This window comes from Pan paniscus, chromosome 6 (genome assembly GCF_029289425.2).
Source record: "Pan paniscus chromosome 6, NHGRI_mPanPan1-v2.0_pri, whole genome shotgun sequence".
In the NCBI taxonomy this organism is placed as follows: domain Eukaryota; kingdom Metazoa; phylum Chordata; class Mammalia; order Primates; family Hominidae; genus Pan; species Pan paniscus.
Window position 1 is genome coordinate 114,779,640 of NC_073255.2, and position 144,179 is coordinate 114,923,818.

General features: G+C 42.1%; 2 protein-coding genes and 1 long non-coding RNA gene across 4 annotated transcripts; 1 reads left to right on the plus strand and 2 right to left on the minus strand.

The window, feature by feature from the left end:
- Positions 1-13,616: 13,616 nt before the first annotated feature.
- Positions 13,617-61,596, minus strand: LOC117981038 (uncharacterized). 2 transcript variants are annotated; one of them, XR_004672545.3, is made up of 3 exons: positions 60,172-61,596; positions 35,303-36,546; positions 13,617-25,999 (listed from the first exon to the last, which is right to left on the minus strand). It is a non-coding gene; the product is annotated as an uncharacterized LOC117981038 (long non-coding RNA). The 2 variants fall into 2 exon arrangements; XR_004672544.2 differs by lacking the exon at positions 60,172-61,596 and having other exon boundaries at positions 35,303-37,172.
- A 112-nt stretch (positions 61,597-61,708) lies between these two features.
- Positions 61,709-67,961, plus strand: DLX6 (distal-less homeobox 6). The gene is made up of 4 exons (XM_034964490.4): positions 61,709-62,343; positions 62,763-63,302; positions 64,569-64,762; positions 66,720-67,961. The coding sequence occupies exons 2-4, from the start codon at positions 62,867-62,869 to the stop codon at positions 66,969-66,971; spliced, it is 882 nt and encodes a 293-aa protein (XP_034820381.1). The 5' UTR covers positions 61,709-62,343; positions 62,763-62,866; the 3' UTR covers positions 66,972-67,961.
- A 9,067-nt stretch (positions 67,962-77,028) lies between these two features.
- Positions 77,029-83,368, minus strand: DLX5 (distal-less homeobox 5). Its single transcript, XM_003809694.5, has 3 exons — positions 81,192-83,368; positions 79,116-79,300; positions 77,029-77,997 (listed from the first exon to the last, which is right to left on the minus strand). The coding sequence occupies exons 1-3, from the start codon at positions 81,544-81,546 to the stop codon at positions 77,668-77,670; spliced, it is 870 nt and encodes a 289-aa protein (XP_003809742.1). The 5' UTR covers positions 81,547-83,368; the 3' UTR covers positions 77,029-77,667.
- Positions 83,369-144,179: the final 60,811 nt, after the last annotated feature.

The following is a 144,179-nucleotide window of genomic DNA, read 5'->3' on the forward strand; positions in this document are numbered from 1 at the left end:
CGTACACTTACAATGGAAGAAGCTTATTGTATGTAAAATATGCCCCATAAACATTAACAATGTTTGTAATAAGCAATAAATATTGTTAAATAAACAAAATATAAATAAATAGCCAATGTAATTTCTTCAGATATTTTGACAACTGCTTTGAATTAACTTCCTGCCCAACACATATATTTATATTATGAATATATATGCCATTAATGTGGCTTCTCAACTTGTCATAAGAAATGATTTGTCAATATCCAATTTGGGCCAGGCACGGTACCTCACACCTGTAATCCCAGCACTTTGGAAGTCTGAGCCAGGCAGATCACTCGAGGTCAGGAGTTAGAGACCAGCCTGGCCAAACCCCGTCTCTACTAAAAATACAAAAATTAGCCGGGTATGGTGGTGGATGCCTGCAATCCCAGCTACTCGGGAGGCTGAGACAGGAGAATCACAGGAGAAACCCAGGAGGTAGAGGTTGCAGTGAGCCAAGATTGCTCCACTGCACTGCAGCCTGGGTGACAGAGCCAGAATCCATCTCAAAATATATATATATATATATATACATATATATAGATAGATAGATATAGATATCCTCAGCTATTTTGACATATGTATATATACACACATATATATCCTATTTTTTATGTATAATTAACTATTTTTAAATCAAGATAAACATTTGTTTGCTCTTATGTCCAACTAAACACAGAATATATTTTAAAACCAAAAATACATTTTAGATCTAGACAGTATATCAATAAGGATGAATATTTCCTGATCAATCATTGGGAAAGAATGAAAATAAGAATAACTTTATAAATGATCACAGAAAGAATGTCATAACCATACCCTTAAGAATAATTGTCTGATATTCTGATAAAATTATATACACAAGTTTCTCTCATAGGAAGATAGTACTTAATACTTTAAGAATTAAATTCTTCATATATTATATGGCTATTTTCCTATCGTTGGTGCCTTACTTAGAGTGGGGGGAAAAGCCTTGATTCATTTTAGCATAACTACTAAATTTTTCACTGAAAGATAACTATCCTTCTTTCTTTAATGTAACTTCTATTTTCACTGGTTTGAATAATGACCATAAATCTTTAAATAGTGGGATACCTTACAAAAGCCAGTTATCATTCTTTCAAGCTCTATGATCCTTGCCAGTGTATCTAAAACTGGTTCAGACTCAAAAGTAACTTCCCACAGAAAATTGCTGCTTTTCTTGAGGTTTAGGGAATGAATCTACTCTTAAATACTATTTAGTCTGTAATGTAAGGAAGCCACTCTATTTCTAGGGAATTAAAGGGAGACAAATGGTGAACATCTAGAACTGTCCATTTGTATCTAATTATTCTTTTTATTATACTAAAGTTCAACAGAAATGCTTTCAAAGGCTTGAGACGACAAAATCATTTATTCCTACTATTTGGTGTTGTTCTTATACACTTAATTTTATGCACAATGGTCCCATAATTATTCTGAGGGGGGAGGATAACTGCTAATTTCCATAATTTCCAATTATTATTTGATCCTCACAGTAATTCTTTAAGCCAGGTATATTATTATTATTAATTATTAGAGATAGAGTCTCTGTCACCCAGGCTGGAGTGCAGTGGTGTGATCATAGCTCCACTGTACCTCCTGGGTACAAATTATCCTCCTGCCTCAGCCTTCCAACTAGCTAGGACTGCAGACATGTGCCACTATGCCCAGCTAAATTTTTTTCCTAAAGACAAGGTCTCACTATGTTGCCCAGGCCTGGTCCTGAACTCCTTGGCCTCAAGCAATCCTCCCGCCTTGGACTGCCAAAGTGCTGGGATTACAGGTATGAGCCACCACACCCGGCCTTAAGCAGGGCATATTATTATATCCTTTCAATAGTTTGAGAAACTGAATCTTAATGAGGTTAAATATCTTGGTCAAGTTTATTAGGCCAGTGAGTAGCAGGGACAGAATTCAAACCCAGGACTGATTCTAAAGTCAGAGTTAACTGCTTGCCAATCGAGTAAGAAAAGCTGAAAACCAAAGAATCTGACACAAAACTCTGGTCTGGGGGAAGCTTTCCAAAGGACAGAATCAGACCAACCCCAAGTTTGTGTTGACTCTGAAGAATTGAGTTACCCTGAGGCCTAGATGTAAATATTATGCCACAAGACACTGGCTCGTGGGAAAAGCTGCCCCAAGGACTTACTGGAAGGAGTACTCTCCAGGGAGAAGACGTGGGTTTGCGAATTTCAGCCTAAGACAGAATCTGGTTATGGCTAACAAAAGTTGTGACCTGTCACTTATGGAAAATTATAAATTGACATTTGCTTCTAACCACTTTAGCTGGGTTACTTTAATAAGACCATTATGATGCTCACAGATGGCCAGTTGCCTCACTGATCATCTCAAATGCAAAGAGTGGCTCATACAATTTGGAAAGGACAAAGACCAAGCTGAACAGTAAGTTTTGGCTGGAAACACCCTAAACATTTTCTAGGAGCGCTTTCTTCCTGCTGGCAGAAGAAAACAAATCTACTTGGTTATTATAAGATGTTTCATTTTCTTCTTTTTACCCCGAAAGAAAAATATGCTTTCCTGAGAAATCTGAAATTATAAGGTGCTCTTTTAGATATTGCCACATAATTTACACTTCTGGCAAAGATTCTCCCCACAGCCACTTGGGATGCATTCTCATTCAGCACACTGGCACTGTTATGTACTTTTGATAAAGGTCTTATTCACTGGAATGACCATGGTAACCCACTGTCCTTCGATTGTCCCCACTGGACTATTTGTTGGGTGGCTTGAATTGTTAAGTGATTGGATGACCCTGTTCCCCACAAAGCCCGTTAGGTGGAGATGAAGCACAGATGAGTCCATTTAAGGGCTCATCAAGGTCTGGCAAGACTGGAGCTGGGTAGCTCTCCTTGCCTTGGCCAGGACCTCCAAAGCTTTCTGTTTCCACATTGAAACTTGGCCAATCTTGTCAGCTCAGTGACAATGAAAAAAAAAATGAAACTTGGTTAATAGGATTATACGATTTGGGGAGTAGAATGTTGTTACAGATGATTTATTTTGAAAGCTGATTTCGCTCTAGCGAAAACAAGCTCAACCCATTACACCAGAGACTGTGGTGCCAAACACAATCATTTCCAGTTTGAAAGATGTGATTGCTTTTTAATGTGGAAATTTCACAAGGTTACAAAAAGGAAAAAAATTAAACTCCTTTCATATAACAAAGTCACTTTGGAAAATGGGTTGCAATGCACTGACAATGTCCAGACACCCTTACCACCTCTTACCACATCACAAGTCAGAAAGGTGGATCAGTTTGATTTACACCATTTCTTGGTTGTGTTTTTCTCATGCCTTTGAAATAGCCTAATAGTTTTTCACCAAAATAAATAGTAATATATGTTCAATACTGGAAGTATGCATGGTCAGGCAAGGACAGGAGAGATAGAGGAGATAATCCAGGTAAAGAAACCTCCTCTGCAGGCTTGTGCTTGCATGTGTGTGTATGCGTATGTGTTTGAATTGTCCTCCACCAAAATGACCTCATTTGCTTTCTCAGGTTTGACCAGACCAGTAGCCTGTTTTTTTAGTTGGTTCCAGTTTGTACAACCTGGGTTCACTAGGTTCTGTACCACCTTCTTCCTCCCCAATCCCATATCTTTGAGAGATTTTGATAGAAGTAAAGACCCATCAAAAAAATTTTTAAAGTGATCATAGAATATGGCTGAGATTATCAAAATGGTGACAGTTAGGTTTTGATTCTGCTGTATTTCATCAGATCTTAAAACTCTTTGCTAGTCTGTAATCCAGAGTGAAATTCTTAGAAAAGAATCAGTGGCAGAAAGTGTTTCTATTGGCAAAAATCACCAAATTGAGAAAGATCAAAAATTTAAGCTGTTTTGAAGAGAATTGGATATTTTTCATTTCTGCATCCTTAAATTAGGCCTTCATCCATAGCTGTGGATGATGATTCTAGGGGGTTGAGGGGGAAATACGGCAATGACAGTGTAGCAGCATTTTTCAGAACCTGGGATAAAAATGACACATACACCATGAAACCTTTTTGTCCTTCCAGTAATTGTTTTGTTTTGTTTTGTTTTTTTGCCTGTGCATTTTGAATACATGTCATCCTGTTCTTTTGTGACTGACAGGAAGAAAGCAGGTGAAGAAACTCTATGATTGCAGGGCTCCTTGCAGAAGCTTGGCCGACAAAATTATTATTGCATCTGCTGGACCCAGCACAAAAGGACAGAAGTCCAAGTAAAATTAAAGGATCCAGGAAACTGGAAAGGAAAAGTGCTTGCCTTTTTTAAGGTGAAATTTGAGCGAAATGAGTTGGGAATCAGAAAAATAAGCAAAATGAGATTAGAACATCCAGTTTTCAGTTTAAGCCATTCCTAGTTAGCTCCTGGGTGCCAGCATGCATTGAGCACTCAGACCAACCCAGAACTCCTAGATCACCCAAGTCTAATGTAGTGAGTATACATTTTCTTTCATTTTCCTTTTTAGATTATTCCTTTTCTGTTCATTGTCACTTCAGTTATCATATTGGAATATTGACCCTGATTATTATGCTTCTTAGCATCAATTCACAAAAGAAGAAGACAGGCACTATAAAATAGAATTTGGGATCATATAGATCGATGTCACTGGTGCCTAGAGAAAAGGCAACATTTATTGAGTGGCTACATTGTTCCAAACATTGCATCTACTTATCTCATTTAATCCTCACAAAAACTTGAGACAGATATTATTATCATACTTTGTGTTGGGAGGAAATCGAGATGCAGAAATTTTAATAGCCCACAGATTCATCTGATTTAAAGCCCCTGCTCATCCCATTAGGCCGTTCTGCCTCCCAACTTCATTTGAAGTAGCAAAAACCTATTGATTCTACTAGCTGAGGGATGGGCTTATTTAATGATATGAGCCTAGTTATTTTGCCTTTTAAGATCTCAGGGCCCTTGATTATGTGGCTTTGACAGAAGAGTTTGGAGATCTGCAGATGAAAGGAAAGTGAAACATTACATTCAGTAGTCAGTTAGATAATGATAAACTGCTATTGGCAATGTAGGTTGGTCCAGCAAGTAAGGCTTTGAGATCAATAATAATAAAAATATCATCTTACATTTATAGTATGTGCACAGGTCTTTGTGCTCTTTCATATATATCTTCACATTTAATCCTCCAACAACCCTGTAACTAATCAAGACAGAGATTATTATCCCATTTGATAGGAGAAGAAACTATGAGTTAGAGCGGTTTAAGCAATTTGTCTGTGATCACATGGATAAGCAAAAAAGAGTCTAAACCCAGCTCCACTTTTCTATCTCTTAAGCCAGTTCTCATTTCTCTATGGTAGAATGTGAGCTTCATATCCAACTTAGCACTGGCGTCCTAAGGAAACTTTGCCACCTCTATCATCCTTCTATTGTGCTGCTTATCATACTGTATTTAAGTTACTGGGTCACTCACCTTCATATCCATCAACTTCAAGCTCCTTGAAATGAGGGACTTTTTTTCTTTCTTATTGAAAAAAAAATTTTTATTTAAGTTTCTAAATTGACCAGAGTGCAAATTCTTAAATCCTACCATTCAAAACTGACAGTTGCCAACAGTTTGATATTTTTTTTCTGTCTTTCATCTCTGTATTCTTAGTACCTAGCATAATGCCTGGCATAGAGTGGATGTTTAATGAATGTTGGTTACATTTAACTGTGGGATCCATAATTACGGGAATGAATTAGAAAATTGGTTACCTAATACAGAAATAATATTTGGTATTTCTTTCTTTTATTCCTAAAGTTGTCATATCCGAGATGTTTCTGAAACATTTATCCGTATTTTACTATTTTATGGTAAGATGACAATGGTAATCATAAGAAGGTTTTGGAAAATGACATCTCTTGCTATGTGTTTCTTTAAAGGCGAACTATACATGCCCCTATGACAATATCCCCACAATGAATGCCATACTAGGTATGGATTGATGGTTTCTTCAGTTTTGTTTTGTTTTGTTTTTAATGATTCCTTCTTGAATTTCAGTGGTTGCTAAGACTGCACATCTACACAGGAATAGAAAACTACATGAAACCAGACTCTAAGCTCAGAGGGCAAGCATGCACATGCACCAGAAATCATGCTATTCCAATCCAAATGAACTAAATCCTTCCGTAATATGTGGTCAAGGAGTTAAGTTCTAAAGGAAAATGCAAATAGCCTAAAGTGGAAACCATATACGTCTGCCTCCTTCAGTCTCTAAGCCTATGACAGAACTCTGTGGAGAAAGGTGGCAGCAAAGCATCTTAATGTTTTCTTAATACTTCACCAAGTAATGATAGCCTCACCAAGTGCTTCGAAGGAACTAGACAGTAAGGGCCAAAGTTTGGGTTTGGAAAAGAGAGGAAGCAAACTGACTCTGTGGTTTGTTATGAGATCCTGGGAGGAGCTTTGAGTGTTACAAAGAATCTTTCCTTTTCTAACCTATCCAGCCTCCTCCTACTCCCTCATGGGTTTCCTTCTTTTTTCATAGAAGCTTGGCAGGCTGGTTAAGAAAGGATAACGGGAGAAAATGACCCCTCGGCTCAGGTATCCTTTGGCCTATGACTATGGGCCCAATAGTAGATTGTGAGACTAGGTCTTTTTCATTGAGTCTGTCTTACTGAGAGGAAAAACTGCTTTGTGTGATGACTTTATGGCAAATGCTGGCAACAGCTCTGCCCTGCATACTGAAAGAGAGACATTTCTGACCGCAGCTCATGAACCACACTTATTTACTCTGGCACATGCCCACTATTTGTTCATAGGCTTTCTGTCTCTACTAAATGCGTTCCAATTTTGGAGGCTAAATCATTGCCAGTAGTTTCCAGGACATTCCGCTAGGCTAAGCAAAATTGCCCTAAGCGGTAGTCAGAAACCACTGGAATAGTATTGTAAATACAGACTATTTGCAGAAAGTGAAAGATACCGAACATCTTATCTTTTTTTGTGCTGCAGAAATCCATGAGTTGTATTTTGCATAAAGCCATGCAAGGCACTAGCAAGAAACAAGAGGAGGGTACGAGGACTTTCATCCCCACTAGAGCTCAGAAATTGTGCTCGAAACCACTTTGAAAGTTGGGCACAGCCTAAAACAGTTATAAGGGCATACTATGGCCGTGTTCAGGAGGCATGCTAGAGATTAGGTACAGCCTAACCAATAGTAGCTTTTTGCTCAGTATGGATTTTTAAATCATCTGAAAACAGTGGAGCAATAAGAAGAAGAAAATAAATGGTGGTCCTCATGGGCATCTTTATAACCATTTCTGTATTCAGTGACAGCCGTCCCCTCCCAATGTCAGTCATCACCTTGGACTTAAATGATGGCTTAATGGGTCATGTTGAACCACGCTGAGTCTGAGATCTAGGATAATTGAGAAATTCTCCATTTGTAATAAAACCTCCCAGCACTATTGAGCTGTGTATTCCATATCTTGTTTCAGGCAGGGACTAAGAAAAGGAGATATTACATGATATTGCTTTCCTGTGCATAGCTCTTTCACATGTTTCCTATTAAATTTGTTTCCAACCAAGCAGAGATTTTATTTACACATTGGCTTTAATAATAAATAAGTGTGTGCATTATAAATTCAGCAACTTTGATATCAACTCGCCGATATGATCATGTTTGTGTTTGGAAAAGGGAAGGAAGTTCACTCTGAAAGCAAATGATCTATCAAAAGGAATAATTTTTTTTGGAGGTGGCTAAGCAGATTCTTGCAAGTACTTACATATTGCGTAATACCTCTTGAGACTTATTGAAATAAATCTTCTTCATCCTAAGGGCAAAGCAAAATTAAGTTGAAATAAACCACAATTAAAACTCCATGCATTGGGTTAGGAGGGAGAAGGAAGCCTATACATATCTCTATCCATGTGTATTCTGTTAACATTTAAGACATTTTAACTTTGGGTAGTGGACAGCATGAATGGGGACTAGGTAGGAACAAGGCCACCACATCAAACTGATAGTGGGGTAGAAGAAACATTTGACACCTCCCGCCTTCTCTGCCCTCTGTCTGTGTTTAATTTTGCTAAATCATTCCCGTCTGGAGATTGTATATTTTAATCTGCCTCTCCAAGCAACACAGAGGTACGGTGTCAGGAAGCTTGATCTCAGAGGCAGGCAAAGAGATGCAAAAGCTATAAAGACCCCAAGGCCCAAGAAAGACAGAAAAGGAACAGGGCGGGGTTGTGCCTAAAATGGCATTAGCCTAAAATTGGCATATGGAGTAACTGGGAAGATGGCACTGGGAGATGTAACATTCTCTCATGGTAAATTTAGGACTTTATGTGTGTTTGTGTTTTTAAAAGTTAATATCCCTTTGAAAGGTCTAAAGATGACTTCCTGGGAAATATAAACTACCCTGAAATTTTACTGGAGAAGACATTCCATAGCAACCAACTTCAAAGTGAGCTAGATTTGTCCATCAGAGATACTAAGGTAATAGAAAAGGGGGGAAAACTGAAATGTGACAAAAACTAAAATATGTGTTGCTTGTGTGACCATGCATTGAAACATCATGACACGATAGCCCATATCAATAGTCAGTTTAAGAGAAAAAAATATTGCCCTGTCTGCATGTCCTAACACAGCTCCCAAATAAGTCACTTAGATCCGTTTGGGGACAACTTTGAATTCACATGTTCTAGGTATTGGTTTTAGGTATCATGTCCATATATAGAAAATGGACATGATAATAGTTTCTACCTATAGATTAAATATGAGGCCCAAATGAGAACCAAGCAAATAACGTGCTAAGCATGGTACTTGGAACAGACTAGCTACTCAAAAATTATAACAATTATTATCTAGAAATCTTGCATGATGTGAGAATTTCTTTAATGTGGTGCGATAATGATAACTAATAGCTTCCTCCCCAGAAGAGAACAGCCTTGACCCTAATTTATAATTATTTTGTTTATTTCTCATATTTATATTTTATTTCTCATATATATTTTCCCCTGCTCAGGTTTATTGAGAACTCTATGAATTTAGCCTCATTGCAGCATTGCTCACCACTGTAATAATCCCCTAACAGTATTAGCATTGTGGTTTTCATGAAAACAAACAGCAAATATGGTGTGGGCTCACACACAGATCTGCATTGCAACTCTGAATGGGGAAAAAAAACCCTTCTGAATGGCATTTCTTGGTGTTTTAATCAATATGACCATTTAAAAAGATGATTAAACTATCTATTTATGCTTTTTGCCAATAAAGCAGATGCTGATTATAACAGTTCTGTAACCTCATCACTTTCCTACAAAAATCCTTGCTTAGTTGCATGTGTCTAGTAGCAATGCCATTCTTCCTTAACACTTAACAATTGTGACTCTAGGTTGTTTTGTTTAAGCATCTTTCCATATTAATTATTATTTAGTAGTTATAGGAGCAGTAGAGTAGTTAGCTCAAATGAGAGAACAATTAGTAAATGAAGACCAGAGATTTGTGCAGTGGGTGTGTGTATGTGCATGTGTGCACATGTGTATGCTTAGATGGCACTGGAAATTTTATGCCCTGTGTGCATTTATGCATGTGAAAGACACACATTTACATACAAAAACCACATAATTATTAAGAATCAACAATGGTGCTCTTGATTCTCACTAGAAATCCTGTAAGTCACATGGGAAGTTTTCCTGAGAGTTTAAGGTTAAATCAGAGTCCTGTCTAGTCAATAACTCAATGAATATGTTCTGGCTAGGCTATGAAGATACTCAAAAAATATTGGATTAGTAGAACAAAAATGAAACATAAACAGTGTCAAATCAAAACTGCTGGGGCATTTTTTAAAAGTTCTTTGGCTTGAGTCGTTATGTAATCAGAAATAAAGCATTGTTGCTGTTTTCTAAGAGACAGTTGGAGAGCAGAGTGCAGACTGCATCAGCAACACATCAACACTTAAAACAGGCATGGATTGTGAGATTACATATTACAAGTATGAATCAGCTGCACATACTTCTGAATCATTTGCCTTTCTGATCTTTTAGGAATAAGCTGTAGTCAAACCATGGGCTGAGGCCAGGAGTGCCTGGGTGAAGGTGCATATACACTATATATATATATACACTATGCACCCTCACCCAGGCACTCCTGGCCTCAGCCCATGGTGCCAACCCCCAGGGAGGAGAAAGGTATGTACAGTCCCTAGTCTTCCTGTTGACGGAGCAGTCAGGCACATTCTCAGGCTGTCTTGCTCCTTGACAGCACCTCCTCTGTCAGCTGCGATGACACCTGGCTATGCGAAACAGATACTCCGACTCTCCCAAACTCCACAGTTGGGCCTTCCTTACTCAGAACAGGTAGTTGTCTATGTGCATGATTTTGAGGATGCTTTAAAAATGTTCTTGCCCCCAAAATATTATTCCCACCGATTTGAAACATAAGTCCTGGAATTTCACCACTGAAAAATTCACAACTTTAAGTTAAAACACTGCTGTTGTAGAAGCCACTCTTGAAGTATAAAGCCCCTACCCTCCACCCCTGCATTAGGAGGAACAATGTATTAAATTGTTTTTACCTTTTCTGCTCTTATTCTAATTAGATTATCAGATCACTTCCTTTTCCCTTGGAAGGCAGAAATAAATATCCAATGGGAATAGGGCATGATACAGGTAGAATCTGATAAGAAATTTGGCGAACATGAGAAGTGGACAAGGTCCACAGCATATCAGCTCAGGTAAGGGCCGCAACGAATGGACTCTGGGTAACCAGATTACAAAATTACACCTCTGGGTTGGGTAAGTAAGTGGGGAAAGGGGAGGAGTGGGAGAAGGAGTAGGAGAGAGGAAGAACACTTCCAAAATAGGTAAATGTTGCCAAAGAGCCACTTCCCAGCATTTCCTAAGGCTGGCCCTGCTAGGGGGTAAACCTTCCAGCAAAATACATCCTAAAAAATGTCACCTTTCCCCAGTGAACACATATCCCACCCCCACTCTCTCCTCTGCCTAGTTCCCATACAGAAGGCTTACAGTTGCTGTGGCAGCCTCTAAGTTTTTCCACGAACCACTCATGGAACAAAAGTATTTACGGAACCTAGAGTTCTTCAACCAAATAATCATATGACAGATTTCCCAATTCTGACACCTAAGCCCTGGCCTTGGCACATCAATAAATCCCTTTCATGTTGTTACCTGGAAGACAGTGAGTAAGTCTCTTGAGAATTACAGAGACGTGCACAGGCTACTCAGAGTACCCCTGCCAAAAGAAGATGTAGTGCATTATGGGTAGTTCTTGTCCCTTAGTTAGGAATAGGTCATTATTTTTAATCAGGGAATACATTTTTCTATCTTATGAAATCTTCACCTTCTTTTGGCAGGCCTTTAGTTTTTGAAGAAAGCTGCATATATTTTTAATATATAATATATATGACCTATTAAGATGATCCCAGTACGATTGGTTTCCTGGAAGACTAGAAGCCTGGTCTATCACTCCACCCTCTCCAACCACCTGATGCCATTACTTCCAAGTCATGGAACTTCCCTATGCACTCAAGAACTGCAGGGTTCTTTGGGCAATTTCTCAGGCTGTGTTTCATAAACAGGCCCAGAAACTCCTGGAAATGGAGCTGTCTCAATTCATATGAAAGAAGCCTCTCCAGAGTTTCTTATACATCTCCTAGGAGAGGCAGGGGAGGTAGGATGAAGGGAGTGGAGTTGATGCCTAAGATAGGAAAAGACATAATTATTAGGAGAAATTTCCTTTAGCTTTTCAGCCCAGTTCCCTAAGTCAAGAAGGGATTTAGGAGTCCAGTTTTCCTGATACTTTCTTACTATTAATAAAAGCATGGAATTTGTTTAAATTAACACTAGAGGAGTATCATTGATATTTCAGCATCTGTCAGTGTCTTATAATGAAGCTATGTATACCAATAATAATTTTTAATGTACTTTCATTTTAACTAGAGGAGGAGGAGAAAGAGGGAGAAGAAGAAAAACACACTGAAGCTACTCTGTTTCATTCAATTTAGTTTTTCAAGCAAGCTACAAACAAGGATGAAGTCATTATGCATCTATTATCTCAAACATTCATAATGTTTTACTAAGTATATTATTTATTCTCGCAGCAACTGTTTCAGGAATGCAAAAACCAGCAGAATTATCTATAGTTCACAAATGAGTTACAAAATAATTAGATAAAAACAATTTAGTTTCCTCACTAGTTGTTTTGTCTTCATAATTCCACATTATTTAAAAGACTTTCTTTTTTTACATTGAGTTGATTGGGTGCTTCAGTACAATAAGGACACAGCCGTAGATGAAAAAAATAGTGGTCAATTTTCCAAAATTAAATAATGAAAAAATGGTGGTGCTGCTACTACCATCAGCCAAGAATATAGTTGTAGAAATATCTTATCAGAAATATCATTCTACTCATCAACTCAAGAAAACCTTTCTTGTGAACCATACAGATTAAATAGTTTTAACAGAGATTATGTCTAAGAAGGCCACCCAAACTCACCTTTCAATTACTCATTCCCTTGTAGCAACTTTAGAGACATTAAGTATCTTAGGCCACAAATACATATGTTACATTGAAATTGAGTACATTTGAGTTTTCTATCCTCTGGGCTAAAATTAGTAGTCAATCACAGACTCTTTCTTCGAGATAATGTTACCAAGGAAAAAATGTCTCTTCAAGATTCTTGTGGATTAGATAGATGAAATTCTCCCTATACAAGGCTAGTGCCTCTGAACAATTTTGATCCTGACCCAGTAAAAATAATCTCTACATTTGGTCTTTGGAATCTGAGGAGGAAAACTAAAACAAGTGGTCATTACTGAAGGGGGTTTCAATAATTACTTTAATGGGAGAGAGTGATTTTATGTGAAGGTCTTCGTGACAACTCAGGAAGAAACAAGCAAAAGAAAAACTGTTTTCACAGCTTGTGACAAACCAATACCAATAAATAAGAATGACGCCTTGATTGTTTATCCCAGGGACTCTAATACTTAAGTTGACCATATAATTTATCGTCCAAACCAAGATTCATCAGACAGTGAACAGGGTTGCAATTAACAATTATGCTGGAAAAACAGGTGTAAACCAGGACAGTTCAGGCATGCAGGGCTTACAGTTACCTTAGTAATACTGGAAAGGGGGATTGATTATGGAAGAACACTGAGATAGGGCAGGTTTCTAATTAATGTTGAATATGAAGGGGACATCCATAAGGATTTTAATACATGCTCATTTTAACAATAGCAGTTAGTGACATCCCAGTTATGCCCTCTTTTTACTGATGATGAAATTGATGAGCTTTATCTTGTCAAATGGTAGATTATCTTATATCTCAGGCATACTGGAAGGGACATGGATTCTTTTTTTAACCCTGGAGATCAGTTATTAGCATAATCATGCCCTTATGACCTGAACATGAATGCCCTTTCCTTAGAGAATAACCTACTTACCTGGAAGAAAGGAGTTTTCAATCAATCTTTCAGAACTTACAATGTATTGAAGGTGATGTTCATCACAGATTATCTTGGGGGAATAAGAGACCATCGTTAGGATGGAGCTTGGCACACAGTAGGTACACAATAAATGTGTGTTGACAGAGACTCAGCAGAATAAATAATTTTTAAAAGAAATCATATATTTGCTTTTATTCAACTTTTCCTAAACAGTTGAATATAAGAGAGAAAATACACATTAGAGTCAACAAATTGCCTGTCTGTAGAAATCACAGCAAACAAACTGCTATACAGAACTTACAGAAGAAATAGTATCTCTCGGTAGAACAAGCTTAAAAGATGAAACAGCCTTTCTTTTCTTTTGATTTATTTGTTATTATGAAAAATAGGATTAAGCATATTTAATTGAAGTATCTATCCCTTCCTTGATAGGACCATCATCTTGGATAAGAAATTTGATGTTGGTGTTGAATAAAGTTCACCAATGATTTGGCCATGAAATAAGAGATGGAGGAGTTCCTGAAAGCCTCTGTAGAAAGACTTACAGAAGAAATAAGAAACTGAAGTAAAGGAAACAGGAAATAATAAAAAGAAAGGATAGGGAAGATGTTACATTTAGGGGAAGCTGGGTGAAGAGTAGAAGAAACTTCTATATATTCTTTTTGCAAATACTTGTAAGTCTACTATTATTTCAAAATAAAAAGTTAGAACAAATTTTTTTAAAAGACATGAGAAAATTGAGATGGAGAAATAAACTGTCTTAAGAGCAATTCCATATAATTTGAATAGGCTAAAGGAAGCTTTAGTGAACTTCTCACCATTCTTTATTCAATATTCAGGGAATATTTTTTTGAGCACTTTCTTTGTAACTGTCATTCTTCTAAATGTTAAAGATGTAGTAAACAAAAAATTTCTGTTCTTATAGGTCTTATATTCCAGTTCATATTTATAATAGACAACTAATAAGTAGATATATAATGTGTCAGATGATGGTAAAAATAAAGCATGGTAAAGGGGTACCGTGAAATGGGTGAGTGCTGTTCTAGATAGGATATTCATGGAAGGTTTCTGATAAGGTGACATTTGGGCTGAATGAAGGGAGAGAACTGAGCCACATGAATACTTGAGAAAAGAGTATTCCACACCTATGGCAAGTATAAAGGCCCTGAGGTAGGAGCATGCCTGGTATGTTCAAAAAACAGCAAGGAAATCAAGGTGGCATGAAAACAGCAAGGAGGAGAGAATGGGGGCTGACCAGAGAGACGTAGAGTGAATACAGGAAGCATGTAGGCCTTGAAGGCTATGGTGAAGACTTTGGATATCACTCTGAGTAAGATGGGAGCCATTGGAGGGTTTTGAGTGAAACAATGGCATAAACTGATTTGCATTTTTTAAAGAACCACTTTGGCTGCCATCAGTGAACAGATTTTAGGGGGAAAAGATGGAAGCAAGGGAGCTGATAAGAGGCTGTTGCACTAATCTAGGTGAGTGATAATCAGGCTTAGACCAGGGCTTTAGTGGTGGAGGTAGTGAAAGCAGTTAGAACAAAGTAGAGCTTCAATTAAGTTGTCATTTAGCAAATATGAAAGGGTAGTGCAGGCAGGTGGGTCCACTTGTTTTGGACATGTTAAGTTTAGATGCCTGTTAGAAAGCTAAATAGTGGTGTCAAGAAGATACTAAGTCCACTTTTGGAGGCCGAGGGGGGTAGATCACCTGAGGTTCAAGACCAGCCTGGCTAACATGGTGAAACCCCATCTCTACTAAAATTACAAAAATTAGCCAGGCATGGAGGCAGGTGCCTGTAATCCCAGCTACTCAGGAGGCTGAGACAGGAGAATCGCTTGAACCCGGGAGGCAGAGGTTGCAGTGAGCCAAGATCATGCCACTGCACTCTAGCCTGGGCAACAAAGAGCAAAACTCTGTCTCAGAAAAAAAAAAAAAAAGAACAGAAGAAGGAGACACCAAGTCCATAGTTTAGGTACAAGCTGGAGTTTGGACATTAAAAAACTTGGAAGACATCAGCATGGAGATGGTATTCAAAGCCAAAGGCTAGATGAGCTCACTGAGAGAATGGGTTTGAATAAAGAAGGCAGGTGGCTCGAGAACTGAGCAGTCCCCACTTTTCAAGGTGAAAGAGGATAAAGAAGAAACTCAGGAGTAGTCTGTGAGGCAGAAGAAGATCCAAGAAAGAGAGGTGTCCAGAAGACCAAAAAAAAGTATTGCAAGGAGAAAGTGATTGGCTGTGACCAACAAGTTGGGAGGTAAAGATGGAGACTGAAAACTGGCCACTGGATTCAGCAAGTAAGTACCATAAATGACCTCAACACAAGAGTTCAGAGACAGCGGTTAGGGCTGAAAGCCTGAGAGGAATAGGTTTAAGGATGAATGGGAGGGGAGAAAGTATCTTTACAAAAGTAGAGTCAACGTTGTCAAGGGGAATTGCTGTAAAGGAAAACAGAGAAATGGTGTGGTATGTGAAGGGGATGTGGAGTTGAGGAAGTTCTCTTGGATTTTGTTCTTTGAGACTGGAAATACAACTTATTTGTAGATAGGAATCATCCAGAAAGCAAATAAATCTTCCTGAAATAGGTCAGGAGTTTTATTTAACCAAGTTGAAGTGTGTAAAGTAGGAATCAGGAGGATTTTAGTTGCATTATTCTTGATTAATTAAAAAGGAAAGCGGCTGAGAGAGGAACTACCAGTAGTATTACCATGATTTCCATGGTCATGACCTTAGCTGGGCCCTATTGATAAAGGTGAATGCATGAGAGTAAAGATAAAGGAATAGAAACTTCACAAAGCTTCAGAGAAAAGGTCAAAGAAGAGATCTGAAATGAATCCATGAGATATAGCAAACAGCAAAATAAAGCTAGACAGAAATGCTGGAGAATTTTGTTGATAGGTGTACAGAAATCAAGTGCAATTATTTGGGTTTGAGATGTATGAGTTATTTATTATAAATTGCTATGTGCCTTGTGTAAAACAAAATCAGACAATATAGAAGTACATAGGATAAAAAACGGAAAGTATGTGTGCGCACACGCATGTGCACACACACACACGTGCACACACACACACTTTCTTTTTCCCTAGGGGGAACCACTGTTAACAATTTGGTGCATCTCCTTATAGATGTGTATATGTGTGTGTATATCCATGCATATATGTATGTATGTATAATTATATTACAAAAATATCATATACTATTTACACTATTCCGCACCTTGCTTTTTATACCTAACAATATGTCTTTTGTATTTTTCCATCTCAGTAAAGATAGCTCTACTTTCTTCTTTATTAAAAAAATGAATAGGCAATACATGAACATGATACACTATATAAAAGGGACAACAGAGATAGTCTTCCAATTTCTGAGTCAGTCAGTTTCTCCCCAGAGACAACCACTATTACCAGTTCCTTAAATGTCCTTCCTCAGTTAGGCAATGCATAGAAACATATATGTATGTATTTATACAAATGGTAGCACACCATACACATTGTTCTGTGCTTTGCTTTTTAAATTTTAACTGTATATCGTGGATACCATTCCATAGATAAAGCTGCCTCATTCTTTTAAATGGCAATATAATACTGCACTCTATTGTCTTTATTTAATTAAATCCTGTATCTGAATGTTTCTAATTTTTCACAATGAGCTCAATGCAACCAAACTGAGCAATAATGAAGAACTTATTCAACAAGAAGAAAGAAAAAAAAGCAAAATTAAAAAAAAAGACCAAAAGAAATCATTTGAGACTGTAAAGAATTGTGAATTAAGACCAAATGAGGCCAGGCACGATGGCTCACACCTGTAATCCCAGCACTTTGGGAGGCCGAGGTAGGCGAATCACTTGAGGTCAGGAGTTTGAGTCTGGCCAACATGGTGAAACGCCATCTCTACTAAAAATACAAAAATTAGCCAGGAGTGGTGGCAGGAAGCTGTAATCCCAGCTATTTGGGAAGCTGAGGCAACAGAATCACTTGAACCAGGGAGGCGAAGTTTGCAGTGAATGGAGATCACATCACTGCACTCCAGCCTGGGTGACAAACTAAGACTATCTCAAAGGAAAAAAAAAAAAAAAACTAATGTCACTAAAATGATCCATTTACTGGGAAAACTCCAAAACAAAAAACAATAGTGAAATTTTCCTTCTATATAAAATACATTATTAACTGAATTGGCTAGAAAGACAATGTCTTGTGGCGGCTAGTCTTAGGCATGGAAGATGTCAGTTCTGTGACCACTGGGTAGGTGAGTAAAATTGAATCATTCAATTCTCTTTGCTTCACTTCCCCATTTGGAAGAGGAATAATTGTGTTCAATGTCTCTACCTGCTCTGAAGACATGCAGGAAAAAACAGAAACATGAACCTGCACATAGCAGAAAATTCTCAAGTAAGATCCTCTCGGGTAATAATGTTAGAATGACTCTGGCCAAGTTATGTCTTAAAGAGAGCAGCTGAATTTAGAGGCAGAGACATGTGTGTATCAGAATCAACTGGGAAGAGTTTTCAAACTACTCCTTGTCTTGCTCCCTCCCCGCATCCCAGTTGAGAACCATAATGACTGAAGAAAACTTCCGGTGGCTGGTGCCATAAGTGATAGGACATAAGCATTTGGGTTCTAAAAAAGGGGGACATGCACACAGTGGTGATGAAGGTCATGAGTTTCAGTTTCAGGGATGCCTGGGTTTGAGCATTGGCTTTACTCCTTATTGACTATATGATCTTGAACTATTTATTTAAACTTTGGAAAATCTTCATTTCCTCATCTGTGAAGCACCTGCCACATAGTTAGTACTCAATAGTTACGGCATTGGTTCCTTGGTAACTCTGACCTTAACTGTCCACTTTGAACTACAGATTTAAGGAAATATCTGCTCTCATATGGGTTTATCAATTAATTCTCCCATAACAGTTTAATAGATGTAGGATCTGTAAAAACATATATGCATAAATACATAATTTTAAAGCTGGACATGGCTCTTTAATCATAAAGTTTACCCTCAATAACCCCTCATTTTATGAATGTAGAAACTGAGGCTCTGAAAGGCATGAGACTTGTCCAAGGTGATAGAGCTGATAGGCATGAGTCAGGACTAGAGCTGAATCTTCCATCTTCCAGTCTAGCATCTTCTTGTCACTTCTTGCCTCTCTAAAACCACACATTTAATAAGATAAAATATACTTGCTTTAAAAAGCTAATGATGTGAATATTATTTCCTTTCTATTTCAGGGGTCATTATATAGGACAAGAAAAATCCTGTGAAGTGATCCTCATCCAGCTAATAAAATTAACTATACAAGAAGGTATAGAAAACCCCTCCCTATCATTGCAGAGGTGGCATCCAAAGACCCAAGAAAGGAGTCAGCAATAGCCTAGGATCCAGGACTCAGAGAGAGACCCATATTGGGAAAAGGTGCTGAATAAGGAGTAGAGTTTTTATATTCCTTACCCAGCCCCAAATTAACTTCCCCAGGCTAGCCCTCTGTTTCAAGCTTCTATGCCTCCCTTGAGGAGTCACAAGATTTCCAAAAGCTCCATGTTTTTTTCACATGGCTGTTTCTTCCTTGAATTCTTTATTCCTGCCCACCTGACTAATATGGACATTAGTGTATCTGCAATAAATTTATACTACAATTCTGCCATCCTAGGCAAACATGGAGGTGACCAGACCCGCAATGAATTCAGGAAGCGGAATGTGGTTAGTGACTAACACCAAGGAATCATAAATGCAATTCAACTGATAACAGTTAGGTCTGCGCCTCTAAAAACAGGACCAAAGGATCTTCTGGGCTCCCTCAACAAAGCTGGGCGCCAACACTGACTGAATAGCTATCCTTGGGTCTGACTCACCCGACCCAGTGGAGTGGAGGGGAAGGTCACAGAACTGGAAGCACATCCAGTCCAGTTCTGGACACCTGCCTGTCTGCCCACGAATGACCACTGTGGAATCTAAGGCAAGCAGACAGCTCCCAAAACTCACCCTGGAGTCTGCCTCCGTGCATGGCCCAGCAACCACAGCAGTCTCCACTCCATCCCTGGCCACCATCAGAAAGGCATCTGTTACCTCCTGCCTGGCCTTCAGTTCTGTGGTTGCTAGTATAACCCAATGGCCATAAATTTCAAACTCTGCTAAATGTTGACCTACTTCTAACTCTGACTGCAACACTTCCCCTTTGGGATAACGGTCTTACTCCTGAGTACTCTCTGCTAAATGAGTGCCACCTTGTCTCTTTCCTCTGCATCATTATAATTAATAAGCAACAATATCATCCCTCATGATTATGTTCTTATTAGATGTTAACTGGCCTTAGCATCATTATCTCATTAAACCTTTCCACCTAAATTACTTTATCAGCTTCCCTCCGAAGGAGGTCTGGTACTGTCTGTCTGAATGGAATCTCCTACACAAACACAAGAAACCAAAAAGGATGATCACTGGTATTTAGTCCTGCTCCAAATACTAATATTTTTAAAAAATTAATGTTATTTCTACTACTAACAATAACCTTACATTGCTATAAATCTTCTTATCCAAAGTATTTAAAGCTATACCCATAAGTTTTTTAGCTTCCTCTCATTTTTATGGGGAAAAAATGTAAAAGACTGCATTCTAAAATATTTCTAACTGTTAAAACTTCCTCCCTTATCATTACCCATTTCTATTTGGAAAAACTATTTCCAGTTCTTTCATTAAGATGATGAATTTCAAAATTTTATAGAAAAGGCTGTAAAACAGGTTTTCTGGTTTACTTCAGTTGTTCTAGGTGCAATCTTCTCTTCAACTTTCCTGATAATGCTTAGCTTTTCTTTCCTTTAATAGCATTCATTTTATACATTAACCTTTTATTAAAAAGTAGATGAAAACTATTCTGCTCATAAATGAAGAACATAGACTAGTACATTTCTCTAGAAATGCTTTCATTCCTGAGGACTAATGACATTTATTGCTTCCTCTGTTGTCCTCACAATTTCATGTTAACCATGAACTCTTTTAATCTTTTCCTTCTTTATTACTAAGTTCTGCACATTCTCCAAAGTTTGGGAAGATATGCCATCGAGAGTCCAAACTTGCCCTTTTACAGCCATTAATCATGTTTTGTTTCCCACCCTAGTCATCTCTTCCCTTCCTTGCCATCCCAAATCCCTCAACTATCTACCATCATTCATCCTCACTTTCCCAAGTAATTTGCTATTTTTTAATATCTTATTATCTCATATTCCTCATTACCCACTTATCCTTCAAACTCTATTGTTCATTTAATTTTCTCAGAAATTGTACAGTCTTATTTGGCTTGCAGCATCTTTCTCCCCATTCTTGCACACCTACCTCACCTTCCCATTTTCCAACTTCCTTTTTGTTTCCAAAGGTGCAGATCATGATTTGAAATGATGGAAATAAATCTTAATCTCCTTCCACTTACTTAATTTTAAAAATCCAATGATCATTCCCAGAGGGAAACCTAGGTTTGTAATTCTCAAGCCTTGCCACAGAAGCAATCAAATACACTAGGTCTCTTTTTATTTAATCATGGATAATACAAGGAAACGCTTTCTAAAATGAAATATTGCACAGTTGGTTGGTGTTAATCTGAGATGCGCCAACCATTCTTTTTCTCCTTTGGGAGTGAAGCCTAGTATGGTCAGCCAAGGACACATTTGTGTCTTATGAATCTATGTCACATAAGCCTTTTTTCTTAGGGATCTAAATAAACCGCTAAATACAAATCCTGCTGTCATCAAGCTTTCTGTTAGTGTCCAGCCTCTTTTCTTAGAAGAGCATAATCTTAGCTTTAAAAATTTTTTGTTTATATTTTGTTTTTCAACCTTCACAGGCTTTGAGGCTGTTTTCCCTTTCTCTTGATCTTTCTTTCCTCCTCCTGAAATCTCAGGCGAATTAATTTTAGCAAACACTGCAGGCATGCAGTGTTCCCTTTATTTTCTCTATTTCAGGATCCTTCCTCACCTAATCCTTCTCCAGTTCTTTCCTTCCTATTTCAAGTGCAGGACAGGGATGAACTCCCATCTTTGGACAGCCCCATCTTTATATCATCCTTCACTTTCCTCTCATCATTTCATTTCACTCCATACACACACTACTTTCGTTCCTGACCATGTTTGGCCACTTGTGTGGCTGCTGAAGTTCTGGCAGCCTGCCTTCCTGGCCACAAGTACAGCTACTTGGTTCCTTCAGTGCCCCCCAGGTGCTGCCAAGGCAAAGGCATCATGATCATTGACTTTATCAGTGATAACACCAAGGCAATGGAAGTAAACATACATAGGGACAGCCTCATTTCATGCTTAAAGGAAGAACTGGGGCAATTTCCCCAACTCAACTATCTCCCATTGAACTTCTCTGAAGAATAGTGTTCCTTTTCAAAGCTTATTGATTTTCCCATTCCATTACAGGCATATAAAGGCCTTATATGGGAATGAGATTAGTAAATTGTAACTACTGAAACCTAGCATGCATCTCCATATGATTATGACCTTACTCTCATTCTACACTGGCCAAAGGTATAGATGCTTGTGCAGTGGGAAATCCTGCTCATTGAATGACTATGAGTACGTTTCTTTGAAAAGAACAGAGTTTTCCTGAGTTAATCCCTTTTTTAATAATCCAAATTATCTACTCTTTTTTTCTAAAATGTGACCCCTTTCCCCCTCTGTATTCTATTACGATTCACCACGATTTCTCCTGAGGGTACAATAGAGTCTAATTTTCTTCATTATTCAATTTGGATCCTGTTAAGAGAGACAGACATTCACTGACAAGAAGAACATTTAAATTTTGGCAAATAAGTTCATTAGTATTCAGAAAGCTTTGCACCCCTCATATTTAATAAACCTTTCCATTACAGAGTAAGAAATCCTGCAAAATAGTCAAACAAATTAGCAATGGGGCCACCAAGAGAGTACATTCAACCTGGATTCAAAGATGTCTCAGTTTATTAGTTTTCTGTCAATCATTAAAACAAGAAAGATGAAACATGCAATTAGATACAAAGAGACAGAACTCCTAATTCTTTCATCCTAGCTGAAGCAGAAGAGTTTTAATTGCTTGGAAAAATAAGATTTTCGTTTTCTCTCAAGAGGGAAGAGGAAGCAAATATAAATTGCCTTAGAGTCAATGGCTGGAGGTACAATGCTCCAAACCATGCAAATGAGAGGTGGAAAGACAAGTCCATCATCTGTATGTTTTGTCTTTATGATGGCCAATATCCAGATATTTAGAAATGTGAGATAATTGGCAGAATATTCCTTTTTTCATTAGAATGTTTAGAGTCACATAGATTTACTGGTTCTCTTCTTCTTAATGAGAATGACACTGCACTAAAATACTTGAATATGTTGTCAGTTATTCCAGAGCCAATTTTCCATTTATGTGAGTTATCAGTGCCCTTTGTTTCTCTTCTAAGTCCTACCAGCTACTCTATCTTAGGAGCCTTACACTGTTTATAACATATTTACCAGAGGGAAAGTAAGGACAAGGAGAGGAGATAAAATACTAATCAATCCATTTAGTAATGATGTACATCTACAAAACTGAAGACGAGAAAATTAAAACTCTTGGCCATGGAGAGGTATAGACGTTAACTGGAGGTGTCTGCCTGTTCCTTGACCTCAACTCAGAAGTCAAATTAAGAGTTAAGAGTAATTAATTCTACCATTTAAGCCAGAAATTGAAATCTCTAATACTATTTCCTAGGATAAAATTCTGAAACCAAATAGTGTGTATCAGCAATTCTGAATTTGAAATTCCATATATTGATTTTTCCATAAAATATTTTCTGCACTCAGAGATATACATCAAATAGATCTGCTAATGTGGGAAAAAACAAAGATACAAATTTGCTTATATAGGATTCACAATAGGGTAAGAATTACTATTGTAATTACAATTGTAATATTGTAAAAAAAAGAATCTTTTTGTTTGATTAGGCTTTTTCCTTTCCTTTTTAAAGAGGTCACCAGCCATAGGGATGTATGAATCACAGTATATGTGAAAACGTCTATTTGCTGAGAGGTACTCTGTAAGATTGGAAATAGTCCTTCCTACCAGGGCGGGATGGCTTACAGAGTGTAAAGTAGTCAGTGGCCTTCACTGTCTGGAGGTCCTTCTACAGATTTATCCTAAGAAATAAAAGATTGTTTCTTCCTTATATCTGAAGATAGATCTTTTCACAATGACTCTAGGGCTGAATAATTATCTTTTTTTTTTTTTTTTTTCAAGACAGGGTCTCCCTATGTCACCCAGGCTGGAGTGCAATGGCATGATCTCGGCTCACTGCAGCCTCGACCTCACAGGCTCAAGCAATCCTCCCATCTCAGCCTCCTGTCATAGGCCACCACACGCAGCTAATTTGTGTATTTTTTTGTAGAGCTGGGGTTTTGCCATGTTCCCTAGGCTACACTTGAATTCCTGGGCTCAAGCAATCTGCTGCCTCGGCCTCCCAAAGTGCTGTGATTACAAGTGTGCAGCACCATGCCTGGCCCTGCATAATTATCTGATGTGTATCTCAAGGCACTCTAAAAGTTGCTTGAGTAGAATGGGGCATCTGTCTGTAGTTGGTTACCCTGGGACATGGGCACATTCCCCTGGGATATCGTTGATTCTTTCCAAAGAGAAAGACAGCAGATGAAAGAAATTAGGGTTTTGTCTCCTGGAGGCTGGGAAAGTCTCAAGTTTACCTTGTATCTCCAAACCTAGCACACACCTGGTACACGGCAATGGCATATGCTCAATAGAAATGTGACGAAGGGAAGGAGAGGGAGAAAGGTAGGGGGGGAAAAAGGAGGAGATAAAGCTCCCATATGCTCTACAGTGTATATTCCTACAACCTTCCTAACTCCAAAGGGGAGAAGCAGACTCACTGTATCCTAAAACACTGATAAAACACCCACTTCAGAAAAAAGTAATAACAATCAAGTAACTACTGAAGATCTATTTGACCTAACAGCATAGAAACAGAAGAATTACACACTGGCCAGCTGTAGCGTAGGGCCTGATCTCAATGTTTTAGAGCTGGAGAGGCCTGGAGTCACTCAAGAGGCATCCAAATGGAATGTGAAATGACTTAACCACAGTCACATAGCTTGTTAGTATTAGAACACAAACTAAAACCCAGGTCTCAAAATTCCCAGCCCAGCATTTTTCACGCTGCAGTTTCCTATATAGAACAGAAGCAATAGCTGTTCTTGAATCCTATCCCTTCCTGTTTCCTAACCCAAGTCACTTCATATGTCCTTCCCCAGAGGCCCTGCTAACCTTAAGCCCTTTCCCTGGTACCACAGAACTTTGTACAACTTGCTGGGGGGAAACAGCCCATGGTCATAGGCCATTTATAGAATGCAGGCTTATAGAACATGGTCAATAGGCATGATTAAGGAAATAGGAATTACCCTAATAATTGGAACACTGGCTCAATTATATCTTTGTGGCCATTTGTTAGTTGTAGCCACTGTTCTTCATACCTAAGGGGAAGCTACAGTGTAAGCTCCATGGGGGCAGGAACCATGTCTGTCTAGCCCCTAAGTCTCTACAGTGTCCAGTAGGTACTTAACTATTAGTTGTATTTTTAAACATGACCACCAGTTCCATATTTCATGATTCCAAGCAGGTTCCATCATGGCTTTATCTACAAATAACCAGCAATGTCATCCTTTAGCCAAATATTTTTGAAGCATCCAGCTCTACCTTGTGTCTCCAATAATCTAATGAACTCAACACAGAGTCTGACCACCAGGCCCATAGGCAAAGAGTTCAAGTTCCATTTGACTTGAACTACTCTGTGAGCAATGACCCTCACCCCCAAGTGAACGAAGACTCCCTAAGGGCTCACATTATAGAAATGGAAGATAGATAGTCTGCCAGTGTCTTTATTATCAAAGCCCTGGAGTGCAGAGAAGAGACATGTAGGGTAATGAGTTGGTGTCTCCCTCAGACCACTACTTGTTCAATCTTTATTAGAGGAAAGGCTGACCTCTGTATGGGCAAGAACCAAGCAGGAAGATCATGAGAGCGCTCAGCCTACCCTCTGTGGTCATAAACAATCTAGCTAGAGTCCCTGTTTTATATATCCTAGTAAGAAAAACAGAAACCCTGAAGTCAAACAGCCTATTCCTCTATATTCTGATTATGCCCTACTTTCTACCCCTAAGGAATTTAACAAATCATTACTTCCAACCCCACACAGAATCCTCCCTGAGAGAAGAGCTGGTAAATATATTTTCCATGGATGTGTTAGCATACTATTGATATGTTAGTGCCCTTATAGTTTAGTCCTCCAAGCAATTGTCCAGTTGTTTTGTCTTTAATCTGACCCTGCTGACAGTCATTACTCAAAATGAAGAAGGCAATCTAGAGAGAAACTGTAGCTGATGCTCCTCTTCTCTCAGTGGGTGGACAGCCCATCCATAAAGTCTTCTTGATGATGGTGTCCAGGAGCCATGGTCCAAGGAGCTCAACAACAGCAGTGGGAAGAATTACAGGAAAAGGTCATGCTCCTCCAAGGGAGTGGGTTTTCCTTTGTCTCAGCAACTGTAAAATTATAAACAAAAGATTAAAAAGCTAAATCACTGCTCAAGTAAGGATCTTGGTAAATGCATGGTTTACTCAAAGCCTGATGACGGATTCATTGGCATCTAAATGAAGTCTGTGGTTTTCCAGACAATGGGGCAGAGACTACAGGAACACACAAATTATGCCTAAGGATTCTCTGTTCCTTCGTTAATTTTGTTGTACCAAAGAAAAAGGAAAAACTATAATTGCAACTAAATACAAGTAAATGCAAGTAAATCTGCATGCATAAAGCATGTAGAATACATGGGCTAGGAAGGGATATACTAGAGGAAAAGGAGAGAGAGCACAAAGAATCAAGAGCAAAGAAATTGCTTCTTCCCCCACGATATTGCACAGCACTGACCTGAATGGTACAGCAATTATGCGACCTAAGTGACAGTTCAATAAATAACAATATCTGGGGGCAAACTGAGAGTTAAGCTCCCATGAAAAGGTAGAAGCATAGTAACCAAAGCCTTAGCCAGTCCCTGGGCAATCAATATGATTGATACCCAGAGTCTTTAACAAAATCAGGTAGGATGATAATAATCTCACCCAAAGATGGTTTAAATGAAGCATCACTAGTTTAGGGAATTTCTACCAAAAACATCAAAAGTGATGATGATAGCGCCATTATCAGAGTACTGGCAAAACCACCAAATCAATGGCTGTCTTCGGCTGCCATCCCTACCTAGGGGGGCCCCTCTGTCCCCTTCCTCAGGAACCAGGAGCCCAGCATCCATATGCCATTATCCACCCACTCTAATTTCTTTAATGCAACAGATAGTAGCTAAACAGAAAGTCTTCCAATGGCTAGAATTGGGTATTTCATACTAGGGTACAAATAACTGGTTAATTTGACTTTATCAGCACCATAAGACAGTGCAAAAAAAAAAGAAAGAAAGAAAAAAATAACAATTGGTGACTTTCACACTCCCACGAGGTATCTGCAATTTATAAATGGAGCTTGTGTACATAAAACTCTTAGTTACTGTAATACGAAAAAAAAATAGAGACAGAGAAGGAAGGGACAAGTGAATAAGGAAAGAGCAGGGCCTTCCCATGCTTCTTGTTTAATGTCACCACCATCCCACACCAACCATCAAACCTCCGAACATGGGCTTAGGCAATTTGGCCTCCAATGATACTAAACAGCTGCTAACCCCAGTCTTAGAAGACAATTCCGTCCTCAGAGCACACAGAAGAGCTGGGTCCTTTAGAACCGATGACTGGATTTATAGAGAAGCCTCCTACAGATATGAGTGATCATGTCTGCATTGCTGGTGTCTACCCTAGTCCAAATCTTTCACTTTACAAAGAAGCAAAGTGAAAGGTGAGTGGCTTGCACAGTGTCCTGTAGAGACTAACTAAAGGGTAGGACCAGGACTGAGCCCAGGTCTCCCAAGACCCAGTCCACAGCCCTATCCAGGTAAATCCCCATGAGCATAACACACTATGCTCCAGACACAGGCAGAAGATCATATTCCTCAAACTCTAGAGTAGTATTTGGGTAGTATCTGGGTAGCAATTTCCCCTTCCTGGACAGCAATTTGATTCAGTGGGTCCGGGTTGAGGCACAGGTATCTACATGTTAACAAGCTCCATGGGGTCTTCCAGGTATAGAAACCACCCCTACACTTGGTCACCCCTCTACCTACCAGCACTGCACAGAGGGCTGAGAGGTCCCTATGAAGGGACTGCTCTGGGGACATCCTCTGGAACCCATACATCAAAGGGTTCCTGACCACTGGGTCACAAGTCAGAGCCCTGAAAACAAACACCAGCCTTGAAATCTCAAACAAAGAATGCTTAGAATGGGACAGAAAGGTCTCCTTTTAGACCTGTTGACCTTAGTGGCTTTGGTCCTGGCAATATCCAAGTGATGCCTTCAAGCCTCTTGTGTAACCAATCTCCCAATATGTGCTGAGCCCCTACTTTGTACAAGACTGTGCAGGGGGGCTAAGATGGGCAAAGAAAAGTAAGCCCTAGTTGCAAAAACTCTACCAAGAAGATCAGACACGTACACTGAAAAAGAACCCACGTTACAGAGCAGTGTTGTTGAAGATGAAACAAAACACAGATCCATATCTGTGTCATATAAGCTTGCTCGATGTAACTCAACAATTTCCAAATCCACTTCCTGGCAGAACCATCTTTCCTGGTTCCTCAACCCCCACCCTGGGGATTCTGATTCAGTAAGCCTGAGGAAGAGCCCAGAATGTGTCTTTTTTGCCAGCTGTGAGGTAAATCTAAGGTAGGCAGTCCATAGGTGGACATTTGAGATTCTCACAGTGTGTTGAGGGTCAGGCTGCAAAGAATTTAAGGGAATCTATCTTGGTTGCTTCTTTATATTAATGGTTTGCTGCTCCTCAAAATTCTTAACTTACTCACATTGGCCCCTAGAATCTAAGTCTGTTTGGTTTTGTTCCTCTTAGGTCAGTCATGGTCTATGCTGTCTTCCTACTTGAAACTTCCTACTTAGGGCCTCCTTCATGTTCCCAGCAGAAATCTGTTTTCTGGAAAAGGGTGCAGCTTTACTCCTCAGGAAAACACACAGGAAAAAAAAAAGCCCATGTCCAGCCATGTATCATATGATTCAATTTATACCATTTATATGGAATGTCTAGAATAGGCAAATCCATACAGATAGAAAATAGATTAGTGGTTGTAGAGGGCTGAGGGAAGTGGAATGGGGAACAACTGCTAATGGGTATGGAGTTTCCTTTTGGAGGTGATGAAGACATTCTGGAATTAGCGGTAATGACTGCACAACTTTCTGACTATACTGAAAAACCACTGGATTGTATGCTTTAAGAGGGTGAATTTTATGGTATATGAATTATATCTCAATTTTTGAAAAGCCCATGCATAGGTAACACATAAAACATACAGGTGGGTCACCTGGCTCCCTGGGCCCTCACAACTACTGGATGATGACCCCTGGGCAAGAGGCAGGGCAGCCAATGACAATAACTACCATTCACTTGTACTTATTATGTGGCAGACAGACAGTCATTACACACAGTACATGGTTGGCTCAGTACATGGTTATCTCAGATAAGACATCATTACCAAAGATGTGGATATTATTATGATGATATTGTTATCACTAACATTTTAAAATATGACAACACGAAGCCATAGTGAAGTTAAATAACTTGACCAGTCCACAGCTAGTAAGTGGCAAAACTGATAGCTAGGGAGATGTGGCTTCATAGGCACCAAAAGACCCCTGCCCCAAACCTTGCCCCAAACCATGTCCCTCATGGATCTGTCATTCTTATCATTAGATTTGCGGAAAGTAGAATAATAATAATGGTGGCAATAATGTTGCTGAGATGTATTGAGCACTTTCCATAAATCATCCTCGATTTATAGATGTGAAAACTAAGGCAGAGAATGTTTAAGTAAATTGCCCCAAACCACACAGCTAATAAGTGATGGAGCCAGAACTTAAACACAGACCCTAGTGCTAAGCTGCTCAGTCAGAGATCCAACTCAGATGTCTGCAGGAGCAGGACAATGATAGTGTCAAGTGGGCCCCATATAGCATACCTTGAAATACAAAGCAGTATTGACTCATCTTTGATTCATCTATAGACATGTGGTACAATTTTCTCCTAATACTAGGGGATAAAACAAAGCACAAGATCAGTGATAAATGGCAAATGATGCTTTGCCTCAATGTTGAGGATGCAAACACGAGTGCAGAAACTATGGCAAATTGGAGAGAGAGCCACTTCACCCAACAGGGCTTCCCCATTCCACTGTAACCCTCCACCGCTGGGTGGGTGTGCAGTACAGTGTTGCCATATTTTCTGAGATAAAGCCAGAAAGACAGATCTTTACAGAAAATCTTTTTCATTTTTAAAAGATAGTAAAGAATTCTGCAGACTACGTTGGTCTGTAGCAGAACACTCTTGACTTCAACACATAGTAAATTGCCTCCTCAAGCAGTTCTATGTGACTGGGATTTAGAATTTGGGGTGAAAAGTGACAGGGTGAGTCAGGAACAGTGAGGAGGAGCCAGGGTCTGAAGACTCTTGACGCACACCTAAGGAAGCAGAACTTTATTTTCTAGGCTAGGGAAAGCCAGAGCTTTGCTGTTCTGTTTTAAGAAGGGAAAGGGACCAGATCACAAAGACACCTCTGACGACGATGTGAAGGTAGAATAACCAGGAAAGATAGCCAAGGCAGTGAGACCAACTGGGAGGTAACTGTAATTATCAGCCCCAAACTAAGGTAGTAGCAATGGAGGCAAGAGCATGTACTCAAGTCAACAACTAATAGCAAAGATCTTCCCTGATAGACAATAGATGTGATTGTATCAAAAGGGGGCACACATATACTCTATTAGATAGCTATACCGGTAGTCCCTTGATTTTTTTAAAAAAAAAAAACACTATCATAAGGAAGAGGGAGACATTAGCAAATGTGAGGAAGAGCACTATGAGAGAAATAGAGAAGGGTTACAGGATACAACTTGTTAGAGGCTGGGTTTGGCATATGAAAGGGAAAGAAAATGTTCTTGGCTGGAGAAGAGACAGCTCTAAAACTGCCTAGGAAAACAAAAGTGAATGAGGGAAATAAAGAAAACATATAAAGAGTTCAGGTATTAAGAAATTAAGAAGAAATATGGAAAGCCGGCAGGGAAAAAAAACAATCAACCAATGAAGAACAGTGAAGGTCCCTAATGTCCAGATTTAATGCAGATGAGAGAAACCAGTGAAGGCATTTTAAAAAGATGTTGTAATGAAGGCACCAAGAAGATTGCTTTAACAGAGACTGAACTCAAGAATAGAGACCACAATGGAGGCATTTATAAGGAGTAGAAGGAAAAGAAGACCAAAATATGGGAAAGGATTTTAGTGATTGGAAACTCACAGGCAAAGATGAGTCTTAGAGATGTCAGAAAGGAAAATATGACAGGATTCTGGAATATTCTCAGAGTGAAAATAAGGTCTAATCTGTAAAATATACAAAGTTCTCTCTCCACAAGTGCTTAAGAAGCAGCCCTGAGGAGTGCCAAAGATAACACCAAAGCTGCATTCCGAGGGCATGAGGAGGAGAAAGCAGTTACCAGCAAGTCCCTGAAGGGAAGGGAGCAAGGATTTTAGCCCTCACAAGGCTTGGTTTCATTGCTTGTAACATCATCCAAATCAGAATAAAGCGTTCAACAGAATGGACTTTTCCAGAAGTAACCTTGTGATGGCTCAGAGCATTCTGGGAGAGCTGCAATAGTCAAGAAGACTGAAGCAAAAAGGAAAAGCCTCTGCCACACACAGTGCAGAGATAGAGGACCAACAATAATGGTAACAAAATATCATATTGAAAAGCATTAAGTTGTACACTAAAAGGGAATATAAGGAGGTAGGAGGAGGTAACATCATTGACAACAATGTGAAAGGGCTGTCATTTAGAAGTATGTCATGTTATGTCTGGTATCTTACATACAGTATTCCATCTAAGCCTCACATTAGATATGCAAAGTTAGTCTGTTTTGCAGAAAAAAAATGTAGAGGCTATGTAAAGTTGGTTATTTGCTAAAAGTCACTTAGATAATAAGTTGTAGAGGCAAGGCTTGTTGGAGTCTCAAACTTATGCATTTTTCTACTATACCACACTGCTGGACTATGGACCATCTTCCAATCAGATTACTGCAAAAGCCTTCCTAACTGATATTTCACCCTTTACAATTCTCCTTTCACTATGTAACTCAAGTAATCTTTCTAAAATGCAAATTTCATCATGGTGCTTCCCTGCTCAAATCCAGTCAAAAAATTCCTTTTGATCTTAAGATGGAGTCCAAACCACTTAGCATTCCCTACAAGGCCCTTCAGGATCTGTCCCTACTCACCTTCCCAGCCTTATCACAAGCTCGTCTCATTGCAGCTGACAATGCAATGACTCTTAATATATAAGTCCCCAGAATGCACCCTGCTCATTCTCACCTCCAGGTCTTTGCACACTTTGTCTCTTTTGCCTGAAGCACTCTTCCTGACCTCCTAAACTCTCCCCTCAGTCAGTCAATGCAACAGCTTCACTTCTCTCATAAAATTTAACACACTTTATTGAAATCCTCTCCACCAGTTCTGAGGTCTCCACACCTCCTAACTGGGAACTACATGAGGAAAGATCCTGTTTCTATCTTGTTCACATTCACACCCACCTAGTAGTGCCCTGACATATCATAGGTGTTAAACACATATCTTTTGAAATGGATTAATAAATTGGATGCAGTGGGGCTGTCACTGGTTACTAAGTTAAACTATGGGTAGAGGCAAAGGGCATAACTAACACCAAAGCCTCTACTTTTAATGTCTGCAATTTACTGTCTATAGCTGAAGATTCTTTTCTTAGGCATCTCGAAAAATTCATCATTTAGGCTGGGCCTCCTCTGGCTCACACCTGTAATGCCAGCACTTTGGGAGGCCAAGGCGGGCAGATAACTTGAAGCCAGGAGTTCGAGACCAGCCTGGCTAACATAGCAAAACCTTGTATCTACTAAACATACAAAAATTAGCCGGGCATGGTGGTGTACGCCTGTAATCCCAGCTACTCGGAAGGCTGAGGCATGAGAATCACTTTAACCTAGGAGGCAGAGGTGGCACTGAGCAGAGATCATGCCACTGCACTCCAGCCAGGTGAAACAGCAAGACTCTGTCTCAAAAATAATAATAATAATAATAATAATAATCTACATTTAACAGAGCATATACTCTATGCACTTCCTGTGCTCAGAGCTATGAGTAATTCTAGGGACAAGACTCAGTTCTTGCCCTAAACAAGCTTGCAGTCTAGTGGAGTAGCCTTCATATTCCAGTGTGTTACAATTCACATTCTCTTTAAACCTTTTTAGAATTTAGTTGACAAGGGATCCTTGACAGTCTGTTAAGCATTGGGTAACTGCCAATTGACTGATCACTAGCTCCAACAAGACTACAAGGGGCTTGAGATTCGAGACTGAATCTTCTTCATCATTATCATCCCAGTGCCCAGCATAGTGGCTGGTATATAAAAACAGGTTTAAAATAATCAACTGAATGAATGAATGAATAGACAAATGAACAAGCAAACAAGCCAAGTCTTGGAATAAAGCTTTGGGATCTGGGTCAGAGTCTCAGCAGGAATTATTCTCCATCATTAAACAGATAAATGACTCAGCAACAAATACTCTAGGGAAAATCAGCCCATTCGATATAAACACACACAGAGACACACAGACACATATGCACACACACAAAGAGAGACACACACAAACACACAGATACACACACAGAGACATACACACACACACAGAGACACACACACACTGCAGAGCCACAGGAGTATGGGAGCAGGACAAAAGAGGGTAGGATTTTGGATGGTTTTCCAGTGCCAGCTCAGGTTCCTCCTGTGACTTTAGGTTCAGAAGGGAGACACTATGGGGCAGGCACACACACATAGAGCAGTGACATGGCTTCATCTGACCCCTACAAACTCAAATCTGCTTATTGAGACACACCATAGCGATAAATCAATGGAAAAACAGGTAGATACATCAATATAGTGCTCATCACATGTTTTCAAAACTTATTAAGAAAACCTTAATTTCACATGGTATTTAAAATGTATGTTAATAATCACCAACACAAATAAATACCCAACTGAAATATCTGAATAGTTTCTATATCTTTCAAAATTAAAACCAAATATCAGAACAAAAATAGCTACCTAAATAGCATCCTTTTCACACATACACACACTCCTGAAATTTACCTGCTGCCAACTTGTTATTTAAATAAACATTTCTGCTACACACTTTACCACCAAATAGTACCTTGTAGTCAGTTTAAAAAACCTTTATCAAAGTAAGAGTATGGTATTATTTTGACACCAGACAGTCCTTTGCTTTTGTGTGGAATCACTGTGTTGCCTGAACAGTGTATGATTTCGCTTTTGTGCAGACAATCAGCAGGTCATTAGTGTACCATACAAATCGCCCTGGACTCAGGATGGAGCCCTGGGGAACTGAAGCTGTAATAGACTGGAGGGAAGATATGGTGTTGCTGACAGTTACCTATGATGGCAGTTAAAAGGTATGATTGCAACCACATGACAGCTTAATACAACAGATCTCTGAGTTGTTCACATGGCAAATTCTGATTAATGGTGTCAATAATCATTATAAATTTTTAAAGTTTTGTAGAGGACTCCATTATATCCTACTATCAGAATACAAGACCAACCAGGTCCCTTATGAAATAACCATGTTTTATCATTATTTTACTGCCATTGGTTTTACATGTTGGTGAACGTGAATTTATTCACATATGGAAGGTGGTGGGGGGCAGGGGTCTACTGCATATTTACATGGTTCATGAAGAAATTTTTGCATAAGAAAGTGAATGTAAGATAAATTGAAACTCAGTATATGAACCAGAATTTGCCACTTTCACACACACACACACACACATATGCATGCATACACACAGAGATACACACACAGGATAAGGTCAATTTCACTGTATCCACATCTGGCAATGATGTGGGCATAGTGAAAAGATTTCAGGTTCCCTCCAGAAAGCCCTTAGGTTACAAGAAAAATCATCCTACATCTAATAAACCCATCTTAGATATATCTCCCATATGGTAAAGCCCTGTTTTGCTTTATTCTAACAAATTTGTCCTTGGATTCCTCTCGCAGCTGTTGCTGCTATTGTTTATGATGTATTGAGCCCTGGCAGTGGAGTGATGCACTGTGTACAACAGAGTCAAGATTCCCACATCACTGGGCTGTGTGAGCATTAAATAATCTCACCTGTGAAGAGTCCAGAGCACCCAGTATATTTAGGGGCCTGACATGTAATAACTGCTCAAAAAATGGTGCCAAAAAATTTTTTTTAACTAAAATATTCTAGGCACTTAGTCTCAAGAAGAAAAAACAGAGTAGGTTTCTAAACCAGATTACCACCAAGGTAATAAGGATGCTAAAACAAACAAACAAATAAATAATCCTTCCTCACAATTTCCCCCTCACTATTTTCCACCACAGTTTGGTTTGACTTGAGAAACACTGGAGCCTGTATGTGCCCAGCACTGGGCTAGCACTGGAGGCATGGAGATGACTATGGCCACCCCCCAGCTGTGGGTGGCTGCCCCTCTGCTGGAGACATGAAACACCTGAAATTCTTTCAAAGCTGAGTCTTTTGCCACCACAACAGCATTTAGAAAATTTATTATACAAATTCACATAAATGATATAATCCTATAAAGGAAGATATTTGCTCCTGTAACACTTACTATTTAGGTCAGTTGACTTTTTCATATTCTGGTAGACTCCTCCTTAATGTATAGCTGCCATACATACAGGAATCATCTTTTTATTTTGCAATGAGTTACCTAGCATAAGTGAATGATTCAAATGTGCTAAAAATCAGTAGACTAAATTAATGCTGATTAAAAGAGCCTATGATAGCAAGCCTATAGATATAACTCTTGTCTATAAAATATATCATAGCTATTACCAAAGAAATTAATCTAAAACTTAAAATTACCAATACTAGCTAGATGTCAATAAATATTACTAATATCAACAGATAATTCTAATCCTTTTGGTCTATCTGCATGGGTAATCTTCAGGCATGTAGCCTGCAGATTTCCTCAATACTCTGAGTTGTTCAATATCATTACTAATGTTTGGAGGTTCCCCACCCCAAGGATTTCCCTTTCCATTTCTATCAAGTTTCAGCGGATCCTTTTCTGAAGTTTAAGTAAGACAAGAGGCTTGCCTGTTCCATATCAATTTGACTTGGAATTTAGAAGCTAACCCTTCCTCCTCTTCCTCTTCATTTTCCTTACTTTACTAGCCTCATCTCCCTTGTTTTACTTTCTTCTCAAGTTCTGTTTTTCCATGCTTTAAGTATTAATTTAAAAGCTCCCCTTTCCTATGCTCTAAAAAAAAGAATAGCAGAAGGAACAGAAGACAGGTTTAGAAGGGTGATCAAACATGAAGAAACAAGAATTTTGAAGCTCCTACGCCTTTGAAGCTCCTACGCCTTTAAAGCTCAGCTTCTCTTTCCGCAATGGCCAAAAACAGATGGACATTCTAGAAAGACTAAAAGAAAGAAGATGCTAGGTAGGAGGAGACAGAATGTTGAAGGGAGGAACTCATCTCAAGTTCTTCCTTCTTCTAATCTCTTCTTTCCACAACTCATATGCAGTGGCCTTTATGCTCCTAGTGGAATTGAACCCATTGAAAGTTCAGTATAAGGCTGGGTGCAGTGGCTCATGCTTATAATCCCAGCACTTTGGGAGGCCAAGGCAGGTGGATCACTTGAGGTCAGGAGTTCAAGACCACCCTGGCCAATGTGGCGAAACCCCGTCTCCACTAAAAATACAAAAATTAGCCAGGCATGGTGGTGCATGCTTGTAATCCCAGCTACTTGGGAGCTTGAGGCAGGAGAATCGCTTGAACCCAGGAGGCAGAGGTTGTAGTGAGCCGAGATCACACCAGTTGCAGCCTGGGCAATAGAGCAAGACTCTGTCTGAAAGAAAAGAAAAAGAAAAAGAAGAGTTCAGAGTAGGTAAAAGAGACAAATGGCATGAAGTAAAATTCCACTCACACATACACAAAAAAATTCCCCAGGGTGCCTCTAGATAAATTGCTCAAGTGTTGTTCTCCACCCCTCTCCCAGGCCAACACACAACACTAGGCCACCTCACACCTGAACTTCTGGTTGAGCCAGAAGAGCACTAGAAGTCTGAGGGCAGGGCCAGAAGCCCAGCAGAGCCCCAGGCAGTGGGCCCAGCCATCACCTCTGCAGGGCTGGGACTACATTTGCCCCCCAAACAACCCTCAGAAAGTTGGGTAGGAGGAGCAGTGGGGAAGGTCAAAGGCAACTTGGGTTGGCACCAACGAGGCCTCACTCACCTTCCACCAGGCTCCAACCCTGGCTATCTCAGATGGTGCAAGAGTCTTCTAACTCTGTCTTCCAACTTCCAGTTAAACCAGAAGCTGGACATTCAAGGGAGGGGCCAGGAATGTGGCCAGCCAGGTACAGGGACATTACTGCCACACTTCCCATCATGGCCCACAAGTGAGATCCAGGCCACACAGGTGTACTTGTTGGACAGAAACATTCTGAGATTCTATTTAAAAAGTCTTCTATTCCAGATATTAAACAATCATGACTGCCATTTGTTGGCCACTTACTATATATGGCCTGGACTCACCACGAAATAGGTCATTTAATTCTAACAACAACCCTATACAGTAGATACAGTAATTACCTCCCCTTTAGATACTAGAAAACTGGAGCCTAGAAGGACAAAAGAAAGTCAATTCCAACTAATAAAGGACAGATTCAGAATTCCATTCCAGATAAAACTGACTACAAAACCCACATTTTTAACCATTATATGTAGAAAACCAACCTTCTACACTTTTCAAAGTACTCCTCCTGGATGGGCCTTCAAAGCACTTTGACCTTGTTTTGTTACAGGAACAGAATTCAGTAGCAAGATGGCAAATAGTTTTCCTCTATTTGTCAATGTGCCTGAGGCCAGAAGTAGATTCTAGAAATCAGATAAACAAGTGGCAGAGATAGCCAGGTGCGGTGGCTCACGCCTGTAATCCCAGCACTTTGGGAGACTGAGGCGGGTGGATCACCTGAGGTCGTGAGTTCGAGACCAGCCTGACCAATATGGTGAAACCCCATCTCTACGAAATACAAAAAATTAGCTGGTTGTGGTGGTGCATGCCTGTGAACCCAGCTACTCAGGAGGCTGAGGCAGAAGAATCACTTGAACCCAGGAGGCAGAGGTTGCAGTGAGCCAAGATTGCACCATTGCACTCCTGAACAACAAGAGTGAAACTCTATCTCAAAAAAAAAAAAAAAAAAAAAAAAAAAAACAAGTGGCAGAGAGAATCCATTTACAAAACAGAATTTGAGGGAGTTAGTGTGTGGGAGCGTATGTTCTGGGCTCAGTCTAGCTCAGAGCTGATTTGTCTCAAGGTTAAAGTATTTCCCTTGCCTTTTGGGGGGAACCAATACATGAAAATATATCAACCATGAACTTTAGTCACAGCTGTAAATAAACAGATAACATATAAACATGTGTTCAAGAGGTCCCTAAAGCATAAGCACTTTGTCCACTAAGTTCTTTATTTTCCAAGTCTCATTTTCCCAAAAGATACTGACTGCCCCAAAGGAGAGGTATAATAAAGTATTGGAAACGTTCTGGGAACTTACTGAAAAAAACAATAGATGCAACAAATGAAGACAAAGTCAATACTGTCTTTATGTTCAATGGCCCCTAGCTCTTAAAATAAGCATACCCTTATGATTTTACAGCAGTTGCAATGATAAATGGAATTGATAATTTAACATATTTATAAAATAAACATGCTGCACAGTTTTTCCCCTTCCACAGAGGCCTTAAGAATCCTCATGATTATGACTTTGGGGGCATTAGGACTATTTATAAGAGATTCTTGTCAGCCCAATCTGCAATTATGATTTCCCCCCGCCGCCCCAGCCCCTGTGGACTCTGAAGAGTCCCCTATTTGTAGTTATCAAGGGAACTCCCACTTCCCATGGAGAGAGAATGACAGTAGGATGTTATCACTTAGCTTCCCCATTCTCTCAAAGTCCCCCAACCGAATTTTCAGGATTGCTCTTCCTTTCGTGTACTATGAGACAATAGCAGGTGTTCCCCGCTTCACCCCTTTCTATTCTACAGACTCCTCCAAGGAAGATGGATGCTCCTCTAGAACAATGACCACAAGAAAACAACAGAAGCAAGAAAAGTCAAAGATTATACCTACCCAAATCTCCATCAAAAACAAGACTCAGGAGCCTGCAATCATATAAATAGGCCTATGAGGTGACTCAGCTTCCTAAGTAATATGATTTAGGGAGAATCAAAGGATATATATATATATATATATATATATATATATATATATATTCCATTACTTTTATGTATTCATTTTCAATCAGTATTTATTGAGCACTTTCTGTGTGGGAGTTACTAGAAGATGAAGATAAAATGGTCATGGGGTTGTCAGATTTAACAAATAAAAATCCCATATTTTATCTGGCAATTCTAAATTGTCAGCAAGAGACCATGCCTACCACAAGGAACTCACAATCTAGTGCCCTGTGCATTCCCTAAAATTTTGAAATCTCATTAACACCTTAGCAAAACTGATTTATCTGATTAGCTTCAAAGTCCATAACCTGAGGCTGGGCTCTGTGGCTCACGCCTATAATCCCAGCACTTTGGGAGGCAGAGGAGGGTGGATCACGAGGTCAGGAGATGGAGACCAGCCTGGCTAACATGGTGAAACCCCGTCTCTACAAGAAATACAAAAACCAGCCAGGCGTGGTAGCATGCACCTGCAGTCCCAGCTACTTGGGAGGCTGAGGCAGGAGAATTGCTTGAACCTGGGAGGCAGAGGTTGCAGTGAGCCGAGATCGCACCACTGCACTCCAGCCTGGGTGACAGAGTGAGACTCCATCTCAGAAAAAAAAAAAAAAAAAAAAGAAGAAGAGAAAAGAAAAAAAGTCCATAACCTGGGAGAATGATACACAGAAGACATAAGTTTTGAGGGAAAGAAAAGAGTTAGAAAGGTCCAAGGCAAGCATCAGCAGAATGTCACAGAAGGAGTAACAATGATTGACCGAGGACAACAAAATGGCCCCATGTCCATAGTTGGGTGGTAGGGCTAGGGTAAAGAAATCAAAATGAGGCAACTATTGCTGAGAAACTCAGCTTGTTTCACCTGCATTCCAAATAGGTGACAAGTTCACAAAAAATGTTGTCAAGGTTGGTAAACATTTCAATTAGACCTGAGCAGAACATCTAGTGAGATCTCATGCCAACTTATGGTTTGGGGTGGAAACCATACAAAATGTGGTGGTTTTATAGGGTTTGAACCTGAAAGCAAGCAAAATGTGGTGGTTTGGGCTGTGTTTTTCTTGGAGTTTTTTACATACTCAGGCATAAAAATTCACAGTCAAGCTTGGGAGGTCCAATCTGAAACAATAAAGTTTTCACACTATCCTTTCAGCAACCACAAGGAATAGGCTTCCAAAAGAAGTTGTAGACTCTTGTTTGAATATCTTTTAACTACGGTTGATAGATGGACTAGTTAGGCCATGTTTATGTGACAAAAACTAATTTTGATATTTGGAAAGAGGAAAGAGGTTGTCTTTTCCTGGACCAACATTACCTACATAGGAAAAAGACAGCAAGACTTTTTTATGCATGCTCTTTGTGTTAATAATAAAACCAGTTAATGATTAGGTCCATTGGCAGAAATTTCTTGGTTAGCCTGCTGTGAGCAACTCCATAGCTTGAATCTAAAGTGAGAGTGGGCTGAGGAAAATATTTGTTTTGTCTTGTATGTCAGTTATTAAAGCCACTTCAAATCCTTCATGGAAATATATGGGGCATAAATAAATGAGAAGTGCCACAAAAGAAGTGCAGAGATGGAAAAAGACATTCACATGGCAAACTTTACCATAGCCCATGCTAGTAATTTACCATTTCCTAATCTTAGGATTCCAAATCCCAAATTGTATTTTGCCCAGTGCAAGATACAATTTCTGCCCCTCCACTCCTTCCCTTTCTTTGATCTCCTTTGTCTGAGCAGGCAACTAAAATCTTCATGAAAACATTTGAGTGTGAGGTTAGCACTGTCTTGGATGTCAAGCAGTACAGGTTCTATAATGGCTTCAGAGTGCCTTGGATGGGTACAAGAAAACAGACTTGGATGACCCTCCGCAAGTTCTTTTTATAACTTTCTGTGAGGTTCATTCTCTGAATCTACAACCAAATCAAAATATTTACTATGTTCTTTAGTTTGAAAACCTGAATATCCCTTCATCATTAATAGAAATTCTAATGTTCTCACGATGGTGTAAAATTTCATTTTTTCTTTTGTAATTTTGTAGTGCTAAATTTAATTTTCAAGGGGGCAAGGGAAAAGGTTATAAACATAAATTACGGTTTACATGAGCAGAACAGCAGGAATCATTATTATTATCACTTACCTCATATATTTATTAAGTTATTCCAGGAAAACCTAGTTAATTTACATCTTGTGCCTTTGAAACATTTGATAACTCTAAGTTGGGGAATTGGCTTAACTTTTCCTTTGGTAGAAGAGAGTTTACAGATCTAATTAAATTAGCTTTGCAGGGGGTGATTAATCTCCTTAAGGAAATAGACTGCTTTCAAACACTCCAGTAACAACTGTTTCTAATGATTAATGAAATAAATACAAAGAATTCTGGCCTACTAATTAAAGCAGATCCAATTATGAGTCTTGGCCACAGAATATTAATCCCTGGCTTATGTAAATATGTTATATATAATAGATTACAATATTTTATAATTCTGACATATCATAGTTTATACTGGTCTTCCCTAAAATTAGCCTAAGACAGTGAGGGCTTCATTGTATTTCTGTTCAACAGTTGTAGGCGCCCAAGATGCCAGCAAAATACATCTAAATAGCTTTTTGAAATGTTTATGATCCCTCCAGTCCCTGTTAACTATAATATGTGATGACATAATTGGATTCATTGGAAGCCCACTTGGCTAGGACATTGTAGTAGTTGAAACCTATTAGCACTCAAGTAAATAATCCAAATCACCATCCAACGAATATGCATAAACCATATATTGAATAGTACAATTGAATGTCTAAGGATTGGACAGGTAACCCAACATGTTTATAAGTTCTTCAATTAAGATAGAAACTCACCAAAAATAGTTTGTCCTGAAAATGTCAAGAATTCATTATGGAGCCCACAATCAAACCTCTTCATAAAAGTTACTCAGGGAGAATAACAGGTTCCTTTTAGCACTCCTTCCTTTTTTTTTTTTTTTTTTTCCTTCTTTTTTTGAGGTGGGGATCTTGCTCTGTCACCCAGGCTGGAGTGCACTACAGTCTCAAACTTCTGAGCTCAAGAGATCCTCTCAAGTAGCTAGGACTACAGATGCACACCTCTATGCTTGGATAATTCTTATTTTATTTATTTATTTATTTTTTTGTAGAGACAGGAGTTTTACTTTGTTGTCTGGGCTGGACTCAAACTCCTGGCTTCAAGCAACCCTCCCACCTTAACCTCCTAAAGTTTAGCACTCTTCTTGAGAAATACTAACTAGAGAAAACTAAGGACAGAAGAATCCATCCAATTACAACTTATTTATAAATGTAAACCAAACAGAAAGAAAAAATTGAATATGTATTTTTTCAGTGTACATATACTGAGTATTTACTATCCATCAGGCTCAGTTGTGAGTTGAGAAATATAAATATTATGTTGTGCTTGCTACAACTTATAGTTTAAAAAAGGAGACAGATAAATAAAGCAACAATTACCATAAAACTTGCAAAATGCTGTAAAAGAAATAAGCAGAGGATACTACGGAGGCATAAAAACAGGCACCTAATTCCAAGCATTGGAGATTTCCCCAAGGCTAATGTCACTTGAGCTGAGCTGGAGAGGTGAGAAGTCAGCCAGGTGGGCAATGAACAAAGGAGGGCTTTCCAGAATAAGGGGATAGCATATGCAGAAGTAGAAACTAAAAGGACTTGTTAAACATTACATTAACGCTAATATTAAGCATTAACTAGTATTCTTTGATCATTTACTTTTCACAAAGCAACTTGGTAAGCATTTTACAGGCATTTGTCTCATTTAATTCTACCATTACCATTTAAACCAGTTCTATTATTATTCCAATTGTACTGAAAGAAACAGGTTTAGAGAAGTAAAATAACTTATTGAAGATTTTTCAACAGTCTGACTCTAAAGCCCCCCACCGCCACTAGACTCTAACTGCCTCCCCAGCTATGCCACAGTGGTGCTTGTCTGTCCTCTGTAGGCAATGAAAAGCCACACAAAAAATTTTAGGTGAATCTCCTAAAAGTAAGCACAACATTTTTTTAATGTGAAAATGACTCCCTTTTTTTGGTCATTTAAAAAATCCTTTGGTTCAATACCTTGATTATGTCCTTGTTAAATTTGATTTCTATCTTGTTCAGAAAAGGAATCATGACTTAAGAAGGACCTATTGTGCATGTGAATCACAACCCCCATAATGAAGAGAGAGGTGAAAATGATGCTGTTTCCAATAAGTAGGGATGGGATGTGTCATGTGTCACTCTGATATGCGATACAGAAATCAACATGGGTTGTCACACCATGCATACAGGGTAGGACTTATCATTTATACCTACTCTTATGGAGGCAGGGTCAGATTTCTAAATCTAAATACTTTAAATTCAGAATACTTCTCCAGCAATCTTTGCTTTTTAATTGATGATCTTTAAAGGGCAAGATTTGCTTAGAACCATGTTTAAGAGAGAAGAGTGGAACTATAGTGATCTAAAATGATCTAATTTTCTAGAAAATTACTACTTTCTCCAAGCTGTATAAACTTTAATTAAGAAGACAAGGAGGTCTATTCTCTCTCCTTACACACATACCACATACCAGGCTCTTGGGATACTGATAAAAGGAAGACAGTGGACTGAAAAGATTAAAATTTTTAACAAAACTCTAAATATAATTAAGATGGAATGTTTACTGCCATCTTTAAGGACCAAAAAGTAACCAACATTTGTTGCTCCTCTGGAAAGAAAATATCTTTCACTTCAAAATATGGGTAAAGTCAGCTTATAAAGTAATCTGTAGAAAGAAATTAAGTCACGAGTAAGACAAAACAAAAATCAGCTCATATGAGCACAATACATTTTTCAGCTAAATATCACCAAAATAAGCATTCCTGGGACACTTAATGCAATGCTTTGTGCATCTGTATCCAATAACATGTTCTCAACATCTCCTAAAGGGATATTTTGGTAGCTTCCACTACATATTCTCTAGAACCTGACTTTAATGGTAGCAGATTTAGAAGAACAGATAAAAAAAAAAAAAAAAAAAAAGAAGGCCACTAGGGTGAGAGCACACACTGAATATGAAAATATCCTCCACAATTCACAGTACATAATCTATGGCCACAAAAGGTTTCTCTTCCCCTACTTTCTATTCATGTGGCTCTCTTTCACCTGCTTTCTCTCCTTGCCCTCTTTCTCCCTAAACTTTCTTTTCCCACTTGAGTTCTCCTACCAAACCAGTTCTAAAATCACTTCAAAAGGACATATTTGAAGCAAAGAAGTTTAATGTACTTTGTCCTACATGTAAAAGCATTTGGGTAGCCTTGGTGTCAGTGTGATTTCGGCTGTCATCAAGACTGGCCCACTGAGGTTAAATGAAAATCAACTTCAATAGGAATAATTTGAAAGAGAATAGCATTTTTAACAAATTCAGATATCTTCATGTGTTCCTCCCAATCTACAAATTTTGAAGAAAGCTGGGTGGCAGCTACAACTTCGTAAGTAGCCTCCTGTGATATGTTGATGCTACCACAGCAAATTGGGAAATGAGGGGAAGGATGTGTGTTTAGCACAAATGCTTATGATCATGTGCACATCACTTGTGTTGAGAATGTAGCTCAGCTATATTAACTAGACTAACTGATTAACTATATTTATATATATGGGATATGGGCTGAAAAGCACTATAAAATTTATCTGCATGTGTATATGCAAGCAGAGAGAAATGCTGTATTATGTGTATAAATATCAGGTAGCATAAAATAAAATACCCCTGTAGTTGTTTGTTTAGGGACACATTTGGATTGAGTGAGCATTATAACAATCATTTCTTTCAGAGCCACAAAAACATCACACTTTTTAGTTTTAATAAAGTCTAGTTTTTGGCAGTTCTTTTATCACACCTGTCATCTCCTAAGCTTTGCTTAGCCAAAGCACTCAGACTTGAATTTTTGAAATTGTCAATATAGGCCTTCTAATCTTTAAGTCTTAAATTATCTAAGCAGATTAACTACCATTATTCTATGCTTACAGGACTCCAGGGTAAAAGACAGCAGAGAAAATACAACTTTTTTTTTTTTTTAGGCAATTAAGTCCCTGTGGAGGTTGTGTTTGGGGCATGTATTTGGAATATGGTCCAATGTGTTTATGTAAATAACCAAATAGACATGGTGAGTACATTAATTCCAGTATCTAGATTCATAAGACAGCTCTAAGAAGCTTAATTGTCCCACTTTTAAATTACAAGTTATTCTTAGTTCATATTGGCAATTCTCCAGTTTGCAAGCAATGAATGTCCTGAAGCCAAGGGAGATATCTCGAAGGAAAAAAATAAATAAAAAGAAAAAAAGAAAGCTCATTTTCACAGCAGCGCCTATCTCTGTGGTGACCCGATTTCTGCTATGATCTCCTTTCTGAGATCAAAGCAGGATTAATGTGATTCTTTACTGTTTGCATTGCACATCTCAAAGCTCTGGAGACTTAAGAAATAAGTACAAATGCAGCCCTTGAACAGAGGGGAAACTGAACTTGAGTGGGGTGGGTTAATAGCACGAGGGACAGCTAACTATGAAAAGTTATTTGGGATTTGGAAGGCAATACAGAATTTAGAGTATTTTGTAAGCACTGTTGCTTTCTCTTTTCTCATTTTCTGGGGCAGTCTTTCGGTTGGTTGATGAGGCCAGCACTGAATGTCATCTTATTAATAGTCTCCATAATGACCTTTTAGCTCATTTGGAATGTTTTGCAGCTGCTAGTATGCATGAAAAGGGAAGGGAACCCTGCTGCATGTTTTCACAAGAAAGCACTTTCACATTGCTACAACCAGGCATTTATAAGGAGGATTTAAAAGAGGGGAAAATCTTTTAAAATATCAAAATGTTGAGCTTTTGTGTTTCCACTGCATGTTACATTCCTGGATACTGGAACCCCTAAAGGGTGAGTGTTTCGGCAGCCTTTAAGAATTGCTTGCTCTTTTGTTGAAGAAAAGGCAAGTCCCATATTCCTGGGATCTCAGAAGGTGAAAAGAAAATCGCTTTTATTTTTAATGCTTAGTGTACACACTACTTGGGAAGGGAGAAGCTCCCCTCCTCCAAAAACGTGACTGTGATTTTACCTGCATTACCTAGAAGAGGGCACGCCACAGTGTAGCCCAATTTGCAATTTTATTTGGACTCAGTACTCTATGGGAGAACAGGATCGCGGGGCTGGGGGTGAAGGTTTTCTCAGCCTGGAATGTGAAACCACGGTTTCCACTCTCGGCTTATACAATTCCACCCAAAGCTCAACTTTTCCACAACTCTGCAAGCCTAGCCACACAAAGACATCCATACAACAAGAAGTCCCAACACCTGCAGCGCATTCAACCAGCTGAGCCCTGCTTTTTCACAGGGTACAGAATTTCTCGGACAACTTCTTCATGTTCCCTCTTCCAAGTTCTTTTAGGTTAGCACTCGCCCTGTCTTTTCTCTCACCATTTCCTCCCCCTTCCTCTCCTGCCCTGGCTGGAGACCACACTCTAAACCTGTCCTCGCTACTCGGCCAAAGCCCAGGAGGTGACCTGAGATGAAGGTAGTGCAGGGTAGAACAGGGAGAGAGTTCTCTACACGACCGCACACCAGGGGACCGGGGGTCCTTGCTGCGTAACCCCTGCCTTGGCACCCAAGGAAATTCCACCTACTTTTTCTTAACGTCCCTTATACCAGTCCCGCGTGGAGCCAGAAGATGCGGGGAGCTTGGAGTCAGGCTCTTTCTAGGGAGTTGGGAAGGGGGTCCCACGTGCTGGAGCGCCGGCGGCCGCAACCCAGCACCTACACCTTCGCCTCTGCGGTCCTGGCGGCGCCGGACTCCCACTGCCCACCCCAAGCTCCTACCTGAAGGGGAAATTCACCCGAAGAACCTTGTGAGTTGCCTCAACTGGAAAAGGAGTTGGGTCCAGAACACAATTCTCAGGGCCAAGAATAAAGGAGACAGAATCTCAGTACCTAAATACTCTATGCTCGCCCCCTAACTGTTTTCACCACAACAAACAAGCAAATTGGACTTTCTTGGGCCGTTTCCTTGCATTATTTAGCTTCATCTGACGGTGTCAACTGTTTTCTCATTATTATGCTGAATTTCTTAACAAGGAAACTTTCAGCTGAACTAAGATTGTTTGGAATCCATAACAAGGATTGTTCGGAATCTGTAACTAGGAATTGTGGCTGTCTGGAAGAAGTCGCCTGAACATTCTATTGGAAAAGTCCGGAACATCAATAACAACTCACCCTCTGCCTTTCTCTTTCTAATTTTATACTATTATTGTCTGTGCAGCCCTGGTTTGCCCAGCGGTGTCCTATCACGGGGAAACAGTCATGTAGCTAAAATCATAGTAGTGAGGGACCCACGATTCGTTTAAAAAATGTGAAGTTTTAAAATGTTGGATTTTTTTGAAGCTTGAACTACTATCTGAAATCTCGAATACAATTAGTCGTTGCATCTTAAAGGCCTTTATATCATTGAAAATTTCCTAACAGCCTGTATAACTTTGAAACAAAACGTTAGTGTTATAATTCAATAAAAGTTATTTAATTATTAAAACACAGTGAGGGCCTCAAAAGTTTTATAGCTTCTGTCAAGACATTGCTAATGTGTGTGTGTACATATATATGTACACACATATATATGTACACACACACACACACACATATATACATATACATATATATGTCAAGGAAGAAGCAAACCCAGATTTTAGGGTTGGATCTTTATTTAATATGTAATATCTATGAGGTATCCAAGTCCAGAAATCAGCTCACCAGTTCTGTATAGGATTCTGTATGGAGATCAAATCTGGGATTTCTAAAGTTAAGAATTCAGGCCTTGGAAATGGATTAGATTAGATCTACCTGAGCTTATTTTAAAAAGAAAGAGAGGGAGGGAGAGAGAGAGACAGGGAGAGAAAAGAGAGACAGACAGACAGAATATACATATACATATATATATAGAGAGAGAGAGAGAAATAGAGTATGTGTGTTATAGGCTGTTTTTTTTTAAGATCTCATTTTTAAATGTCCTGTTTTGGATGTGATCCCTTGAGTTCAATACATGATCTTTTTCAACTTGCAAAGAATCTAAGTTTTGAGGAAGGGAAGCACAGGCTTCAGCCTCTATTTCATATTTTTAAAGTCACAGCATACCAACTCTTATATTTCCTAACTTAGAAACAAAACTTAAAAGGTAAATTTGGAACATTAACTTAAAAGAGACACATAATAGAGGATAACTTATCTATATCTATCTGTATATCTATATATCTTTACAGAAATAAATGTTTTTAAATTAGTAAAGATGTAAGGGTAATTAAATTATATAGTATCCTGAAATACATAACATGGGAGGAGGGCCTTAAAAATTATTCCATCTAGCAATACTTGTATATACACAACTAGTAAGAAGTCCATAACTATCAATAGCCAGCAGTGCTTGCAAATTATATTGAATTGAAACGCTACTGAAAGAGTTTATCTTTCATTGTAGTTTGGAATTGTGTGAAGGTATGTTATGTACATGATCTATGTATATATAATTCTTATACTTTATATATATTTAGACATGCACTTCTTTTTAAATGTTTATGTGGTTAGTCACTTTAAGAGCATCAAAATAAATTGTGCGTTGGCTTACACTATCTCCCAGATATTCACAAACACTGATGAACAAAAATCTTTATATAGGAAATGAAGAGCTACCCATTTAAAGAAAAGAATGGAAAGGGGAACTCGATTTATTCTCATTTGTTTATCGCTAGATTTCCCCCCACCCCCCTGCAAATTCATTTGAATAGCTTTCAAGCCGGAAAATGGAAATGTGGCTCCTGCCCTCTATTTCAGCGGCAGCAGCAGCGTCCTGGCAACAGCGCAATTTTCTATCATCAAGGATAAATGGCATCGAACAGAACATTCTGATAAAAAAAAAAAAGAAAGAAAAAGAAAGAAAGAAAGAAAAAAAGCTTCAGCCCAAGGAGCCCATGATTGCTGGCCTTCCTGTCTGTCATCCCTTTACAAAATCCTCTCCGCAAACCTGAGCGGCATGCTGTCAGAGCTAATAACGTCTTCTGAAGGGGCTGGGGGGCGGGGGGAGCACAGTCTTCCCTGCACAATGTTCCCATTTATTAAATCGAGTGCTTATTTTAAAATTGCAAATATCTTTGTTTGGTTCACTGAAAATTAAAACCAAGATGTAGGAAGCTACATGATGCGACAATTATTCGTGTCATATCAGAGAATCAAACCCCTATCTCTCCCTTCTCCTGGTTAAGGTTGGATGAGGGGGAAGGGGGAGTTTGGGGGTATCCGGGACAGGAGGTTTCTGGTGGAAAAATACAAATCGGTTCGCCCTGCAGGTAAGCTGAGAGTAATTGAAAGCCGGAGCAGCGATGCCTGTTTCTACCAGGAAGAAAGAGCTAACTGTGATTCCAGGAGCGCGTGTGGGCGCGGTCCTCGCCGCGACGCCGCGCGCGGGTCAGGCTCAACTGCGAACCTTGCCACCGAGCTTTCCCGCGGGAGGCTTCGAATATAACCGTGCCTATTTCTCGCCTACTGAGATTTCTTTCCAGAAAAGGACATTCTCCTGCTCCGAGGAAATGGATCCCTGAGGTCCCCATGCCCGCACACGGTGTCCTGGAGGAGTTTAGAGGACACTCCTGGGGCCCTTCCCTGTGTAGTACGCTTATTCCCGAGGTGGGGGCTGAGAATCGAAGAGCAGCGCCCCCCCCACACTGGGATTGGGGGTGGTCGAGGGGCTACAGATGCCCGCATTGGGCTTCTTAGCGGCCTAGGCTGATGCCTGGAGGTAGGGGGGATTGGGTTTGGCTGGCGACTAGCTTTAGTGCCCATCGAGTTCCTGGGACACCCAAGTTCAGCACTTCTGCATGAAACCGAAACGGCCAGGGAGGGGCGGAGTGGGCCGAGGCTGAGGGAGCGGCGGTGTTGACGCCCTCTTCCCACCCAGGATCGATCGATCGGTAGGGAATTTTTTATCTTTGGGAAGGAGAGGTGAGGAAGCGGACCGAAAACGAGGGGAAAATTCGAATTTAATATCCTGTATAGGAGGTCAAAAGAAAACAAATGATGGCGAGGAATGCAGAGGGCCCTAAATGGACCCTAAGATGAAGTACGGGTGGTGGCTGGAGAGCTGGGACTGGAAGGTGGGGCTGGGGGAGACGGGTAAGCAGCTTGCTTTGGTGAGGAGCTCCCACGCTGAGAACGATGGGAGGAGGGAATGATGGGGAAACCTTTGTTTAATGAGGAAACCTAATTATTGCGCATCTGGAAGCCTTAGTCCCTACTACCAGACGAAGGCGGGTACCTGAGGGATGCAGTGCGCATGCCCGAGCCGTCGGATTTGCATGATAAGGCTCGCACGTGAGCCAACTCCGGCGCAGCCCAGGCTGTGCCGCGGCCGCCAATGGAATCTTGCTCCTACTGCGCCTCCAGGTCACATTGACATCTCGGTTTCCCCACAATAGGCCTTTAAAACCCACTTTAAAAATAAAAAAGTGTTTTAGTATTGATTCTCGCCTAGACACGGAAGATGTCTGTAGGAAACTGACACGGTTTAGAACTACAACTACATTACTACAAGCAAGGGTTAAAGTATTCAGAATTTAAGAAAAAGTTAGAAGGCCGGAGAGAGGGGGCTGTTTAAAGAGCTCTGGCGGGAAGTCAAGGAATCCTGGGACTGCTGCCTTCGGAGCCCTGAGGCTAGGGCCAAAGCTGAATCTCTCTGAGCCTTACCTGTCACATGAAAATCACACCTACCTCATTAACCAAAGGAGCCTCAAAAGCAGAAACATTACCTGTGCAGGCCTGGCTTGAGAAAGCAACCCAAACTGAGAAAGCAACCCAAACCCACCCTTTCTCCACCTCATCCCCAGCCACACCTGGTGGCCAGGGAGATGCAAACTAGAACACCTGTATTCCATCTCTCTCCCTTTCCCAGACACCAAAGTGGTCTGTGGGGTGAGGGCCATGTGTTAGCTCCCTCCTCTGTGAAATGCTGCTAATTTTAGAAGGGCAGAAAAGAGAAAGGTAGAGAAGTGGCATGAATCACCACCATGGCTAGGCCTCTTGTCTCCACCCATGCTCTGAGGCTGGAAAGATGAGATTCTCTGGGGCTATAGAAAGGGTGGGCCAGCTGGGAACTATTACCCATCCTGCCCCTTCTGCACACCAAGGCTGCTCCCTGCCCTTCCTGAAGCACCATTCTGACTGTTACCAACCAACCACCTTGTATTCTTCTCACTATATATTCCTGCCAGAATTGCTGCCTACACATGGGCCTCCAGCGTCCCTAAGAGTGCTCATACCCTGTGACAAGAAAACCATTTGTTCTTACTGAAATAAAACATGTGGGGATTGTCATTTGCAGTTCCTCTCCCCTTTTGTGTAATTCACAAGTCTCTGATGTAGGATTAGGCTTCAAATGCATTTGGTCAAGTACATACATTTTAGTACTCAGCTTAAACAATGTCATGCTTAAAAGCACCTCAGCAATGCCTCTGTTTGTCTCTAGGTCTTTGTCACCCTCCAGGCCTATGATTATAACATGGCTTTTTGTTTCTTTTTTGAGAATGTGAACCAGAGCCCCACCCCAGCCCTCCAAAATGCAAGACACTAAAAAGTGACCTCAAGGTCTTACCTGCTCATCTAAAATCAATATTATTTGACCAATGAGTATTATGTCACATATCATGAAAGCATATAGCTTCCAATAGCCAAGCCATGTCTATTTTCAAATAAGGAGATACCTACCGAACCTTCGGAAATGCCAGCTGGTAGTTTCTGTATAGAACAACAAACTTTCTCACAATAGTGTTTTTGGATTGTCTTTGAAAAAGGTAAGCTTTCTCTAAACTGGCCCAATAAAATCAAAAGAGTGTTGGCTTCAATCATATAAGGCTGCAAAATGAGATAGCCATGTTGTCTAAAATACTTCTTGAACACTTTGGATTTTAGAACACTTTTTCTTATAATAGACTTCTCTTTGTGCTTTAAGGAATAGGATAATGGTGTGTTTGAAAGGAAATACAGACCATAAAAAAGTCCATTAGCCAATCAATAATTGTCACAATCCTCAATTAAAGCAAAATTATCTTTCCTTGTCCTATAAGTGGCTGGAATAAACAAAGAAATTTTTCTTCTTGAGCATTTTAGGTAAAATTGAACGAATATAAGTCTCAAATTCATGTCCTGGTCTCTTTCTAAGGCAGGTTTCAGATCATCCATAAGGCTAACTTTGATGACAACTCTCTGTCATCTCTGAAGAAGGAAAGATCAGCAGGCTGGGGGGTCTAGAGAGGGACACTGCAGTGTGGGCTCTGGACAGTGACCAGGAACCCATCATTGGCCACAACTTCAGGCTCTGGAGCTGCTGTTCACAGGCATCTTCAACTCCCACCTAGACTGCCCTGCAACGTCTCTTTGTCTCACATTTGTGCTGACTTCCCATTGGCTCCTTCTCATTCCCCACTGTCACGGCTGGCCCTCAGCACCCTATGCCAGCAAGGCTAGTTGATTAAAAAACTATATACAAATATTCACACACTGAGCTGGGAGCATTTCCTTCCCATGTAGCAAAGCCCCTCTGATTTAAGACTGGTCAAATTAATAGGAAACAGCAAAGGAGGTTAAAGAGGGAAATTATTGAGGACAATGACTGCAGACATGCAGTCTACAGTGCAGAGTCTGCCTTTTCCTGAGGATTCAGAGCTGTGCCCACAAATCAGATGGGCAGAACAATCCCCCATCCCACCCCCCATGTTTGGGGTCATTAGAATTAGAGGTAGCTTCAGGGGATTCCCTTTCCTCTAGCATGGGTCAGCCAGGAGGCAAGAAGGAGGCTAGGAGGCTGGGGACCCTCATCAGTCCCACTAAGCCTCCAGAAGGTATCTTTTCCATCTGCCCTACTTGCTCCCCCAGTGGGTCCCGCGTGCCTAGCCCCCACACCCCCGCCTTGCGGGAGTTATTTTAAGGACACTAAATGTGCTCCAGGAAGCTTTCCCCTCTCTCCCTCTCCCTCTCTCCCTCCCTCTCTCTCTCTCTCTCTTTCTGTCTCTCTTCCTCTCCTACTCTCTCCCTCTCTCTCCTGGGAGCTAACCCAAGCCTGTGCACCGGAGGGCAGCTGACAGCTGAGCGTGGCGGGTGCGGGGTTGGGGGTGGGGAGGTGGCGGTTGTTCCAAGCGCAGGATTCTGGAGTCCACCGGCGCTTGGGCAGGTAGCAAGCAGAGCTAGCTGCACGTTGCCCCGGCCGGCGTTTTCAAACAACTTGAATTACAGGCTACATCTTGAATATGAATTAGCCTTCCGCACTGGTGTGAATTCGCTTTGAAACTCAACTTGTCAAGTATGGTTTTAATTAAACATCTTCCGGCCTCGAAAGATTACATGTTCTGTAAAATATATTCTAGCATGAAATTTACTTCCACGATCTGAAATTAGTTTTTTGGTAAATGTTTTCATAAAAAAGAAATACGAGGTGTGTGTGTGAGAGAGAGAGAGAGAAGAGAAGGGGGGTATGAAGTAGTTTATATTCACTGCCTTCCTTTAAAACGTCCTACCAGCTGGACTTGGAGCCTGACAGGTCCCGGGTCCCAGGTCCCAGGCAGCCCCGGCCGGGGCAGGGCCAAGACCGCGCGCCCAGGACAAGTAAGTAACTCAAACCCGCCCCGGCAAGCGTGGCCCAAGCTGCTTTTGCAGTTGGGGACAATTGAGCGGACACACAAGTTAATCCCGCACTGATTTGTTTCGGATCCATCTGCAGGACGCCTGATGCCTCCCCCTTGGCTGCTGCAGCGGACACCTGCCTCCCTCCCCATCCCAGACTGCTCTGCTTGTCCCATGAAAGCAGAGAAAAGAAACCACAGGGTGCGGAACGGACCTCAGTAGTATTCAAGACAACACTTCACCGTGAAATGTAAAGTTCTCCTTTAAGAATTCCTGCCTAATATTGAGAACAACAGCCATGTCAATTGATAGCCGTTCTAACAGACAGTCCGAACTGCTCCAAACCACTCTAAAAGCTTGCCTTGATGGAGAAGGGGCCTCTGGGGCCTCTCTATCACCTGCCTGGGGGCCTCTATTTCCCAAGTAGACCTCAAAGAAAAAAGACCCTATGCTCCCGCGTAGGGGTAGGAAAAGTGCCTGCTATGATGGGTCTTTCTATTCAATACAGAATTAAGAGTTGGGTCCCTGTGGAATTCTCTTCCTAACTACTCTCTGAGGAACCAGCCAATTCTGACGGGATTTGCTGGATCCGAGCAAAACTTGGCGCACATGGGGTGGGGTGTGATTGGGAGCAGGAGGGAGGGGGGTGCATCTCCTTTCTTCCAGATAATTGGGACCCAGCAAAGAAGGAGGGGTGGAGCGGTAGGGAGAGTTATTTGCCGTCCTCAACTGAAATAGGCAAAACCAATAACGCACCTCGCTTTTCGCCCTGTTTACTCCATCCCCATTCAGTGATTGGCAAAGCAGGCCCTGAAGGCAAAGGCAATAATTGCTCCGCGCTCTCCTTACTAGGGAAATGTGTAGGCATTTGAAGTGTACTAAAAATAAACGAAGGAGCGAGAAAATGAAAAGGGGACAGAGTGACAATTTGCGGCAATTAAAGCGTCTGCGCGCTGTTGCCGGAGGAACAGGGACCCACAGCGGTTTTTGTTTTCCCAGGCTTGATGATGTGACTAACTCGTTAGAGAATTTGCGTCCTAGGTTGTGTGTGTGTGTGTGTGTGTGTGTATGTACTTGCATGTGTGTGTGTACACGCGCGTGAGCATTCAGCAACCCAGGAGCCCACAGCAATGGCCGGATCCGTGGGGGAGGAGAGAGCCTAGAACCCTAAAAACTCCTTTGGCCTCGAGAAAGACCCCGGTGCAGCTCTCTACCCTAACCCCTAAGCCCCTCTCAAGTGAGAGCCTCTCAGTTAGTACTCAGTTGCCACGTCTCGCAGGAACTTTGGAGCAAGTTTTCAGCTCCCAGGTGTCCAACCTTTAAAAGGAAAAGCATAATAATACTAACCTTTCTTTCACGACCACGCGAAACGCAAAAGATGTGGAGTGGGGAGGGGAGGAAAAAAAAGGGGCGGCCAGCCAAATCAAAGCTTGGGAGACATTTTGACAGTGCGCTTGAAATAATGCTCTTAATTTTTGGAAGGTTTTCAAGAAGGGGGTGGGGGGCACGTGGGAGAACCACAACTTTCTCCTGTCTGTCACTCAAGCGGCCAGAGAGGGCTCCAACCTCCAGCTCCCGCGGCAACACACAGTGGGAAATTGCTTCAAGATACAGTGGGGCTCTATTCTTTCTCTACCCCTGCCCCGCCTTTCCCGAGCAGTGAACTTCACAGAGAGGGTGGTAAGGGAGGGTTATCCTGGGTGTCAAAAATCTGTGCATAGCCTGAGATCAGAAGAGTTAACCCCAGGCCCTAGACCCAGCCCAGCGGCCAAACTGGCACCCCGTGCTGATCAGCCCCCACATCCCCATATCTGCATCCCCATATCTACCTCCCCAGTCGGGGGTGGTGAGGTTTGGGGGAGGGGGGTGACACTACCATATGCATCCACCACCTAAGTCCAGCCCAGGCTGGCTTCAATGAAAGCTGGCAAATCCGGCGAATCTCGCAGAAATTTTCTTCGAACTTAATTCAATTTTAAAGTGGATTTTTACTATTAAAAACGCTGCCGAGCAACACATTGAATTAATCTGACTGTACGGTTTTAATTACAGTGAGGGTTTCTCTACAAATCTGTACAAGACAGTGGCTGGCTCTTGGAGGATCTCTGCCTCCTGAATTCCATTATCGGGCCCCTGGTTCCCTGCAGACGGCAGCGCGTGGGAGCCAGCTGCGGTGCGAGCGTTCAGTCGCCCTCTGCTTCTGCCGGGCCTCCTGGCTCCTGTCCCTCCTCCCTTCCTTCATCCCAGCCCCATGGAGAGCCCAGGATTCCTGCCTGTCATTTGAGACTGCTGAACTGATATCCTGAAACGCTACCCTTGCTTTTTAAACTCTTGGGCCCCAGACTTTTGAGCCCCTTGAGCATCGTTCTTAAAGTGGCTCGTTTTGTCTGGGAGGGTGACCTCTTGTGTAGTGTTTTTTGAAGGGTTCTCCTGCTTCGACTTAGCAGCTGTTAGAGTGGGCAGCGTGATGCCCAGGCTGTTTGAGGGGAAAGCAGGTTAGGAAACGGGGAGGAGAAAGGGGTAGAAGACTAGTGGATGAAGAGCTTGGTTTGGGGGAGTCTAGGCCCCCCACCTCCAGCCCTACCCCCACCCCCATCTCCACCTCCTGGCCCTAGAGGAAATATACATGGCGTAGATCTGCAGGTAACAGGGCTGCTTTTATCAGCTCTCATTTTGTTCATTTGTTGTGCAATTAGCATTGTAGGGCAATGGTACCTAGCAAACAGGACCAGGTAGAAAACTTAAACACAAAAGGAAGCCGACTCATACTCAAACTCTTTTGTCCACTCTCTTATGTTCTTTTTCTAACTCTCTTTCTATGTCCCCTGCTTTTGTCCCATTCTCTCCTTCCCTCCTCACAAAGTATGTGCGAGTAAAGACAGTGAATCCAAATATGAACCAGCAAAATGGACTCAACCTCTCAATGTGTATTTAAAGAATTGGAGGCTTTGAGCTCTGTCGGGGAAGGGCCCCACTTGGCAGAGTGCAAGGGATGAGGAGCATTTTGGCTCTCTGCACAAAATTTGTAAAACCTGCCAGGAAAAAAAAACCAGTAATTATTCCATTCCCAGGGTAGTGGGAAGGGGGCTCTCTTTCTCCTAGATGTGTGTGTGTGTGTGTGTGTGTGTGTGTGTCTGTGTGTGTGTGCGCGCGCGCGCTTTAAGGGAGTCTCTTTTCTCAACAAGAAAAAAAAGAAAGAGAGAGAGAATGAATGGGCACAGTTGGGAGAATGGAATGTGAAAAAACAAAAACAACCTTAGCTTCTAAGGGCATTCAAATTTGTTGCCCTCTAAAAAAGTTTTGCTAAAAAACTAATAAATTACATTTCCATTTATTGGGATATTCCCACATAAAGGAGATAAGGAGTATTTATGAACAGATATGAGTATAAAAGTCACCAGTTCATATATATCACAAGAGTAGACAGATACAGAACAAACTCACCCTCTCTCTTTCTCATGAAAAACGGTTTTCATTTATTTTTCTGTTATAACAAGAGGACCAACATGATAGCAAGGGGATGTTTTCATCCCAGGTTTTCCTGAAGAGTTGTCCCAAGCAGGGCTGTCCTTTAATGTTAGGCATTTTCGGTGACCTTGCTATTGTTACTGCTGATGAAGCGATGAAGGAATTAAACAGAAGATGCTTGGAGGCATTTAGGAAGACAGCTACATTAACTCCTTATTATGCCTAAAAATAGTCTACTGTTTCCTGTTGATACTTGTTCCCTACCACTATAAGGCTGTATTTATCCTCCAATGGTCAGGGGTCCCTGCTTTCCAAAGACTGGCTTGCTTAAAGCTGACTTCTAACACCCCCTCCCTTCTCCCTTTGCTCTGATATATTTCCCATCAGGGCAAATATGGAGAGCTCAACCTTAGCGTAGCCTACAGATTGAAAAGACAGACATCAGCATTTAACTTGTTTTATTCTAAGTGTTTAAACATTGTTGAGTCCTTTTTTTCCTGGGCTTAGAGAAAGAGGAGTGTTTTTGTATTAGGAGTGGGGTCCTATGCTTGTTAAAAGAGAAAAAAGAGAGGATTTGAGGGGAGAGGGCAGACAAGCAGGCCGACCTCTGTATACAATCCTAAAATTAGGGAAGGTAGAAACATGTGCTGCTTTTCCCCTAAATCAATTCTGGGCACAGCACATCAGCTCCCTCTATTAAGAAAGCCTTGGGTGCTCACACACTTGGGAATGGAGTCATGGAGAAGGCAAATGATGTTTAGTTTGAGAAGCTGGTTAGCTTTGTTTTCATAACTCCACTGGACTCCAAGTTTGAAAATGCCTGGAGCAGGAGCCTGTAGGTTGGGACAGGCATAGTTAACATTCTCCAAATTGGACAGTCTTGAAAAACTCTGTGAAGCCCCCTGTGGGAGCCAGTGTCATGTCAGAGTTTTCTAACTGGCTATTCTTGGGACCTATGATTAGAGAGATGAGGAAAGTGTTATCCCCAAACTTAAGTGAGACTCTTTCTAAACATGGGGTAAACTGAGGCCACTTTTTAACTGGATTTGGGGGCATCTAAGAGAGAAGGGTGTTAATATGGACAATACAGCTTATCACCACAGACAAGAACACCAATGTTTCCTTGTGTAGACTGATACTTTTGCAACTCCTGAAGATGCCATCACTGGCAAGAGGCAGCTCCCATGTGCCCCAGAGCTTTCACTGTTGTCTGTGTGTTGGGGGAGGGGAGAAAGTCGTGCGGGTTACCAGGATATCAGGCACCCTTTCCTTACATACATACACAAACAGAGTTTTACAGTATATTGAATGAGGAAAAGACTAGCAAGTTTTTTTTTTTTTTTTTCACCAATGTCTCCCGTTGAGAAGGGGCTATGTAAGTCAATACTGAGTAATTTCTTTGAATTCAAAGGCTATTTATCCAGGTCTAATTTCTTTAGAATTAAAGTGATAACTGAGCTCAACTTAGCAACCAAACCCATCCAGGTCCTGCCTGGTTTGAATGTACTTCTACAGCCCGTGAGGCTGCAAAACCACTTCGGGCACCCCAAAGCATTTCCAGGCCTACATGCGTGAGCAAACACCGGTCCAGACCAGGAACAGCAGGAGATTCTTTGACCCAAGAGCCCATTCCTCCAACAGTGGCCTCCGGCAGACCCGGGAGGTCTTGTGTTGGCAATACACAAGCATTTCTCTCTAAATAACATTGACACTCGCAATACAAATTCCAACATCTCAACACCTTAAAAAGCAAAAAGCAGCTTAGGCCTCAAATCCTGCCTAGTGAATATGACCCTCACTTACTACAAGCCCTAAAAGAGCCTTAGGGCTCCTACTCCAGATTGCAGGGTTTACTTTTATTTTGAATGATAAAGACTTCGAGGGCCTTGCCCGCCCTCCTCCTCCCACCCGCAAGGGTTGGCCCGCGTTCCCCTGCGGGCGAGACAAAGAAGCGGGAGCCAGGACCCGGCTGGCGCCTAACCCGGCGCCGGGGCCTTGAGCCCCTGAGGTGTGCGCCTTCCTGCAAGGCCCCAAAGAACCTGAGTCTTTGCCCCTTGCTGAAGGGTTGGAAGTGCGGGCTGGACTAGTGCAAACAAGAGTGACTCCAACCGCCTTACTTCAGCTCATTACCGTCACCCATGAAACCGGAATGAAGGACTGGGAAGCCAATCTGCCGCGTTCAATTGGAGAGAAATGACTGTCGGAAGAGGCCCTGCGGTAAATAGCCTCTGAGCCGCGAACTCTATGCGCCGTGGCCGGTGGCAGAGGCCACACCTGGCAGCCACTCGTGGCGCGCCACCTTGGCATGTTGTGTGCGGGTCACATTATCTCCAGTTTTCCATTCTCGATACTGGCAGGAAAGTCTGATAGTCAGGCCTGAAGTTTAGATTCCATCCCGCAAGCGCAGAGATATCACACCAAGTGGGACCCCTCGCTCGTTCCACTTCCCAGCCCCTGACTGTCTCTGAGCTCAGACTGGGTCGCCCAGCAGGTTTCAGCAGGACCTTTACCATGCACCACAACTACCACCTCAGTGCAGCTGCTTCACTGGAACAGAGTGCAAGGATTTTAGCCACTAACTATTAGGGGAAGGTTGAGAGCCCTGAAGCTACAACCCGGACGATCCCAGCCTTCCCGGCTTCCTCAGCAATCAAACAAATGAGAAAAAAAAATCCCCTTGCAAGTAGAGGCAGCTGCACTCTGGATACAGTGCTCAATTGCAGGGACCTTCCGAGGCCCTGCCACGACATACTCTAATTGGGGTGCAGCCAGAGTTGCAGGAAGCTGGCGAGGAAAGCGGTGCACCTGTGAGCATAAAGCGAAAAACATAGACAAGCACAGGGTGGGGGTGTAGGGGGTGAAACGCCTTCACGGTGTTAACAACAAGCTGCAGGGTATAAAGCAATAAAACTGCCACGTCTACCTGCTGGTATTGAGGACATTACAAACAGTCTCGGCGCGCAGCCCGCGTGTACCGAGAGCGCACTAGGGTTGGGAGTGGGAAGGTGGGGTGGGAAATCTTCTCTTTTCCTGACATTCCCTTCTGTCCCCCACCCCCCACATCTCCCCCTTACTTAGCCCACCTTTCTTTTTCCATGAAGCTTTTCTGTTGTTGTTTTAATTCATTGCCGATTTGTAAACGTGTAGATCGTGTTACTGGTTCGCGTGTTAAAGTGCACCTCTTGTTAAAAGGTAGGGAACAGGGCACGCCACTTAAAAATGAATTCAGAGTTACTGAACCGGCTCCCCAGACTCAAGAACTTAAGCGCAACGGGCTGGGAAAAGGAGGGGGAGAGGAGCGCAAACGCCGCTGACCTGGGAACTCGGAGGAAACTCGCGGGCAGCGAGCTTCAGGTCTTCCGATACATTGAAGGAAAGAAAGAAAGACAGAAAAAGAAAAAAACAAACTGTCCTGGAGATAGCTAGACATCCAGGGCTGGGAGCTGGGAAAATCAATTGGCATAAGCCGCTGCCGGCGGGCTTCGCGCAACGTAAAAAACAAAGTCCAAGCTGCTCCATCTGCAGCCACCCTTTTCTGGAGTTAAAGGGGCAAGCGGCACCTTTTCTCTATTTCTCAGTTTCCTTCGGTCCTGTAACTTATGGAGTCCAGAAGAAGTAGGATATACGGAAGTCCTCAGTAGTTTTCCCAAATGGAGACACTGTCTCCTTCCCGCAACCTCCAGACACTGCAGTACAGGGTTGTTAGATATTAGATAGTACGTTTCTCCGTGTGGGCAAAGGCTCGCGGCTTAGGTCTCTAAGCAGATCGAAAGTCGGGGTCCAGACCGAGAGGATCTTCAGGTCTCGTCCACCCAATCTCAAGCCTCTGGAAGGGCGGGCTGCCGGCGACCTCCTCCAGTCCCGGGACCCGGAACCCGGGACCCTGGACGCCGGTGCGGGCGGGCCTGCCCTCCTCTGTGCCTGGCCCCCAGTCTGGCCCTCCTACCTGTTGACCAGGCCTGAACCACGCACCGGGGCTCCGCTGTCTCTGCTTGGCTGCCTTAACCTGCGTGGGTCTGGAGACCGGAGGGAGAAAGGCTAGATCCGCAGCCTTGGGCTGCTCCGAACTTAATGTCTTTCCCCAGTCCATCTTTGAAAGAGAAGTGGTTCTACCACCTGGATGTGCGGATATAAATCCCCTTGCAAATAATAAATGGATTAATAATAACAAGGTATGAAGTTCTTTTTATAGAAAAAAAGGAGAGAATTGAAACTAAATGCGGCAGTTAGACAACCATTTTGATAAGAGGATAATTGAGGCGACACTGGTGTATAATTAGAGGATAATTTATGCTATATCCACTTTTATTCCACCTCCCAAAATAAACCCAGTCCATAATCATTACAGGCAAATTGTTCTGAATTTTATAGCAGCAATTTGAACAAAGTACTGCAGTTAATCATGGGAGATTTTTGTGTATTCCTGATTAGAACTCTAATTGCCTCCTTCCAGAAAGTAAAAATAACTGTAAAACGACTCTATTTTTATCATTAACAATGTTGACAATAAAATAAAATCAATTGGAATTGTAATCGAGAGACAAATTTAGGACGAAGGCACTTTTACTTGGGTAGTTTATATTGTAATCAAGATTTGCCAAACCACTAACCGCATGTATCATTTGCATATATTTGAAAGCATTACAGTAGCTTCTGTTTTCAATAGGAAAAAATGCATTACTGTCAGTCCTCCAACGATTCGTTTTCAGAACACGCTGCTGCGTTCTGAAAAGAAAAAAAAGACGCCCCCCCCCCCCCCACAACCTTTTGTACAATATATAAGAAATACGGCCTGAAACGGCAGGGACCGAGCCAGAACAGGGTCTGATTTTTCTTTTTCTTTACCACCCCCCAGTGGGGTGGAGCCCAGGTGTGAGGGTTCGTCTTCCTTCTGTGGTTTCAATAAAATACGTCTAGAAAAATCCACGGTGACAAGGAGCTCCCACAAGAGTGTAGTAGGACCAGAGTGGAAGGGACGTCAAGAAAGGGGGGGCTGGATTTAAATGCGGGGGTGGGGTCACTGCTTCTAAGCACAGGCAACCTACAAGGGTGCAAAGGGATTGAAAGAGAGCAGCCCCCAGTTGGCTGTTTCAAGGCTGAGATACTGGCAACTGGGGCTCCGGGATTTGGGGCACGAGCTGCGGCGGGAAGCATCGGCGGCCGGCCGGGCAGAGGCGCCTCCCTCCCCAACGGCCCCGGGCGCCACACAGCGCGGCCCCCGGCTGCAGCTCCGGCTGGGATTGGAACTGCGGAAGGTAGGCGAAGAACTCTGCAAGTCGCGCACACGCCAGTAGAAGCCGTGCGCCTGTGACGTCAGGGGGCGACTGACCAATGGGGAGGCACTGCCCTTTGGAGACAAACCATTCGACTCGTGGCGTCTGCATCAAGTCTGAAAGCAGACGCGCAACTTTCGCAGAATCCACCTTAAAATCTCTGCCTTAAACTGCACCAGCCCCCAAAAAATCCAAGGGGGGAAAGCAGGCGGGGGGAGAGCAGATTCCCCCCTCCCCCATCCCTCCTCCTTCCTCCTCCCTTTGAGTTAACAAGGCCCCGCTCACTATATCTCTTTATATTAAATATATATATATATTAGAGAAGAGCGAGGGAGAGGGAGAACCACTTCCACCCCCCTCTTTAAATTTTTTTTTTTTTTTTTTTTTTTTTTTTTTGCAAGGATCCAAAGAGCTAAGGTGGCTGCAGAGGGGAGAGCGGCGCGAGCCAAGTGGGGGAGGGTGGAGGAAACCCGGGAGAAGGCTTTCTCCAGCCCCCAAAGTTTTGATGATGACCATGACTACGATGGCTGACGGCTTGGAAGGCCAGGACTCGTCCAAATCCGCCTTCATGGAGTTCGGGCAGCAGCAGCAGCAGCAGCAACAGCAACAGCAACAGCAGCAGCAGCAACAGCAGCAACAGCAACAGCCGCCGCCGCCGCCGCCGCAGCCGCACTCGCAGCAGAGCTCCCCGGCCATGGCAGGCGCGCACTACCCTCTGCACTGCCTGCACTCGGCGGCGGCGGCGGCAGCGGCCGGCTCGCACCACCACCACCACCACCAGCACCACCACCACGGCTCGCCCTACGCGTCGGGCGGAGGGAACTCCTACAACCACCGCTCGCTCGCCGCCTACCCCTACATGAGCCACTCGCAGCACAGCCCTTACCTCCAGTCCTACCACAACAGCAGCGCAGCCGCCCAGACGCGAGGGGACGACACAGGTGAGAGGCCGCTGGGGCAGCTCGCTTCTCCCGCCTCCCGACTGCCCCCTACCCCGCCCGCCCGCCCGCTCACTTCCTCGACGCCCGGGCCTCCGCCGGCCCCCTCCCCCAGGCGGCCCCGCGCGCCCTTGGCCGGGCCCCGTGCGCGCCCGCTCGCCTGGCGCCTGCCTGCCGGCCTCTCCCAGCCGGGCCCCTTCCCGCCGCCGCGGACCCTCAGCTTCCTTGCGGCGCGGCGCGGCCCGCCTCGCTCTCCTTCCTCCGACGCGCAGTTCGGGCTGAGTCCCGGGCCCGGCGCAGGCTTCGTTCGACGAGTTAGTCCACACTGCGCTCTCCAGCCTCCTGGGTCTGTGCGCCCTTTTCCTTGCTCCTTCCCTCCAGGCTGTAACCCACGTTTGACCCGGCTGGGGACATTTCTGGGCCGGAACTGGGGAGCGTGTTTTGCTTCCCAGCCCACGCTGGGCAGGCAGTGGCCTACTTTGCGTGGGGCGCCCCGTGCTCCTCAGTGACTCGGAGGGAAGCTGGCGTGGCTTTCGCTCTGGTTAAACTAGTAACAGTCAGGCTCTTTCCAGTGGGCTTTAAAGTGTCCCTCACCTTCATCCCTGACCGGGCCCCCTATCTAGGTTTTCGCTACAGTGTTGGCTGCTCCTTTGTTCGTGGAGGGGAAGCAAAGAACCTCGGGCTGATGGTTCTCAGCACCCGAGGGGGACAAAGTTGCCGTGAGAGGCGCAGCCTGCTCGTGGGCTGGTCTGAGCTGTTGGTTGTGTTTTGTTTGAGGATTTGGTCCTCCTCAGGAGAGTCATTTCAAAACATGCCGAGGATGCTTGATGCACTGAGCTTGGAGCTGGTGACATCAAGTCAACTGGCCGCGTAAACACCTGGGTGGCTCAAGCACAGCTTCAGGTACTGTTAAGCCGGGCACAGGGGCCCCGCTCCGCCCGGACAGCTGCCGCCTTGCTGCGCTGCGCACCCCAGAGAGCCTCCGGCACCGCCTCCGCTGCGGCAAAGCGGGCTGTTTGTCTGAGGGCCTCTGGCGCTCCCTTGGCCCAGACGCTGCACATTGTTCGGGCCAGGGACTGGGTCAAGGAGATTACGCAGACGCTGGGAGCACACGGGCAGAGTGGACCAAGAGAGGTCGGGGCATCATAGGGATTTTTCGAGGTAACCCTTATTGGGCTTTGGGGAGACTCGTTGCATGCCACGCCAGGAGCAGGGAGATGGCAGCAGTAGCCTCCCGGGTGACCGCTCCTCTGTATTATTTGCTTGCAGATCAACAAAAAACTACAGTGATTGAAAACGGGGAAATCAGGTTCAATGGAAAAGGGAAAAAGATTCGGAAGCCTCGGACCATTTATTCCAGCCTGCAGCTCCAGGCTTTAAACCATCGCTTTCAGCAGACACAGTATCTGGCCCTTCCAGAGAGAGCCGAACTGGCAGCTTCCTTAGGACTGACACAAACACAGGTAATTCCCGAGAAGCCCAAGTATCCCTGAAATGCTGGTACCGCTTGCAGATCGGGCAGGGAGCACATCAGGAGGAATTGTTGGCCTAGTCAACCAAGGATGGAAGGAGCTTAATGACAAATGCCTTTTGCTCCAGTTATGCACTTTCCTGGGACAACACAGTTTGGAATGAATGACCTGGTATTGAATACTGGATTGGATTTGCACATCCTCCCAACCCTCGGCGACCCCACCCCAGCCTAGAATCCTTTTGTGACCAAACTCATAATTCAATTGAGTGTTATTCCAGAGCAGAACAACATGAAAGAGAACAAACATTTAGGAGAAAAAGGTGTACAAGCCAGGAGGCAGAATAAGGTTCAACTTTTTTAAGGATCCTTTTGTAGGCCCTGGGAACTAATAAGGTTTTCAGCTCATTGACACAGAAAGAAAACTTGTGAAATGAACTAAGAAAAAACAAAGTAGGCATAGGTTCCAATGAGGTTTAGTAAAGGCTCCAAAGTGCAATCTATTTATCCTAGGAGTGTCAAGGTGGGTTTTTCTGAAGATTTCCCTAAGCACGGTGGTTAAGTCATCTGGGTGACAGGCTGATGTGGTCTGAGCTGCCTCCCTGGAGCACAGGACTTGGGTGCAGTGGCAGAGTTGGAGATCAAAGAGAAATGTTACCAAAATTGTAACAGGTGAAGCCACAGTTAAGTACAGTTACTGAAGTTCTCCCATCCTACTAATTTGAAAGCCATAGAAGGCATTTCAGATTTCACAAGAAGGAGCTTAGGTGAGTATATTAGGACCCTGGTCAAAAAGCCAGGCTGCAATCACCTGCAGTTTTTGTTGATTAATTTACCTACATGGAGTAAGTAGGCCTCATCTGATGTAGGTAATCTTCAGCAAGGGGACCTCAGGTTTTATGAGACTGTTGCTGCAGACTGATTGTGTGTTGACTTAAGACAGTTGTTCCTTAAGCTCTTTTTCAATTTAGCCTGTTTTCTCTTTCCATATTGCTATTCATAATATTTGGGGTTTGATATGAAGGGATTCCGGCTATTCAGTGACTTGTATGCGTCTTGAAAAAGTAGATTCTTATGGCTAGGGAATTTTAAAGGTAAAGGAAGCTGCACCATAAAATTTCCTTCTTCAAATAAAGTAGATCTGAAATGTTGGCCTAGATATGCTCCCATCCCAGATTCCCGATTCACGTTTAATTTTCAGAAGCCCTTTGACTTTTAATTACTATACTAACAATCATGTGATGATCCTTGACCACAGTTTGACTAGGCAACATACAAAATAGGGAATGAAGGAGCTGCAGTCCTTAATCCCTGCAAGGTTATGGGGATATATTTGTGTCTGGAGAAAGATGCTTCATGTATAATCTATGGCATATGCAATATATGCATAGATATATTCAAGGCATTTAGTTATAAATGTACAGGCTTTAATTCCTTCAGTCATTTGCTCCTTGTACCTTTATAGAGATAACAGCTTTTGGGTATCTCTACGCATGTACACGGAGAAAATGACTGTGTAAAATAGTTATTTTACATAGACTAAATTTACATTACTAAATTTTATGTAAAATGACAAGATTTTCAGAGGAGGTGCATTCAATTGAATGGCTTTGATTTGAAAGGGCTGCTTTTAAAAATCCTTTAGGCTTTGGACCTGGTCATCTCATTCAGCTTTTTCTTATTTATACTGTTGTTTTAAACCTACGCTAGCATGCAATTCTAGAATTACAATAACTTTAGGTATCCAGGCAAGATACGTAGTATGTTGTAGGAAGTGGGACTGTAAGAGGCTAGAAAGAGGTTGAAGGAGGCGGGGACTTGGCTTGTAGGCGTTGGCGGTGGTTGTTTTTTGTTTTTTTGCTTTTTTAATATTGCTTCTAAATCCCTGAGTGACGTTAGAGGCACTGGTTTGATGTTTATGGGCCTAATGATTGCTGCATTTCTTGCAGGTGAAGATATGGTTTCAGAACAAACGCTCTAAGTTTAAGAAACTGCTGAAGCAGGGCAGTAATCCTCATGAGAGCGACCCCCTCCAGGGCTCGGCGGCCCTGTCGCCACGCTCGCCAGCGCTGCCTCCAGTCTGGGACGTTTCTGCCTCGGCCAAGGGTGTCAGTATGCCCCCCAACAGCTACATGCCTGGCTATTCTCACTGGTACTCCTCTCCACACCAGGACACGATGCAGAGACCACAGATGATGTGAGTTGCCCAAGGGAACACCCTAGGGAAACGTCTGAACAAGGAAAAGAGGATCCGGGACCTGCTTGTATCTGCGAAAAGGAGCCAAAGGAGCAGGCTTAGGAGAGCTCATAGGTGTGGCAAGAAGCCGACTAGGCTCATTCTCTCTCCCTCTCTCTCTCCCTCTCCTTTCTTTTTACTTCTTCCTTTCCTCCATTCCTTCTTTCTTTCCTTTTCCTTTCTACCTTTCTTTTCTTTTTGCCTTTCACCTTTTTTCTCATTTACCTTCTCTCTTGAGCAACGTCAGTAATTGATCTTGCATCTCAGAGAGAGAGAAAGAGCATGTGTGAGAGAGAAACTGGTTTCTATGCCAGCACTCCTGAAACCCCTTACTGTAAGGATATTTTCTCTTACCCCTTGGGATCCAGGCTCTGAGTCTCTTCTTCTCTTTGGGAGTATCCATCAAAATGACTTTTTTTAAAAACAGATTTTCCCCCAACCAGAAGAATCTGCACAAACATGGCAGCGTTTTTACTTGTTTAATGAGTTTAAGACATTACATGGTGAAAGAGAAGCATTTTGGACTCCTGCATTTTTATTTACCATTCCCAGACTGACGAGAAAAAGAAAATTCCTCACATAACAGCCCTTCTCTAAAGAAAAAGGAAAAAGTGGCTGTAAGATTAGAACATTGCTACAAAGGGAATGCTGCATGTTTTATCAAAATGCAATGACCAGGAATGATGGTTGATTAAAAAAAAAAAACAAAAACCACTCTTTCCCCACCCCACCCCCCCAAACCCTGAACTGGAATCAGGAAAGACGGAGGAAACAATCAAAATCACCATTCTATTGCTTTGACACCTTTACTAGGTTAATTGGTGGCATTCACAAAGCTAATAGGGACGTTTATATCAAGAAACATTTCTGTATATATTGTTGAATTTTAGTTGTACATATACTTTGTATGTTTTTGTCTTCTTTCATATATGGAGTAAAAGCCACAAAACGCTGAGTGTCTTGTATATTTCTCTCTCTGTGTGTCTCTGTCCCTCTCTTTCCTCCCTCCTCCCTCACTTCCCTTCCCCCCATTAAATTTTCTATCACCCTTAAAAAAATTCTATTTCCTAATATGGGAAGTCATATGTATATATATGAACATCAAGTGCCTGCAAAGATGTCAGTTTGCACACTAGCCTTTGTCTTAGGTACTTTAACATTAACCATGGATCTTCTTTCAACTTTCTTTACATATTACGTTTTTATTGTAATTTCCACACATTTATCTATGTTTTAAACATTAGAATGACCTATCCTCAAGTTAACTTCTAGACATCACAGTAGTTTCTAGTGCTGAAACTGAGTATTCTCCTTTCCCTTTTCCCAGCCAAAATAATACAGCCATATTTGTCTTTGTTTGGATGCAGTTTTTTAAAATATAGGAAAGAAAAAAATAGAGAGTAGAGTGCACAATTATGCCTACTTAATGTTTAAAACCCATTGCCAGCTAGCTAGGTAGGAAAATGCACTATCCTGGATGAAATACATCCTTCCGATCTTGGGGAAAGCACAGAAATAATGAAAATGAAAAGTCCTTTCGTCATACAAGCAGGAAGCCCCATACTGCGAGAATTAATGGCTACAGACCTGGGCATCCTTCAAATTATGAACCTTGAAACCACTGAGCCATTTATCAGAAGTCAATAGAGATACTCAGAGTGCTCCATATAATGACAGCGACATACAGTTGTGCAAAAGGACAGTCACTATAATTAGACACAAAGCAAAGACTACTTACCAATATACCCGTTCCTTTTTTTGTTGAGCAACTTCCACGCTCAGTCAGTCTTCAGAATGGTTTAAAACCGATCAGTCTTGTCATTTTCTAGCATTCGCATTGTTACATTAGGAAAAATGTTTTCTTTTCTTTTTTCCCCCTTCCTACTGTGAAACTTTGGGTTCGTAGCTCCCCAGGATCAATTCTGAACAAAGCCTCCAGCTGCAGTGCCATCCAATTTGAAGCAGACATTGGGGACAATTTAAGGTTTTTATCCACAAGAAGGTTTTTTTCCATTCTCTTAAATGCAGCCATAATTAGAGTAATTTTTCATGTAGCCCGCTGATTACAGCGTTTTTACCGTCAAAGATAATTACCTGTAATTTTCTTCCACTTTTAATACTAAAAAGCCATCTTTATTTAGATTCAGGAACAGGAAAGGCGAAACAAAAGAGGGAAATTATTCTGTTATTCATACACAAATTGCAGAGACGTAGGACCTAAAATTGAAAATTAACCAAAATTATAATGCTGAAAAGAATGGAAGAGGCTGCAGAAGTACAGCTGGTAGTGGGGCTTTGCTGAATTATTCAAATTACGTTAGGGAGAATGCTACCATACATCGAAACCAACACTAATTTTTCTTTAAAAAAATTCACCAGATACATGCCAAACCACTGTGAGTGCATAACATTCTGAAACCCGGCAAATGCATGTTGACATATTGGAGGTGTTGTCATGATGCATTTGTATCTATCTCTTTATCTCTTAACAGGAGTTTAATTAAACAAGAAATTCTGCCAAGTAGTCCCCCCCACCCCAGACTGCCCTTGGAACTGGGCTTTCTCTGGATCCTCTGAACCTTAAGGGTTAATATTTTCACTCTTTAGAATGTATTGACCCTATGGTAAGCGGATTCCCGAGGGAGGGATTGGTAGGAGGGGCGTGGGCGAAAGGCATCGCCCAGTGGTGGTGCCTACGACGCCTCCCCACGTTCGGACTTCTCCAGAGGTTGCAGAGTTCGAGCTGTGGAGCCTAGTTCTGACCGTATTTCCTATTTAAAAAGAGATAAAGTGGGGGAGAGAGAGAACAATAGCTGGGGGTGGGGTAGAGGAGGGAGGGGATGAAGAGAACGATTTCTCTTTGGCACCAATAAACATCTCATTATCTTTTGACACAACTTAGTCAAAAGGTTTCTGCCGCCGGAGAAAGGCCTTTTTGCACTGGAATGGAAAACCAAAGATTTCTCAGGCACTTAACATCTCTAGTTGCTTACAATGTCTACACGGTCAGGAAACAGAGTCATCTATAGATAGAACAGCACCGCTTCTTGCTGGAGACTTCCTTGGTGCGTCCCTAAATCTGGGTTTTCTAGCTCCCTAGCTCGGTTCTGCGTCTCAGCCAATCATGCCCCTCCAAACCCAAGGTCGCAGCGTTTGTTCTCGGCGGGCAGTAACTCCAAGATCCGCATAGCCTCCCCCCACCCCCACCGCCCCAACACACCAGCTTGAGGCAAAGACCCTGAAAAGCAGCCTTGAAGGGGTTCAGAGGCCAGTTATTCCGGAAACCTTCCCCCAAGTGGAGGAAAGATGTCGAAGGGGCTTCACCGTCCAGAGATTCATCAGACTACACCTGCCTTTGCAAATGTCCGCATACCTGTGGTTCTAAAGGAGCCCCGTCGCGAGCTCCGTTTGATATCTTGTCGCCTCAAAATCTAAAATCATGGCCACGTGTAAAGACCTCTCTGGATTTACCTAGGATTAGCTGTGAATAATAATTTTCAAATAGATTTTAGCTTGGAATCTCCAGCCGAGTCTCTCCACACCTTATAGAAACATGGTACTTTTCGCAGGCTCCAGTCACAAGCTGCACCAAATACATCAACAACATAGAAAACAAGAAAGACAAATCGAATACTTAAGGATCCCATTCTCACTCGAATCCTTTCACTCAACAGAACAACAACCCTTTTTACTGTTAGAGGGGATAAAAGGTCAGCATAGAGAAATCTATAAAGCAAAGTTGTAGCCCATGATAAATTACAACGGCAACATGTATCTTGGAAAGTGTGAGAAGAGAAATAAGAACTGTTCCTTGAAGTATGCAAGAAATAAAAACTTACCCTCAGTGAATATCTCTTAAGCAATGATCAGGGTTTAGAAATCTATACTGAACCGAAGCACAGGAGAATATTTTTCTGAGTCTCAGGGCAGAAGCTCTTTCTCTATATTCTTGGTTGAGTGAGCACATCCAGGTGTGAAATTGTTTGCACACCCCAGCACCTCTTATATTGCCAGCAAAATTAGCTGTTATTACTGTCACTGTTTAGTGATGGTTAGCGTGGTACAAAAAAAAAAAAAAAAACTGCTGTAATCAAGACCTGGCGCATCTTTGCAAATTACAGATAATTGTAAACGTCCAGATTATGATAATAGCATCCTAATCCAGCCTGCAATATAATTATTACAGAGTGTTACATCTGAAACTGTCCAGTAGGGCTAATTCAGCCATTATTTAGACCCTATTTTTGCACTGCAAATGGGTTGCTGAGCTGAAAATGTACGATTGTAATTTCACAGGGCACTCAATGAGTAATGGTATAGGAAGAGGAAAATACAAAAGTGAAATGTGAACAGTAGCGATCAAATCAAACCCTGACGGACAAAAGACTGTTTGATTCATATGGAAAAAGAAGAGCGAGAATTAAGAAAATAGCAAATCAGTGGTCTGAAGCATTTCATGTCCAAATCTTCAATAGTGCAGGGCTGATGTGTTTGCAAGGGCTGCTGCATCTGCTGCTTGTCTGGAGTCTAAAATAATTTTTCTTTTTCTTTCTTTTTTCCAACCCCCTGTCTTTTTTTCCCCCTTCTCTCTCCAGAAACATTTTCCTGTTTTAAAAAGGTGTCCCTCCCCCAAAGCAAAGAACATTTGTCAGTTTCACCATTGTTTCCACAAAATCGCCTGAGAGTGTGCCTGTCACTTGTTTATGAACATTTTCTTAAATGAATTTGCTGTCTCTCTTGTTATCCAAGCAAAATGCCCTTGGGCACTTGTGTTTCTGCCCTCTGTCTTCATTCTCTTTCAGCAGGAACTAAGTCATAGAATCCTAAAGGATATTAGCAGAAAACGTATTAATTGCTGCTAATTAAATATAGCCGGCTGGGAAGCTGTCTTCTCCAGTTGGCTTGGCTGGCTATTGGTTTTAATCCTATCATTAACTTTTATTAATTAACATTCCCCCCCCCATATAAACCAGTCCAGCTGCTGCTTTTGCTACCTGTCACCAATGTGCTAAAATGAGCAAGGTCAATCTTATTAAAATATAGGAGGACCAAAGAAGGAGGGAGTTAGAGCAAGAGAGGGAGAGTTAGAGCAAGAGAGGCTGGAGACAGGCTGGGGGACTATGCTGGTCCCAGAGTCAAAGAGCTCTAGGGGTTCAAGCTGTTTCTTCCAGGAGGATGAACCCTGCCCTGGTGGAGGGTTCTGGAGTCTAGTTCTGGTTCCTGGTGGGGACCTCCTAGTCAAAGATACCTAAAGCCCATTTATCCCCAGGAGCTCAATTTTCCCACCATGAATACAGAGAATTTCCTAGGCATCTTTTCTAGCCTCTGGGCCAATGTGTGTCGACTCTCCCTCCTCCCACCACTTCACAGACCCGGGAGCTGCCCAACCAGGGCCACCCTGCAGGATGGCAAGCAGGTTTCCTAGCTCTTGTGAATTTAAGGGCAATAATGAAATGTCCCCTGTTTAGTGACCCCTGTTTATAGATGAAAGTTGAGTCCATATCCTGCTCTTCCTCCGCCCCTCTTCCCTGACCTTGCAAATGGCAAGTGGCAGAAATAGTCCTGGATGACAATAAGCTTCCATTGGCAGGTTTCTGTCTTCTTGGTTAGCGAGAGAAAAAAAAAAAAGCCTTTAAAATAAATCATAGCTTGGGAACTGTTTACCACCCTTCACCCTCACCCACTTCTTAAAAAAAAAAAATACACTAGACTGCATGGTGAAGATCCCACAGAGAATCCTTACCGAAGCTAGGAGAGAGGGAGGGTATGTGTGTAGAATGATGTTATAAAGCCATTTTTTTTCCTTCCTGTGGTGAAAGGTCGTAATGTGTGGTATTTCACGGTTTTATATAAATCTTGGTTTAGGATGTGGAACAGACTCAATAATACATGTGCTTTTGGCAAAGAGACTCCTTCGGATCCCATAAATCAGAAGTAAATAAGAAGTCCAAGTGAACAAAAGAGCAGGAACATTTAATTGATGCAAAGCAGGACTCTCATCTGCTTTAAAGAGAGGTTCATGTAAATTCCCTCAGTTCCTATCTTCACGGTTAGAGCCCGACCTATAAAACAGGTTATTACATTACAGCCGGCAGTCTTGGATGATTGAAAGGAAAGGCTCCCCACCCCAAACACACACACACACACACACACACACACACACACACACACACACACACACACGCAATAGATACAATGTATACTTTCTGCCCTGAGGAATCTAAAGCCTGTCAGATGCAACAGAAAACGCTGGGGGTTGGCGCGGGGGGGAAGAGACAGGGCTGCGTAGAAAATATTTAACCAATCCCACATGTGCCACCGCTATTTGGGCTATTTTTAAGGCCCAGAGTTCGCTGCGACTGGGCTGAGGTTGAAAAAAACCAAGCACTGTGTGCAAAGACCGCGGGCAACCTGGGAGCGCGAGCCGAGGCCGAGAGCAAGCCGCAGCGCCCCCTCCCCAAGCTCTGGAGCGGCGGGAGCCTCCACCGGCTACTGTGGGAGGGGGTGCTTAAGGGTGGAGGAGCTGGGTGACCGCAGGCGGATCCGCCGGCGTGGCGAGCTTCCCAGAGGTGCCCGAGGGCGTCTGCCCTCTGGGTGTGCCTCCGGGAGGGCTAGAGAGCTCTAGGTTGGCAAGATCCCAGTGACCATTGGGAGGCGCGCGATCCAAGGGGTTTGCAGGGATGGGGCGGAGAGGAGGGGCGGTTGGGTAGCCTAAAGGTCCCTCTCCCAGAATACAAGGAAGCGCTAAGAAGGAGGATGTGGGGGCAGTGTTCCGGCAGGCATCCCAGGCTCTTCGGGCTGGAGAGCTCAGGAGACTGAGCGGTGTCAAGGCTGGAGTGAGCTATAGGGTGCGCTGGGAGCAGGTGAGCGCAGCCTGGCTTTGGCGCGCTGTGGGTGACTCCCAGGACGGCGCGGCCAGGACGCCGCGAGCCGTGGGGCGTCCGGTGGGATCAAAGGAACCAGAGGAGGCCAGCCGACGCGTCTGGGATTGTGGGATAAGGGGCGGGAGAGAGGAGATTGACATGGGCGGGGAGATCCTGGCCTGGCCTGTGTCACTGGAGGGGGTTGTGTGCGTTTGTGTCTTTGTGCGGATCAACGCTCTCGGGCCTGAGGCCGTGCCCTGGGTGGATCCGAGTGTGAGTGGACAGGCTCCCGGGTGGGTGCCCCGACGGGAGGGAGAGCGAGCGAGCGAGATCAAGGGCAGCGAGGTCTGCGGGTTCCTCTGTGTGTGTGTCTCAGGCCCTGTGGCTCAGCACTGGAGCCGCCTGGCACCCACAGGAATGCGGCTTCTCTCGGATCCCCAGGCCGCCCCTTGTCCCACAAGGAGGTGGCCGCCAGGAAAAAGGGGGTGGAAAGGGCAGAAATCCGCCTAGCTCAACCCGAGCCTCAAACAAAGGCCAATTTATCTGATCTCTTACAGGATGGCCCCGGAGGTGGTCTGGGCACCGAGGAATCGCGCTGGCCCTGACCGCATGCCCCAGCCTTCCTGGGGTTTGTGAGGAGCTCTGAAGGTGGGGGTGAGGTGTTGTAAGTAAGGGGTGGGGAGTATGAAGACGCCCACTGAAAAGAGCATTAATCTTAGAAAGGACTTGATTCGTCTTGGGAGCACTATACTGAGAGCTAGGCAAGTGGAAACCGGAAGGGGCAGGCAGAGGGGTCACCCAGTGCGATGTCAAGAGTGGGGCCGGCTGGTCCGGGAATATGCTGGGGAGTGGAGCACGTTTATATTCGACGTAGGAAAAACAATGGAGAGGAAGAGAAGGTGGAAGGGAGGGCAAGGGAGAGAAACATCACATAGATATTTTTAGACTTTGCTGAAGATCTGTTATTTTTACATCCTTGGGCTCGGGACGGCAGGGAGTTAAATTCCCCTGAGAGAATCCCCATGGGGCCAGGGAAAGCCCGCTGCAGACTGGTTTACCAGAATATTTTTGTCCACGGCTCCCAGACCAAGCTAAAAAATAAAAACCGCACGAGAGAAGAGGCCTTTGCGAGTGGAAGAAGTGAGGTTGGCACAAGGGAAGGAATCCTGAAACCAAGTCTGTGTCCGCGCGGCGTTAGTCTGGGCCACCTCGCAATGAGGCTTTAGTGATCTTAACGACAAGCAGCCTCAAAGCTAGGGTGGAGGAGTGGTCATTTAGAAAGAGCTTCCCTCTTTCTCTAGAAGAATCCGAACCCTCCCTTCCCTCAGCTCGGCCGCGCCCGGTGAATAGGGATGAGGAAGGGATCCCCCTTCTTTTCCACCAGTAATGGGGCTGGGGAGTTGATGGGGACAGCTGGAAAAATATCTGCCCTCTTTGTGTGCACAAAGGAAAACAGTATGTTCCAAGCACATTCTTGCCACTCACAGGCAGCCAGTAGGTGAGAAATATTGGAGGTGTGCAGTGGGTGCGCCCTCACCCCCAACCTTCCCAAACACGCACCCCTTGGCAGGGAGAGGCGTCCGCGCAGGGGAAAGCCAGGCGCTGGCACACCGCGAGCGCGGGTTTCTCCCAGTCGGAGTCGCCAGAAATAAAGCGCTAGCTCTCGGTGTAATGGAAACTCCCGAAATCCTTACAAGCAAAGAAAGAAAAGCAGGAAGTGGATATCTTCATCTCTTCCCCAATCCCCCTATTCTCTGTGAGCGCAGAAAACAAAATGGGGCACCCTTTGGCTTCCCGCCCCCCCCCCCGCCCCCCGCAAACCTTCCTATTGCCCCCTCTTCCCCGCACCCAGTGCTCCTTCCGAGAAAGTACGGCTGGAGCGGACTGGGGAGACGGAAATATTGAGTCGCGGCCGCTGGGGGTGCCGGAGGAGGGGTCCACAGGCCAGGCTGCCGGGCGTAGTTCTGCCTCGGAGCCAGGCTGCGGGATATGTCTAAAGAGCGGTCAAAATACTGATTCCTCCAAGAAGCAAGCTGTTCCACACTGGCGGGCCTGGTAACTCTTCTAGAAAAAAAGTAAAGGAGAAGAGAACGAAAAAAATAAAGGAGGTGGAAGGGAGGTAGGGAGAGAAGAGGAGGAGGAGGCAGGCAGAGAGACAGAGAAAATGAGAGAAAAAGAGAGAGAGAGAGGAGAGAGAGACGAGACAGAGAGAGAAACATGTAGGTAAGGTAAATTCCCCTCAAGGCACATAGCGTGCCTTTTCAGGTCTAGTCTCCCAACCCTGGAAGAGCCTTCTGAGAAATCCTCAGTGACAGGATATAATTTTTTATGCTCTAATCTACCCCCACTTTAAGAAGGCTCTTTTGTCACATTTATTGCTGCTGACTTCCTAGCTGTAAAATATTTCACATGCATCTTGTAATTTCCAACGCAACATTTTCCTTCGTATCCTAAGGAAAGAGAGTCCGGCCCACTGAAGGACGGCCAGACAGAAAGACACCTACAATTCAGGCCTGGGTCTTTAGGCGCAGTGCATAGCTCTGGTCATGCTGTTGGTATCTACATGCAGGAGTGCAAGAAGGAAGGGACACAGGGCACAGCTGCAGCAAGTCCTTCCTCTCTATCCCAAAGAAGGCTTCCCAAAGGAGAAATCCTCGTAAACAGATTCTATTTTGCATCATTTAGAACCCGTTTGCCACTGTTTTATGTAAAAGCAAAACAGAGGAAGCTCCTTCCTGAAAAAAGGAAGGCGGGAAGGGAAATATTAAGAGTATTATCTCACACAAAATGAAATCAACACGGCGCCACAATGCTTTCATTCCTTCCTTTCCCCAACCCTGAAGTTCCCTCTTCACAATATCTGCAATGTTTTCATCTCTCGAAAAGAGCCGATACATTTATAATCATACTCCAAAGAGTCCAAGGTTCTATCATTTGCCATGCTCCAAACATTTTAGATTTTTAAAAAATGTAATAGGTGTGAGGCTAGATTTCTTTTTCTTTTCATTTTCTCATCTCTGGAAACTCCCTTTGAAGGGTAATTTGTCTAATTGCTCTGGCACTACACAGAGGCTGATGGGTGGGGGCGCTTCTCCAAGATAATTGCTTTGAGCTTAGAATTCAGAGGGGTTATTGAGGGATTTCTGCTGCCTTCTAACTCACATACAGGGTGAGAGGGATGTATTTTTATTTCAGCATTACTTTCTACCTGAAACAATTATGAGATATGGCAGTACTATAAACATGCCATATATTTTATATATATATATGCACACACACACACAAAGTATAGCATTGAACATATATACATATACAGTCTGCATGCATAGAGCCCCGACTTCTGTTTTCTTTTTTGCCTTGTTGGATCTCTGCAGAGCTTGTCCTTCTTTAGTTGCCTTCAATAAAACTTCACTAGCCAGTTATCAGAGGGGCAGAATGAAGTATTTTTCAGAAACATTCCGCTTTTCATGGTCGAAATAATTTTATTTATCCAGAATATACAGTTTAATTCCTCTATCTACACTTATTTACATGGCTAAAATAACATTGAAAAAAGTCTTTTGAAAAGTTGAGGTCATAGATTTCAAGGCACCATTGAAAGTGTCCACAGTTGCGCAAAAAAAGTCCTCTGTAAAAAAAGGGGGGGTCTTTTGAAATGCAATAACTTACATGCAAAAAAAAGCTTTACACATGAATCTTTTTCAGTTCTCCGAACTTCCCCATATGAATTCCTTTATGATTTTCTAGAACAGCAAAACACAGTAGTCCCAAAAAACAGAGTAAGAGAGAGCAGCCCATCTAATAGAGTGTCCCGGAGGCCAGCGCCAGCGGGTGCTGTAAGGAGCCCGGCGGCGGCAGGTGGGAATTGATTGAGCTGGCTGCACTTGTGTACCAGGATGCAGAGTTCTCCAGGTAGCTGGACGCTGGGGACTGGTTGGAGGTCGGAGGGTGGGCATGAGGGTGGTGGCTGAGCGAGCGGGACGAGCCCTGGGGCTCCCACACCGCTGGAGACTGCGGCGAGTTACACGCCATTGGGTCGCTGGAGCTGGGACTGTGCTCCGGGGGCATCTCCCCGTTTTTCATGATCTTCTTGATCTTGGATCTTTTGTTCTGAAACCAGATTTTCACCTGAGTTGGGGAACAAAGGCACACGTTACCGGGACACTCAGAGGTCGCCCGCGCCTTCCCCGGGGCGGCGACTGGAGGCATCTTCGGACCTCTGGGCGGCCCAGCCCTGCCTGGCGTCTCCCCGCCGCTTGCGGCCTACCGCCAAGAAGCTATGCCTTAGGCAAACCATGGAGCTCTGGCCCCAGAGGGCGCCCTGGCCGGCTCGGGGCGCCCCGGCCCAGCGAGGCCACGACCCCAAGGCTTGTCTTTTGTTTGGGCTGGGGGTGGGGGACGCCAGCGCGGCAGGTGTGCGCCCCAGTGTCCGCGGCGGCGGCGCGCCTCGTGTAAGCCTGCGCAGGACGCGCGGAACGCGGCGAAGGTCTCCAAAACAATCGCGCGAGCCCGGCGGGGAAGGGGCGTGGGGCGGGCTACGCGCGCCTGTGGTGAGAAAAAGGAGCGAGCTCCCAACCTCCCGTCCTAATCCCTTCACTCCCTCTGCAGCTCAGAGGCCAGAATCTGACTGCAGCTCTTGGCGGCGACTCGAACATTCTTTATGCTTCCGTAGGCCCCAGCTGGGTTGGAGAAGTAAAGGGAATGGGACAATCCAGGAAGACTTCCCACGTACAATAGCGCCCCCCACCTCGCGACCCTTCGGTGGCCGTGGCCTGAAGCTCCCGTAGGCTCAGGGCATGACCCTTTAGTTTCTCCGCTCCAGGCGACGTTCTCAGCCTTTTCTTAGCCTGAGACCACCGCGAGAACACCAGGCCTTGCTCACCCCCGAGGAGGCTCTACATTGTTAAGAAAACCAGATAGCTGCTCTGGGCTGCCTAGGCCGCCCTAGAAATAACCCTCCGCTTGCTTTCAACCCGCGAAATTAGCCCCACAGCTCCGGAGGCCCGCTGCGGGGTGGGGGCGGGGGGCGCGGTTAGTGGGAGGTATCTCCAGACCGCTGATGAATACCATCCCCACCGTCTCAAGGCCTGACTCACCGAGGGAAAAGCATAGGGGCTGGTGTCTTTGGGTCTGTTAGTTTCTCACAGGTACTGTCGAAACAGCTCCAGTCCCATCGAGACTGAACCGCGCGACCCAACCAGACGTGCAGCTCAGGCAGGTCTAGTGCATGGCAGCGGCGTATTTACCTGTGTTTGTGTCAATCCCAGCGAGGCGGCCAGCTCGGCGCGTTCCGGCAAGGCGAGGTACTGAGTCTTCTGAAACCTTCTCTGTAATGCGGCCAGCTGAAAGCTGGAATAAATAGTCCTGGGTTTACGAACTTTCTTTGGTTTGCCATTCACCATTCTCACCTCGGGCTCGGTCACTTCTTTCTCTAAATAATCAAAACAGACTCAGTTAAAGCTTGTCACCAGACAATGCCCCTTTTGCAGAAGGGCCTCAAATAGAGTCCTAGAGTTTCTTACCACTCAGTCTTCATTCTTCGCCCATATCACCACCACCTTTGCTTTTCAGGACCGCGATAAATATGCACCTACCCCAAATATGGAAAAGCGGGATAGCCTCTGATTAATTCCTACTCTGTTCATTCAGATAGTTTGTGCAAAGCGCTTCCTACAACACTGCTTTCTCCTTGGCATCTGGGATTCAGCTCTTGCGGTCGTTCCTTCTTCTCCCGGACTTGTTTTTACGCCCACCCTGTGCTCCTCCGCGTTTCCGCCCCTCCCCAGGCTTCAAGAACACCAGCCCCTCCCCAGGCTTCAAGGAGGTGGCCCTGGGCCGTGACCCTGCTTCTGTCGGCGTCTGTTCGGGCGCCCGCAGAAGCCAGACTCTTGGGCAGGGAAGACGCTAACCGAGGTCTCCAAAGTTCAAAGACCCACAAGCAAACTGCTCCTTCACTTCAGCAGCAAGCGGTCGGGGCCGCCGCAGACAGAGGGTCGATTATGCAACCCCCATAATCTCGCTGCAGATCTGCGAGGGCACAGATGTGGCTGGTTTCTTTTACAAATAGACTTAATATGTTCTTGGCAAAAAAAAAGAAAAGAAAAGAAAAGAAATCTTCCACTTATGCACGGAATACAGAGAGAGTGAAAGAAACGTAGACACCTCAACCCGGGGCTCTCTTTTAAAGTTCAGCAAGAGTCACACACTGAGAAGGAACCGGTGGTGGGGTGTTTTCGTAGGAAAGGGGCGGCAGGTCAGGACGAGATTCTCACTGTCATGAGTATGGGTTTGGGCGGGAGGGGGAGGGATTGCCAAACGCGTGTTGTACAAACGTGCCCTGGGGCTACAACTCCCCTTCCTCAAAACTACCACCCCTCTGGAACTGACGGAGAACCTCTCCAGGGTGTGTGTTTGTGTGTGTGTGTGTGTGTCAAGTTCCAGGGAGAAGTGTGGAGGATGAGGGCTGTGGTCTCAATTCTGCCAGAGTAGGGGATGCTAATATTAGCAGGATTATTAATGTGCTGGTGGGAAGAGATCAAACCTTACCAATAAAACCTCTCCGCCGAGCCTCATGCCTTTCTCTTACCGCCCAAGCTCACTAACCCTCTTAAACTCTCTAAGTAAGTTTCAAAGTGGACGAAAAAGGAGGACGGAAAGACAAATTGTGGGCGCCTATGGAGACAGAAAAAAAATCTATCCTACAACGTGACCCCTCAGCAACCCTCCTCCACCTTTAAATGGCTTTTTGTTTTTGGAAATGCCTGGATAAACCGCAAAACTCTCGGCGCGCTCTTCTCTGGCTGGCTACAACTCCTTAACCCCCCACCCCCACCCAGCGTGCTCAGGGCACCCGCACCGTGCTAGCTTGTGGCGGCTCTCAAACTAATCCTGACTGAGTTTTTGAGGCAGCCTTCTATTCCCACTCGCACCAACCCAGCACGCTTACCAAAATTCCCAACTAACCTTCTCTTTGTTACGCAAACGCCAGGAGCTGCTTGATTCTTTCTTCTCTCCACCCCTATCCCCTTTCCAGCCTAGCCGGCTTCCTGGCCGGGCAAGCTGGGAATTCAGCGACTGAAGGGCCTTGGAAGGTGCCGGAGGGGAGAGACGCTAGTTCGAACCTCCACAGGGCTCTCCTACTAAAAATCCCTAAAATGCTGGCCCGAGAAACTCTCTTTGTTGGAGGGTCTGAGTCCTACTCCCTTCTGCCGCGTGCGCCCCCACTGCCGTGAACCGCTGTGACCCCCAATCTACCACCCCATCTCGCGCCCCCAGCGTCCTAGTCGCCCTGTATCTGCCCAGCCTTCCCCCTGTCCATGTACCTGGCTGGTTGGTGGCGCTTGGGACGCGGTTGTAGGCACCGCCGTACTGGTGGTAGGAGCTAGCGTAGCTGTAGTCGGCATAAGCTTTGGCTGGGTAGCTCCCGGCGGAGCCGTTCACGCCGTGATACTGATACTGGTAGGGGTTGAGAGCTTTGCCATAGGAAGCCGAGGTAGGAGAGCAGTAGCCGTGCGGGGCTCCCCCCGTAGGGCTGTAGTAGTCAGAATCGGTAGCTGAAGACTCGGGCAAAGTTGGCGATTCCTGAGACGGATGGTGCATAGCTGCGGACGTCTGGAACGGAGCTTGGAAGTCGCCGGATCGGATGCTGGGGACCCTTCTGTCAAACACTCCTGTCATCGCTCACGGGCGGCGGCAGCGGCTGTCCTTGCTGTTGTGGCGGCGGCAGCTGCCCGAGTTGGCTGTGGGGCTGCTCTGGTCTAAGCAGACATGGCTGTGGGAGCGAGGGAGGAGGAGGAAGAGGAGGAGGAGAGAAGGAGGAGGCGGCGGCCGCGGCGAGGAGGAGACTGGGAGTCGTGAAGTCTCTGTCTCCGGCCGGCTGACTGCTGGCTGAGGCGCAGCACAGCCTTGGTTAAATCCTTAATTGCGCGCTTACGCACAGCGGGGTGGATCTGGTTCTATTGGCCAGGGCCTCGGGAGCAGCAGTAACACCCTAACTCGTCCAACTAGTTTTAGCACAACAAAGCATTGCTTAAAACGGGGGTGGGGGGTACTGAGGGGGTGTGTGTGTTTGTGTGTGTGCGCGCCCGCGCGCTTGTGTGTGTTTTTGCTTGTTGTGGAGTGGGGAGGGGTCTTAGTCTATCTGTTTTTAGTAAATTCCAAAGACATCGCAGAAGCCACAGCACAAGGCTCTGTGATGTCTGGGGACAATGTGTTCCAATCAGAAGCCTCAAAAGTGCACATGTTTTGGGAATGAGGTGGGCGACCATCTTTCCTTGCTTCCCACTACCCCGCCCCCGTGGGCTGCACCAAAGGCGAGTGTAGAATTAAACACTGATACTGAAATAGGGAGTCAAGGTGCAGGGAGTGGGGAGCGGGGGGATGTAGGATGGAGGCAAGAAGGAAGGGAAACAGCATTTTTTTTTTTTTTAGTGGAGTGTTGGGAAGCAAGTTGTAACTTACATGTTTTGAAAATTTGCTCTTTGGGGAAAGAGGCAACTTCCTTTGCAGGAGATGAGTATCTTCCGGACGCGGGCTGGACAGGAATGCCCAAGAAGGCACAATGTCCATTAAGCCGGTGAATGGCAGGGAGAGTTCCTGCAGCCCAAAGTCCTTATAATGACTTTTAAAAATTACTGTCTTAAACACATATAACTTAAGGAAGCCCAAATCCTCGTTGCTGGCTTGCAAAAAGAGCCAAACAGCTCCACTTCTGTTTAATATTTTCATCTATTTTCAAGACATTGGAATAAAGGCTCTTTAACTATGTTCAGTGGCCAAAGACTCCCGCAAAGGTGAATGGATCCATGTATAACCTGCCATACCTCCAGGAAAGAATGGGAAAGTCTCGGAAGTGGGGAAGGAGACAAGGATCAAAGCCTTTGCAAAGTCAGATGATGCTCATTGATTTCCCCCTCCTGGCTCCATGAATGTGGCCCAGTCTCTCCATTTCCCAGACCCGGATTTCTGTACCCTCTCCCCTTTATTTCCTGCTGCAAAGACATCCTACTTAGCTCGTATGCAAGGGAAGAAAGGATTCAAGAATCATTCAGTTGATACACGAGATCTAAACTTTGCTCTTCAGGAGGTGCTATCCTTGTTCTAGTCGTGATTCAGCTGGGAGTTTAGAAATTCAGCATAAAAGTCTCTCCCAATCCCCATTGTTACTCCCCTCAAATAGGCAACTCCGCGGATAGATCCTGATTTGGGGCCTTCCTACATCTTCCTTTACGGGGTCCAAGACCGGCAATCTGGGAGTTCCACAGGCTATCTAGGGTTATCTGGCCTCCCCTCCGTTTTCCCTCCTACCGAAGAAGAAAGCGTCTGTGTTAGTTGTGTCTAGTATTAGTCTAGCCTTACTTGGAGTGTGGAGCCACTCGGCCTAAAACAGGCCGACGGGTAGAGGTAGGGTGTCTGGAACTCAGAGCAAGATACAGCCCCGCTCAGGAACTCCAAAGCAGAGCTGCCGCGCGTGCACCAACTCCCTGCCTTTGCGGTCTGGACTGCACCGGAAAAACACAGCTATTGTCGCACTTCCTTTCGGGGGAAACTTCAGCACCGGGAGACTGGCGCCCAGCAGCATTCTCCTTCTCCCACTGGCCCGAGTCACGAGCTTTGGGCCTGGGCTGCCGCGGGCTTCTCTGAGATAGACTTCGGGGTAAACAGAGCTGCAGCTGCCAGCCAGCCCTGACTTGACGCTGTCGATTACCGACAGGCTGTTAACCGTCTAGATGTAGGCTGTGAGGAGCTAAAGAACAGGAGGGAAACATGGGTCTGCGGTCCTGGGCTCTGCTCTGGAGAAGTTATCGGCGCCCATCGAGTCACCTGATACACACTGCCATTTAATTACAGAAATCGCTTCCTCAGATCAATGCCAAGGACAGTTCAAAGCACCTCCCGGCAAAGACAAGTGGGCAGGGAGCCAGGCCTCCCTTCCTCTGGTCCCCTATCTTCGACATTTTTGGTTAAATAGAGATTTGAGTTACCACATGGTTATACTGAACAGGGTGTTCCTAGCAATGCCCTTACACCTTGCTGAGATGCCAGATTCTAACCAGGATGGGATTGGAAGCTGCAGAATTGGGGCAAAATTTAGAAGTTCGGGATCCGATTGAAAATAATGTTACAATGTCAAATTAGTTCTAGACCTTGCTAAATTTCACCCCCCCAAAAACCCCGCAGTCAAAATGGACATTCTTTCCCACATTTCATAAAAGACAAAAAGGAGTGGGCCTGGAGGGAAGAATTTAACTTCTTTGTTTCGGTTCCTAAAGCGTTAGAACGTTGGCCCTCACGCAGACTTGAGCCATTCTGCTTCTGGGTGAGACCAAATCTGGATGTGTCTCTACAGGTCCAGAGCCTCAACTTTCTTGATTTTGTTCCTCTTTTCAAGGTTGACCCCACTCCCCACTCCACCCCTTCCTTAAAGGCAGCCGGGAGGGAGAGGAAGCACTAAGTTAAAAGCAGCGGAGAGTCTGTTCACAATACAGTTTTATTTAATTTCACAATATAGGCATTGTAGCTCTGTGCACTGCCGGCTGCTCTGCGGGCCTGTCTGCGGCTTCGGACCCACGCTCAGGACATACACCGGCCAGTATCCCGGCTCTCGGAGCAGCAAACTTTTGCTGGTGTTGTGAGGGAGTTCTCACACTAGGGCCTCCAGCTTTGTCCTAAGGCCAGCGGGCTGGACGCTATTGCCTCTCAAAATCCACCGACAAATCCAGCCGTGGAGAAACAGCCCCACGGCATCAAACTCTTCCAGCAGTGCGCTTCCCGCTGAGACACGTAGGAAGAATGTAAGTAATTTCATCTTTTAGTAGCTGAAATCTGCAAAGGGAGGGAAGGGGAAGTAGCGGGGGGGAAGCCCTAAGATAAGTGCAAGTCTTTACCACGAGCGCCACCCAGTGTCCTCGAGCAACATTGCGCAAATGGCAAACCCCAAGCTCAGTCACTGGCCGGACACCAACTGGTCCTTAGTGTTAGAGTTCACTTCCAGGTGGCTTTCTTTCTCTGTACTTCCAATACATCTTTCTCTCAATTCCCATGCCCTTTCCTTTCCTTCTTGCACATTCATACTTTTCCTTCCTCCTCCCACCGGCTCACCTTTTTCTGGGTCACCTTTTTCTTGGTGCCCCCTGCCCTATCCCTCAATTCTTAGGTGTAAGGCGCTCCTTCAGTGTCCCCACCTGGGGTGACTGGAAGGCATCAAGGATGACTCTCCTTTCCTAGCCTTTTATTATTATTATTATTGTTATTATTATTATTTGGACAGAGTCTTGCTTTGTTGCTCAGGCTGGAGTGCAGTGGCATGATCTTGGCTCACTGCAACCTCTGCTTCCTGGGTTCAAGCGATTCTCTTGCCTCAGCCTCCTGAGTAGCTGGGATTACAGGCATCTGCCACCACGCCCGGCTAATTTTTGTACTTTTAGTAGAGGCAGGGTTTCGCCATGTTGGTCAGGCTGGTCTCGAACTCCTGACCTCAAGGAATCCACACAACTTGGCCTCCCAGAGGGCTAGCATTACAGATGTGAGCCACCGCCCCCGGCCGCTTTTCCTAGACATTTGTGAAGAAGCAGGCCCTCCTTTAGTTAGATGAGGTGCTTGGGAAGCTTTCGGTCATTCACTACTATGGGCTGAAAAGAGTGCCACTGAGTGTGCAGGGAGAGAGCCGCAGAAGGGGGTGGGGTAGCAGAAAATCTTAATAACAGCATTTACTCAACTTTCTCCATGTAGCCTATCTGGAGATCTGTTTACTCATAGAAGTGCCAACAGTAGAACACCTTTTCTTTTGGGCTTGAAACTCAGAAAATTCAGTGCAGTTGAAAATATTTAATTTATGAACTTAAGATATTTTTAATATGGAAACTTTCATTTATATAAAACATTGTACACATCAATTGGATGTGCATAATTCAGGTAAATAAAGGACCCCTTAATATGATGCTAGCATTGTATAGGCACACTTGGTATAAAAAGCACTTTGACTTTATCAGTAGAATACTCATTCTTTAAAAGTCCAGTTTTGGGGGTGAGGTTTATTTTTCTTTTTATTTGCACTGCTTTATCCATTATCTTTCTTTATCTGTCCAGTGAAAAATGCTCGAGCAATTCACTCTTATCATGATCCATTTAGAGTACTTTTCATCCCAGAAATCTCAAACACAACAAAACTGGTTAAGTCAAACATTTTGTGGAGGTAGACCTGAGTAATCATTTTATTACAATGGAGCTGCAGTTATCTTTGTGCTGGGGCACTAAGGCCGTTTAATAACTTAAGGTAACAGCTCTGAAATATTCAATTTGATATTTGTATAGAAAAAGCACATTTCTTGGAACTAGGGTGGGATGAAAAGATAGGAGTTATGATTGCAAAAGTAGCAAAGGCTTTCAAAAATAGCACAAGTTGTTGGTCACTGGTTTTGGCAATGCAACTGAATGGCCTTTGTCTCCCAATAGAGGGCTAGGCACACTGACTTGGATCTAGCATTCAGAGGTGGTTCATCTGAATTAGGAAAACTATTTAATTCCCCATGTAGGTTCAAACTTCTTCCCATGTGTTTATGAGGCTGAACTAACTAGGCCCAAGCTAAAATGTTTAGGAGCCCATTTAAATCAACAGTGAGCTTATCTAGGGAGAGAGAAGAGGGAAAGTGGGTGTGAAGGGTAACAGGATAAATAGAAAAAAGGTTTCCTCCCATGCTGAAATTAATTATAATATCCCCTTGCCCTCAAGAAAAATGTGTTTGGAGTTAAAGAGCATCCCCAACAAAGTAAATCTCAAAGGATTCACTAGTAGGCAATTATATAAATATTCTGAATAAATTAAAAATCCCCAGAGGGAAAAACTATTTTCCACTTAATTCCAACCTAATAAGATTTTTGGTTTATTTCCAAATGATAGGGCAGATCATAGACTTCTACACGTTTTGTTTTTATAATTAAGACATTAAAATATGTTTATTCATTTAACTTAAACATAACTAGCTAGGAAAACGCCTTAAGTATCCACTCAAATCTATTCTCTATGAGACAAATTTAATATACCGCAGCTGAAAACACTTCAAGTTCATCTAACTAGGAAGTAAATGGGATTATATTATTATATGTCTTTGCAAACTGAAATTGAGGCATATTCTTCATCCTAAATTCGGATTTCATCTTCTTGAAAGGAAGGTTTGGCTGTGGTACTATTTACAAAACCTTTATTCTTCTTAAAGATATATAAATATTCCAAATTCTAAAAATACCCCTTGTGGAGTTAAAAGAAAAGTAATTGACAGACAGGAATTCAGAGCAATGATCCACCTCTTGCAAGGAAATAGCAAGAGTGAAGTTTCAGTCATCTTTAATAACATCCTAATTCCAAGATCTATTTAGAATTTTAAAGTTCATTGATCCTAAGCCACTGTATTTTATGATCTGACAATATTGTATGCAGAGATGCAGAAAACCAATTCTGAAGCCAAAGCCAGATTATTCAAACACTGTGAGCTGCGTAAAACTTGGCCCACAATGTACATGCACAAGGGCAGATAGTATAATTTTATAGGCATTTTTACCATCTGCCCTAATTATATCATTTTAATAGATTAAAACAAACAGAAAGAAAATACAAAACCTTTCTCTACAGCTGTGTTTACTACCTTTACCTTTTATAAAGAAAAAAATTCTTAAACAGGCAACCCCAGCCTGAGATAAGAGGTTTCCCTGCTGTGTTACACAGCACAATCAGTCGAAGCTGCAGTGCCCACCTGGACTTGCATCCCTCTGTGCTCCTGCAGAATAAAATTAAGGCAACAGAAAGGAAAAGTCAATAGCTTTCCAAGTGAAGTGTAGCTGACAGCAATGGAGTCACTTTTAAAAATTGTGGGCAGAAAAGATACGTTATTTGCAGCAAGAAGCTTAGTAATACTCAATGTATATAGCCCATGGGCAGTTAAGCAAAATTTTACTTTTTCAACATTAAGTCTTCAGTTTTATTTTATTTTACTGTTTCAACATAGCAGGCTCTTGGATGGTACATGTAGCAAAGTATAATAAACATATACCTTAGTATAATTTATTGCTGCATCCTGATTTATAATTTTGGGCATATAACTGCATATGTCCACTAGTTTGTGTGCATTCCCCTGTTGATGCATGCGTTTCAGTTGGTTACTTAGCGAATCAAGGAACACTGTAGTTGTTGCTCCAACTTTTGGACAGACTTCACTTTGCAGACAACCTACTATGCGTCTGCATGCACCACTGGTAGTCTAAAATGAGGTTCAGGGATGTCTGGAATTTTTCTTACAAGTTCCAGGAATCCTTGGAGTTAGAGAAGGAAAAGATACTTATGACACTCGGGATGTTAGCAAGGTATATACCAGCATTGCATTAAATAATTTCTTAGAATAAAAAAAGCAAAATTGGAAATCAACAAATCAGATAAACAAAAACTATAGGCAAGAAAAACTGTCTTCATACATGAAAAAATTCAGAATGTACCATTATTCCCTACAGTTCTCTGTTGCCTTCTTTGTTATTTGAGTCTCTAGCTGCTTCATGGGTACACTGTTACAGCCTTTTTACACATGCCATTCAAGAGATTCAGACACATTTAGGGTTATGTTATAGAGTAACTGTGCTAGGTTGCTAGCAGTTAACCTGCATAGCAAACTTGGAGAGGATAGGAAGAATGTTTTAGCATCAGGATAAATAGATGAACCAAAGAAGATATCATATTTGCTAAAGTGATAATACTTTTAATGGAATTATTCCTGAAGCCTGTTAATTTGGCACAAAAATAGGGCGGAAAGTATCTAATAATTAAAATTTCCTGGTAAGTCTTCCTAACTTATAAGAATAATGGAAGAGATTAGAAGAGAAATAGGCCAAAGAACAGAAAGCAAAATGATAGAAATAGATCTACTTTGCACTCTCTGAATTAAAATAATCACTGGGGAACATTCAGGAAAAAGTACTTGTCCACCCGAGGACTGTCTTTTAGGGAACACTTCTCAGAGAAGTTGGAATGAAAGTCACTTCTTTGTGACTCCCTTTTACTAGGGTCATTAAAATTCAACATGGCCTTAAAAATCACAGTTTAGGAAAAATGTTCTGTAAATGTTTCGAGTATGTTATTGGGCTCCATTCCTCTTCAGAGTCTTATGGCGAGTATTTGGCATGTCTTGCAAATTTTATAGACCTTTAAATGGTTTTTCCCAAAGGGATTTCACACATATAATTCACTTATACTTTCACAGTGCCTTGAGAAGCAGCTATGTCTGCCTGTTTTGGGTGGTCCTCAACTTTTATATATTTGCCTTTCATTTAACTTGAACTTGCTCATATTCCATATTGGCATTCCTACCTCACCCTTTATTGGTGGGTTTGAGTGGTGATGTGGTGGCACTGCCTGCCAGCTACTGCTGTTGGGAGTAAAGTGCCTGCCTGGCCTTTGAACAGTGCCAAGTTTGTATTCCCTCTGTCTCACACTATGCCTAGGAATATCTGGGCATGGAATTTCCAGCTCAATGCAGGGCTGCCATCTCCCCCTCTCTTGCCTAATCCCTCCCATCACCATCCTTGCAATTGTCACTTTCTCCATGGGCATGGAGGCTAACCACTGGGCTTGCCTAGCCTCCTGCTCCAGTCCCTGCAGATCAGCGTGCTCCTGAAAATGAGAGATGCCTGGCTCAGCGCTCCCATGTTTATGAAAGACAAATGGCCACCTCATCTGCTCTCCAGGGATTGGGCCAGAGGAGATAACACTGATAAAACTTGCAATTAGGAATTTTATATTTGGTTAGCGCTTTGATAATGGATATCCACTTTCAAATACATTTGTTTTGAATGAAAGGTATTCCTTGAATACCTAATTGACAGATTAATTTACTGAGGCCCAAATAATCCACTTTTATAATAATAATTCCTTGCATTTGCTTAGAGTTTTAAACTTTTTTTTAATTCCAGAAAGTTCTCGTATAATTGATTGTTTACTCTCACAATATTCTTGAGAGGCAAGTAAGGCAGGAAGAAACCTGATTTCCCAACTTTCTATTTGACATGCGCTATGTAAATTGTGTTGTTACCTAAAAGTAGTTAAAATTTCCCATGGTCAAAATGCTCTCTGTATGCACATACAAAAAGAGTTGGTCATGGACTGAAGTAAACTTATTACTGTTTTAATATTAAACAACAATAACAACAACAACAATTCAGGCCAGGCGAGGTGGGGCATGCCGGTAATCATAGCACTTTGGAAGGCCAAAGTGGGAAGATCACTTGAGCTCAAGAGTTTGAGACCAGCCTGGGCAATGTAGTGACACCTCTACAAAAAATTTAAAAGTTACCCAAACATGGTGACATGTACCTGTGGTCCCAGCTACTTGGGAGGCTGAGGTGGGAAGTTCACTTGAGCCCAGGAGGTTGAGGCTGCAGTGAGCCATGATCATGCCACTGCACTCCAGCCTGGGTGACAAAGTGAGACCCTGTCTCAAAAAAAAACAAAAAAAAATCTCAAAACCAATGATAGGCATTTACTGTATGCTAAATGCTTTGTGCGTATTATTTCATTTAATCTTTACAGCAGCCTGTAAGGAGGTGCCATTATTATCCATTTTATATAGATGAATGTGAGGCAGACAGATTAAGAAAGAAATTTAAGGCCAGGCGCGGTGGCTCATGCCTGTAATCCCAACACTTTGGGAGGCTGAGGCGGGCAAATCACAAAGTCAGGAGATCGAGATCATCCTAGCTAACACGGTGAAACCCCGTCTCTACTAAAAATACAAAAATAAAAATAAAAATAAAAAAATTAGCCGGGCATGGTGGTGGGCACCTGTAGTCCCAGCTACTTGGGAGGCTGAGGCAGGAGAGTGGCGTAAACCCGGGAGGCGGAGGTTGCAGTTAGCCAAGATCGCACCACTGCACTCCAGCCTGGGCGACAGAGCAAGACTCCGTCTCTAAAAAATAATAAAAAAGAAAGAAAAGAAAAAAAAAGAAATTTAACTATTATCCTGTGGCTAATAAGTTTATTGCATAGGAGTTCTCTAAAAACCAGAAATCCTATACCCTGTGGAAAACAAAAGCATAGAATTGAGGCTTTAAATACCAGAATAACGTTTCTGTTGCTACTCTCCTTTTTTTGTGTGTTCTTAGACCTAAAGACACATACAATAAGCTGTGGCTGTTTTAGTTGTAGTTGTTTGGTTTTGTTTTGAGAGGTGACAGCGTGCTGGCAGCCCTTGCAGCCATCGCTCTCTCTCGGTGCCTCCTCGGCCTTGGTGCCCATTCTGGCCGCGCTTGAGGAGCCCTTCAGCCCGCTGCTGCACCGTAGGAGCCCTTCTCTGGGCTGGCTGAGGCTGGAGCCGGCTCCCTCGGCTTGTGGGGAGGTGTGGAGGGAGAGGCACGGGTGGGAACCGGGGCTGTGCGCGGGGCTTGCAGGCCAGCTAGAGTTCCAGGTGGGCGTGAGCTCGGCGGTCCCGCACTCGGAGTGGTTGGGGGGTCCTGCTGGCCCACGGCAGTGCGGGGCTTAGCACCCAGGCCAGCAGCTGCGGAGGGTGCGCTTGGTCCTCCAGCAGTGCTGGCCCACCAGCACTGCGCTGGATTTCTCACCGGGCCTTAGCTGCCTCCCCACGGGGCAGGGCTCGGGACCTGCAGCCCGCCATGCCTGATTCTCCCCCCGTTCCCCTTCGCCCGGGACCCTGGGGTCCTGCATGGCCTGAGCCTCCCCAATGAGCGCAGCCCCCTGCTCCACAGAGCCAGGTCCCATCGACTGCCCAAGGGCTGAGGAGTGCGGGCACACCACACAGGACTGGTGGGCAGCTCCACCTGCGGCCCCAGTGAGAGATCCACTGGGTGAGGCCAGCTGGGCTCCTGAGTCTAGTGGGGACTTGGAGAACCTTTGTGTCTAGCTAAGGGATTGTGAGTGCACCAATTGGCACTCTGTGTCTGTCTCAAGTTTTGTGAACACACCAATCAGCACCCTGTGTCTAGCTCAGGGTTTGTGGATGCACCAATCGCCACTCTGTATCTAGCTAATCTGGTGGGGACTTGGAGAATCTTTATGTCTAGCTAAGGGATTGTGAATACACCAATCAGCACTCTGTATCTGGCTCAAGATTTGTAAACACACCAGTCAGCACCCTGTGTCTAGCTCAGGGTTTGTGGATGCACCAATCAGCACTCTGTATCTAGCTAATCTGGTGGGGACTTGGAGAATCTTTATGTCTAGCTAAGGGATTGTGAATGCACCAATCAGCACTGTGTCTAGCTCAAGGTTTGTAAATGCACCAATCAGCACTCTGTGACTAGCTAATCTGGTGGGGACCTGGAGAATCTTTATGTCTAGCTAAGGGATTGTGAATGCACCAATCAGCACTCTGTATCTAGCTCAAGGTTTGTAAAGGCACCAGTCAGCACTCCGTGTCTAGCTCAGGCTTTGTAAATACACCAATTGACACTCTGTATCTAGCTAATCTAGTGGGGGTGGAGAACTTTTGTGTCTAGCTCAGGGATTGTAAATGCACCAATCAGCACCCTGTCAAAATAGACCAATCAACTCTCTGTAAAACAGACCAATTGGCTCTCTGTAAAGTGGACCAATCAGCAGGATGTGGGTGGGGCCAGATAAGAGAATAAAAGCAGGCTGCCTGAGCCAACAGTGACAGCCGGCTGGGGTCTCTTTCCACATTGGGAAGCTATGTTCTTCACTCTTTGCAATAAATCTTGCTGCTGGTCACTCTTTGGGTCCACACTGCCTTTCTGAGCTTTAACACTGACCACGAAGGTCTGCAGCTTCATTCCTGAGCCAGCGAGACCACGAACCCACCAGAAGGAAAAAACTCCAAACACATGTGAACGTCAGAAGGAACAAACTCCGGACACGCTGCCTTTAAGAACTGTAACACTCACCATGGGGGTCAGCGGCTTCATTCTTGAAGTCAGTGAGACCAAGAACCCAATTCCGGACACTGTGTGTGTGTGTGTGTTTTTTTTTTTTTTTTTTTTTTTGCTTTTTTGGGTTTTTTTTGAGGTGGAGTCTCACTCTGTCACCCAGGCTGCAGTGCAGTGGCACGACCTCAGTTGACTGCAACCTCTGCCTACCGGGTTCACGTCATTCTCCCACCTCAGCCTCCCGAGTAGCTGGGACTACAGGTGCCAGCCACTACGCCCAGCTAATTTTGTTTTTGTATGTTTAGTAGAGACAGGGTTTCACCGTGTTAACCAGGATGGTCTCTATCTCCTGACCTCGTGATCCGCTTGCCTTGGCCTCCCAAAGTGCTGGGATTACAGGCTTGAGCCACCATGCCCGGCAATGATAGTTTGTTTATATCAACAGTTTCGTTTCCCTTTAATCAGTTTCACTTTTCTTTAGAATCCAATTGTTGGGTATTAGTATCCACATCTGAGGAAATTGAATGGAAATATACTGTAAATCTGAGGTAGGGCGTTTTTTAGTGTTGGAACAAGGAAAATTCAGGGAAAAGTTTCTCTTAATAGAAAGCTGTTTTATAACTGATGTTAAATGTCGATGAGCAATTGGTCCCTGGAAACAACTGATGACAAACACACATAAAACTAAGCAGCAGATCTTGTCCCACCGTTTGCCCCCATTCTTTATTTTCTCTTGTTTTTCACATACGTGTCTCACACATCTATCTACAGACTATTCTGGCAAAATGTTCACACTGTTTCTTTAACAAAGTTATGTATAGAATGACCATATAACTTATCCAAACTGAGACTTTTTTGATTTTTTGGAGACGGGGTTTTGCTCTTGTTGCCCAGGCTGGAGTACAATGGCAGGATCTCGGCTCCCTGCAACTTCCGCCTCCTGGGTTCAAGTGATTCTCCTGCCTCAGCCTCCCGAGTAGCTGGGATTACACGCATGCGCCACCACACCTGGCTAATTTTGTACTTTTAGTAGAGACGGGGTTTCTCCATGTTGGTCAGGCTGATCTCAAACTCCCGACCGCAGGTGATCCGACCGCCTCGGCCCCCCAAGTGCTGGGATTACAGGCATGAGCCACCGCACCTGGCCCAAACTGGGACATTTTTGAAAGTGAAAAGGGGTTGATAATTACTGGGACAATAGGAGTAAATTGGAATAGTCCTGGCTAAACCTTGATTTTGTGGCATATTTCTCATACACTCCAAAGTCCTTCAGGAGGCCATCTTGGAAAGTCCTGTCCAGTAGCCTGGCATCATGGAAGCTTGCCTGGTTAGCAAAGCTTAGGTTTTTTTTAGTTGCCTTGGGGTTGACTTACATAGCCTATCCTCAGTAGGTTAGGGATGGTCCGGACCGCCACCTGTACATATGCAGGTTGTGCAATACATGAGTGTGCAATGGTGAAGGGGAGTGGGAGGTGGAATCCAGCCCACACTATACTTGCCCAGCCAAATACCCAAGTGAGGGACTGCATCTGCACTGAGAAAGGAGCATCTATTTCCGACTCACACAAAAGTTCCCCAGGGAATGGTAGACTCTCTGAGTACAACAAAGTTCACTTCCTTATCTAACATTTTCCTAATTGTTCACTCTATATCCTTTACTTCATTTTGATTATTATCTTTTTAATAGTTTTGGCAGAAATTGTGCCTCTATATTTTTTAAAACACTTAATCTGAATGCCTCACATAATAGAAAACTTTAGAGAATTGAAACCTGAGGCTTCCAAATGCACAAAAGTATAAGTATACTAAAAGATTTTTTTCTTTTCTTTTCTTTTCTTTTTTTTGAGACAGAGTTCTGCCATGTTGCCCAGGCTGGTCTGGAATTCCTGGGGCTCAAAGGGTCCACCTGCCTCGGCCTCCCAAAATGTTGGATTACAGGTGTGAGCCACTGTGCCTGATCTGTTTCCTTTTCAGCTCAGAACTTCCTAAGGCTTTTCGAAATCTTGTATATAGAGAAGATAAATGCTTCTGCCTACAGTGACCATGCATTAACGCACTGTATTTCTTTTCTTACATGAGGTGTGCCATGTATAACAAAGATTTCCCTTACTGCCTAGGTTTCCTCAAAGAGTGAAACTTTGAGGACTATTACTTTTCACAAAACTTTTTAAACGTACTCCTGCCCTTGCAAGAGAAATGACTATCTGGTACAATTAACGTTGGACCATAGACCCAAAGAACAGTGAATATTTCAAACACAAATTGCTTTTGAGAATCATAGTCCTATTCTGGGCTTGAAGACATTCATGTAGGAAATTAACAGAAAATTTTAATAAAGACTCTTTGGATAAAGAAAATTAGATGAGGAATGCCAGTTTGTCTTTTAAGTTGCTTGAGCAGATCTGTCATAACAGACATTGCCCCAGATTGTGGAACCCTTTCCTTCTTACATCTTTTAATGGTAGTAGAACTTACAATACCATAATTTCCTTTCATTTTTGACAGTGTTATACTATCTTTTTAGATTTACACTGACAGCATTTCATCTTGACATCATTAGATCATCTCACCTGACTTTTGCATGGTGCACATCATTACATTATGATGGTGCTATACAATTACCAGTGAAATGAATAGGGTATTAACATGATTACTGAAAAAACGTTAGCACATACAGATATAGCATTCTGTAATTGAAAGCATATTATAGCTATTAATTGGTCTGCCCAACACTCCTGGGATCCAGTGAAACTTCCTTTTTTTTTTTTTTTTTTTTTTTTACCAAGTTGGATAATGAAAGGGAGTGACTTAGACAATATTACAGAACCAGGCAGTGGCTGAACTTTTCTTAACTTCCTTGATGTTTTTAAGCCTAAGAAAGTTGGGTGTGAAGATTTATAGTAACTAATCACTGTCTTGAAAGGGCAGACAAGTGAGAAAATTCCACAAGAATACCACTTTTTCTAGTTTCCATTTCAGGACTATCATGGCAATTATTGAGAATCAATTCTTCTAGGTTTTGTGAGAGTTTTGGGAGACAAGTAATCTGGAATTATTTAAAGTGTCCATCTTAAATGGAATTGATTTGGTCTGAGAAAAATCACATAACTTTTAAAAGTTAATCATTAATCAGGAAATGTTGTGATCAAAGGATGATACAGAAACAACTTTAGAACTATAGAAATCTTGATTATTGAAAAGCCTCTATACTTTCTTCATATATTTTTCTAAAATATTGATAATGCCTTACCAATGACATCCTAGACTTGAGAGACTCAGTGTTGTCTTTGAGGAGAGGATGAACTGACTCCTTTTTCTAAATCATATAATTCACCCTGAGTTCCAATTTTAAGGTGACTAAATAAATTAATTGTATGAATTAGTTAAAATTTTGCAAACTTTTTGAGCTTCACTTTGTTTTTTTTTAATTTCTTCTCATTTGTATGAAGTGAATATGTATCATAAAGATTATCATGAGGATAAAATGAGATAACAGATATAAAACTCTCAGCTTAATGCTTGGGCACAGTAGACACTCAATAAAGTGGAGCAGTTCCTATAATTCAGGAGACCTTGACTGGTCTGGGAACTAGAGCAGAAACTTTGGCGGCTTGAAAGTGGTAGTTCTTAGGGGACATTTCTTCACTCTTGGCCCTTCTTCTGCTACGTTTACACTGACTGGAGAAGTCACAGGGATCATGATTTTCCTTGAATGTTTTCTGCCATGACTCAGCAGTAAAACAGCAGTATCAGTGGATGGAGCTGGTAGATGGATCAGAACCAGCTTATCTGACTTTAACTAATATTGTTTTATCGAATTTTCCCCCACCCACCTGCAAAAGGAAGAAACCAAATGAGAGGAATACAAATTTTCACTGTAATTGAATCAAATCATAACACCTGGAATTACGCATATGTCTATCTTGATTGGCCTATTTACAGCCATATATATTTTGTGGCAAACTAGTGTGGCAAACTAGCCCATTTAAGAAATGGGCTTTTGAGGTCAGGAATATTGCATCATTTATATTTTAGGCACAATTTTCAGTCTTTCCTTAGACCTTGGAATTTACTCTTTTCTCTTCACTCCCAGCCTGACTACCACTCAGTTCATCTCATCCCCCATATTGCAATAGCCTCCAACTGGTCTTTGCACCTTCAGGCTCTCCAAGCTCCACTCCAGTCACCTATCACAATGATCACTATTCCCTATAGTTCAAGTCTAAACTTCACATCGTGGCACAAAAGTCTTCCAGAATCTGCTCCAACCCTAACAATCTAGTATATCTCCATCTTTTTTAGCTTCCAAATCCATCTCATTTCTTCAGCCAAGTTGATTTTCTCCCTGTTGCCTGATCATATCGAACACTTTTCCAGGTCTACCTCGTTGACTGTTCATTCTCTTACCTATCTCTGCGTTCAGTGTCGAAAACAGAAGTCATTCTAAATGTTTTAGGCAGCAAGGAATTGAATGCCAGGGACTGGGTGCTTACAAAGTGTCAGAAGGGTTGGAGGAAGGGTCTAAGCTGGGCCTCTAATGACAACTCCTGGAGCACCAGGAAGGGTGCTACCAGAAAGACTGAATTCAGAACCCACTGCTGTAGCAATAACCCCAGGATCAGAAGCTGCTGCCATTACTGCTGCTATAATTGCCTCCCAACGAAAGGAGCTGGGGGAAAACGAAAAACAAAAAAACACTGGAATGTGATTGAGGAGAAAACACAAAAATTTATATTTCCATACCCTGTCACTACCAATAAAAGCAAAAAGGTGTGTGAAAATGGCCTCTCACTTCTGTTTTCTACATGGGATACAAAGCCATTTACTCTGCATTGCAAAATCCTAGTTGCAAAGAAGTCTTGGTGTACATGAAGGCAACTAGAAGTGAGGTGGATGAACATTAAGAGAGACTTCTTCCTTCTCCTCTGTTACCAAAATCTTGTATATCCATTTCAAGGATCAGTTCAAATATTGTATCCTCCAGGAAACAGCAAGCAATGTCAATGGTAGATCTTTATGCTTCCTAATCACCCTTAACCCACATTGCAGAGATGGTCAATATGTAGTTTACTTAGCCATACCCTGCCTTCCTACACCTCTAGTGGTCATCCCACTTGAATTTCAAGATTAAAGCACAAGATTTACTCAGCCTGGAATTGGCCTCAGAATCCTTCTTACCACAGTACTCAAGTCAGCCTTAATCAACTGATGGGAGATGATGCTTCAGATAAACCCTGTTTGCAAGCCCTGAAGTCTATTCTTCAGGCATCTAGACAGCTTTTGATTAAATATATTAGATAGCAATTCTGACTTGATCGTTCCCTAACCTCAAAGCATGATGGTCTGAAATAAGGATACTGGTGGATTTGTGTGTTGCAGGGGGCGGGAAGTAAGTAGTCCTGAATCATAGATTTTAGATCTGGAAACGGCTTCAAGAAATACCTTGATACAGCTCTTTGTCTGTAGGCAGGAAAGCTTTTATATCTGAGTTTAAAAATGAATAAACTGAGGGCCAGAGAAATTAAGTAACTTTCTGAGTTTACACAGATATGTTTTGTTATCTGATAACAGCATATTACACTTCAAGATGGAATTACTAATGAATCTACTTCTCTCATCTTTTGTGCTTCTTTATTATTGATAATTCATCACAGTCTATAAAATACAAATTTAGTAACTGAGTTTTTCTCCTTTTCATTATCTTCGTTTCTACCAGGAAATAATCACAAATGGCAACAAAACAAAACAAAAAAATACCTAGCATAAGAGTACAGGTTGTAGAGTACTGTTTATTACCATGTTCAACCTTGAGAAAAATTGCAAAATAGGTGAAATTTATCTAAATTGACTTCTGTCTTTAAGTATGTCTTTTTTCCTTCCTGTAGGTTCCTAAGACTTTTATGAATATTTAAGGTTTCCCACAGGCTCTTTATCCCCGGAGAACTGTCTTATACACTAGAGCTTTTTCATTTACATATTTTCTATTCATCAGGGCACTCATCACCTTTATGAGCTACTAACCTAAAACTGATGAAGTAACAAGAGTTTTGTGTACCTTTGCCTTGCCATAATCTATATCTTACTGACTTCTCCTGATAAAAAATTGCCACCAACTTAGTGCCATAAAATAACACAATTTATTATCTTACAGTTCTGTAGGTCACAAGTCTGGTGTGGGCCTCACCAGCCCAAAATCAAGGTGCTGGCAGGCTGTGCTCCTTCTGGAGGCTTTAAGGGGGAATTATTTCCTGCTTGTGGGGTTGTTGATAAAATTTGATTCCTTGTAGTTGTAGAGCTGAGGTCCTGGTTTTCTTGCTGTCTGTCAGCTGAATGCTGATCCCAGGTTCTACAAGCTGCTATGTTCCCTAGCTCATGGTTCGCTTCCTCCACCTTTAAAGTCTGCAATGGTGAATGGAGACCTTCTCACATCACAGTTCTCTGAGCTACTCTTCTCCTTTTAAGGGCTCATATGATGAGATTAATCCAACTCAAATAATTCAGGATAATCATCTCACCTCCAGGTTGTAACCTTACTCATTCACATCTGCACAGTCCCTTTTGCCATATTTGCTAACTTTATTTACAGAACTAGGACATTGACACCTTTGGGAGGCCGTATTCTGCCTACCACACCTGGCTTCCATAGCATAATCACATCTTGATCCAGTTTCCCTCTTTATTTCTTGCCTTCCTCCCTTCTTTCCTTTTATCCTTCTTAACACACGATTGAGCATCTACTATAATGATAAGTACTTACATAAGTGTGATGAATACAAAGATGACAACAGCATGACCCCTTTGTCATCTTTGTTACTCAAGTTACTGTCTGGTTGCTCTTCTCTTACTCTTCTGATTGCTTCTTTTTTGTGTAATATCTTTCTTCTACCCCAAGGCAGAATTTGGAATCTGTCACATGGAGCCTGTCAGTGTTCTATCCTGAATAACTCATTTAGTGCTAAGATTGCCTGCATATAAATCTATTTATGCACATATCTCAGATTCTTCTTCTCTTTTTCAGACCTCTCTCCTGAATTCCACTTATACACCTTCAGGTGGACATTTAAATTTACTCCGTAATCACCTCCAACTCAGTTAGGATGGAACTTATCATTATGCTTCAGACTTTCTTCTTTCTTTAAGAAGCTCAAAAATTCTCCTAGTCACAAAGGTAGAAAACTTTTCAATGAGTCTTAACTGCCCCTTCGTCTTATTTTTGTAACAGGGATGCTATTTGGGGGAGGGGGATATTAAACTTATATATTTATCTTTGGTAATACCTAATTACTAGTTGTCCCACAGCTCTCATATCCAGAGCCAAGTAGGGTCAACTTCTGTCATAGAGTTTTCGCCATAGAACAAGAAAGATTTACCTTCTGCCTCTGATGGGGAGGCTGTGGAAATCTGCCCTAGAGTAGAAGAGAGATAAGATGTGGCAGAGTTCAAGTTGAGACAAAGGTCAAAGGAAGATGCAATTCATTCTGGGAGTATGAGGAAGAGAAGGAGCAAATCAGTAGCAGGAAGGCAAGTGGTCAGATTCTCCTTTGCACTAACGTTCTGGAGTAGAAATTAGGAACAAGGGGGAAACTACAAACAGAGTGTTTTGCCCTTGAGTCAGAGCTGGCTAGAAGCTCACCAAACTTGCTTTTTCCTGAAAGACACCCAGACTACATTTCTTAGATTCTCTTGCAGTCAGTTGGCAGCCACATGACTAAGTTCCAGCCAATAGAATGTGGCAAAACTGATGGACTCATTACTTTCATCTGGATCATTAAAACCCTCTGTGTGATCCTCCTGAATCTTTCCAAGCCAATGGAAAACCCTCAGGTCCTCCGGCAAGGGCCCTTCACCTTTTTGAATCATTATGGATCCTTGCAGCAGTCCGGTGGAGCCTATGAACTCTTTTTATAACAGTGTTTTTAAATGTATGAAATAAAAGCCAAAAGATTACAATTAAAACAGATTATTTTGAAACACAGTTAACAAAGTATCTTAAAATGCAAATCTGTGATATGGTAATGTGTGTTCTTCTTTATTAATGCATTAAATTACAAGATCTAGTGGCAAGTATAATAACTACCATGTTTCCAACATGCCGATGATATAAAGAGATAGCCTTGATACCTGAAGTGTGAAAAAAAATCTGTGATTTATTTCAATGACAAAGTTGCAGGCTTAGCAGACATCTTTCAGTTAACAAAGGTCACAGGACTTGCCCAGCCACCTTTGCGGCTTAGACTAGTATGTGAATCTGAGACCCCGTCTCCTTTATTGCCTTTAGATCACATAAATCCTCCCCAGCCTTGCCTCGTATTCACAGATGTTATCCTGGGGTGCAGCAGGATGAAGGGGGAGAATCTCAGAGTTTGAGCCATAAACCTGAAATAGACCGAATTACTTAAAAGGGGGAACTATTTAAAGCTGAAGAGAATGAAATAATGTCACCAGGCAAATTTAACCTTTCTGACTCTTCAGTGGGGTGGGGTGGAACTTAACCGTGAAATTTTGATCAATAGGAGACACTAAAGGAGCCGGATATGATGTAGGGAAAACTTCTGCCACTTAAAAATGAGAGAAAGCCTGGCTTTTGTGCCCCCCACCTTCCACATGGGAAAAGTAGAGAAAAGAAGGAAAGTGATGTAGAGGAAGAAGCAAAGTAGGAGAGGCATAGGTCATAGCTTCCAACTCTGGGCTGAAATTTGCAGATATAGGGATGTGGGCTGGGTTGAGAAGAAAGAGGCTTTTGCTGTGATTCTAATTGGAATGCGGAGGCCATGCAAAGTAGCCTCTTTCGAACCTGGAGGGTCCAGAAAGGTAGAGATGTTGGTAAGAATGGTTAAGGAGAGGGCTATTGTTACTCTTCCCATGGGATGTGCAGGCACTCAGAAATTTCTGCATGCTTCATGGGACAATGTGAAGAATAGCTGATTGGGGAGCTGGTAGTCTTGTTTAGGGACTGTTGTAGGGAAGGGTTAGGTGACAATACTCACGTGAAACTACTCACAGAACTCATTTTTTTCAAGGGCAGGAAAAAAATAACAGGCACTTAATAGAGGATTACAGCAATGGCTATAGTCATGATGGAACAGAGTCAGCAAGAGAAGACCACTGCGTGTGAATCAGTAAAGAGAATAACCTGCAAGTTCCTCAGGCATCCCTCAGCAGGCCTGAGTGCAAAAGGATCAGGGACCTGCCCAGCCACACCTCAGCAGAGAGCAGCTAGGACTTGGATGACTATTCACAGCTCCAACTCCATCATTGCCATGATATCACATGAACCTCTCTGACAATGAGAGGCCACCATGGAGAGGAGCAGTGGAAGAGAGAGAGAATCTGAAGGAAGCAGTTTTCAAAAGAGATAGAGTTATTGCTGAATGATTTTATAACAGAAAGACTAAGACACTTAAACGTTTAAGCTTTCTTGACCCCAGATTCATACTTAGGGTAATGGGGTCTCATGAGGAAGATGATTGGTTATGAAAATAAAGAAACAGTATTTTTTTCCTTATATGCATAATTTGTACATTTGAAGCCCTCTTACATTTCTCCTTTGGTGGTAAGAGAGCTTGCAAAAAATGGCCCAAATTCTCCATTGCTCTCTGTATCGACTTTGTATCATAAAGTTGCAGCTCCTCCCATGAAAAAGTTGAGTCTACTTTTTGAATCCAGACAGGACTTGTGACTTTCTTTGGCCAAAAGAACACAGCAGAAATCATGATGCACCGGTTTGAAGCCCATGCCTCAGGAGGTCTTTCATTGCTTTCCTGGACTTCTACTGTCAGCATGAGAGCCAGCTCTGGCCAGCATGCTGCAGAAGAGAGACCTTATGAGGAGGACTCAGGCCATCTCAAATGAGGTCATCCTAGACCAGCCAGCCTCCAGCTGACCTAACAGATGGCTCATGAGTGAGCCCAGCTTAGATCAGCCAAGCCTGTCCCAGATGAACAGAATCTTCCAGCCAACTCACAGGTTCATTAAGCCACTAAATTTTCATTTAAGCCACTACATTTTGGGGTGGTTTGTTATGCACCAAGAGCTAACTGATAAACCTACAGAAGTAATAATATATCCTATTGCCTCTTCTCTTTCTGTCATATGTCACAATAACCACTTTATCTTCTTACCTTTCAGGCTTTTTCCTCTCCAAACCACCTTGCAGCCCTGAGGTAGACCAAGCCTTCTGCATGCTTCTTTCTTTTCCCTTAAGCCCTGAGGGTCAAAATAACAATAGTACTTGACACCAAGTCACTCACTGATTTTATTTCCTGGAATACAGTTCCTTCCTTTTGCTATAACCCCCAGTATTTGATCTTCCTCAGTCACTGCAATAGCTGCCACCCTGAAGCTCTCCTGGGAACACCTTCCCAACTGAGGCCCAGGATGCAGATTGCTGGTCTGGCATGCTTTCTGTACCACTCTCTACCCATCCTGTCCTGGAGGGGATTTTTATCTACGCTTATTTGGAGGGTCTTTTCAGTGGCTATCTCTCAACCTTGGGTCATCCAGCCTTCTCATGGTTATAGTGCTCTAAGGTCTTCAAAAGGATGCTTGTATTTTTAATCTCTTAGCTCCAATGATCAAGAAAGAACAAGAAGAAAGGACTGGATATACAGTGGAATATATTTAACCTTAACAGGAATGAAATTCCTATAATGCTGCAACATGGATGAACCTCGAAAACATTGTGCTAAGTGAAACAAGCCAGACACAAAAGACCACATATTGTATGATTTCACTTATATGAAGTACTGCTATGGTTTGAATGTTTGTCCCCTCCAAAACTCATGTTGAAATTTAATCCCCAATAGGTGGTATTGAGAGGTGGAGTCTTTTAAGAGGTGATTGGATCATGAGGACTCTGCCCTCATAAAGAGATTAGTCCATTCATGGATTAAGGAATTAATGAGTTATAATGGCAGTGAGACTGGTGGCTTTATAAGAAGACGAAGAGAGACCTGAGCTGGCACACTCAATCCACTTACCATGTAATGTACTACTCCACCTCAGGACTTAGCAGAGAGTCCCCACCAGTAAGAAGGCCCTTACTAGATGTAGTCCCTCAACCTTGGATTTCTCAGCCTCCATAACTGTAGAAATAAATTCTTTTTTTTTTTTTTTTTTTTTTTTTTTCTGAGACAGAGTCTCACTCTGTCGCGCAGGCTGGAGTGCGGTGGCGCCATCTCCGCTCACTGCAAGCTCCGCCTCCCAGGTTCACGCCATTCTCCTGCCACAGCCTCCTGAGTAGCTGGGACTACAGGTGCCCGCCACCACGCCTGGCTAATTTTTTTTGTATTTTTAGTAGAGACGGGGTTTCACCATGTTAGCCAGGATGGTCTCCATCTCCTGACCTCGTGATCCACCCGCCTCGGCCTCCCAAAGTGCTGGGATTACAGGCGTGGGCCACGGCGCCCGGCCCCTTTTCTTTAAAAATTACCCAGCTTCAGGTATTCTGTTATAAGCAACACAAAATGGACTAAGACAGGTACCTGGAATAGTCAAATACACCAAGACAGAAGGTAGAACAGTGATTCCTAGGAGTTGGGGGAAGGGAGGAGTAGGGAGTTTTTTAATGTGTATAAAGTTCAGTATGGGATGATGGAAAAGTTCGACAGATGCATAGTAGTGATGGCTGCACAATAATGTGAATGTACTTAAAGCCGCTGAACTTTACACTTAATAGTTAAAATGGCAAATTTTATGTTACATATATTTTACTAAATAAAAATGTAAAATAAAAAGAACCACAATGGGGTTCCACTTTATATGCACTAGAATTGCTATAATAAAAAATTTTAATGGAGGTGGGACAAAGAGGTTTTCAGCACAATCTTCGAACTCTCCAAAACTTGGCATGTGTCTCTAACCTCACTCCTAGAATCCTTGAGACTTTACTTTCCTTCTGAGCTTGAGAGTCTTACTCTGTGTTTTGATGCGAGTCCTCGGTCTTGTTTTGGGCTTTTCCATCTCTTAAGTCCTTCTATCTTTTAAGGTCTAGTTCAAATCCCATTTGCTATATGAAAACCTCTCTGATCACCACCCTAATCTTTCTGTCCTTTGAGCTATCCTTGATCTTATTGTTTGTGCCATTATTTATCCCTTTTCATAAATAGTTTAATATTATTAAAAATGTTTTTAATAGTTTTTAAATATATTTTTAAATTTCTTTTAAAATTTTTGTGGTTACATAATAGTGTATATATTTATTGGATATATGAGGTGTTTTGATACAGGCATGCAATGTGAAATAAGCACATCATGGAGAATGGGGCATCCATCCCCTCAAGCATTTATCTCTTGAGTTACAAATAGTCCAGTGACATTCCTTATTTTAAAATATACAATTAAGATATTATTGGCCAGGGATGATGGCTCACGCCTATAATCTCAGCACTTTGGGAGGCCGAGGCAGGTGGATCACTTGAGGTCAGGAATTTGAGACCAGTCTGGCCAATATGGTGAAACCCTGTTTCTACTAAAAATACAAAAATTACCCAGGTGTGGTGGTCCACACCCGTAGTCTAAGCTACTCAGGAGGCTGAGGCAGGAGAATTGCCTGAACCTGGGAAGCAGAGGTTGCAGTGAGCCGAGATCGCACCACTGCACTCCAGCCTGAGTGACAAAGCAAGACTCTGTCTCAAAAAAAAAAAGAAGTTATTATTGACTATAGTCACCCTGATGTGCTATTAAATAGTAGGTCTTATTCACTGAATAGTTCTTTATGTATTTGCACATTGATACCCATATCAACATCTATTTATTGGGTGCTAGATTCTCTCAATCCAAGTAATCAATACATACCTTAAAAAATAAGAGACGGAGTTTTTTATCTCTTGGGTTCTCTTATAGTAGCTAATATAGAACTCTGCACATATTGTTTGCTCAGTAATTGTTGATCCATCATTTAATTCTATGTTGTTCTGGCCAACATAGCCTTGACAGGGCTTTTCTGAGGAAAATGCCTAATCAAGTGTTTCTCAACCTGATTTTCTTCATTGTATCCCCCTGACCCAGGAAACTTTACAGACTTTTTTTTTTTGCTAATCATCTCCCCTATGAAATTTTACTACTACAGATAGGCAGTCTGTCTCTACAGAATTTCTATACAGCCATACACAAAAAGAGCAAGAATTTTCCCCCAAGAACCAATCCCCCGCACACCTGAAGGGAATATTATCCCCATTGAGAATGCATGTCTTAACCCTTCATGACCTTCAGCAAGGCAGTGGGGAAGATGTTTGGGTGGTTTTCCAGGCATTTCAGGCTCCTCAAAGCACAGCACCATAGAGGTCTTTCTGTTCCACCTCCCTGAGTACCTAAAAACCCTGCTTTTTCTTTGTTTCTTTTCTTTTCTTTTTTTTTCTCCGTGATTATTGCTTTTGGTGGTAGTTTTCTGCATTCACAGGTGAGGACAGAAACTGAAAATACCCTCTCTAAAATGTACTAATTTCTCTACATCTCACAGTTGTTGGGTTATTAACTTATTTGCTTATTTTGGGGGAGAGGAATAAGCATCTGTAATCGACACAGGAAATATACAACGTTGCGGCTTCTCTTTAGGTGCATAGCACCACTTGAAAAGGACAGAGCACAGTATATAGGATGGAAGACTGCCAGTAGGGCATATGGTGCTTTGTTTGAAATAGAAAAAGGTGCCCCTTCCTTCAGGTCCCACAGCCCTGGCAGTGTGCACAGTCAGCCTGCACTTGAGCTCCCTTGTCTGGGTAACTTTATGGAGGGAACCACCTGCACACCTTCAAACAGTAACACCTGACTAAACAAACATACAAATATGGGAATTCATATGTTTAAAACATATTTTAAAATATATTTAAAACATACTTTAAATACTGTGAAACAGTTATGCCCTGTGTAGCCACAAGCTCCTTTTCCCATCTTATTGACTGCAGGGTTTGGATTTGGGAAAGACAAGATACTTCTCTTTGCTTGGACATGGTGTGCAACTGGCATAGGTCCCATGTTGGAGTGTGGGAGCATCCGGAGAGAGAGCATTTCTAAAGTGAACGCCAGACAAGTCGTCATGTAGAACACATATCTCTCTTGGGACACTTTTCCCGGAATTTTCATTGCTTTTTTCCCTCTCTAATCTGGGCTTCCCATCTGAACGTTTAAATTTTAGGTCAGATTAAAACATTCCATCAAACTTCAATAATTGTTAATTTGAAAATACATTTTCATAAAACTAAACACAAACTTTTTTTTTCTTTTCCCAGTTACTAGTAATCAAAAAGTTCTGTTTTATAAAGCTTAAAGTTGGAATTTCCACCAAATATCTGATTTTCTACTGTTGCCATATTTTCACTTCAAGTAGAAATAACTATCTATATTACCAATATCATTGCATCACATAAATTAGGAAAAATTTGTATGGCTTCTGATAGAATAAAGTAATACTAGCAGTTTATTTTTGATTGCTCTGAAGTATCCTATAAATGACTTAACAAACTCCCTAAAGTATTACTAACATGATTCTTAATGGAAAATATGTAAATGTCTCTGTGGATAAGCATTGTAACTTAAAAATATAGACTTCAAAATACCAGTGGGTAAACATCTTAAATATGTATCAGGTTTTTCAGATTGCTTAAGCTTTTTTAAGGCTTGTTGTTATAGAAGAATTGATGAAGATAACTGAAGATTATGAGCTTAATTTGAGATTCATAAATCTCTGATTTATATTTCAGGAAATACAGGAAAATTCTTTTCTTTTCTCATCAGTATCTAAAGTTCTTAAAAAGTTATCCACATTGCAGGGAGGCAAGATGGCCGAATAGGAACAGCAAGGGTCTATAGCTCCCAAAGAGACAAACGCAGAAGGCGGGTGATTTCTGCACTTCCACTGAGGTACCCGATTCATCTCACTGGGACTGGTTAGACAGTGGGTGCAGCACATGGAAGGCGAGCAGAGGCAGGGTGGGCCATCGCCTCACCTGGGAAGCACAAGGAATTGGGGAACTCCCTCCGCTAGCCAAGGGAAGCCATGAGGGACTGTGCCATGAAGGACGGTGCTATCCGGCCCAGATACTATGCTTTTCCCATGGTCTTCACAACCTGCAGACCAGAAGATTCCCTCGGGTGCCTACACCACCAGAGCCCTGGATTTCAAGCACAAAGCTGGGAGGTCATTTCAGCAGACACCAAGCTAGCAGCAGGAGTTTTTTTCATTCCCCAGTGGTACCTGGAACTACAGCGAGACAGAACTGCTCACTCCCCTGTAAAGGGGGCTGAATCCAGGGAGCCAAATGGTCTTGCTCAGTGGATCCCACCCCCATGAAGCCCAGCAAGCTAAGATCCACTGGCTTGAAATTCTTGTGGCCAGCACAGCAGTCTGAAGTTGACCTGGGGTGCTCGAGCTTGGTGGGGAGAAGGGTGTCCACCATTACTGAGGCTTAAGTAGGCGGTTTTCCCCTCACAGTGGAAACAAAGCCGCAGGGAGGTTCAAACTGGGTGTGGAACCCACCACAGCACTCCAAAGCCGCTGTAGACAGACTGCCTCTCTAGATTCCTCCTCTCTGGGCAGGGCATCTCTGAAAGAAAGGCAGCAGCCCTACTCAGGGGCTTAGAGATAAAACTCCCATCTCCCTGGAACAGAGCACCTGGGGGAAGGGGCAGCTGTGGGCCCACCTTCAGCAAACTTAAACGGTTCTGCCTGCTAGCACTGAAGAGAGCAGTGGATCTCCTAGCACAGACTGCCTCCTCAAGTGGGTCCCTGACCCCCCATGCCTCCTGACTGGGAGACACCTCCCAGCAGGGGTCGACAGACACCTCATACAGGAAAGCTCCAGCTGGCATCTGGTGCATGCCCTTCTGGGATAAAGCTTCCAGAGGAAGGAGCAGGCAGCAATCATTGCTGTTCTGCAGCCTCTACTGGTCATACCCCAGGAAACAGGGTCTGGAGTGGAACTCCAGCAAACTCCAGCAGACCTGCAGCAGAGGGGCCTGACTGTTAGAAGGAAAACTAACAAACAGAAAGCAATAGCATCAACATCAACAAAAAGGACGCCCACGCAAAAACCCCATCAGAAGGTCATCAAAAACCAAAGGTAGATAAATCCACGAAGATGAGGAAAAACCAGCACAAAAAGTCTGAAAATTCCAAAAACCAGAACAACTCTTCTCCTCCAAAGGATCACAACTACTCGCCGGCAAGGGAACAAAACTGGATGGAGAATGAGTTTGACAAATTGACAGAAGTAGGTTTCAGAAGGTGGGTGATAACAAACTCCTCCCCGCTAAAGGAGTATGTTCTAGCCCAATGCAAGGAAGCTAAGAACCTTTATAAATGGTTACAGGAACTGCTAACTAGAATAACCAGTTTAGACAAGACCATAAATGACCTGATGGAGCTAAAAAACAGCACAAGAACTTTGTGAAGCATATACAAGTATCAATAGCTGAATCGATCAAGCGGATGAAAGGATATCAGAGATTGAAGAGCAACTTAATGAAATAAAGCGTGAAGACAAGATTAGAGAAAAAAAATGAAAAGGAATGAAAAAAGCCTCCAAGAAATATGAGAGTATGTGAAAAGACTAAACCTATGTTGATTGGTGTACCTGAAAGTGACGGGGAGAATGGAACCAAGTTGGAAAACACACTTCAGGATATTATCCAGGAGAACTTCCCCAACCTAGAAAAACAGGACAACATTCAAATTCAGGAAATACAGAGAACACCACAAAGATACTCCTCAAGAAGAGCATCCCAAGACACATAATTGTCAGATTCACCTAGATTGAAATGAAGGAAAAAATGTTAAGGGCAGCCAGAGAGAAAGGTCAGGTTACCCACAAAGGGAAGCCCATCAGACTAACAGCAGATCTCTCTGAAGAAACCCTACAATCCAGAAGAGAGTGGGGGTCAACATTCAACATTCTTAAAGAAAAGAATTTTCAACCCAGAATTTCATATTCAGCCAAACTAAGCTTCCTAAGTGAAGGAGAAATAACACCCTTTACAGACAAGCAGATGCTGAGGGATTTTTGTCACCACCAGGCCTGTGTTACAAGAGCTCCTGAAGGAAGCACTACATATGGAAAGGAAAAACCGGTAGCAGCCACTACAACAACATACCAAAATGTAAAGACCATTGACCCAATGAAGAAACTGCATCAACTAATAGACAAAATAACCAGCTAGCATCATAATGACAGGATCAAATTCACACATAACAATATTAACCTTAAATGTAAATGGGCTAAATGCTTCAATTAAAAGACAGACTGGCAAATTGGATAAAGAGTCAAGACCCATCAGTGTGCGGTATTCAGGAGACCCATCCACGTGCAGACACACATAGGCTCAAAATAAAGAGATAGAGGAATATTTATCAAGCAAATGGAAGGAAAAAAAAAAAAGCAGGGGTTGAAATCCTAGTCTCTGATAAAACAGACTTTAAAGCAACAAAGGTCATAAAAGACAAAGAAGGGCATTACATAATGCTAAAGTGATCAATGCAACAAGAAGAGCTAACTATCCTAAATATACATTCACCCAATATACGAGCACTCAGATTCATAAAACGAGTTCTTAGAGACCTACAAAGAGACTTATACTCCCAAACAATAATAGTGGGAGACTTTAACACCCCACTGTCAATATTAGACAGATCAACAAGACAGAAAATTAACAAGGACATTCAGGACTTGAACTCAGCTCTTGACCAAGCAGACCTAATAGACAGAACTCTCCACCCCAAATCAACAGAATATACATTCTTCTCAACCTCACATAGTACTTATTCTAAAATTGGCCGCAAAATTAGAAGTAAAACACTCCTGAGCAAATGCAAAAGAATGGAAATAACGAACCGTCTCTCAGACAACAGTGCAATCAAATTAGAACTCAGGATTAAGAAACTCACTCAAAACCACATAGCTACATGGAAACTGAACAACTTACTCCTGAATGACTACGAGGTAAAGTGTAAGAGGGAAGTTTAGTAGGCTGGGTGCAGTGGCTCATGCCTGTAATCCCAGCACTTTGGGAGGCCAAGGCAGCCAGATCACAAGGTCAGGAGATCGAGACCGTCTTGGCCAACATGGTGAAACACCATCTCTACTAAAAATACAATATTTAGCTGGGTATGGTGGCATGCACTTGTAGTCCCAGCTACCCAGGAGGCTGAGGCCAGAGAATTGCTTGAACCCGAGAGGTGGAGGGTGCAGTGAGCCACGATCATGCCACTGCACTCTAGCCTGGGCAACAGAATGAGACTCTGAAAAAAAAAAAAAGAGGGAAATTTATAGTACTAAATGTCCACATCAGAAAGCTAGAAAGATCTCAAATCGACACCCTCACATCACAATTAAAAGAACTAGAGAAGCAAGAGCAAACAAATTCAAAAGCTAGCAGAATACAAGAAATAACTAAAATGAGAGCAGAACTGAAAAATATAAAGACACAAAAAACCCATTAACAAAATCAATGAATCCAGGAGCTGGTGTTTTGAAAAGATTAACAAAATGGATAGACCACTAGCAAGACTAATAAAAAAGAAAAGAGAGAAGAATCAAATAGACACAATAAAAAATGATAAAGGGGATATCACCACTGGTCACACAGAAATACAAATTACCATCAGAGAATACTATAAACACTTCTACGTGAATAAACTAGAAAATCTAGAAGAAATTGATAAATTCTGAGACACATACACCCTCCCAAGACTAAACCAGGAAGAAGTCAAATCCCTGAATAGACCAATAACAAATTCTGAAATTGAGGCAGTAATAGCCTACCAACCAAAAAAACCCCAGAAGCAGATGGATTCACAGCCAAATTCTGCCAGAGGTACAAACAGGAGTTGGTACCATTCCTTCTGAAACTATTCCAAACAATAGAAAAAGAGGGAATCCTCCCTAACTCATTTTATGAGGCTAGCATCATTCTGATACCAAAACCTGGCAGAGACCCAGCAAAAAAGAAAATTTCAGACCAATATCCCTGATGAACATTGATGCAAAAATCCTCAATCAAATATTGGCAAACCAAATCCAGCAGCACATTTAAAAGCTAATCCACCACGATCAAGTTGGCTTCATCCCTGGGATGCAAGGCTGGCTCAACATATGTGATAATCAATAAACGTAATCCATCACATAAACAGAACCAATGACAAAAACCACATGATTATCTCAATAGATGCAGAAAAGACCTTTGATAAAGTTCAACACCCCTACATGCTAAAAACACTCAATAAACTAGGTGTTGATGGAACATATCTCAAAATAATAAGAGCTATTTATGACAAACTCACAGCCAATATCATACTGAAAGGGCAAAAGCTGAAAGTATTCCCTTTGAAAACCAGCACAAGACAAGGGTGCCCTCTCTTACCTCTCCTATTCAACATAGTGTTAACAAATGATACTGATCAGGGCAATCAGGCAAGAGAAAGAAAGAAAGCGTATTCAATTAGGAAGAGAGAAAGTCAAATTGTCTCTGTTTGCAGATGACATGATTGCATATTTAGAAAACCCCATCATCTCAGCCCCAAAACTCCTTAAGCTGATAAGCAACTTCAGCAAAGTCTCAGGATACAAAATCAATGTGCAAAAATCACAAGCATTCCCATACACCAATAACAGACAAACAGAGAGCCAAATCATGAGTGAATTCCCATTCAGAATTGCTATAAAGAGAATAAAATACCTAGGAATCCAACATACAAGGGATGTGAAGGACCTCTTCAAGGAGAACTACAAACCACTGCTCAAGGAAATAAGAGAGGACACAAACAAATGGAAAAACATTCTATGCTCATAGATAGGAAGAATCAATATTGTGAAAATGGCCATATTGCCCTAAGTAATTTATAGATTCAGTGCTATCCCCATCAAGCTACCACTGACTTTCTTCACAGAATTGGAAAAAACTACTCTAAGCTTCACATGGAACCAAAAAAGAGCCCACATAGCCAAGACCATCCTAAGCAAAAAGAACAAAGCTGGAAGCATCATGCTACCTGATTTCAAACTATACTACAAGGCTACAGTAACCAAAACAGCATGGTACTGGTACCAAAACAGACATATAGACTAATGGAACAGAACAGAGGCCTCAGAAAAAACACCACAAATCTACCACCATCTGATCTTTGACATATCTAACAAAAACACACAATGGGGAAAGGATTCCCTATTTAATAAATGGTATTGGGAAAACTGGCTAGCCATATGCAGAAAACTGAAACTGGACCCCTTCCTTACACCTTATACAAAAATTAACTCAAGATGAATTAAAGACTTAAATGTCAACTTAAAACCATAAAAACCCTAGAAGAAAACCTAGGCAATATCATTCAGGACATAGGTATGGGCAAAGACTTCATGACTAAAACACCAAAAGCAATTGCAACAAAAGACAAAATTGACAAATGGTACCCAATTAAACTAAAGAGCTTCTGCACAGGAAAAAAAACATCATCAGAGTGAAAAGGCAACCTACAGAATGGAAGAAAATTCTCACAATTTGTCCATCTGACAAAGGGCTAATATCCAGAATCTACCAGGAACTTAAACAAATTTACAAGAAAAAAAAAAACCGCATCAAAAAGTGGGTGAAGGATATGAACAGACACTTCTCAAAAGAAGACATTTATGTGGCCAACAGACATATTAAAAAAAACCTCATCATCACTGGTCCTTAGAGAAATGCAAATCAAAACCACAATGAGATTTCATCTCATGCCAGTTAGAATGGCAATCATTTAAAAAGTTAGGAATCAACAGATGCTGGACAGGATGTGGAGAAATAGGAATGCTTTTACACTGTTGGTGGGAGTGTAAATTACTTCAACCATTGTGGAAGACAATATGGCAATTCCTCAGGGATCTAGAACTAGAAATAACATTTGACCCAGCAATCCAATTACTGGGTATATACCCAAAGGATTATAAATCATTCTACTATAAAGACACATGCACATATATGTTTACTGAAGCACTATTCATAATAGCAAAGACTTGGAACCAACCCAAATGTCCATCAATGATAGACTGGATAAAGAAAATGTGGAACATATACACCATGGAATACTATGCAGCCATAAGAAAGAATGAGTTCATATCCTCTGCAGGCACATGGATGAAGCTGGAAGCCATCATTCTCAGCAAACTAACACAGGAACAGAAAACCAAACACCAAATGTTCCCACTCATAAGTAGGAGTTGAGCAATGAGAACATTATGGGCACTGGGAAGGGAACATCACACACTGGGGCCGGACAGGGCATTGGGGGCAACAGGAGGGATAGCATTAGGAGAAATACCTAATGTAAATGACGGGTTGACGGGTGCAGCAAACCACCACGGCACATGTATACCTAAGTAACAAACCTGCATGTTCTGCACATGTATCCCAGAACTTAAAAAAAAAGTTATCCATATTGTTTCAATATGTCTCATTTTATTTTGCCAATGTAAATTTTTTTTGTATCTCCATTCTCACTTGCAAAAAGAAATGTATATTTATTCTGGGAAATGAAACCAATGTATACAAATTCAAATACACACAATTAGCACAAGAATTCATCACAGTACATGATATTTTAAAGAAGTAAGTTTTTTTTAAGGTCATTAAAGTAATAGTTGATGAGAATAACCAATTTAGAGAGTGACATAAATGACCTGATTGAGCTGAAAAACACAGCATGAGAACTCCATGAAGCATATACAAATATCAATAGCTGAATTGACTAGGTGGAAGAAAGAATATCAAAGTTTGAAGACCACCTTGATGAAACAAGGCATGCTGACAAGATTAGAGAAAAAAAAATGAAAAGGAATGAACAAAGCCTCGTGAAATATGGGACTATGTAAAAAGACTGAACCTACGATTGATTGGAGTACCTGAAGGAGACAGGGAGAATGGAAACAAGCTGGAAAACACACTGCAGGATATTACCCAGGAGAACTTAACCAACCTAGCAAAACAGGCCAACATTCAAATTCAGGAAATACAGAGAACACCACTGAGATACTCCACGAGAAGATCAATCCCAAGACACATAATCATCAGATTCTCCAAGGTCGAAATGAAGGAAAAACTGTTAAGGGCAGCCAGAGAAAAAGGCCAGGTCACCTACAAAGGGAAGCCCATCAGACTAACAGCGGACCTCTCAGCAGAAACCCTACAAGCCAGAAGAGAGTGGGGGCCGATATTCAACATTTCTAAAGAAATGAATTTTCAACCCTGAATTTCATATCCAGCCAAACTAAGCTTCATAAGTGAAGGAGAAATAAAATATTTTCCAGACAAGCAAATGCTGAGGGATTTCATCACCACCAGGCCTGCCTTGCAAGAGTTCCTGAAGTAAGCACTAAATATGGGGGAAAAAAAGGTACCAGCCACTGCAAAAACACACCAAAATATGAAGACCAATGACACTATGAAGACACTGCATCAACTAGTGTGCAAAACAACCAGATAGCCTCATAATGACAACAAGATCAAATTCACACATAACAATGTTAACCTTAAATGTAAACGGACTAAATGCCCCAGTTAAAAGATGCAGACTGAATTAAAAAGTCAAGACCCGTTGGTGTGCTGTATTCAGGAGACCCATTTCACATGGAAAGACACACATTGGCTCAAAATAAAGGGATGGAGGAAAATTTACCAAGCAGATGGAAAGCAAAAAAAAAAAAAAAAAAAGCAGGGTTTGCAATCCTAGTCTCTGACAAAACAGAGTTTAAGTCAACAAAGATAAAAAAAAGACAAAAAGGGCCAGGCCTGGTGGCTCACACCTGTAATCCCAGCACTTTGGGAGGCCGAGGCGGGTGGATCACGAGGTCAGGAGATCGAGACCATCCTGGCTAACATGGCGAAACCCCGTTTGTACTAAAAATGCAAAAAATTAGCCAGGCGTGGTGGCGGGCACCTGTAGTCCCAGCTACTCAGGAGGCTGAGGCAAGAGAATGACATGAACCTGGGAGGCAGAGCTTGCAGTGAGCCGAGATTGCACCACTGCACTCCAGCCTGGGCAACAGAGCAAGACTCTGTCTAAAAAAAAAAGACAAAGAAGGGCATTACGTAATGGTAAAACAGTCCACAAGAAGAGCTAACTATCCTAAATATACATTCACCCAAAACAGGAGCACTCAGATTCATAAAACGAGTTGTTAGAGACCTACAAAGAGATGTAGACTCCCACACAATAATAGAGGGAGACTTTAACACCCCACTGTCAATATTAGACAGATCAACAAGACAGAAAATTAATAAGGATATTCAGGACTCGAACTCAATTCTAAATCAAGTGGACCTAATAGACATCTACAGAACTCTCCACCCCAAATCAACAGACTATACATTCTTCTCAGTGACACATGGCACTTATTCTAAAATCAACCACATAGTTGAAGGTAAAACACTCCTCAGCAAATGGAATAGAACTGAAATCATAACAAACAGTCTATCAGACCACATTGTAATCAAATTAGAACTCAGGATTAAGAAACACCCTAAAACCACACAACTACATGGAAATCGAACAACCTTCTCCTGAATGACTCCCAGGTAAATAATAAAATTAAGGCAGACATCAAGAAGTTCTTTCAAACGGATGAGAACAAAGAGACAATGTACCAGAATCTCTGGGACACAGCCAAGGCAGTGTTAAGAGGAAAATTTATAGCACTAAATGCCCACATCAGAAAGCTAGAAAGATCTCCAGCTGACACCCTAACATCACAATTAAAACAGCTAGAGAAGCAAGAGCAAACAAATCCAAAAGCTAGCAGAGGACAAGAAATAACTAAGTTCAGAGCAGAACTGAAGGAGATAGAGACACGAAACACCCTTCCAAAGAAATCAATGAATTCAGGAGCTGTTTTTATTTTTTTTAATTAACAAGACACATAGGCTGTTAGCTAGACTAATAAAAAAGAAAAGAGAGAAGAATCAAATCGACACAATAAAAAAAGATAAAGCGGATATCGCTACTGACCCCACAGGAATACAAACTACCATCAGAGAATACTGTAAACAACGCTATGCAAATAAACTAGAAAATCTGAAGATATGGATAAATTCCTGGACAAATACACACTCCCAAGACTAAATCAGGAAAAAGTTGATTCCTGAATGGACCAATAACAGGCTCTGAAATTGAGGCAATAATTAATAGCCTACCAACCAAAAAAAGCCCAGGACCAGGTGGAGTCACAAGCAAATTCTACCAGAGGTACAAAGAGAAGCTGGTACCATTCCTTCTGAAACTATTCCAAACAATTGAACAGGAGGGATTTCTCCCTAACTCATTTTACGAGGCCCACATTATCTTGATACCAAAACCAAGCAGAGACATGACAAAAAAAGAAAATTTCAGGCCAATAGCCCTAATGAAAATCAATGTGAAAATCCCCAGTAAAATACTGGCAAACAGAATCCAGCAGCATATCAAAAAACTTATCCACCATGATCGAGTTGGCTTCATCCCTGGTATGCAAGGCTGGTTCAACATATGCAAATCAATAAACATAATCCATCACATAAACAGAACCAATGACAAAAACCACATGATTATCTCAATAGATACAGAAAAGTCCTTCAATAAATTCAACATCCCTTCATATTATAAACACTCAATAAACTAGGTATTGATGGAACATATCTCAAAATAATAAGAACTATTTATGACAAACCCACAGCTAATATCATATTGAAGGGGCAAAAGCTGGAAGCATTCCCTTTGAAAATCGGCACAAGACAAGTATGCCTTCTCTCACCACTCCTATTCAACATAGTATTGGAAGTTCTGGCCAGGGCAATCTGGCAAGAGGAAGAAAGAAAAGGTATTCAAATAGCAAGAGAAGGAGTCAAATTATCTCTGTTTGCCAATCACATGACCCTATATTTAGAAAACTCCATAGTCTCAGCCCCAAAACTCCCTAAGCTGATAAGCAACTTCAGCAAAGTCTCGGGATACAAAATCAATGTGCAAAAATCACAAGCTTTCCTATACACCAACAATAGACAAGTGGAGAGCCAAATCATGAGTGAACTCCCATTCAGAATTCCTATAAAGAGAATAAAATACCTAGGAATCCAACTTACAAAGGATGTGAATGACCTCTTCAAGGAGAACTACAAACCACTTCTCAATGAAATAAAAGAGGACACAAACAAGTGGAAGAATATTCCATGCTCATGGATATGAAGAATCAATATCGTGAAAATGGCCATACTGCCCAAAGTAATTTACAGATTCAATGCCATCCCCATCAAGCTACCAATGACTTTCTTCACAGAATTGGAAAAAACTACTTTAAAGTTCATATGGAACCAAAAAAGAGCCCGCATTGCCAAGACAAGCCTAAGCAAAAAGAACAAAGCTGGAGGCATCACGCTACCTGACTTCAAACTATAATACAAGGCTACAGTAACCAAAACAGCATGATACTGGTACCAAAACAGAGATATAGACCAATGGAACAGAACAGAGGCCTCAGAAATAACACCACACATCTACAACCATCTGATCTTTGACAAACCTGACAAAAACAAGAAATGGGGAAAGGATTCCCTATTTAATAAATGGTGCTGGGAAAACTGGCTAGCCATATGTAGAAAGCTGAAACTGGATCCCTTCCTTACACCTTACACAAAAATGAATTCAAGATGGATCAAATACTTAAATGTTAGACCTAAAACCATAAAAACCCTAGGAGAAAACCTAGGCAATATCATTCAGGATAGGCATGGGCAAGGACTTCATGACTAAAACACCAAAAGCAATGGCAACAAAAGCCAAAATAGACAAATGGGATCTAATTAAACTAAAGAGCTTCTGCACGGCAAAAGAAACTATCATCAGAGTGAACAGGCAACCTACAGAATGGGAGAAAATGTTTGCAATCTACCCAGTCTGACAAAGGGCTAATATCCAGCATCTACAAAGAACTCAAACAAATTTACAAGAAAAAAACAACCCCATCAAAAAGTGGGCAAAGGATATGAACAGTCACTTCTCAAAAGAAAACTTTTAGGCAGCCAACAGACACATGAAAAAATGCTCATCATCACTGGTCATTAGAGAAATGCAAATCAAATCCACAATGAGATACCATCTCACACCAGTTAAAATGGCAATCATTAAAAAGTCAGGAAACAACAGATGCTGGAGAGGATGTGGAGAAATAGGAACACTTTTACACTGTTGGTGGGAGTGTAAATTAGTTCAACCATTGTGGAAGACAGTGTGGCAATTCCTCAAGGATCTAGAACTAGAAATACCATTTGACCCAGCCATCCCATTACTGGATATATACCCAAAGGATTATAAATCATGCTACTATAAAGACACATGCACACATATGTTTATTGCAGCACTATTCACAATAGCAAAGACTTGGAACCAACCCAAATGTCCATCAGTGATAGACTGGATTAAGAAAATGTGGTACTTATACACCATGGAATACTATGCAGCCATACTAAAGGATGAGTTCAAGTCCTTTGCAGAGGACCTTCATTCTCAGCAAACTATCAGAAGGACAGAAAACCAAACACCGCATGTTCTCACTTATAGGTGGGAATTGAACAATGAGATCACTTGGACACAGGGTGGGGAACATTACACACTGGGGCCTGTCTGGGGGGTGGGGGGCTGGGGGAGGGATAGCATTAGGAGAAATACCTAATGTAAATGAGGAGTTGATGGGTGTGGCAAACCAATATGGCACATGTATACCTATATATCAAACCTGCACACTGTGCACATGTACCCTAGAACTTAAAGTATAATAAATGATAATAATAAAGTCAAGAAACAATAGATGCTGGCAAGGCTGTGGAGAAATAAGAATGCTTTTACACTGTTGATGGGAAAGTAAATTGGTTCAACCACTGTGGAAGACAGTGTGGCAATTCCTCAAGGATCCAGAACCAAAAATACGATTTGACCCAATAATTCCATTACTGGGTATATACCCAAAGGAGTATACATCATTCTACTATAAAGACACATGCCCACGTATGTTTATTGCAGTGCTATTTACAATAGCAAAGACATGGAACCAACCCAAATGTCATCAATGATAGACTGGAGAAAGAAAATGTGGTACATATACACCATGGAATACTATGCAGCCATAAAAAGGAATGAGATCATGTCCAGGGACATGAATGAAGTTGGAAACCATCATCCTCAGCAAACTAACACAGGAACAGAGAACCAGACACCACATGTTCTCGCTCATAAGTGGGAGTTGAACAATGAGAACACATGGACATAGGGAGGGAAACAGCACACACCTTTGGGGAATGGGGAGTGACAGGAGGGAAATTACATGAGGGTCAATAGATGCAGCAAACCACCATGGCATACGTATACCTATGAAACAAACCTGCACGTTCTGCACATGTATCCTGGAACTTAAAGTAAAATAAAAATTAATTAATTAATGATGTACTTTTTCATATCTTCTTGGTATGTATAGAGAGGTAAAGTTATGTGGTCATTTAATTTCAAGTTGCATGGATGCTGCTCAGAGAATCTGTCAGCCAAGATCTCTCCCTTGTGATGAGTTAGGTAGACAGAACAGAAAGCTTTCTTTAGAGGCTATGAGAGGAGAAAGAAGAGCATTCTCCTTTTGTAGATCCACAGTGTCCTCACAAAGCTGGCTGTTTGCACACTGCTGGACCAGCACATCCTGTCTGGGATTTTGAAGGTCTTTGCCCTCAGAATCTTTTCAGTTCCCTACATTGCCCTGAATCTATAATGCCTGATATTCTGAAATCATGGTGTGAGATGAGTCTCACTGATTTTGTGCTCTTAAGATTCTGGTTGAGGAAGTCACTATGCAGTTCTCTAGGGATGTAGAAGTCTGGGAGAAAAGTATCGCATGGAAACCTGCTCACGTATGTCTCCCAAAGTTCAGGGGCAAAAAATCAGGCTTGGAACCATCACAAAAATTATTTCTAATAAAATAACTGTACTCACTTACACAAGTTTGAAGGACAATAATGCATCTTTTTCTTTAATCACCTTAAATCAATAAAATAGTAGTTTGTGATATCCTTATCTTTAACTCTTTTATGATGTTACCATCAGTGATAGAAATAAGAACTAGAATGCTTCTGTTCTTATTTCTTATTTCTGCTCCAAGAAAGCAGGAGATGAAAAAAAATCCAGATGCTTAAGATTGCAGGCTTAAAAAATTCTTGCTTACATTTTAGTGTGCAGTTAGCTTCTGACCACCTTAATTTAAATAGTATCTTTGTGGGGTAGAAAGAAACCCCAGGAATTTTGGTTAAATACAGCTCAGTTACTATAGAAGACGGTCATTAAATATTTTATAAGGTATTTTATGTAGCATGTATTTACAAAGGGTACATACAGTGCTACTTAAGAGCCCCTATTATGTACACAAAACATGTTGTTATAGGATGCTATGTTCAGATCATAAGCTACAGCCTAAACATCTAAAATAATTAAAATATCCAAAATCTATTTAATGGCGTGGCATTTAGGACTGTGTAAACATGTAAGAAAGTGTGCTTTGGGCTTCCAAATAATCCACTATATTAAAAGCTACATTCTAAAACAGTGAACAGAGAACTCTGGAGTTCTGCTGTCACAGTAAACCTGTGCAACTAAATCAAACACTCCTGGTCAGATATTAAATGATTAAAACATTTCCAAAATCACTTGAAAAAGAACAAATCCATCACATCATTATAGCTAAGTTTACTGCTTAAGAAGCAATACGGCCAGGCGCTGTGGCTCACTCCTGTAATCCCAGCACTTTGGGAGGCCGAGGCGGGCGGATCACGAGGTCAGGAGATCGAGACCATCCTGGCTAACAAGGTGAAACCCCGTCTCTACTAAAAATACAAAAAATTAGCCGGGCGTGGTGATGGGCGCCTGTAGTCCCAGCTACTGGGGAGGCTGAGGCAGAAGAATGGCGTGAACCTGGGAGGCGGAGCTTGCAGTGAGCCGAGATCACGCCACTGCACTCCAGCCTGGGCGACAGAGCAAGACTCTGTCTCAAAAAGGAAAAAAAAAAAGAAGCAATAGCACAGCCCTGCCTACAGTACCTCAGAAAACCCAGTGCTAACGAATTGTTACAAACCCAGTGTAACAATTGTTACAAAACCAGTGTAACGAATTGTATTAAGAAGCAAAAATGCAAAAACAGCAGGCTGATTATTTTAAAAATTATAACATACCCTCAGGTAAGTAGCTTGAATTTGCCTCCCGGGCAGAGATTGGATGTGGAGGAGAGCTGAGTTGGGAAGCATTTTGGCTGCAAGTATTAGAGATTTTAAATTTTTCTCCTGAACTGAAAAAGTTCATTGTAAGCCCGCTGAATACTGTGCATCTAACCTTGAGGCAACCTAGCAACAGTGACATCTAGTGGTCACACTAATTGCATCTCCTCACCTCTCTTCCTCCCCAAACCCTTCCCAAAAAAGAGTGATATCAGAGTTAAGCATTTAAAGTTGAATCTCTCTGCTAATATCTACCCTTAAATGGTCTTTCTGGGTCTCTAAGTTGTTTCAAATACAAGTATTGATAGATCAGGGCTAAAATGTCTAACTGAGTCTTTCTTTGATTTGTATGAAAGTCACCTTGCAATATAGCAAAAGGAGAACAATCGGGCCCAAATATTTAAAAAAAAAAAAAATGACAAAACAAGTCTGACAGCCCAAAGACCTTCGTCATGATTAGAACGCTCAGAGTTGCTTTGTCCTGCCCCTATACTCCATCACACAGAAGGCTGCCACCAGACTAATCTCCCCAAATAGTAACTGTCATCAATGCTTCAGTTGTCCCCAGCTGCCCACCACATTGAATTCATACGTACCTGCCTGGCTTTCAAAGCACTCATAAGAATCACCCACTGTACTTATTTCTCACAATTCCTCATCTCTCTACTCCAGCCAAGTTAGTTTCTTTTCTGTTCTCTGGATCCATCATAGTCCTTTCTCTTTTCTTGCCTTTTTTCCTCCTTTTCTCGCTCCTTTCTTCTCTGATATCTATTTTTCAAAGCTCATTTTAAGTTCATCCCTTCTACAAAGCCATATCTTCATTATTGCTCAAGCCTATGCCGACCTCTCATTTCTCTGAATTTCCATTTCATTTACACTTAGTACCACTCAGTGAAGCATTAAATGGCTTCACTGGTGTTTCATGCTTCTTGGTCTTGTCTCATCTGCAAGTTTTAAAACTCTGCCAAAGCAAGAGTTGATATCTTATATGTCTTTTTGTATTTTCCATAGTCGTTTATTTTGTTTGTTTGTTTTGTTGCTGTTGTTGTTGTTTAAGACGGAGTTTCGCTATTTTACCCAGGCTGGAGTGCAATGGCACCATTTCTGCTTGCTGCAACCTCCACTCCCCAGACTCAAACGATTCTCCTGCCTCAGCCTCCCGAGTAGCTGGGATTATAGGCATCTCCACTACCACACCTGGCTAATTTTTACATTTTTAGTAGAGATGGGGTTTCGCCATGTTGGCCAGCTGGTCTTGAACTCCTGACCTCAGGTAATCCATCCACCTCAGCCTCCCGAAGTGCTAGGATTACAGGCATGAGCCACCATGCCTGGCCCATAGTTTTTAAATGATGTAACATATCTAAAACAAATCCTCATCTGAACCATTCCTTAATTTCTCCTCAAGTTTCAGTGGAACAACTCTATCTCTTCTTGTCCAACTAGTTGGTGGACTCTAGTTTTTAGTAACTGTTAGTATAATGTTAAGCTGAGATATGAAACAATAAATAAGCCTTATACCAACTTGAGTTGTTGTAAAAATGTATTCCCAGAACATTTTCAAGGGAACACCAACATAGAATGAATTATTTTACAAACGTTAGATACTATACAACAGAGCAAAATGACAAAATAGTGTGGAAATCTCTCTTTGTATTTGAAAAGCTCTATTTCCCTTCCTTTAGGAAGATCATCTACTATCTACTCCAAAAATGTTATCCTATATCTGTAACTCAAGTTCTGTTCACTATTGTTTGATGGCTCCATGCTTTTCAAATCGATGGTACACTATCATGGATTATCTAAGGAACACCGAGTGCCAAAATAAATTCCTAGTTTCTATTACGTTTTAAATAAAGGGAACTTACACATCAGAATTTGGATAAATAATATTTAAGATTCTATTCCATATCCACTAAGCATTGGCCGGGTTAATACCACATTGGTTAAGATTCAACTGAAGGATTGAATTTTCTCCTGGTCACCACGTTTTTAAAGAGACAGACAAATTGGAGAGAGTTCAGAGGGGAAGAACAAAAATGATCAAAGGTTTGGAAAATCAGCTCTGTGAGGAAAGGTTAAGAGAATAAGGCCTGTTCTGCCTAGAGAAGAGAGAACTGAAGGGCCATAATAACTCTCCAAAATACATAAAAGAATGTTTCCAGGAGGAAAGGGACCAATTATCCTCATTAGTCAACAAGGATAGGACTAGGGATAATGGGACTTAAGTTGCAGCAAAAGAAAGAAAAAAAAAGATTAAATATTATGAAAACCTTCATTTCAAGGCTAGGCCTAATGCTTTTTCTGAGTTAGGGATAAAGAAATCGTCCCTCTGTGATGATAGGGAAAATATCAGAAAATTATCAGAGAAAACCTTGGCAACTCAAGAATTATAAGGGAAAAAAAGATGAAATTTTGACGTTATGCTTAAAATGTGCATAACATTCTCCACTCAAACCCAATGAGGTAGTTATTTTCACCAAAAACCATAAAAATACATACAGAACACATAAACACAAAGATGCACAGACAAACAAATACAAATGAAGAAAGACAATTACCTATTCCCATACTCTCTTGGCTCATCTTTCACAGGACTAATGCATAAAATAGGTTTTATCTTAAAATAATAAAACATTAGTGCCCTTTGTTCCTTGATTTAATATAGTCATCATATTAAAAAGTGGTGGAACTGATAGAGTTTTAAATACAGATAAATCAAGCATGCATAAAATAATGATGGAGTGGAAGAAAATATAATACATCTGAAAAAATCAGCATTCGTTTGCATATGATTTGTTTTTGTTGCATGTCATTTACCTTGGTATTTTCTTAAGGCCCTACTTCTCTGAGAAGGTGGGAGTTATCCAGTTGAGTGCATTATCTTCATTCCTTTATATCTCAGCACAACTCTGATTGTCAGTCTCCATTTCTCCATTGCTTTCTTCTCTCAATGCATATTTATTGATAACCTGCTGTTTGACCAGGAACTAGGCCAGTGTTTTCACGCACCTTTATTCAATCAATCATTCAATCATTTAGTCAATGAATATTTATTGAATGTCTTCCATATCCTGGGCACCTTGATAAACACTGGCTAAGGCTGAGGACAAGACATATTTTGTCCCTGCCCTCATGGAGTATACATTTTGACATAAACAAATACATATGATGTATGAGGAGTGTTGAGGAAGGGAAGTAAAGGGTGCTATGAGAGCACATAGTGGGAGAACCTAAGTTAGTCTAGGGAACACTGCCTTACAAATGAAAGTTAGCAGGTAAATAATGGGGTGTGGGTAGAGGAAGGGGCAAGTATTCCAGGTAAACTGGCAGAGGAATAGCATGTGCAAAATTTCAGAAAGAAGAGAGACAGCAATGGTGTTTATGAATTTATATATTTTATGAAATTACCTTAACCAGCCTTTTCTATAAAGTGAGATTGGGCAGTACAGTAACTATGTCTGTACTTGGAAACATTGAAATTATCTATAATATTTTTCATTTTTAAGATGTCAGTGATTATATGATGAACTGCCATTTTAATCATAGTTTTTTGGGTTTGAAAAACACCTCTACATTAAAATGGGAAAATAATGTGTCTTGAATATATTTGCACTTGGTTTTACAAAATGGGATCTTACCACATACATTGTTCTGAAACTTTATTTTTTGGAAAATGATCATATTTTCATTATTTGGGGATAAATTTGATTTTCAGACACAAAAATAGTCATTTGGCACTTGGTCTTTTGATGGTCAAAAACAAAAAAACAATACTAGCTAATTCTAACAGAGGTTTTACACAATATTTTTTGCACTATTCACATAAATGTATAGCATCTTGAGATGTGTAGTTTAAATGCTATTCTTTTGGATTTATTCACTTTGCTACTGCTTTTCAAGGTCTATATAGTTAAATTTTGATATTACAAATAATCTGGAAAATAAAACATTTACTTGAAAGTCTCTAGTGGGGCTAGAGGAATTTTGTTTCTCAGAAGATCATCATGAAAGGAGGGTTGATTGGGTAACAGCTGAAATGGACATAGCCACTGCTTTATCAACTCCAAGTCTTCCTTGCTCCTCTCCATCAGAGAGTCCTATGGTGAACTGGCCTGAGGGATTCAGCTCTCAGTTACAGGAATAAGAAGAAACCTCAGAACACTGAGACCATGAGGGAATGGCTCCTCAGTTGTAGACATTCTTTTTTATTTAATCAGGTTAATATTTTTATTTTTATTTTTTACTTTTTTTATGTTTCCATAAGTTATTGGGGTACAGGTGGTATTTGGTTACATAAGTAAGTTCTTTAGTGGTTATTTGTGAGATTTTGGTGCACCCACCACCCAAGCAGTATACACTGCACCATATTTGTAGTCTTTTATCCCTTGCCCCCCTCTGACTCTTCTCCTCAAGTCCCTAAAGTCCATTGTATCATTCTTATGCCTTTGTGTCCTCATAGCTTAGCTCCCACATATCAGTGAGAACATACGATGTTTGGTTTTCCATTCTCGAGTTACTTCACTTAGAGTAATAGTCTCCAATCTCCTCCATGTCACTGCAAATGCTGTTAATTCATTCCTTTTTATGGTTGAGTAGTATTCCATCATATATACCACAGTTTTTTTATCCATTTGTTGATTGATGGGCATTTGGGTTGGTTCCATAATTTTGCAATTGTCAATTGTGCACTATAAACATGCATGTGCAAGTTTCTTTTTTGTATAATGACTTCTTTTCCTCTGGGTAGATACCCAGTAGTGGGATTGCTGGATCAAACAGTAGTTCTACTTTTAGTTCCTTAAGGAATCTCCACACTGTTTTCCATAATGGTTGTACTAGTTTACATTCCTACCAGCAGTGTAGAAGTGTCCGCTGTTCACCTCATCCATGCCAACATCTATTATTTTTAAATTTTTTTTATTATGACCACTCTTGCAGGAGTAAGGTGATATCGCATTGTGGTTTTGATTTCCATTTCCCTGATCATAAGTGATGTTGAGCAGTTTTCATACATTTGTTGGCCTTTTCTGTATATTCTTTTGAGAATTGTCTATTCATGTACTTAGCCCACTTTTTGATGGGATTTTTTTTTTCTTACTGATTTGTTTGAGTTATTTGTAGATTCTGGATATTAGTCCTTTGTCAGATGTATAAATGGTGAAGATTTTCTCCCACTCTGTGGGTTGTCTGTTTACTCTGCTGACTGTTCTTTTCCAGTGCAAAAGCTCTTTAGTTTAATTAGCTCCCAGCTATTTATCTTTGTTTTTATTGCATTTGCTTTTGGGTTCTTGGTTATGAAATCCTTGCCTAAGCCAATGTCTAGAAGGGTTTTTTCCAATGTTATCTTCTAGAAATTTTATAGTTTCAGGTCTTAGGTTTAAGTCCTTAATCCATCTTGAGTTTATTTTTGTATAAGGTGAGAGATGAGGATCCAGTTTCATTTTCCTACATGTGGCTAGCCAATTATCCCAGCATCATTTGTTGAAAAGGATGTCCTTTCCCCACTTTATGTTTTTGTATGTTTTGTCAAAGATCAATTGGCTATAAGTATTTGGGATTATTTCTGGGCTCTCTATTCTGTTCCATTTGTCTATGTGCCTATTTTTATACAAATATCATGCTGATTTGGTGACTATGGCTTTATAGTATAGTTTGAAATCAGGTAGTGTGATGCCTCCAGATTTGTTCTTTTTGCTTTGTCTTGCTTTGGCTATGCGGGCTCTTTTTTGGTACCATATGCATTTTAGAATTGTTTTTTGTAATTCTGTGAAGAATGATGATAGTATTTTGAGGGGGATTACACTGAATTTGTAGATTGCTTTTGGCAGTATGGTCATTTTCACAATATTGATTCTACCTATTCATGAGCATGAGATGTGTTTCCATTTGTTTGTATCATCTATGATTTCTTTCAGCAGTGTTTTGTAGTTTTCCTTGTAGAGCTCTTCCAACTCCTTGGTTAGGTATATTCCTAAGTTTTGTTTTTTTTTTTTTCAGCTATTGTAAAAGGGGTTGAGTTCTTGATTTGATTCTCTGCTTGGTCACTGTTGGTGTATAGAAAAGCTACTGATTTGTGTACATTAATCTCGTATCTGGAAACTTGGCTGAATTATTTTATCAGTTCTAGGAGCTTTCTGGAGGAGCCTTTAGGGTTTTCGGGGTAAACAATCATAGCATCAGCAGATAGTGACAATTTGACTTTCTCTTTATCGATTTGGATGCCCTTTATTTCTTTCTGTTGTCTGATTGCTCTGGCTAGGACTTCCAGTACTATGTTGAAGAGAAGTGGTGAGAGTGGGCATCTTTGTCTTGTTCCAGTTCTCAGAGGGAATGCTTTCAACTTTTCCCCATTCAGTATAATGTATGCTTTTTCTGCATCTATTGAGATGATCATGTGATTTTTGTTTTTAATTCTGTACCATATTTATTGACTTGTGTATGTTAAACCATCCCTGCATCCCTGGTATGAAACCCACTTGATCACGGTGCATTGTCTTTTTGATATGTTGTTGGATTCAGTTAGCAAGTATGTTGTTAAGAATTTTAGCATCTATGTTCATCAAGGATATTGGTCTGTAGTTTTCTTTTTTGGTTATGCCCTTTTCTGGTTTTGGTATTAGGGTGATGCTGGCTTCATAGAATTAATTCTGGAGGATTCCTTCCTTCTCTATCTTGTGGAATAGTGTCAAAAGGATTGGTACCAATTCTTCTTTGAATGTCTGGTGGAATTCTGCTGTGAATCTGTCTGGTCCTGGACTTTTTTTGTTGTTGTTGGTAATTTTTTAATTACCATTTCAATGTTGCTGCTTGGTATTGGTCTGTTCAGGGTATCTAATTCCTGATTTAAGCTAGGAGGTTTGTATTTTTCCAGGAATTTATCCATCTCTTCTAGGTTTTCTATTTATGTGCCTAAAGGTGCTTATAGTAGCCTTGAATGATCTTCTGTATTTCGATGGCATCAGTTGCAATATCTCCTGTTTCTTTTCTTAGTGAGGTTATTTGCATTTTCTCTCTTCTTGGTTAATCTTGCTAATGGTCTATGAATTTTATTTATCTTTTCAAAGAACCAGGTTTTTGTTTCATTTATCTTTTGTATTGCTTTTTGTTTCAATTTCATTTAGTTCTGCTCTGATCTTGGTTATTTCCTTTCTTCTGCTGGGTTTGTGTTTGGTTTGTTCTTGCTTCACTAGTTTCTTGAGGTGTGACCTTATAATATTAGTTTGTGCTCTTTCAGTCTTTTTGCTGTAAGCATTTAGGGCTATGAACTTTCCTCTTAGCACTGCTTTTGCTATATCCCAGAGGTTTTGGTAGGTTTTGTCATTATTGTTGTTCAGTTCAAATAATTTTTTAATTTCCATCTTGAGGCTGGGCATGGTGGCTCATGCCTGTAATCCCAGCACCTTGGGAGGCTGAGGCAGGCAGATCATGAGGTCAGGAGATCAAGACCATCCTGGCTAACATGGTGAAACCCCGTCTCTACTAAAAAATACAAAAAATTAGCTGGGCGTGGTGGCGGGTGCCTGTAGTCCCAGCTACTGGGGAGGCTGAGGCAGGAGAATGGCATGAACCCAGGAGGCAGAGCTTGCAGTGAGCTGAGATAGCACCACTGCACTCCAGCCTGGGCGACAGAGCGAGACTCCATCTCAAAAAGAAAAAAAAAAAATTCCATCTTGATTTCATTTTTGACACAATGCTCCTTCAGGAGTAGTTTATTTAATTTCCATGTATTTGCATTGTTTTGAAGGTTCCTTTTGGAGTTAATTTTCAGTTTCATTCCACTGTGGTCTGAGAGAATGCTTGATGTAATTTCAGTTTTCTTAAATTTATTGAGACTTGCTTAATGGCCTATCATGTGGTCTATCTTGGAGAAAGTTCTATGCGCTACTGAATAGAATGTGTATTCTGAGGTTGTTGGATGAAATGTTCTGTATATATCTCTTAAGTCCATTTGTTCCAAGGTGTAGTTTAAATCTATTGTTTCTTTGTTGACTTTCTCTCTTGATGACCTCTCTAGTGCTGTCAGTGAATTACTGAAGTCTCCCACTATTATTATGTTGCTGTCTATCTCACTTCTTAGATCTATTAGTAATTGTTTTATAAATTTAGAAGCTTCAGTGTTAGGTGCATATATGTTTAGGATTGTGATGTTTTCCTGTGGGACAGGAATATTACTATTATATAAGGTCCCTCTTTGTCTGTTTTAACTGCTGTTGCTTTAAAGTTTGTCTTGTCGGATATAAGAATAGCTACCCCTGCTCAGTTTTGGTGTCTATTTGCATAAAATGCCTTTTCCACCCCTTTACTTTAAGTTTATGCGAGTCCTTTTGTGTTAGGTGAGTCTCCAGCAGATAATTGGTTGGTGAGTTCTTATCCATTCTGTGGTTCTTTATCTTTTAAGTGGAGAGTTTAAGCCATTTACATTCAACATTAGTATTGAAATGTGAGGTACCATTGCATTCATCATGCTCTTTGCTGCCCGTGTATTTTGTTTTTGTGTGTGTGTTTTAACCTGTATTTTCTGTTTTTTTAACCTGTATTTTTGTTTTATAGGTCCTGTGTGATTTATGCTTTAAAGAGGTTCTGTTTTGATGTGTTTCCAGGATTTGTTTCAAGATTTAGAGCTCCTTTTAGCAGTTCTTGTAGTGGTGGCTTGGTAATGGCGAATTCTCTCAGCATTTGCTTGTCTGAGAAAGTCTATATCTTTCCTTCATATATGATGCTTAGTTTTGCTGGATACAAAATTCTTGACTGATAATTATTTTGTTTGAGGAGGCTGAAGATAGGGCCCCAATCCCTTCTAGCTTATAGGGTTTCTGCTGAGAAATCTGCTGTTAATCTGATAGGTTTTCCTTTATAGGTTAGCTGGTGCTTCTGTCTCAAAGCTCTTAAGATTCTTTCCTTCACCTTAACTTTGGACAACCTGATGACAATGTGCCCAGGCAATGATCTTTTTGTGATGAATTTCCCAGGTGTTCTTTGTGCATCTTGTATTTGGATGTCTAGGTCTCCAGCAAGGCTGGGGAAATTTTCCTTGATTATTCCCCTAAATGTGTCTTCCAAGCTTTTAGAATTATCTTTTTCCTCAGGAATACCAATTATTCTTAGGTTTGTTTGTTTAATATAATTCCAGACTTCTTGGAGGCTTTGTTCGTATTTTCTTATTCTTTTTTCTTTGTCTTTGTTGGATTGGGTTAATTCAAAGACCTTGTCTTCTAGCTCTGAATCTTTCTTCTACTTTTTCAATTCTATTGCTGAGACTTTCCAGAGCATTTCACGTTTCTAAAAGTGTGTCCAAAGTTTCCTAAATTTTTGACAGTTTTTTCTTTAAGCTACCTAGTTTCTTGAATATTTCTCCCTTCACTTCTTGTGTCATTGAGAGACAGAACTAGCTGGATTTCCTAGGCTAACTAAGAATCCCTAAGCCTAGCTGGGAAGGTGACCGCTTTTACCTTTAAACCTGGGGCTTGCAACTTAGCTCACACCCGACCAATCAGGTAGGAAAAAGAGCTCACTAAAACACTAATTAGGCTAAAACAGGAGATAAAGAAATAGCCAATCATCTATCACCTGAGAACACAGTGGGAGGGACAATGATCAGGATATAAACCCAGGCATTCAAGCTGGCAACGGCTACCCTCTTTGGGTCCCCTCCCTTTGTATGGGAGCTCTGTTTTCATTCTATTTCACTCTATTAAATCTTGCAACTGCATTCTTCTGGTCCGTGTTTTTTACGACTCGAGCTGAGCTTTTGCTTGCCGTCCACCACTGCTGTTTGCCGCCGTCACAGACCTGCTGCTGACTTCCATCCCTCCGGATCCGACAGGGTGTCTGCTGTGCTTCTGATCCAGCGAGGCGCCCACTGCCACTCCAGATCAGGCTAAATGCTTGCCATTGTTCCTGCATGGCTAAGTGCCCAGGTTCATCCTAATGGAGCTGAACACAAGTCACTGGGTTCCACGGTTCTCTTCCATGACCCACGGCTTCTAATAGAGCTATAACACTCACTGCATGGCCCAAGATTCCATTCCTTGGAATCCATGAGGCCAAGAACCCCAGGTGAGAGAACACGAGGCTTGCCACCATCTAGGAAGTGGCCCGCTGCCATTTTGGAAGCGGCCTGCCACCATCTTGGGAGCTCTGGGAGCAAGGATCCCCCGGTAACATCATTTCTTAGATTTCCTTGTATTGGGCTTCGCCTTTCTCTGATGCCTCCCTGATTAGCTTAATAACTAACCTCCTGAATTCTTTTTCAGGTAAATCAGGGATTTTTTTCTCAGTTTGGATCCATTGCTGGTGAACTAGTGTGATTTTTGGGGGGCTGTTGAAGAGCCTTGTTTTGTCATATTACCAGAGTTGGGTTTTCTGGTTCCTTCTCATTTGGGTAGGCTCTGTCAGAGAGAAGGTCTAGGGCTGAAGGCTGTTGTTCAGATTTTTTTGTCCCACAGATTATTCCCTTGATGTAGTACTCTCAGCCTTTTCCTATGGATGTGCCTTCCTGTGAGCTGAACTGCAATGATTGTTGTCTCTCTTCTGGATCTAGCCACCCAGCAAGTCTAACCAGCTCCTGGCTGGTACTGAGGGTTCATTGCACAGAGTCCTGTGATGTGAACCATCTACGGGTCTCTCAGCTGTGAATACAAGTGCCCGTCTCAATGGAGGTGGCAGAGGGGTACAATGGACTCCATGGGGGTTCTTAGCTTTGGTGGTTTAATGCTCTATTTTTGTGCTGGTTGGCCTCCTGCCAGGAGGTGGCACTTTTCAGAGAGCATCAGCTATAGTAGTATGGAGAGGGACCAGTGGTGGGTGGGGAACCAGAACTCTCAAGATTATATGCCTTTGTCTTCCACTATCAGGCTGGGTAGGGAAGGACCATCAGGTGGGGACAGGGCTAGGCATGTCTGAGCTCAGACTCTCCTTGGGCAGGTCTTGCTGAGGCTGCTGTGGGAGATAGGGTTGAGATTCCCAGGTCACTGTAGTTGTGTACCTAGGAGGATTATGGCTGCCTCTGCTGAGTCATGCAGGTTGTCAGGGAAGTGGAATAAAGCCGGCAGTCACAGGCCTCACCCAGCTCCCATGCAAACTGAAGGGCCGGTCTCACTCCCGGCCCCGCCCCTTCCCTGCCCCCCTCCCCAACACCCCCTAGTCTGTCTCCAGGCAGTGGGCGAGACAGGCTTGAAAACTTGCCCCAGGCTACCCATCTCCCAGCTGCAAAAGAAAAGGGCTTGGTTCTTCCTCCACTTGTGGAGTCTGCTCACTGGATTTGTGACCTTCCCCGAGTTCTGGCCAGAAGGCTTCTCAACCCATTTGAATTGTTACAAAGTTCAGCTAGAGATTTTCTTCTACCTGTGGAGTTTTACCCCCCAGTTTCTCTGGCCACCCTCCCAATGGATCCCTGTGGTGCCAGGCAGGAATGGCCTGCTTGGGGACCCAGCAAATTCCCAGAGTTTTTCTCTTGCTTCCTCTACCCCTGTATTTCACTTGGCTGTCTAAATTGACTCAGCTTCAGGTAAAGTCAGAAACTTCTCACACAAAGAGTCCTTCAGTTTCTCCAGTGGGGGTGTGTGTTTGGGAGAGGAGGGTCTTCCTTTCCCACTTCCACAGTTGGGGCAATCACAGTATTTGGCGTGACTCCCAGGTCCTGAAGGAGCAGTCTGCTACCTTCAGAGGGTCTGTGGGTCCTCTCAGGATTGCTGGTTTGTCCTTGCAGTCGATCTGGAGCTAAAATTCACAATGTGAGCCTCCACACGCTGCTCTGTCCAGAGCTGCAATCTAGTCCTGCCTCCCGTCTGCCATGATGATCTAAAGTTGTAGATGTTCTTAACATCAATCAGAAATGTGTTTGAACAGCCTCCCTTTGGACTAATAGCAAGTTTAATGGCTGCTCAAATGGTGCTGGGGTGTGTGGAGGGTCCTGGAAAAAAAAATAGAATATTCTTAGCACTATCTTCTATTTTAAAAGACACTAAAGAAAGAAGTGACCAGAATTACATGCATTACAGAGTTTCTCCTTTTTTAAAATTAAAATTTTAATTTTTAGAGACAGGTTTCATTCTTTCACCCAGGCTGCCAGTCTGTGGTGCAGTGGTGCAACCATAGCTCACTGCAGCCTCAAATTCCTGGGCTCAAGTGATCCTCCCACCTTAGACTCCCAAGTAGCTAGGACTACAGGCATGGGCCATTTCACTCAGCTAAAAGGTTTTCTCTTTTTAATTATATTATTTCATAACTTTCCTTGCTGTGAAATTAAATACTATTAAGTATTATAAATAGTATGTATGTGTGTATGTATTTATTTATTTAATTTATTTTTTTAGACAAAGTCTCACTCTGTTGCCCAGGCTGGAGTGCAGTGGTGTGATCTCGGCTCGCTGCAACCTCTGCCTCCCGGGTTCAAGCAATTCTCCTGCCTCAGCTTCCTGAGTAGCTGGGACTACAGGCACGTGCCACCACACCCAGCTAATTTTTGTATTTTTAGTAGAGACAAGGTTGAAACCTGTCTGGTCTCGAACTCCTGACCTCAAGTTACCCACCCACCTCAGCCTCCCAAAGTGTTGGGATTACAGGTGTGAGCCACTGCACCCGATCTATTCTAAATAGTATTTAAATTAAAAAGGCACAAAAGCTGTATGAAGTAGAGTTCTTTGGTTGCAAGCAGCAAACACAAATCAACTTTGGCTAACTTAAACAAAAAAGGAAATTGCTCGGATATTGTTGCCAGAACCCAAAGATTATCCAAAAGGATGGAGAGCTTAGAATAGTTCCAGGAGAGCTTCCAGGTTGGTGAACACATCCACGTGCCTGAGTGGAGGTGGGGCAGCCTACCCCACCTCCACAGGCACAGAGGCTCCAGTGCTTGGGACCCTTCTGGACCTTGCCATGTGTATCACTTAATCGGGCTTTTCATGTCTATCTTTTATAATATCTTTTGTAATAAACCTACAGGTGAGTGGACTGTTTCCCTGAGTTCTGTGAGCCTTCCTGGCAGATTATTGGAATCAAAGGAGGAGGGTCATGGGAACCCTGATTTGTGGCTAGTAGGTGAGAAGCACAGGTGACAACCTGGGACTGGCAATTGGTGTCTGAAGTAGAGGGCATTCTTGTGAGACTGAGGCCTTAACCTGTGAGATCTGACAGTAGATAGTGTCAGAATTGAATTCAGTTAGAGGACACTTGGTATCTACTGGAGAACTGCTTTTCATATGGGGAAAATTCCCCATCCATGTTGTCACAGAATTGTTCTATATTGTGAGAGTACAGAGACAGAGTGTGTGTGTTGCCACCAAACTCTACTGCAGAAAATAACTTTTCTTTAGGGGGTAAGAAGTGCTCATTTACTCGTTGCACAAACAGATGTGGAGCCCCTTTTGGGTGCAAGGCCTGGCAGATGATCTTTTAAATAACGGAAGCCCCAGAGGCAGGATTTTTGACTTTCTTCATGGCTTATACTCAGAGCCTAGAACCACGCCTGGCACAGAGTTGGTGGCCAGTAAATATTTGTTGGATGAGTAAATGAATCTTTCTCACACCCTGTTTTCTCATCAAAGACACTTTGATTCTCAGGACCCTTTACTTGTATTCATGGGGAGGAATCTGACCACGCCGTGAGGAGGGACAAGTGACATGCTGAGGAATGAGTGTGACCGCTGCGCACATACCAACTCATCACCAAAGGGAAGAATCAGATGCCTGCACTTTGCACTGCTGTGGAAAATCTGACTGGGTTTTAAATGTAAGTAGAGAAAGGGTGCTACCCTTTCACTTCCTGTTGCACTGCAATATAATTCTGACATTAACCATCTGGAGTTGGTGCCCACAGGTTAAAGGGCATGGTCCCCAGTGAACCTGCCCCCACTTTAGAGGCCAACCACAAGTGGAGTTCTCGGGGCACCTGCACTTTTGACAGACTGGCTCAAGATTCAGAGTTCCCTTGAGAGCCTCAGATAATTCGCTCAAAAGGCTAACAGAACTTAGGAAAGTGCTGTACTTATGACTGCAGTTTTATGATAAAGGATACAAATCAAGACCAGCCAGATGAAGGGACACGTGGGGCAAGATTTGGGAGGGAAGCTTCCACAAGCTCTATGCCCTTTCCCGTGGACACGAGGCTTGTCTTCCTCCCGACACAAAGCCACCACCTTCTAATTATTATGTGATTGGTCATTCTGGTGACCAGCCTCCATCCTGAGTCATCGCATCTTTTACTATAAACTAAAAGAGTTTCTTGGTGTGATCCAAGAGGTTCAAAAGTAACAAAGATACTCCTATGACTTGTGAAATCCCAAGGATTTCCTGTCGCCCAAGAAGCAGGGACAAAAGCCAGTCAGATTCTTCATTACACAATAAGTGTTCTGGTTTTAGAATAGAGTCTTATTTAAAAGCTTGTGAGATGACAGAGATTCTTTGCTTGACCAAACTTTGGTCAAGCTCCTGAACCATCTGCTAGGTGCTTTTGTGTACTTCCTTATAAGATTCAGTTTTAGCAAGAACTTTGCCACATCAGTTTAGCAAGATCCTCCCACTCTCACTATCTGATTACCCTTAGAATCTGATTGGGTTCCTCTATCATCCACCCAGCAAGGTCTGATCACCTTGGCTTGTCTTTAGCAAGAATCTTGTTGGCACCTGTGATCCCTGCTACTCTGGAGGCTGAGGCAGGAGAATCACTTGAACCTGGGAGGCAGAAGCTACAGTGAGATGAGACTGCACCACTGCACTCCAGCCTGGGTGACAGAGCGAGACCCTGTCTCAACAAAAAAAAAAAAAAAAAAAAAAAAAAAGAAAATAATCTTGTTATTTTGATTTAGCCAGAATCCCCCTTACCTCTGATGTTTCCTTCTAGTAATTTTCTATCCACTGGCTCCATTCTGGTCCTTGGTTCTAAATTCCTATTTGCCCTTGCTATATTTAGTGTTAAGCCCAATTTCTCTGCCCTACTGCAAACTCCCAGTGCAGTGGGCCCTATACCTATCTTGATAGTCCTGAATAAAGTATGCTTTATCACATTTTAATAAGTGTCATTGAATAATGTTTTTCTTTAACACAGATACTCAGACGACCAGGCCTTCAGTAGTCAAAAATGTAAAGTCTTATTTTACAAAGATCAAAGACATAGCTAGCTTGGCATGGGGAGCTTTTATTTGTCAGCTTTTAATGTAGTGATGAATTCATTCTAAATGTAACCAACCACACTGAAAATAAAAGTTTATTTGACTTTAATTTTTAAAGAAGAATATTTCCAGAAATACAGGTAGTGGGAGCCATTACCATCAGGATGAATAAACACGAATTTTTTAAGTCTTTGTTACTTGTTCCAGATTCAGATTCCAGGAAGAGACCTTCTGATTGGACTAGCCTGGATCACATGCTCGTTTCTTTGATTTAAATCCTCTCAAGTATATAACCAATGAGTGAAGCATGGCTCTGGAAAGAACAGTTACTGGATGCTTAGTAGGCAAAAACAACAGATATGTGCTTCACCAAAGCATTTTCTCTTGCAAAAGTATGAAGTGCCACATAAGTGGCATTTCTGTTGTACCATGCAGAGTGATTCTTGAGCTTGAAATTTTAATTAAGATTCATGAATATGAAGCTGTGACCTTTATGGCTTTTTTTAAATCTATAGAACTTAGTTCTAGATTCTAATTAATATAGAAATGCAGAGCACCCAAAGAGGCACTTCTGTACCAAACAATAATGCTACATAAATGAAAAAAGTCACATGTCTACCTTGAAAACCAGTAAAAGGCAAACTGTTTTCCAAAATCACATGTTAAAAACTTTAAAAAATATACAGCATAGTTTTGTTCAAATTATGTAGAGGATTAGGGAGGGAGCTATAAACTTTTCATGACTCCAAGTCTTTAAAGTCAACCCTCAGCAAAAAAAGGAGGTAGAGATATGAGTTGGGAGATGGTTGCAGCAGTCTGATTATGCAATCATGCCACTTTAAATTAAGAAAATGAATTAGTGACAATTAAAATGAACATAAATAGTCAAGAAATATTTTGGACATGGGATTTATATGATTCTACATTGTAAATAATTTTAGAGGTAAGAATCTGTCATGATTGTAATACTACTACTAAGTATTTGCTTTTAAAATCCTCTTATCTGGTAACCATAAAATGTCCTTCTGAGTAAGAGTAACATTATTATTCCAACTCTGCAAATAAAAAAAGAACTGCACATATTTGTGATCTATCTAAGGTGAAAAATCAAATCCTATCCCCTTCCTGATTCTCAACTTGTTTTATATTGTACAGCACATGTGGCATCTCATTTTTCTACATTTTTCTTAACTATAGGTTTTCAAGGCATTTGCATGTACTCTGCTATCTCCAAAATCAAGAAACATGTGTTCATCCATCTGCTTAAAATCTCCTCCTTTTAAAAATGATGTCCATTTTGGAATAGGTGACAACTGCATATGTGTTTTGAATGAGGAAATGGACAGAATATCACTGAAATCAGGACCTTTTCAAAAGACTACTTGGAAATGCTATTCCTTTTATATCTATTTTGTCATATTTTGTTCATTCTGCTAGTAGTTAAGAACAGTGATAATTTTCATGAAAAATGTTTGCTAGGGAAGAAACCAATCATGATTTCTTTTACCACTTCAACTATACAGAGACTCTACAATTGCAAAAGACAGATGGCAGAAACCATGCTTGCTCCACCAAAAACATGAGGTTCCTTAGCATTTGTTTAATTAAATACGGCTGCTTCGACAGCTTCTAAACCAATGTTTTGAAGAAACATTTGAACTCTTTAAAAAAATGTATTCGTTTCATTTTATTTGCACAGTTGATGCCAAGTTTTTAACCAACTCTTTTTCCAGAGCTAAAATAATATCCAGGAGAGCTCAAAAAAATTATGTGAAACACAGATTGACTACAGAGTATTTAGAGTTGGGATTTGGGTTCAGCTCTGGGTGCTCACTGGTTCATATTTAGCACTTGCTGGTGGCATTTACAGTTTGCCTTCTAGCCATTGGAATGCACACCCAGAAAAATCCAATTGCTGAGGTTATGACGCTTGTTGGAGGGATTTAGTGGATTAGACTAGAGGAAACAGGATTTTGGTTCCTGGCTCTGTTAGTCATTGTCTGTGTGACTTCAGACAAGTTAGCTTCTTTGTGCATCCCCATACCCCCCACACCTTCACACCTCCCCACTCCCCACAACAATGAAAGGGGCAGTGAAAAACAGAAGGGAAGAACATAATACTAACTTACATTTCAGGGCCAACATAAGTAACAATTGATGCTTCATGATACTTGGTCTCTTTGTGATCAAAATATAAGCAGAAAGAGTATACTAAAAAGACCAAATAACCAAGAGGTAATCTTATGTAATCACTCCTTTTGTTTACACTTTCAGAGAAGTCTTTTATTGTATACTTCTCTGCACTGTTAAGCTTCAAGTTTTCAAAATTCATTTCAATCAACTTCTCATGGTTTACATCTCTCTGAACACTATAAGCTGAAAGTATATCTCTTAAAAGAGATACTTTTCCATTTTTTGTGCAAAGGTTTTTATTGTTCTACTTCAATCCAGACACATTTTACTCAGAGGAAAAGATAATAATGGCTGATGTGTCAAGGTAAGTTTTGTTTGGACATGCATTAAAGATACAACTTAATGTTTTCATAAAATACTGTATACAATAGATCTCATCCAATGCTTGCCTTTAACAGATGCCTGGTTCTAAAAGGGAGCATTAGTTTTTATATGTAGGAAGTTAAGTACTTGATAATTGATCACCTGCAAGTACATTCTGTCTTTTACAAATGGTCATTTTGTGATAAGCTGTTCCACAATTCCCTTTAGCTCAGGAGAATTTATACCCAATTGAAGGTGTGGAAATACACTGAACCCCATACGCTATGATGTCTAAAGTTAGAAGACTGTGTAGTTTTCCTGAGTCTGTTTCAGGAATTTGTATTGGGAAGTGATGTTTGTTGCTCCCAGCTCAACTAGGGATGACTCCATCCACCAGCATAATGGGTTGGGCATATGACCAAAACCTTGAAAATGAAGGTACTACTCTATCCTTTACGTATGATGACTGGTCAAGAGTGTGTGTGTGTTTTCGTATCCAATCTAGTGATCATCAGTTTGGGAAAGAGAATTTATTTTTGCCAGCATTACTATGCTGGTAGGATGTAAGCCCAGCACTAATGTTGTAATATCCTATTAATTTTTTAAAGGTATATACATATATACAAAGACAGTCTACTAAAGAGGTATTAAAAAATGATTAGTAAATGTTTAGTCTTACTAGTAATCAAAGAAATGCAAATTAAAACAATAAGGTATGATTTACTTTTTGAATTGGGAAATGATTAATTAATTGATAATTAGGTGACAAATTTAAGTGTTGGAAAGGATGCTGTATGCTATGGTTTGAATGTGTCCCCCAAAAGTTCATGTGTTGGAAAATTAGTTGCCATTGTGGTAGTGTTGAGAGAAGGGCGTTTGGGAGTCAATGAGGTCATGAAGGCTACTCCCTTATGAATGGATTACTTTTCTTATTGTGAGAGTGATTTAGTTATTGTGGGAGTGGCTTTGTTAGAAAAGCTAGTTGTCTTTCACACTTACTTTCTTGCCCTCTATCTTCTGCTCTTCCACCTGTGATGACCCTCACCAGATGCCAGGTGTCATACTCTTGGACTTCCCAGCCTCCAGAACCATGAGCCTAGTAAACTTTTCTTTATAAATTACCCAGTCCTTCATATTCTGTCATAGCACCAGAAAATGGACCAAGACATGTGAAATGCTCAAGTTTGTGGACTAGAAATTTCTGTAACATTTTTTTAAGAGCAATTTGAAAATATCAATTTTTTTTTAATCAGTATCATATTATTTGTCCTAAGGGGAATATATCCTAAGGAAGCAATTCTAAACATGGGAGTTTGAAGCACAAAACCAGAAACAACTAATATCCAGAAGTAAGAAAATAATAAGCTAATTATAGTAGATACATTGGGAGAAACATTTAAGTATTAAGTGAAGAATGCAGGATACAAAATTGTAAGCACATGGCTCCTTAATGATATGTAGCGTACAAGTGATTTGTTCCATAATTTGCATAGTATTTTTCTTTACAAATATATTAAGTGAAATCATGATTGTGCATGTTTAATGTATTTTTCCCATGCTCTAAGTATTAATGTACTCTCTCAGCCAATGACACCTAGTGGGGTGTATTATTAGGCCAAGGAGGACTAGGGCTCTGCTATCCCAAATTGAGAGTATCGTGTAGTAGATACTATTTATTCTTTTTATTTTATGTTTTATTTTTTGAGACGGAGTCTCGCTCTGTCGCCCAGGCTGGAGTGCAGTGGCACAATCTCAGCTCAGTGCAACCTCTGCCTTTTGGGTTCAAGCGATTCTCCTGACTCAGCCTCCTGAGGAGCTGGGATTACAGGTGCATGCCACCACACCTGGCTAGTTTTTTATATTTCTGGTAGAGACAGGGTTTCACCATGTTGGCCAGGCTGGTCTTGAACTCCTGACCTCAAGCAATCCACCCGTCTCAGCTCCCCAAAATGTTGGGATTACAGAGGTGAGCCACTGTGCCCGGCAATACTGTTTATTCTTTTAGGGGCTCTCTTTCTCCCATTTAGCTTGTATTTAGTGAATAGTTTTTATTCAAAATGACTGACAAAAATGGTGCAAGTGATAGTGGAACAATTGTTTCCAAGAATCTGATACTAAAACTCAGGTTTTCTGGAAACCTGAGGAGTCTTCAGAGAAACGGTGAGGTGACAAATTAAAAAAAAAAAAGAGTAGGAGATTAGGAATTATTGGAAATCCTTAAACTTTTTGCAATTATGTAAACATAATTGCAAGTAAATAAATGTTTTAAAGACAGAATTCCTCTTACTCTTTGTGGAGCTGAGTACATAATTTGTAAAGCCTAGTGCAAAATAAAAATGGGGAGCCCTTGTCAAAAATCAGGGAGGAAAGCACCGTATTAGTCCATTTTCACACTGCTATAAAGACATACCCGAAACCAAGTAGTTTATAAAGGAAAAAGGTTTAATTGACTCACAGTCACACATGGCTGGGGAGGCCTAAGGAAACTTACAATCATGGTGGAAGGCGAAGGAGAAGCCAGGCACATCTTACCATGGTGAAGTAGGAGAGAAAGAGAGTGAGGGGGGACCTCACAAACACTTTTAAAGCATCTAATCTCATGAGTATTCACTTAGCATCATGAGAACACCATGGAGGAAACCGCCCCCATGATCCAATCAATCCCACCAGTCCCTCCCTTAAGACATGGGAATTACAATTCAAGATGAGATTTGGGTGGGGACACAGAGCCAAACTATATCAGTAGGTATGAAGCTTTTTTCCTTCTTCCATGGTGTCCCTCTCAAACTTTTCTTGGTGTTTTTATTTGCTATTTAATGTCATTCTAAGTAAAGAAAAATTTAGATATTAAATATTTATTACAAATTTTCCATTTATTTTTATATTGTGTAGTGCCAGTTTTAAATGCAAATGTCAGAGCACAGTATAAAAGTGAACAGACAATTTCCTGCCTCTAGTGGGCCAGAAGAGACAAATATGAACCATACTCGGGAAAGGTGGAAGGAGGAAGAGAAGATTCCTCTCAGGCATGGAGCAGAGGGTACTTGTGGGGTGAGTGTGAATCCTCACAGCTGCACAAGGACATGCGTGCTTGGTACTGAGTCAGTTACCAGGTTCTGCTCCTGCCAGCCATGAACCCATACCACTCAGTGGGGCTAGGGTCTGTGGAAATTGAGAGTGCTGCCTCAATCCACAGGAGATGGGTGATCCCAAGCATCTTTAAACCTTAGGGCTGAAATGTGCTCAGGATCTAGGTGGGATAGGGGAGAGGCTGCCCTCGCCTCCTACCCAGCCCACCTAGATGCAGCCTCTGATGGGCTGCTCAACAGATGTATGGGCAGTGGTGCTGTCAACCCAGGGCTCAGGGGCTGCCACCATGCCCTATCCTGAGATGTCAGAATGCAGACACCTAACTCTATCCTCTTTATGTTACCCCCATGCTCCCGCCAGGAGCAGAGGATGGCAGTCATTGTAGGGAGGAGAGGGGGAAATGAACTGGGGTGGAGAATGACAGGGAGTAGGGGAGCAGACTCCTGAGAGCCTCTCCAGGGCAGGTAGAGGGAGGCAGGACCATGTGAAGCTGAAGCTCCAAGGTCCTGACGCATGCTCCATTGTCCCATTGGACTTCACTCACAAAATCCATATTCAAAGATAATGTTATTAAGAATTTCAAGGCAGCAACCACAGAGCGTTAAAACCCAACTGTAGGGCCCTGTGCGACTGCCCTGGTTCCACCGTCTATCTATGTGAAAGAGTACTTTGGCTGCTGTTGCTGCAGTCTTCCAGTTTTAGGATATGCGTTTCTAGTCTAGGTCACATTTTTCTCCCTCTGTATGCCTACAGAGTTCAAAGATTATGTAGCCTAACTTAGTACTTGTTTAAAAAACATTACCCAAATAAAACCAACTGGACACCAATTAGACCCTTAACATGGACAGTGACAATATGAACGTTACTTGTCCCCTTATAGATGGGTTCTCTTTCCCCAGCTGGTTTGTTAAAGTTTTTGAGGGCAGAGAACCTGTTTTATATTTCTTTTTTCTTTTTTCTTTTTTTTTTTTTTGAGACAAGTTCTGGTTCTGTCACTTAGGCTGAAATGCAGTGATACAATCACAGCTCACTGCAACCTCTGCCTCCCAGATGTGAGAGATTCTCCCATCTCAGCCTCCCAAGTAGCTGGGACTACAGGCGTGTGCCACCACACCTGGCTAAATTTCTTTTGTATTTTTTGTAGATATAGGGTCTCACCATGTTGCCCAGGCTGGTCTCAAACTCCTGGGCTCAAGTGATTCTCCTGCCTCGGCCTCCCAAAGTGCTGAGATTACACATGTTAGCTACTGTGCCTGGCCTATGTATCTCTTTTTATCCCTTCAACCCCCTTGGTGCCTAACAAGTCACTTGAGTCTTTTATTCATGATAGTGATAACATGGTATGTTAAGTTTGCTCTCTCTAAATGAGATAGCTACCTTTTTTAGAAAAATACATGCCCAGGTAGCGTTTAATAACTATTTGTGACTTCATTAGGAAAGGGTATTGAGCCACATAATCTTTAAGTTGGAAGGGAGATGGGAGATCACCACTGGCTTTGCACA

Coding starts and splice junctions, on each gene's coding strand:
- DLX6 (XM_034964490.4), top strand. CDS start 62,867: ATGATGACCATGACTACGATGGCTGACGGCTTGGAAGGCCAGGACTCG. Junction 63,303..64,568: donor GACGCGAGGGGACGACACAG/GTGAGAGGCCGC, acceptor ATTTGCTTGCAG/ATCAACAAAAAACTACAGTG. Junction 64,763..66,719: donor TAGGACTGACACAAACACAG/GTAATTCCCGAG, acceptor CATTTCTTGCAG/GTGAAGATATGGTTTCAGAA.
- DLX5 (XM_003809694.5), bottom strand. CDS start 81,546: ATGACAGGAGTGTTTGACAGAAGGGTCCCCAGCATCCGATCCGGCGAC. Junction 79,301..81,191: donor AAGCGCCACCAACCAGCCAG/GTACATGGACAG, acceptor TTGATTATTTAG/AGAAAGAAGTGACCGAGCCC. Junction 77,998..79,115: donor TGGGATTGACACAAACACAG/GTAAATACGCCG, acceptor TCCCCAACTCAG/GTGAAAATCTGGTTTCAGAA.